Source organism: Parasteatoda tepidariorum, chromosome 10, assembly GCF_982258835.1.
Source record: "Parasteatoda tepidariorum strain Cologne lab strain chromosome 10, Ptep-v5.0, whole genome shotgun sequence".
NCBI lineage: Eukaryota > Metazoa > Arthropoda > Arachnida > Araneae > Theridiidae > Parasteatoda > Parasteatoda tepidariorum.
The window spans coordinates 103615793-103759971 of NC_141764.1; the positions used below are offsets into that span (position 1 = coordinate 103615793).

Here is a 144179-nt window from a genome sequence, read left to right on the forward strand (position 1 = left end):
ATAAGAATAAAATGGAAATTACGAATGAATGACATGAGCGTCTGAACGACGCTGTGTTTGTAAACAGACTGATCAGATGAGTCTCGGCGATGGCGTTGCTAGATTCAGATTCTTTCCTCCTGAAAGTTTCAGTAGGGTTGAGTGATATTCTCACAGATACACCATTTAATTTTTCAAAAAATGTATTTTGACAACAATTTTTATCAAAAAATTATAAACTAAAAAGCGGAAAATAAAGAATTCTTTGGATCAAAGACGATTTTAAGAATTCTTTACATTGAAATAAAAACTTTCATATTGTTTCTTTTTATAGTTCTATATTATTCTTATAGTTCTTAATCAGACGTAAAAAATCATTCTGTAGAGAACTATCATCAAATAAGAAATAAAAATATTTACAAGTAAATTTTTTATTATAAAAATCATAACACTCACCTGTTTTATAAATCCGCAGAATTCCAAATGAAATGTTCCTAGTTTGAAAATTTTATTTTCAAATACTATATGCATAGATTATCCCTTCATTACTTTTAGATAAAATACCACACATCAAAATTTTATAAATGTAAGATCTCGATATGAATTTGAATATGTAGCTTGAAAACAGAATAGCTGAATTCTAGTTGAAATTATTCCTTCAAAATTAAAAAATACTTACCAAGAAAACGATATAAATTTATTAATAATCAGCACAAATGAATCTATTTCAAGTAGTTCGGACGATTCTTTATTGTTGTTTTACGAATAATATAGATACAGAAGTATATACTATTCTATAAAGAAGAACAGTATTGTATAACTATTATACAGTTCTGTGCATATTCTGAATTCTTATTTATTCATTAGAATGACTAAAGCAATACTGACTTCACTATAATTTGTAATGAATTGAAGACAGAAAAAATTATTTTACCGTAATACACACAATCTGTAACGGCAAGTGATCATGAAATTGGAAGTCATGTTGTTGGTATTAGAAATGTAAATATTATTGAGAAATTGTTCTTCAAATGCTTGGCGTGTTCTGCTTCAATGTTTGGCATGTTCTGGTTAGTTTTTTCAAGAAGTTCTACCTTTTCCTTAGGGAAATTTTGCTTCTTATTTGCTGCTAATAAAATCGCGTCCGCCATTGTCAATGGTTTTGTGGGAACTAATGTCCGATATTTTCAGTCTCCCGCTAGTTGGCGTACTCGAGCGTTGCGATCGCGAAATATTGGTAACTTTGCAAAACATTAGTTCGGTAAAAGTTTTTTTACCATTATTATTATTTTTATTATTATTATTATTATTTAATAATTATATATAGCTTTTTAACTAAAAAAGTAAATTATTAACAACTTTAGAATAATTTAGATACACAAAATTTTCTATTATTATTATTATTTTTATCAACATACTTTTTATCACTTAAATAAATATTTTTAACTTAATAAAAATATCCTTTTTATTTTATTATTTATTAACTCGACTATCTTTGCGATGGATGATTGTTTGGGTTGATAGAATCTTGCAGTCCAAAGATAGATTTTTGAAGTTATACTTCTTATGCGACTTCCAACAAGGTTGCGTTAAACGTTTAACGCTACATTTTTATTGGCCGGGAAATCACGTGGTAGGATCCAGTTTTCCCCTCATTCATTTCCATATTGTTTTGGTTCTCACTAGCATAAAAGTATTGTTTTTCTGTAAATATTTTTTTAGTTTGTTTTGATACACATATAATTTAATAGGGTAGTATTTTTTATTTTCAAATTTAGTGGATAACAATTGTAAAAGATGAGTGAAAATAATCCCACAGACAATGCGACGGATTTAAGGTTATGTCAAGATATGTCTCTTGAGAATATCAATTGATTGTTAGGTTTTCTCTTTTGAAATTACATTATGACGCATTCACATACATTATTAATACATTTTTCAGGGCGAGACAATGAGGCAACCACAAGCACTTCCACTGGTTCAGGAGGTCCACGAGGGAAAACTGCACAATATTACCGTGATTACAGAGCACGGAGGCGAGCAGAAGGCGAAAAATTTATATTTAACTCTTATTTTCGACTTTAAAGCTATTTTCCAGATCGAAAACTTTATTTTCCTCTGAAATTTAATTGAGATGGAAGATAATGTGCTCCACCCCTTCTGAAAATTTGACATTCGCTACAATAAAGTAAAATAGAATTGAGAATTTTAGAAAAAGAAACTACTTTTTTTTTCCAATTTACTAGTTATTTTCCAAATTGAAGTAGAAATCCCCCTCCCATCCCACAAGAAAAATACTTCGGTTTTGTTTCAATTTTTTTCTACATATTACGACTTTTAATTTATTAAAAAAATTTAAAACTAAAACACGAAAAGAGAAGAGGAGCACATCATAAAAAAAACATAACAAGTGTTTAGAAAACTAAAATAAGTACCACTGTTTTGCATCCTGAAAAATGCATCCTACACTGAGACTAATAGATATATATTAAAGAATCTTTTGACTGTGGGTGGTATGAAGGTGTTAAAACCTTCATACCACCCACGGAGTTGATCCACAGTGTCTTAAATTAGCAATTATCTAGATGTTCTAGGAAAATAGATGTAAGATTTTAAGGGATCCAAGGGGATGACTCTTGTTGACATTTACTTAGGTCATTTTGTCAAGAGATTTTTTCTGAGACAAACGTAAAACGTTCCAGTTAAATTCCAGTTCTTAGCTCATTTAATTGCGTCATTTAAATTAACCATTGTGTTATAATTCAGATATAAATTTTCTGTTAGCTTTTATTTTATTCAATTTTTGAAATTAAAATTTAACTTTAATTAAGAGTTATTTAAATTTCTTGCAACTTCCTTTTTTTCAAACATAAATCGTGATATCAATAATTCCCATTCTTAATAAAAAATTTCTTTGGAAAACAAGAAAACCAAATGTAAATTTATTTGTAAGGAGGTAAGTAAATGTTTGCATTAACTCATTTAATACATTTAAATTTTATATTTATATACTGTTCGAATTATTTTATAAGAATGGTAACATAAAAATTGCTTTTTTTTATGTTCGGATATAAAATTTAATTTGCATAGTAAATACTTTAATTGATAATTTTACTGCTTATTGTGTGCATGGATTTTGTTCTTATTTTATATTTTTCAAATTATTAGGACTTTTAAATTTTTTAAATTGGAACTTCGAATTTTTGGGTTTTTTAACAACTTTGCTTTCATTAAAAAGTGAAATGCAATCTTTATTTTATATAGAAAAAAAATCATATTTAATTTAATAAAAGAAAGCATTTAATTTACTAAAAAAGCTATGAACATCAGCTTAGAAATCCGTAGCAATTAAAATTCATTTTACACAAACCATTAAAAATATTTTTTTTTAATTAGCAAATATGCTTTGACTTTTTCTCATTTTTCTTTCATAAGAAAAACTATTACTCTTTGTCATAATTTTGTCATATATGATAACATGCGTCATGAATACATAGGTCAAATATTCAAGAACGATTTTTTAGGGACCTGTCCATATTGGAGTAAGGCAACTTTGTTTTTGTTAATCGATGTATATAGAGAAAAAATTTCTGAATATTTTTTCAATTAGGACTTTTTAAAATGTGGGTACATGTGCCGATAGAAAAAAAAAAGTCTATAATTTCCTTCAGTTTCCATAACGCAATCAAAAACTTTTAGATTTTAAATTAAAAAGTAATTTTCATTTTTAAAATGGTTTTGTCTTGAAAAGAGCTTCCTAACGGTATAGTAACCGAATTCAACAGGTTTATAAAATTGGTATTTCATGATTAGCATTATATTTGGAGGAAAAGGAGGCTACAACATGAATAGCTATTTTCCCCCTAGTCATATTTCCTCGGTTAAAGGTCGTAAATTGGTAACATTTACGTACAGTGAACCAAAAAAGTACCACCCTGAATAACTTTTGATTTAATGATCGGATCTTCACGTTCTAGGACTCCATCTTAATAATTCGAGGGTGTGTCATCAAATATGCAAATTAATTAGTGCACGATATTTTATTTTAAGTTACGCAATCAGACACAAAAACATACTTTCGCTGAATAAGCATAACTTTTTTTCAACAGATTCGATTTTCTAACCCCCGTAATATAGGAGGTAGCTGTAATCTGGGGAATATGGTCCCAATAGTTGGGTCGGGTGAGCTATCCAAAGTTTGGACCCCCAAATGTTAATTTTATTTTTTTATATTTCACTACAGATCGAGCGCTCTTTAGGGGAATTGAAAAAATTTTGCACTCGATTATAAAATTCTGTTATCTAAAGATAATTCCATGCAAAAAATAACTTTTAGTAAATATTTATTATTTTTTATTTAATAATAGTCTGATGTTGATCATTTACGTCGCACTAGTGCTGCACAATAGGCTATTGGCGACGGTCTGGGAAACATCACTTGAGGCTTGATCCTTTGTAGAGGGGATGGCACCCCCGCTTCGGTAGCCCGATGACCTGCACCCGAAGTCGAGCACTTTATCGTAGAACAGTTTAACGAGGACCAATACCGCACACCCTCGGTACCTACGCAGGCTGATCCAAGTGGTCACCCACCCGCACACTGACCGTAGCCAGTGATGCTTGACTTCGGGGTTCTGCTAGGAACCGTGTCTTAACGATCAGTCCCCTTTGGGACAATAATAGTCTGAAAACTTTTGAATCGTAAGGCATATAGTTTTTATTTTATTTTATTTTTTGTATCATTTTAAAGTATCTAATTCCACATTGAAAATACAAATTTGAGCGAAATTGGATGAATAGTACATTAGTTCCTGAGAAATCGAGTTTTATAAGTACGACTTTTTTAAAATTTAATTTCTCAGGATTAATCGATTTCGCTGAAATTTTGCATTTTGTCATGTTTAAAATTTGCACAATGTTTTGTAATCCAATTTATATTCGTACAAATAACTTGTTTTCATAAATATATTCGCTAACATAATACATAAATAGCTAAAATGACGGTTAGAGATGGAGTACTGAAAGTTTTTGAAAGGGCTCAAGCCAAAAATGCTTGCCCCAGGGCCCCGAGGGGTGAAGTTACGTCACTGTATATATATATATATATATATATAGCTGCTAAGAATAATATTTAAGTCATTTAAATGAAGAAAAGTTTTTAAAAAAGAAAAAAAGATATCGACTAGACATGATTAAAAAATTCAACTAAAATCCAAGATGGCGAAGGAAAATTTCTCTTAAAAACAAAGGTGAAGGTAATAAATAAAGTGCAGCAAAAAATTACTAAGAGCAAAGTTTGTACATTCTTAAATAATGAAGTATTACAATACAAAATCAAAATAAGATAAGATGAATAGGATATTAAAATAGATAGTAAAATAGTGTTTGATTAACGAAAAATTTGTTTCGTTTTAATATGAAACAAGAGATGGCGCTCCAAAAATCTAGAGAATTTATTTGTCTTGCCAAAGACGTACTGCCATCTACTGACTACTACAAAAACGAAACAATTCTACTGTTATCAATATAATGAAAGAGATCTGTAGAAAAATAATGTTGCTTTCTTGTTCCCCTGGTACCTAAAAATACTATTTCTGATTAATAGCAAATGTTATGTATTTCATCGTTAATTAATTTGATTAATTTGCATTACTATACCATTCTGTTTTTCAAACTCCTCTCTTTTTCTGACTATATATATATAAAATTTAAACAATTTTGGAGAAATATTGCCCATTAAGTCAAATTCTGCATTTGAAAGATTTATAAAAAATTCTTATCGATCTTGATCTTCGTTCATTATTCATTTTTAACATGTTGATAATTTTCAGTTATGACTACTTTATTACGTAATATAGTAATGCTATTAGTATTTTGACGTTTTAAATTCATTACATAAATAGTATAGGTACATAATTTAATCAATTAAAATTAAGATATACTTTTGAAAGATACGTTTTTTTTCACGCAGACTAAAAAACTACAAACTTTTTTCCATCACCTCTAAAACGAAAAAATTAAGAGAATGTTGCGTTTGGTTAAGTGATGAGCCCAGAAAAGCTCATCGTTGAAAATTGATAGATTGCAATAAATCTTGACCATCATGGGATAGCCGCAAACAATAATCATGAATTAGCATCCTTTCCGTCGCCAAATAATATTGAGAAGAATTAATACTGATTTTGATTAGTTGATAATCATCTGCATACATTGTTAATCATTGATAAGATAATAATCTGCAAACCCATCCAACTAAACTTAAAAACTGGTATCATTAAGATCCTTCAACATCTACATAACAGACATCTACATGCCTTATCTACATAACAGAAACTTTCAAATCAGCCTTCAAAACATTAAATCTACAGGAAGAAACATCAAATCAGGAGTCTCAGAAGGAAGTATTCTAGGGGCACTCTTATATATTCTTTACACATACGATTTTCCGATCGACACTATAATAGCATAATTGCTCTCTATGTTGTTGATACCGGGATAATAGTAAAGCCCAAAAATCCAATAGCATTAGCATATAAATAGCCCTCAGTAACTCAGAAAAAATACAAGACATAGAAAAGTGGTGCCTGGAGTAAAATCTTCAAGTAAAAGGCCAAAAATTACAACTTTTAATCATCCAAAATGGAAAGAAGAAAAAATTACTACGACAAAACAAGTTAATTCTATTCAGTGAAACAATACCAATAGTTGGTAAAGTCAAATACCTTGGGCTCTTACTGAAAAGCAAATTCAACAGGAACGATCACATCACTAGTAAAGCACAAGCAACATGTAGCAAACTCCAGGTACTATTCTATCAATCAGACGTTGCACTAATACTCAAAAGATTACTCTATTAATCCAAGATCCGTTCCATCTTTACATTTGCCTCACCAGTCTTGACCATTAGACAAACTCAGATAAACTAATGAATAGTCTGCCAGAATGAAATACTAAGAAGAATAGAAAGTGGTTCGTAAGAAACGACACAATACATCTCAAAATAGATACAATAGACATATAGTTCAATTAAATAACAAATTAAACTATATATTTGCAAAGTTCAATGCAGCAAAGTTCAATGAAATATTCTATTTTTACCAAATAACTATTTTGGCGCTTTGCTTTACACTTTTTCTTATGTCCTACGTCTTTGATTTTAATCCTGGATGCTTTTGACTCTGTTAAAATGTCATTAAAGTGAAATTTAAATTTCTCTTTTCTTAATGATTGATCTATTTAAATATAACCCACGCTATCTATCTCACCAAACAATGAGGAAAATGTAACAAAAAGTACTTCTTTAACTTTCAAATTTTTAGTAACTATTGGATGTAGAACAGAATTTAGCATGAAAAGATTCTCCCATGATATAGCATACTCAAAATTTTACCATTTTTTTAAATTGATAATAGACAGTTTTAATAGAAATATTAAGAGACTCTCAATATTTCTAGTCATGGAATTGTAAAATTGAAGTAAATCAAAAGTAAATTTATTCCTTTTGCAGGAATTTCGTCACTTTAACGAAATAGAACGGAAAGGAAAATAAATTCAAGTGAATTCTATTCTTTTCACAGACATTAAGGTTTTTCTTCTTCCGTGATAGATGATACTTAAATTTTTGTTTTATTTTAAAACATCTCTTTATGGCGTACATAAATGCGGAAACATTCGGTGTAAATTATGCATAATGATGCATTGCAGAAAGGCATTTCGAAAAAAAAGGGGTTTCTCCGTTAAATTATATCTTTACACCGCAATTAATCTTTTTTTTTCTTTACACCTTTCTGCGTGTTTCTTTTATCTGTAATTTTTTTCCCTGTTTGCACAGCTGCACTCAAATCTTATTTTTTTGTAGAGAGGTTTTACTTGATAAACACATAAAAGTAGAGATTTCCTGGTACCTTAAAAATAATGTCATTTACAATGCTCAATCAAGAAAAAAAAAATTTTTTTTTCAAGGTAAATATTGAACAACATTTGTGGCATGGTCAACTGCCATTTAATATTTCGGAAAACTTCGCCTTTTTTTTCTGGACACAGCTAAATTTACGTATCTAAGAAAATATATATTTCTCAAAATGCTACCTTTCTATCTTACTTCTTCGAGTTTAAAAACATTTCAAAGAAAATAAAAATGTATTAAAATATGAAATTTTAAATTTTTATCATACAATACCACATTTAGGACACCCATTAAATATAGTTTTTAAAGTTAATTTATTTTTTTACTAACTGCTTTCTACCATTATCGCATTTTTTACTATCTGCTTTCTTCCATAGCCTGGCAAGGCTCTGAATTACCTGAGCTGCATATCACCCCTCTTTATCTCTAATTTGCCACTAACGACTAGATCTCTTTTTTTTCTCGAGCTTTTTCTTTTAGCTGTAGTTTGTCGCAATTAGAAGGCAAGCATTTTTTTCTTTCAAAATTTGTAACCTATTCAAAAAAAAGCAGAATCAAGTTTTTTTTTATCAATTAAGAAAATGCCAATCAAAAGAGCGGGTAGTTGAAAGCCTCTGGATTTCAGAATCGCATCCGACACTGTATGAATTTAAATTCTTGTCATCTCATTTAAAGGCAATTAAGGCCACCATTAACGGGAACATTAGTGAATAAATATTTTACATCAAAAGAGACCATTAAGCTCAAAAGTAAGAAGTTCATTAACAAAATCATACGAGTTTCAGACAATAAATGAATTCATACCAAAAAGTGGGGGATAAAATTGAAGCAAGTTGTTTAGCTATAATTTAGAGGATATACGAAGCAATTTGTAAAAAAAGCCTTATGAAGATAATGGAAAGCAAAAAACATAATGTGAATTAGTAATAAATAGCAAATATTTTATTTAATTAGATATTGCTGAAGATCTGCCAACCTGTCTTTGACCGCTGATATCAAGAATCGAACTTGTTCTATTCGATAAAAAGGAGAAACACCTTTGTAACCTGTCTGCCTAGGATGATGATCACTAAAATAAATAAAATCAATCTAGGAGTTTTATGAAACGTTCCTAATGTAAGTTGATAAAAAAAATTACAATTTTTTTCTCTCTATATTTTAATGCTGAGTATCATTGAATGGGTGCAATGATATTAAAAGCTAACCGAAACCATGTTTATGAGTTTACCACTTCTTGGTTCCTTAAAAAAGTATTGTCATCTTTTCCCTCTGCTATTTTTTTTTAGTATATTTTGTTGACTAAACATTGAGAGGCTCTTCTCAAACAGTAGTGACAGAACTTAGGATTGAAAAGCAGCGAATGGAAGTTTCAAAAGTAATGGATTCGGACATTTTGTAGCCAAAACTGAAAAATGAACTGTATTATATATATATATATATATATATATATATATATATATATATATATATATATATATATATATATATATATATATATATATATATATATATATATATATATATATATATATATATATATATATATATATATATATATATATATATATATATATATATATATATATATATAAATGAATGAAATTTTAATTAAAAAACCGGAAAAAAAGCCGGAAAAAAAAGATAATAATCTTTTCTTCACCCCACACGATTATATCCGCAAAACAGAGTGCTTTCTGATATTGTATCAATAAAGCCAAAGCAAAATATATTAATACAATAGTGTGAGGAGCACTCAAAAATTTCTTTAATAAGAATAACAATAAATAAAATGTATCACAAAAAGTAAAAATAAGTAAAAATAACATGTAAAAACAGAAAATAAAATTAAATAAAAAGAAAAAACATTAAAAAGGAGCTATAAAGCGAGTAGCAAAATCAGATCAACTTACATGGACGAAACATTTTTCAAGAATGATTTAAAAATGTTTTAGCAGAAAGATTGCCAGATTACAAAATATGAAAACAAAAGATTAAAACAAAAGCGAAAAATTGAGTGTAACAAGAGGGTTTTAAAGTGTCGTTCTTACTGCACTGCTGAAGCGATTTGTTATTCTGAGATTTGATTTGTTAGTTACCAAGGATGGGCCCGAAATGGATGTGCGCAAGGTAATATTATACTGGATAATTTTAAAAATTGATCATAAATAGTTTTAGAAGATAGATGTTTATTTAAGAAAAAATATAAAATAGAAAAGAGAAACATAAATTGCCTGTTTTGCAAATAATTTTAGCCGCGGATTTGCACGATATGGATTAGCACATAGTAAAATTATTTAAATTATCAAAGAAAAAAATTTTAATAGATAATTTTAACACGGATTTGCCCGAAATGGATTTGCACATGGAAAAATTAACAAAGAAAAAAATTTTAGTAGATAATATTAGCCACGGATTTGCACATGGAAAAATTTTATAAATTAATAAAGAAATTTTTAGCAAACAATTTTACCCACGGATTTGCCCGAAATGGATTTGCACATGGAAAAACTGTATAGATTAACAAAGGAAATTAATTAGTAACGAAATTTTTAGTAAATAATTCTAACCACGGATTTGCCCGAAATGGATTTGCACATGGAAAAATTATACAAATTAACAAAGAAATTATTTAGTAAATAATTTTGGCAATGGATTTACCTGAAATGGATTTGCACATGGGAAAATTATAAAAATTAACAAAAAAAATTTTTAGTAAATATATCCACTATGATATATGATTAATTCAATGATTTTAGGCAAAATTTTATTACTTCAGTTGGGTATCCATTGTTTTTTATCAAATTTTGAAAGAGTTTATCGATTTGCTTTTTGGATAAATAAATATTGCTACATATTCTTTTAATTCTCTTCATTTCATTAAAAGTGGTATTTAAATAGATGCTCCTAGAAACATTAGAATTCCAAGTAACTAGTTTATTAATATTAAAATTAAAATCATTTCTTTTATCGTATAAATCAACAGAGCAGATATTTTCAACTTTCATAATACCCAAATCCAAAAAATTGAAATTAATATTATCATCATGATTACGATGTAAGATTAATTCCTCAGGGTATATATCACTCAATAAAATAGTAAAATCTCGGAGATTAAAGATAATTAAGTCATCAATATATCTAAAAACAAATTTAATACTAAGAGTATAATTTTTTTCATAATAATGCAAAAATAAGTTAGCTAAGAGAGATGAATAATTAGATCCTTGTGGTATTCCATTAATTTGAAGAAAAATATCCCTTCCATTGTAAAGATAATTACTAAAAAGACAAAAATTAATCAGAATTTCCCAATAATCAAAATCGCAACAAAGGATATTTTTAAATTCATAGTAATAATTCAAAAGGACATCTTTTAGTTTAGAAAGGGGAATGCTATTGAAAAGATCCTGGAAATCAAAAGTCGCAATAGAATTAATTTTATTATATTTAATGAAATCTAAAATCGGTTGATTATTAGTGATAATCCAAGAGAAACCTTCTTTAGTAATATAGTTAATAATCTTATTTAAGTAGTTAGAGAAAATGGTGCCATGTTAAGTTAAATAAGTATTAGACCCACATGTGATAGTTCTAAGTTTTACTGGAATTTTATGAAATTTAGGACTGATAATTAAGTAAGGAAATTGTATATTGCTAATTTTAATTTTTAATCTCTTGTAAGGAGCTAAAATTTTTTTAATGACAATATTATTATTGAAATTACTAATTTCAAAATTTTTACTATTTTTTAATTCCGTATTTAAAAGTTCAGCATAGAATTTTTTACAGAATATAGCATAATTATTGTTGGCTTTGTCTATGGGAGTAATTACAAAATTTTTCTGAAGTTGCTTAATTGATTGAACAATATTAGAAAAATTTGTTGAATTGTTATCCTTATTTAAATTATCCTTATTATTGAAAATAAAGTTTTTAAAGTAATAATAAACTCCCCATTTCCATTCTGTTACATACACCTAAAGGTAAAGAGAATCTATTTGATATCTTTAAACAAAAACTATTGACATCATTAAGAAAGTATTTTAGAATCTTATTGATTGATACATGGTAAATGAGTCTCTATATATATATATATATATATATATATATATATATATATATATATATATATATATATATATATATATATATATATATATACATAAATTTCCTTTAAAGAGAGAGAGATTTCCTTAAAAAAATCAATTAATCAGTACTGAACAACACTAAGAAATCGTGCACAAAACAGAAAAGCCTATACTGACACAATTAGAGAGTTTAGTGGAAGAACCAGGAGGGTGACATTTAGGGGTATTTATTTATAAATTGGTGAAAATAACATGAAGTGGTTTCATCAATAGGGTATGCTTAATGTAACAAAATTGTTTTTGTTTTCATTTTCACCTTAATATTACTAATCCACAATAGGTTTTAGTATGCTTGCATGGCTCAGTTTTTATTAACAAATTAGGCAGTGCTACAAAGACAACGAATTATTAATCTCTCTTTCTAATAAATCAGTCATAAAATAATTTGGAGGCCACTTTTTTTCTTCACAAAACATTTATATTTTTTTCTTCGAAAATGTCACTTACTAGGTTATCCACTAAGCTCTTTAATTAATAAAATAATTTCATTTTTATTTATTTATTATTATTGGTTATCTTTCCAGGTGGCTTTTCGATATTATACTGAGCAAAACACGATCTCATTCCATCAGAATAGATATTAGCTATATTTAGCATCACTTGGCGTGATGGTACTGCTCGCGGCCAGCACGTGATAGTCAAAATTATATTAAGTAATTTTCTCCGTTACTTATCCCTTTCAGGAGGAAATAAGAGATTTATTTCAAAAACATCGGTAATTAAACTGCTTAGTATGGGTCCAATTTTAATAATTACCAAATATATCAATATAATACTATATGTCTATACTAGTATTATTGGCGCTCACTGGAGGTTCTTGAGTACAGAGCAGAAACTATAGTATGTCCATTTTTGTCCTTTCATTCGTGCTTCATTCACATTGGTTTTTATTTTCTATTTTAACATACATATCACTGATCATACTACTGAAAAGTACTTCTTCTGATTATTTTGGACCTATTAGCCACATAAGGTCCAAAAGTTTATGAAGGGTGTTAACAAAATATAAATATGTCGATGATTTGTATTAACAATAACGTTAATTAAATGACAATTATGACTAACAATACTTTTAAGTTCGCCAGGAAAAACTGGTGCAATTTTCATCTTGCGTTCTACAGGTAATTCCAAATACTTGAACTTTATCTTCTTATCAGCGTTACGAAAACAAGCTTAAGTTCATTGCAAATAAATAGAGAAATCTATATGAAGTGCTACAACAATCCATCAAAACAAATTTCTGACAACAATTATATCTTAGTGATTCAGCGTTTTCTTCTTTTATATAACGCAAGATTTGTTAAAAATATTTAGTTGTGGTGATGGCACATGGTGGATGTGTCATAAATTATATTTGAATTTATTAATTAACATTACAAGTATTATTTGAAGACAAAATTCAGATAGAATTTCTTTTTTTTAAGAAGAAGATAACGCAAAAATATGTACTATCAATTATGTGTATTAATAAAGTGTTTGATACTCTACCATTTTCTTTCTGATGATTCTATATTATGTGTTGATCAACCATTTATAATTTTCAGTTCAAAGCAAAAAAAAAAAAAAAACGCTTTCAAATGAAGTTTGGATTTCTCCAATGGTCTAAACTGAAACAGAAACAATTATTTTCAAAAATGTATAAAATAAAGAATTTTCAAATGTTTTTATATTTATTTTTTAATTATGCAATAAACCAGATAAGCAAAAATATAATCATTAAGTTAATCATTTTGTAATTGAGTTTTACTGTAGATATATAACAAAAAATATGACCTCAAAATTAAACAAACCTCAAAAAATACAAGAAAAAATAAATAAATGCAATCTGAAAATTTTCTTAACACAATATTTCAAGTTTTAAAGTAAACCCCTCTATATTTTTATACTATTCTATTTACTAGACTGTTCTACAGTTATGAAATTTCAAATTGCGAAGTTAAAAATTCATGCGGCATACTTGACAAATCTCTCAGAGTATACTGGTGCAAAACGGTACGTATGTGTAGAAACGCTGTTTGTTTTCTCGTGAAAAAAAATTACATTTTAGGAATAAACAATGATAATTGTGAAGCAGTTATGGAGTCTTGTGTACGGATCGAGCAAGTGAAGGGCCACCAATTTTTTTTATTAAGTACTGGAATTTTTCCTTAAAATAAGTCAAAATAAAATTTTAAGTATATTAGTTTTAAAATAAATTCAAAAATAAAACTCTAACAAGTTTGCTTTTCAATCTTCTTACTTTAAAAAAATATAGTTTTGCAATGAATATTTTTAAATGATTATTTTTTTCAACCCTTATATTAGCAAGAGTACACGGAAGCGAGTCTATAACACACCTGCATGAATAGTATCATTAATCAAAAATGGTATGAGCAGTTGCAAAATACGGAAAACAATCTAAACTTATATCCTTAGAAAAAGTGTTTTTTATTTTTTATTTTCAAGGGCATGAAATCTGTTTATAATCTAAGGTTGCACGTTTGAAATATTAATGGATAATCGCAAACAGCTTTTCTGGTGTTATATAACTATTTAAAAATAGTTCGAGGATGATTTTTAAAACAAACCTTAGCTTCGGAAAGTTTTTTCATTCATGTTTTGCAATATTTATTGATAACTAGTTGAATACTCATTCTTTTTGCAGGGTATAAAAAAAATCAAAATCAGTACTGAGCAACACTATGAAATCATACACAAAGGTGAAAGAAATACACCGACGCAATAAATAAAGCTAAAATAATAATATCTAATGTCTTTTTTTTCCTTTCTTTTTTTAGAAATTCATTATTCATCGTCCATCTCGATGACTTTATCAAAACATTTTTTTAGTGGCTCCTCCCATTAAAATAAAGGTTAACTGTATAATCTGGCGTAATGCTGTTGCTCGAACCCAATTCATCCTATTTTGCATTTACCACAATATAGCAATTTTCCTTCTCTTGTCTTAGGAGGACCTTAATGAATCAATTTCCACAGTATCTACACCTTTTTCTATCTTATCTACATGTTTATTTTATATGTGTTACCACGAAACTACGAGAATGCTGACTTTTTCCGGTGACTGTCAACAATCACATAGTCGCTTTGGTGAATGCCCGAAATATTGGTTGCATCTACATTGATATTAATTTATTCGTTGCCATTACTTTATTTATTCGATATTTTAATATCAGATGAAGATAGATAAATAGAAACATCAGTGTTCAGAGTACTAGTTCAATGCATACTGGGCAGTGGCACTTGACCTGAAAAAATATTGATGTAGGGATTACCGGTCAAATGTTTACCGGACAGTTCCACTTAACTAGACCTAGTATATATTTCGGACATTTACAGAAACGCCTAAGTGATTGTCAACATTCACCGATGGAATCCCACCACCACCAATTTCTGTCGGTCACTCACTCACACGCACTCACGCATATATATATATATATATATATATATATATATATATATATATATATATATATATATATATATATATATATATATATATATATATATATATATATATATACATATATATATATATATATATATATATATATATATATATATATATATATATATATATATATATATATATATATATGTCCATCGGACCGAAAGCGATGAAATTTGCGTTACAGTTGTTAAAATCACGAGGAAAGTCTCTGTCGACATTAAAACATTCTACGACAAACCGTTCGAACGCGATGAACGAAAAACGGAATGGAATTTTCTAATAGGTTAAGCGGTAGCCATTGCTTTAAATTTAACTATTTACAGTTCTTTTTTTTCTTCAAATATTTTAAAGACATCATCAGTGATGTTTATATTATTTTACATAAAAATTACAATTAATTAGGCATCATTAGAGTCAAAAATGGCATGGCGTTTCAATGCAAAAATCTTATTATCCTTATTTTTTTTAGTTTCATCGAGTTCCTATTACAAAAACTAATTAAACATAATTAGTGTAAAAAATAGTATGGCGATTATTTACTTTCTCCTAAGGCTCCCATACTATCAGAGCTGACCTAACAAGCAATATTTCAGCAAACAAGTTCGCAAGTTAACGTTATGTTAGTATTAGTTATGCTATGTGCTTATGTTAGCTCTTTGCTCCAAAAATAAATGATAAGTCGGCCTGTCTAATTCAGGGGTTTTACTTTCTCCTAAACGAATTAGTACAATATCCCAATTTCTTTTTTATAGTTTCAATTAGTACCTGATACTAAAATTAATTAAGAATCATTGGTGAAAATAACTGTTTGGGGATTTTCTTCGCTTCACTTAAATGAATAAGTTTCCATTTCCATATAACTTTTGGTTTTTATTACAATAGCTTAATTTTTTATATTCAATTAGTACCAACCGAACTAACAATGGGAAGGTTTCGTGGTTTTCTGCACCATGTATCTCAAATGCAGGTTAGTTCCATCAAAAAGTCCTCCGTGTACGCTAGTTTTCCCCAATGCTTGATCCAGAAGTTTCCTTGTCTTTTAGGTTGGATTCAAAGTTACGAGGCTACGGAGTTGAACATTGATAGTTGTCAACTCCGAATTAAATTCTCGAAACAATTCTTAGGATCGAAGACTATAAAGTCAACCCTTTCACCCACTGTTCAAATTTTAGGGTCCGCTGATCATTAAGACACGGTTCCCAGCAGATCACCGAATTCAAGCATCGCTGGCTGCGGTCAATGTGCTGGTGGGTGACCACTTTGATTGGTCTGCGTAGGGACCGAGGATGTGCGGTATTGGTCCTCGTTAAACTGCTCTACCGTAAAGTGCTCGACTTTGCTTGCAGGTCGTCGGGCTGCTGAAGCGGGTGTGCCATCCCCTCTGCAGAGGATCAAAATTGTGACGACATGTCTTCGGATCATCCTCAGGGATGTTTTCCAGACCGTCGCCAATAGCCCATTGTGCAACTCTAGTGTGACGTAAATGAACAGCAACAACAGCCGAATTTTAGGACGCTCGCATGAACGGTTCTGGAGAGTTGTAAGAGTGACATACACAGATGAGGAAAAGTGTTTCATAGTTTTTATTAAAAGTTAATCTCGTATTATAAAATGAAGAGTTTGCATACATGTGCGTCACTCTTATAACTCCAGAACCATTTGCGTCCTGAAATTCGCACACCAATGGGTGATTTTATAGTCTTCGATCCTAAGAATTGTTCGTAATTTTTCATTCTTTTTATTTCATAGAGCCATTTCAAAAATAGCCATTTCTAATTGTTTTGTCAGAAGCCAATGTCTTAAACTGAACAATAGACAATTCCGTCTTTTTGAAATATTTTATAGATTGCACTGTAGATACCTGCCAGCTTATGACTATTTTTTCAATAAGACTATTTGGCTTTATTTAATCAACGTTCTTTAATCTTTAATTATTTTTTATTCGTTAGATCAGACAAGATCAAGGATCAACGTGAACGTGGTAGAATATGCGGACTACGTCACAAATTAGAATTCCTAGACTTATCTGAAAATACGTATTTATTTTCTTAATTACGCTTTTGAAATGAATTATTATAAATTAATTTAAAATAAGCGGTAATAGAATCGAAAATCAGCTAAGAACTAAAAAGCAATGGGGATAATGTATTTATTCTTTTCTAGAAATTTAAAACTATAACTGAGCCTCACTATAATTTAAAACTATAATGAGGCTTAATTAATTTTTTTAATCAGTACTATTGAAATTGTGGTAATAGATACTGTTTTAATCAATACTAAATATGCTAATTTAGGTGTTTAATACAGATACTGACGAAGTGAATTTTTAATGACCGGAGGAACTCGATAGATTTTTTATGGAATATTTTGATGATTCTGATTCTTTATTTTGATGGAATTATTTTCTACATATGCCATGCGCAAAACTGCAGGCATAATTTCTATTTTTTAAAAGTAAGGATCTATAAAACTGAAATGCTGTCGAAATTCCCATATATGGGCTTTGAACAGTTGAAATCCACAGCAAAATTATTTCCGCCAATCGTTGTTTCTTTGGATTATAAAAATATTTAAGGTTAAACCTCATCCCAAAAACAACTGAGATAACAAATGCTTGATTAGAAACTATTGTAACTTATGAAGCTATAATTTTTGGCACAGAGAGAAAAAAAATTATGAGTGATACATTTTGGAAGTTTGAAAAATCTTTCGGAGAAAAGTTTGGAGGTTTTCAAGTAAATGAAATTCAATGAAAAGAACAAATTTAGAATTAAACTGAATTTATAAAAACCCAGTTATAATTAATTTAATAAGCATTCAAAGGCTATAACAGTCTGGACATCTAACTACAGCTAACGACCACTAAAAGAATATTAATAGTCAAACCAACAGGATCTCGAAAGAACAGTTGAAATATCTTTATGGTGACATAAAACATTAAAAATAACTGAATAAAAATTGTCTTGCAACTTAGGAAGAAAGAAAAGTACTTTTGAATACGTAATTTGATAACTTAAATAAATCCTGAACTTGCAGGAGATAATAAATAAAAAATTGAAATTATACGTAATTTTCAATTATTTTGACTGGATGCCTTTCATTTTTGTACGAAATTCAGTAGCGATCTATTTCGTAGTGTAAAAGGTTTCCTTTCTGTAAAGAATTCGTTAAATTGATTTATTGAGAATTTCTTTACCCGTACTAAGAACGGGCATTTAGCTACTTTGCTATAAAATGAACATACTTTCATATCGTCTAAAAATTGCGGATTTTCATAGTTTCAGAAGTTATTTTTCCAACTGACAGAAAAAGCAATGTATTTATATTTTAATAAATTAGAATTCAAAGAATTTTGTCAACCCCTGCATGTAAATAATTTAAATACATTGGGGTCGGTATACATAATATTAAAGGCTAAATTGTCAATTTGTCAAGCTTTTAAGTTCTGATAAAAGTTTCATAAAAATTCTATTTCTTTTAAACATTTCAGCTCTAGTTCATTACTACATGAAAAACACATGCCGAAACCGGAAATGCCATTTGGTATTTATGTTTTACTAAAATAAAAATGTTACAGCAAAATTAAGGCAAAACAAACTTAATTGTTCAAAATTGGCTAAAAAAAATTTTTTTTTTTGGTTATGATATTTTCATTGAAAGAATGATAATAATGTACAGTTAGAGAATTTAAAATTCGTGATCAAAAACGATGCGAACAATTAATTCTTATTATTAATAGTTGGTATTAAAATGTTTCAGTATTAGAATTGAAAAGCTTTAAATTTGAAATGTCATTTGGATAAATAAGAATAAACATATATATATATATATATATATATATATATATATATATATATATATATATATATATATATATATATATATATATATATATATATATATATATATATATATATATATATATAAATAATATATATAAAAATCTCTTGCCACAGTTTTAGTGTTTATACTCCTCCTAAACGGTTTTGATGAAATTTTGATGAAATTTTATATGTATACCGATTTTGTATGTAATTTTATATGTAACCGATTTTGATGAAATTTTATATGTATATTCAGTAGGTCAGAGTATAGATTTATAACTAATTTTTTTTCATTTTTCGGACAAAATTTAACGTTAATTTTAAATATATCTTTATTTAATCGTATTCGAATCCTTACTAGACATAGAAACATAATAATTCAAAAACAATATTCACGCACATTGCAACAAATCATATTAAACTCCAATTCTTATGCTCGCCCTTAAAAGTAGAACATCAAATATTCTGAAAGAATGTAAATAAAGACAGTGATATGGTAGTATTTCGAGTTGAAAATACCAATGTGACTGTTCTTCCAGTGAATAACAACGACAAAATAAAGCTGTACCAAATGGGCCGATACACCAGATCCAATGAAGCTGTTTGGCGTATCTTTGGTTTCCCAATTCATGAACGGGATCCAACCGTTACAGACAGAGTGCTTTTATCTTCTACTGTTGTTTGTAAATGTCACCTGCTCATTGTCATTTCAAGGTATACGTAAAGTCGATGGACATCAGCATCCAACGTATAAAGATGCATGCCTTGCACTCGACTTGAGGAAGACGACAACCAGTGGGAATGTATGCTTGCTGAAGCAGCAATGAACTGTACTGCAAAGCAAATTCGTCTACTATTTGCTATAGTATTAACTACATGTTTCCCGGCCAGTATAGAAACGTTATGGGATAATCACAAAAATTCGATGACTGATGATATACGGTATCAACATCGCACACGTTGAAACGATCTAACGATAGCATTCGGCGATGCGATGTACAATGAAGCACTTATTGCTATTGAGGATCTTTGTATTATTATTGCCAACTTGCCACTCAGACATTTCGGTATGCCTTCGCCAAATCGAAGTGTATCTGATTTATTAAACACTGACATGAATCGTCAACTTCAATACAATACGATAAAAATGGCAGCTATTGTTACTCGCAATGTTCCACTAATGAATGAGGAACAAAGGAACATTTATGACCGCATTATGCTCGCAGTTTTGGCAGGACAAGTTGGATTTCTTTTTTGGATGCACCTGGTGGAACTGGCAAAACATTTATTATTTCGCTAATTCTCGCTGAAATGCGATCAAATAATGGCATCGCATTGGTCGTTGCATCATCTGGCATTGCGGCAGCTTTATTGGAAGGAGGCAGAACAGCTTATTCACTATTTAAGCTGCCACTAAATATTCAAAACAACCCAGATGCAGTGTGCAACATAAAAAAACAGGCGTCTATGACCACAGTGTTGAAACACTGCCAAATTATCAACTGGGATGAATGCACTATGGTACACAAACATTCGCTTGAGGCGTTGAACAGGACGTTGAAAGATATAAAAAATAATGACAAATTATTTGGCAGGACTCTGTTACTCCTTTCAGGTGATTTCAGACGAACATTTCCCGTCATTCCGTGTTCAACGTACGCTGATGAGATCAGATTGCTTTAAATCATCTCCAGTGTGGCGTAATGTCGAAAAAGTTCAACTAAAAGTAAATATACGCTTCCAAATGTTTCATGATCCATCTGCTGAAACATTCTCAAAACAATTGTTAGATTAGGTGATGGAAAAGTTATTAAAGATGAGACTGGATGCATAAAATTATCGGACGACTTCTGCACAATCATTGATTCACAAGATGCTCTCATTAACCTAATATTTCCTGATTTACACACGCAATACATTCATCATGAGTGGCTGGCAGAAAGGGCGATCTTAGCAGCAAAGAATTTGAACGTCAACGAATTAAATCTGAAGATACAACAGTTATTGCCAGGTAACTTGGTGACATATAAATCCGTTGATGCAGTTTGAGATCCCATTGAAGCTGCAAATTTTCCAACAGAGTTTCTAAACTCATTGGATTTACCAGGCATACCACAGCATAATTTAGTACTCAAAGTTGGATCTCTGGTTATTTTGTTTCGTAATTTGACCTCACCACGGCTGTGCAACAGCAAGCGATTAGCCGTTTAAAAAATTAGTGGACAACGTTATCAAAGTCATTATTTTAAATGACAAATTCCGGGGTGAAAGTATATTACTTCCACGAATCCCTATTATACCCACAGACGTGCCAATTCAATTTAAACGCATTCAGTTCCCCATTAAATTGGTATTTGCAATGACAAGGCCAGACAATGTCTGTTTGTGTCTTAGATTTGAGCACACCATGTTTTTTACACGGACAATTATACGTGGCATGCTCTCGAGTGGGCAAACCATCCAGTTTATTCGTGTTAGCTAAAGATGGAATGACAAAAAATATTGTACACTCCATTGCACTAAGAAATTAATATTGTTGACTAATATTTTCAGAATTCGTTGTATAACTAGCTGTACCCTGCGTGCGTTGCAACGCTTTCAATTTGAATTTGAATTTTGTATTTAAGTGTGTAAATGACATTTGCGATTATGATTTGAAATGCAAATTTTATTTAATGGTGAAAAAAAACCAGTGATAGTCTCAGCAGTTAATTCTCTAGGATATCATTAGTGCATTTTCAAACAGACATGTATGGTGATGCTCACGGAGCATGAAACTTATTTTGGATAATGATCTGAAATAAGACTGGATCTATGGTGACATCAAGAATTTCTGCTGATATCTGATCAGTTTGGCATGGAGGTTTTTTTTCTTCAATAAGCCAAATCAGAATGTGTGCCTGTGGCAATCCTCGTTTTTGCCATTCAATAGAGTACACCCAACACCGTGTCTCTCTAAAAACATGACGCTTCACAATGAAATCAAGTAAAGATTATCATTTTTGTTTGAACACACGTGCTGTAATATCATGACGATCCGATGATGATTGTCCTGGTAACAAAATATCTCTAATTTCAACCGAAGCAGAATTGCACGTAAATGTAATAAATAAATCTAGGAGCCCATATGCGAGAACATATGTCATTGCATCCTGTGAGTATTCATACATGTGCCTTGGAGTCCAAGGCACATGTATGAATACTCAGACATGTATGAATACTACATTTGCAGGGAGTCCAAATTTTTCTCCCTGCAAATGTAGTCGGCAATATAATCATTTTCCCCACATCATTAGGATTAACGTTACCATCATTGATTATTGCATCCCGTAAATGAATGCATTCTTCTGAACGTAATTTGGTTTGATTTAATTTAATATACAGTAGGCGTTCAGTTTCAATTTTCGCATATATATCGACAATGTATTGATGAACTAATTGTCGACATTTTAAAGTATGATTATTAGCGTTTTGGCAATCATTAATCTATATGTATAAAAACTTATTGCACTTGCTTTCTTATTGGTTTTCTCGCCTGTTTGCGGACTTCTTAATTTTATGTTAAAATAATATCCCTCCTCTCCTCACCAAAATAAAATAGGATATTGCAATGCATCATATGATCGATACGTTTCTAAGAACTCTTTGAACGTCACGATTTCTGCGATGAAGAACTGTATCGCGGGAGGTAAATTCTTCGCCAACTATAACAATAGCCACTTCATCCAATGTTGGCGCATTGTATTTTTCTTTGTGGTGGCCTACTGGTGTTTTTTCAGCTCTAATAACAACTTTGTGAATATCGGATGACATTTAGTCAAGGGCAATTGTGAACAGCCTAATTAACTGATTATGTTGATCGAAAAATTTTTGTAATACGGTAACAATTTTTCGTTTAGTGCCATTGTTTACCTGACAACGTTGATTGACTTGATCATTTGTGTTATCCATGAAATAAATTTGTAGAAATTTATGATCTGCTTTAGGCATTGAAAGAAGTGATCCTGCACGATGATAAATTTGGCCTTGCACTTTGAATGTTGGGATGTAATTCTCGTTCACGATACGTGTAGCACCGAATAAAGTCATTTAGAAACACGAATTGTACCGGCGTATATGCGCCAAAAAATGTTTCGTTTGGTTTGTTTGACCTGATACGAAGGTTGATAATGTCTCGGCAGGCGACGTAAAATCTTGTAGTTTCTGTATGCCTCTAAAACAGCAAATTTCAGCTGTTTCATTTTTAAATTTGAGAGCATTACAAAACATACATAATTGATATATTTCTCCGATGATGACACTTGGGGGAAGACTATAGTTTGTTGTCGGATCATAGTGAAATGCACTGAAATTCAAATCAGAGTATTGGCAGCGTCTGAATAGCGAAATGCGTTCTCGGTCGGTTTTCATTCTTGCTTCCCGTTGCTCTGATGTTTCCGACGAACGGGCTTGTGTAGTTCGTAGTTGATTTGTTGACAGTCTTCTTTCCTGTTGCTCAGACGTTTCTAAGGAACGGGCAAAAGCATTCTGTTCTCGATTAGTTTCAAGTCTTTTTCCCGTTGCTCCAATGTTTCTGAAACACGGGTAGTTCTCTTTTTGCGCGCTTGAGATGTCGACCGACTAAGAGCGATTTGCTTAGGCGGCATATTTTTGCAAATATTCTTTTTGACAAAGAAAAAGAAATGTAAAAGTTGACAGTGGTCGCAAATTTGCTAAATCGAAATATCACATACATATTTTAAATAATAAAAAGAGCAATAAAAATGAGATGAATAAGAAATATGAAAATTATAAGATTTAAAACAAAAATCAATTTTATAAATGAAAGAAATAAAATGGATGAATTCGAAAACTTTGCATAAATAAACAAACAAACTAATAGTTTTCAAATGACAACTGTCACAGCACTGAAATCTTCGAAAAGTATATTTAATTGTGCTAACCTAAAATTACGTACTAAATATAAATATTTCTGAAAACGTGCAATTTGAATGAAATTTGCTTTTGTCTTTATATTTATTAAACAGTTTTCACAGTACTGAATGCGTGATACGACCAACAATTAAGAAATCTATTCTCGTTGATTTTACTTGCTTGTGCTCACCTGTCATAAAGAAACGCGCGAATTAAAAATTAAAGTATATGCAATTTACTTAAATTTACTTTTCTAAATGAATAGAGTTATAAGATAGAAAATATCACTGTTGTTATCTTCAAGATATTTGAAAATTGAATCGTTTATAGCAAAATTTAAAACAATGGCTAGCTTTTAACCAATCAGAAAATTCCATTTCGACTTTCACTGATATCGCTGGAACGGTTTATCGCAGAATGTTCTAATGTCGACAGAAACCTTCCTCGTGCTTTGAACTATCTGTATGCCAAGTTTCATAGCTTTCTGTCGGATGGTTTAGGAGTCTATAGAGGACAGACAAACAGACAGACACACATTCACTTTTATATATATAGATTTATAAAAGGAAGTTACAATAAATTTAAAAAAAAAACTATTATTTGGTGTGTTATTACTTTCACATTCTGTCATCGTTTACATCGCTCCATGCCTCTTCCACTCATATACTACATACACACACACACTTACAATTAATAAGATATATTTTCATACTCTAGAAATAATTCATGTAGCAGAACAACGTTTTCCGGGTCAGCTGATACCTTATATATATATATATGTGTGTGTGTGTGTTTTAAATATGTTCAAAATGAAGATAAAACAAAGGAAAACTATAGACTTATAAAAAAAAGGGGGGTGAAATAATAATGAAAAAAAAAAAACAAACAACTGATTTAAAAAAAAAAAAAAGACGAGATTTTTTAAAAAAAACCGGAAAATAAAAGATATAATCTTATCATCAGCCCACGCAATTATATCCGCAAAAAAGAGTGCTTTCATAGCGCTCTTCTTTTCCTTTCCTTTTTTGTTATATTTTTTTTTAAATCAGTTGTATTATATATATATACACTATCTAGCCATTAATGACCGGACACCCCTTGAAAGGCAGGTGGACACGTCCTGGCGAAATAAATACGCAACCTGTGGTGGGGGAAAGACCATTCGCAAGCAGGCGACGGCCATACGAGCGTTAACAGTGAAAATGAATGGACGGCGAGAGCTGAATGAGGCGGAAAAGAGCATGATCATAAGCTCCCATCGATTTGGTCATTCCATACGTGCCATCTCCGACAAGTTTCAGATACATCGGTCAACAGTTGGTGACGTCGTGTTGAAATGGGAACGAGAGGGAGTGATAAAACCGCAGTCCCGACCCGGCAAGCCCAAAATAATGTCCGACAGGGATCGACAATCTCTTCGACATGTAGTGAAGGCAAACCGACAAATGTCGTTGGACACTGTCGCTACCAGCACCCGGGCTGCATCTGGCAGTGTTGCCAGTACACGTACCATTCGTCGGGAGCTGATTGCACAAGGATTCCATGGACGAGCAGCAGCACATAAGCCAAACATCTCTCCATCAAACGCCCGCCACCGATTTCAGTGTTGCAGAGCACGTCGCCAGTGGACAGTAGAGCAATGGAAACGTGTTATGTGGAGTGATGAGTCACGCTACATGTTGTGGCACTCTGATGGACGGGTGAGGACCTGGCGAATGCCCGGAGAACGGTACCTACCGGAGTGCATTGTCCCCACTGTGAAGTTCGGCGGTGGAGGAATTATGGTGTGGTCCTGTTTCTCATGGTTTGGCCTTGAACCCTTGGTGTTAGGGCGTGGAACCCTGAACGCAGAAGGGTATAGAGACATCCTGGACAATTCGGCGCTACCCACCCTCTGGCAACAGTTCGATAATGGCCCGTTTGTGTTTCAACACGATAACGCTGCCATTCATAAAGCACATGCCATCACGAACTGGTTTGATGAATTGGGGGGGCAAGAACTTGACTGGCCATCCCAAAGTCCCGACATCAATCCAATTGAGCATCTCTGGGATGAGTTGGAGCTCCGGTTGAGGGCCAGACCACAACGCACCAAAACCACCACTCAACTCTTCGCCATGTTACAGGAGGAATGGCGGGCAATACCTGCCGCCGTGTACCAACACCTAGTGGATAGCCTTCCTAGAAGGGTTAAAGCTGTGATTCGGGCACGTGGCGGCCCTACACCCTACTGACTTGATACTAGCACCTCATGTATCCGAAATGAGAGGTGTCCGGTCATCAATGGCCAGATAGTGTATATATATATATATATATATATATATATATATATATATATATATATATATATATATATATATATATATATATATATATATATATATATATATATATATGTTTAACATTATCACGGACGGTGAAATCTAATCTTTCTTCAATTTTCGATAGCTAATGTTAGCCTGCATAATTGTTTCTATAAGCTTAACCTCGAGTCTGAGTTTAGTGAGTTAGTTTTAATGAAAGTGAACGTTTTAATCTAAAACAATGGTTTTCATTTATGAAATTTCGTATTTTAGAACCAAATAACGCCTGAAAGAGGTGTTTTTTTACAAGCTACCTTCGAAAATATGCCTTGAAAATTATCAAACTGCAGAAAGAAAGAACACGATCATAATGGGTGATCCTATTTTAGAGTTCCTAGCGACTCTACATTCAATTAGAATTTCCCTTTTACATAAAGAGAGAAGAGTGTAAAGAAATAACTAATGAAATGTAGAATTATGCCCTTTTTAAAATCAAACCTGCAAGAATGGAATCATTACAATGTCAAAACATGCTAAAACCATCATTATGTGAAATAATCACGACCACCGTTTATTAAAATCAAGTTTTTATAAAATTAAATGTTCTCAAAAAGGACGAGACAAGACGCTAGTTTTAAAAAAAGTGCCCTCTTTAATCTACAATTTATATTTTTAATTCAAAATAAATAAGTAAATGAAATATTATTTTTAAATAAAGCTTCAAACATTTGAAACAAAACTATTTCATCATTAAGCATTAAAAAAGGAAACGTCGAGATCTGACAGCCAAGGTCTTATCAGGAATTTAATACTTTAGTGAAATTTGTCGAAACAATTACGTATTCGTTTCTAGGAAAATAAAACAATTTTAAAAGCTTCTTTTAGGTAAGACATTCCATTCTTACACAATGATGATGATGTAAAATAAATGAATACGAACATTTATTCCATTCTATGGTGACATGGGGGTTGGCTGGTGTGAATCATCGTTTCTCAACAATGTTTATTCTTTAAGTTGGGCTTAATGTAATAAATGCAAATGTTGTATAAAACACACATAAAAAATTTTTATTTAAGAAATTTTAAAGCTTATACACACACTACAGATATGAAAGCCAGTTGCAGTGGCGTGCGATGAAAAATTTGCAAATTTAAAAATTTTATAGTATATCAGCTTTTTTATAGCAGATTTGTATTCTCCAGAAAAAAACTATCACAATTTGAATAACACATCTTTACATTTTTGTTTTCATTTCGCTATGTAATCTCAAAATGAAAATATATTAAGGATTGCTTAAAATGAATATATTTCCAGAAATGCATACCATAACAGGTGATACCGACACGATCAATTACTATGATTAATTACTATGATTAATTTATTACTATGATTGCATGATCAAAACTATCAGTCCCATAGAAACGATAGGATGGAGTTTTGAAGGAAGGGATCCAATTTAGTGTCATTACTTTGGTTTTTCAAGACAAGGTATTTTTTATTTTCCAATTTTTTTGTCACGAGATATCTTAATTTTAAGTAATATTTACCTCATTTCCATAATGAGCAATTACAGTCTTGTATTATAAACTAAAATACAAAGATTTGCCAGTCATAATTATTTTTCTTCTGGAGAATCACTATTTCTATTTTTCGATGTCACATGTAATAAATGCGAAGTCATTTTATTTGTAAACTAGATAGAACCTTATAACATTTTAATAGTTCAAACAGCAAAAGGCTTTTGTTTCTCGAGCTTTTTACATTTTTAAAAATTCCGGTAAAATTAAAAAGATCTGGCAACATATAATCTCTTTTATACTTCTTCATTAGTTCATTTTTTCCTGTTGCTCCAAATGAAGCACAAGCTTATTAAATGATGATCTCGAGAGAGTTAAATAAAGTTTTCCATCGAAGTGGATAAATAGTTATTTTTAATAAAAAAGAGGCAATCTAAATTGCAATTACTTTCAAAGTACTTGGATTTTGGAAAAAAAAATTTAAAAAAGACTTTGTAGTTGCATTTCTGCGAACTGTAGACCGGCCCGTACATTTTATTATGGTATTTTTTGCGCAAAAGTATAATATTGAATAATTCTCGAACTGATAATCAAATCTACACTTCTTTCACTCCGTCGTACATCTTATAAGGTTTTCACACACCTTCGTTGCTTCAAGTTTTCATGTCTTTCAATATTAAACAGTAAAACAAAATTGTCCCGTCATGTCGAATACCCAAAACAATTATGGCGGTGATATAGTTGTTTACGATTTTTAAAATAGATATAAAGTTCAGTTTTCTTCTTAGTAAAGAGTGATTTTAAAGAATTTCCTCATATAAACCTAAAATTACACAAAATATGAAAAATCCAGACGTGGATAAGCCTTCCCTTTTGGAGATTGACGCGTGTAAACTGAGTTAAAATAGACATTAAGAACAATATAAATTCAATCTCAGTCAAAAAGATTCATTTAGCTTTATTAACAGAAGTTAGAAGTTTGAAATCCTTATTTTTTTAAAAATTATACTTTAAGGCAGTGATGGTTCCCAAAAGGATTCCGCTGTAAGGTCACAAAGGTTGCGTGAGTTAGAACATTCTTAGATTTATTTATAAATTTTTTGAAAGACTATGAACAAAAATGATTTTCGAAACCTGTCATTGGGTTGTATTGGTATAATTGATTGTTTAGGTTATTTTCATGAAATTATTTAAGCAAAATACTAATAAAAAAAAAAAGAACTAGGACTGTTTTTTCCCCCAATAACAATACGCTGAATAAATTACTAAAAGGATATGCAAATGTTTGCATCAATATTTCTAATCGAACTTTCCACTTGATCCAATCCTTAGATAGATAGAAGCACAGGAATTTTCAAAGCTCTTCTCGAGTTCCTCTAAATTGGAGAGCACACAGGAAACTCTTTTTGTATAAAAGTGTACTAAGATTAATTTGCACTTAGCTGTTAAAGAGACTATAACACATTACCACACAGCACACTTGTACAACGTACCTATATTAATATATTAAATACCTAATATATTTTACGACCTCCTCTAAAGAATAAATACTGATTTTATTTTTTGAATAAACCGGCGCGTGCGTTTCATTGAGAAAAAAAATATTTTTATGGTTATACGGTTGGCAAGGATACCCTAAACCGTCTAGCACTGGGAAAATGTTTCTTCGGCACCGTTGCGAGTGTGGATGGATATGAAATTAAAGCGATCGGTCTTCATTTGTAAGTCACCGCAATGAGAAATAATTCTTAGGATATGTGAAACAGTTATTGTGATTCAAAAAATTATAAAATCTTACACAGGCCTAATTTAATAAATAGACTTTCTGCACGAACGATGTTCACGCATTATTGTCATAAACTAATTCGGATAAAAAAAACTTTTTAAAGCTTGTTAGAAGATAAGGAAAATTAGCTCTAGCGAAAATGCTCCTAAAAACGTTTTTTCAAAGTTTTGAAAATATACATTAGGTACCAATATTTAGTGCTCAAGACTGCAATCAGTCAGTGGTCTAAATTTTTTCTTCTTTCTCATAAATTTTCTCCTCTGTTTTTTAATTAAATTTTGCAAAAAAAAATTTTTTTTTTATCCTAAGAAATTATAAAATATTTCCCGTGAGAAGTAAATAAAAAAGATGCTACTACTTTTTCACAGTTATTGTTGTATCCCCTTCCTAATGTTTTCAAATGGTAGAAAAAGTTAAATTCAGATTGTTTTTTTTTTTAAACAAAATTTATGGAACTAAGATATAAAAAAATAATGATGATGAAGTGAAAAATAAGTAGAGATATGATTGGATCCAAAAAAAAAGTGATTAGTGCATTTATTGAGCTATTACTGTAAAATGATGTACTAAGTTAACTGTTAAATTTGTTTTGTTTGCTGTAAAAATAGACTAAAAAAAGGGCAAAAATAAACATTTTCTTTTAAGAAAAATAAGCAAGTCCTTGAAATTATATGTGGGCCATACTCGTGGAAATTTACAGTCAATGAGATATTTATTTCTGAAAATTCTTGTAAGCAAAGCTATAACCGTATTCATTAGTGCTCATTCATGGCCAAGGTCAAAACAATTTTTTAGAGTGTCACCCTTGAATCTCTCCAAAAGTTTTCTCATTTTTCAAATGCACTGCAAGACATTTTTCTCTTAAAAAATGTATAATTTTTCTCTTAAAATAATGTCTATGCTTCTATTTCTGAAGGTTAAATTTATTCATTCAAAAAATGTGACATTCATCAAATCAAAATTAACGAAACTTAGAACAAAACAAATTTAAGCATTTAATATTAAAAATCATCGTATCATAAATATAAATGATTTTATTACAAAGATTCATTTAAATTTACAGACACTATAATTGAGAAAGCAGTTTTGCGTAAGCACTCTCAAACCTTCATCTAAAAAAGGGATTAAAAAAAAAATACAAAGGCTTCAGACAAGACACGCAATGGAGTGTAACCATAACTGTTCAGGCTTAATCCATCGAACAAAAGCAGCCTCATTTTTGTGTGGATGGCCTCCGGGCTAGCGATGAACAACAACAACTGGTTTCAGCATTATCCTGAAATTAACAATCGTTGAAAGAGATGATGTTTTCGCATTTCATTACGTTCCTCAATTGAAGTTTTTACGTAATGCATCATAGTAGCGCACGAAAGTTTATATTTTCCTTCTGACTCGATTTTTTTCATCATTCGCAGATTTTTTTTTTAGTTAGTCAGGAAGCAAACGGTTGAGAGAGCGGTCTCGTTATTTTTTCTTTTTAAGAAGGGAAATTTTTTGTTGTTCCGCCAACTGATATTTTGTTCGCTTTAGAAAATTCCAGTGTCATGTTGCTGCATATTCTTACTTTAAGGTAAGCATTAATATGCCATTTAAATTTCTATGATCCCTACAATATTATTTACACTTTTAAGTTATACATTTTTGTCCAAACAAAGAATCCGCTTTAAACGTTTAAGTATAAGCGAGAAATCAATTGTCAATGTTCAATATATTTTATTTCAATCTGTATTAGTAGATTGCTCAAACTTGGTTGAAATGTCAGCAAAAATTTGAAAAATGATTTAAAATATCAAAATCATTGAGCTCATTCCCTTGTTAATATCTGTGAGATAGAGGTTTCGAGTGCCTGCACGTATTCAGCATTTTTATTTAACTTAATACTTTACTCTCTTTTTTAAATGCTATATAATGTTGGCTATTGTAATATGAATTGTTTGATAGTTTTGGAGACATTAAAATATGCTTTTTTTTTAAATATTTATGTAAAGCAATGTAAATTATTAACCTAATTATCAAACTAATTTTTCTGATTTTTTACGAGAATATTTTTGCGAGAATTATTAATCTAATTATTAACCTCATTTTTCTGATTTTTTATGATTTTTTATAATAATATTTTAGATAGCACATTAATATCTCTGGTTCTGTAATAATTCAGGGAAATTAAGGAGAATTTCCACCGAAGTTTTTCATAATACATAGGGAGGTTTTAAATGAGCTCTATATGCTTTTAGAGATGGTTTATTTTTGTTACAATGACTACCAAAGAAATGATCTTAAAACCACTCTGATTTTAGACAAAAAAGAAAAAAAAACATTATTATAATGCGGAATTCAAAATTCACGTGTCTTAATAATATTGCATTTTAAATATCGTAATGTTCGGAACCACATGAAAAAGCGTGGCAATAATTCCAGAAAAAATGTTAAATAATTCACTTGCATTTACGATGATATCAGCGTAAATAAATTCTGTTAAAAAGTGCTTAATGAAATAAGCTGTTTGAAATTGAAATGTCGTAAGATAAAAAATATCAGAACTTTTGAAATCAGGTGGACGTAAGCAGCAAACAAACGATAAGTTTAAAAGAAAAAAATAATTCAAAAAGTGATTAATTACACTTAAAATTTGCGTTTAGTAATATTATGGCACTGAAAATTTTGTGATTATTAAAACCACATGGCGACCTACAGCAACATCCAACAAAGAAGCAATAAAAAATCGCATAGAATTAGTTCAAACTCAGCTCGTCAAGAAGTGATGTTCATCATCATAGTGAACATCGTTTCATTATTATTATTTTCAGGTGTTGCCGTGGGCCACACGTCAACACATAGCGGGCCGCAAGCCGTGTGTATCTAACTTACTGATCTTAATGAGTAAAGCAACAAAAAAAAAAAAATATTACGATTTTTTTTTTTAAAGTCTAGCTCCAAAGTTGTAGTTCATGTTTCCTTAGTACTGAAAAAAAATTTATTTTGTTCAGTAATTAGTGGTCAAGGTGTTTTTATCTATCATCTATCCATTCATAGATACATATATATATATATAACAGTTGTTGAACAGGCGACGAAAATTTGAGTTTATAAGTACCAAAGTTCATGTCTGTAGCTTTGTAATTTTGAACCCTATTCAGAAGACAAGGGAACTTCGGGATCAGTACTCCTAGAGGTATTGATTTGTTATAGAAACTTGGAGGACTTTGTGACCCCGACAGATTCAACGTGCACCGGCCACCATTTATTACATGAGGATTCTTTGGCAGGTCGGATTTTAACTCCTATTTTCTCGAACGCGAGTTCAACGCCCTAACAACAAGGCTACCTCGGCCCGAAGGTTTCAGTTCTGAAATAATTTACGATTAAAATAAAATGTTTGAAATACATTTAGGGAGATTAGGGAGTTTAAAGCTTTTTGAAGTTTGATCGACCGACAATAAATTACAAACGGAAAATACGTTTTAAGGCATCCTATGGAAAAAAATGTAGCAATATATTTGTAACTTGTAACAATTATTTTAATAATTTTTTGTATTAATTGCGCAAAATTGTCTAAACCTAGCTTAAATATTTATGAAGATATGGACATTTTAATAATAAATTCATTCCTGTGCCTTGCGTTTTTTTGCTATACCTTTGCAAATATTTATTAAAATTGAACGAAACTTTTGGATCTGTTTAAAATTGATTGCAAAATTATTGCTTTGAAATTCGAAAGAAATTTGTTAAGAACTGTGTAAAATATGAACAATTAAAGAAGTTTTTTATGCACATAAGCACACAGAACATAAAAAAAAATTTTAACAATTTTTTAGTAAATCGTATTTGGCAACGCATTAAAAAAATCCGATTTAAATATCTTAAAAATTTAAAAAGTTTCAAGCAATTTTCTAAGTAGTTTTCTACTTTTTAGAAAGAAGTTATAAATGATAAGGGGTTTTTACAAATTTAATTTTGTACTAAAACAAAATTTATTAAATGATAATAATACCCTTCTAAAGATGCTCTGAACATATTAAGAAATAAATATTTAAGAAAGAAAAGATACGTTTATGGAGACCCTGAACATTTCCGGTGTCATTTTTATTAAATCTTGTTTAATAATACGAAATGAAATTTGCAGAAAACCTTTTATCATTTATAGCTTTCTCTTGAAATGTACAAAAACTATTTAGAAAATTTGCTTGATATTCAAATAAGTCTTACCATACTAGTCGCCAAATACGATTCCCTACAAAATTATGAAGACAAAAAAATTCTAATTTTTCCCACGCATGCCCATAATAAAAGAACAACATTAATTACTAATATCTTACGCAGTTTTAAACAAATTTTTCTTTCACATTTTAAATAAATATTTCTGTAATTAGTTTTAAATTGTTCTAATCTTTTTCTTCATTTTATTGAATATTTTTAAAGTTATAGCAAAAAAACGAAGGACAAAGAAATTCGTTTTTTTTTTAATAAAATGTCCATAATTCTAAAAATATTTCAGCTAGGTTTACGAAATGTTGTGCAACTATTGCACATAATAAGCAAAATGTTATTTAAGTTAGAACTTTATCACTACATTTTTGGGCATAGGGTGCTCAAAAACATTTCTTTCCGTTTGTAAATTATTGTCGGTCTCTCAAACCTCAAAAAGATTTCAACTTCATTGAGAAGTATGAAAAATCTCACGATCTAAACACTTCTGAATTTATAAACTGATTCTACCAGTATTATTTGAGAAATATAAGAAAAATATTTAATATAAAAACTTTTATTGACTTACTCCTATTTGCATTGATTTGGATTAACAGTTCAGAATATAAAAATTATGGACTAAACTGCCTCCAAATTTAAGGACAATTTAAGGATGCTGATTTACTAATTTGATTAGTTTCTACGATCCCAACAAGGATTCGCAGATGTACAATTGATAGTGGTTTCAGTAAATCCTGCACTTCAGCAAGAAAAGAAACATTTTTAGGAAAACTCAGATCTTTTTTTAAAAATTTTATGCGCAAATTTATGCTTATACAAAAGTCGGAGAATATAATATAAATACTTAAAATCGTTCATTAGTTGCAAAGTACGAAGAAAATTAGTAGAATATGATGTAGTTAGTGATATAATTTTACATTTCTTCCACATGGAATGTTCTATAGCATCAAATCAAGGGTCTCTAACAATGAAAGTAAGCTTATATCATACGCTATGATGACTCTTCTATGAAGACGTTCATTGTGTTCTTTGTTTTATGGCACATAAACAAAATTTCTGAAATTTCTTCTTTAGATGAATAATATTTATTCTTGCTTCAACAAAAGTTTGAAAAATTCAAAAATTTCAGGACATTTATTGAAATTTTTAATAATTAAGCAAGTTAAGGACACTTTCTTTCTTATTAGGGAAATTAAGGACAATTTTGAGCCCTGTATTTATTGAACATAAACCCACAAAAAAAATGAAATAATGTCTATGAGATATACAGATAATGATTTAATGATGCATTTATCGACGGTAAGTAAAGTTGAGTTGTCTTAAAGCAATTAAGAAATGTTATAAATTTACGAATTTTATTGACACATTTCCAACAGAATTTTTTATTTTGAATGCGAAAAATTATATTTTTAAGTAAATGAAAGAATTTAAAAGTGTTGCAAAAAGGGTTTTACGTAATCTTGCAATATGAAACTCAATAATGTGCATGACAAAGTAAATACATCAATCATTTTTTTTTTCAAGTTAGGAAACATGTATGAAAAAATGGTCAATTACTACACATCAAATTATGAAGCAAAATTTTTTAATCTCTCTCATTATTTTTATCCATTTATGCATATCTTACATTATTTATTTATGTATCTCTCACAATTTTCCTTAATAAAAATTATAGTTGAAATTTAACTCTAGGCACATTTAAAATTTACAGCTCAAGCCTTAAAATAGTATACAAAATTGAGAATTTTGTGAATTTTGCTACAATTGGTAATTGAACTTTGAAAATTAACGTAAAACACGAATAAACTAGTCTCAACATTTTGTCAACTTTGAAATTTTGATGCTTAGATCAATATTTTCTTGGAACTGTTCGGAAAATTCTTGAAAAATTACTTAATTATTTAATTTTTTTTAAATTTTCCAAAATTAAAACTTACGCTTTAGAATTATTTAGATAGCATATTTATTTCTGTGTAAGTTGATTTCATAATCATAAGTAAGCTATAGAGAATTATTAATGACTTAAACCAATAGATTAGTTTCTTCAAAAGCACGCTTTATTTTTCACTCATTAAAGTATATTTGTAATAAAATTTGTCAGAAAGTTTTCAGGGTAATTTCAAAGCAATAGAATAATTTGAAAGTTCAAAATTTGAACGCTAATATATATTTCCTACATTTAGTTGCATGCGTTTCAACAGTAGGAGAAGCATCTCTAAATAATTGAAAATAAATTTGTCCTTCAGTTTTCTTTTCCATTAAGAAAACGTTCTTATATAAACTCATAGAATTGGACAGATTTTTAACTGGCATTAAACAGGTAGCTCAAGGAATCTGCAACAAAAGTATTAGTTGCTGAATTACAACGGAATACTTTTTCAAAGAAAAAAAATCATTATTTATAACGCCAAATGCAACCTTTCTTGGCGAGTATGTACGCAGAAACACATCCTATTTTTCAATTTCCTTTTTTCAACATTCAAAACAGCTTGTAAAAAGCAGCTTTATTCCGGGGAGCTCAGTTTGTGATTATAGCCATCGCATTGAGTGATAAGATTGTTTAGTGCTATTTTTAGTTTATCGGCTGCCCAGAACATTATTTTCAGAAAATAGATTTTCTCTAACACCTGGAGAAACTTTTATGAAATTTCAGGACCTTATTTTTTGAAATCTTGAAAGTATTCGAAAAAGTATTTTGTGAGCTGTCTTTGATTTTTTTTGCTGCTTTTTTTTTAGAGTTTATCACTTTTGCTCTCTATATTTAAAAAAGTAAAACCTTCAAACTTCGATTCACTATCCACAATTGAACATGAATAGCTTTGTAGGGAAAAAAATGCACTTGTCAATAATACTTCTGATATATTACATCATACTTCTTTTTTATTACATTCACTCTACCAATGCTTATTCGTGGAAAGTAAATAATGAGAAATGCAAATAAATATATGATAATGCATGCTTAGTTTTCAATGATAATACTGATATGTTTTCATCTATAAGCATTCCAGCTTATGAAGTTATATTACTAGTTAAACCAGGGCTCGAAAAAACGCAGACATTTTACCCGTCCCCGAGGACGGCTTGTCCAACAATGTACCCGTCCTCCTTTGAAACTAACCCGTAGCTTCTGAATAAATAAAAATATAATTTTCTCTTCATTATTACAAGCATTTATATAAATTGCACAATGAATTAGTAGTTACTAGGATTACAAATACTAGGATTACATTATACAGTAATAAAAGAAATTCTAGGTTACTAATAGTAACCTAGTATTTCTTTTATGAAATAACTTATTTCTTTTATGAAATAATTTATTTCTTTTATGAAATAATTTATTTCTTTTATGAAATAATTTATTTCTTTTATGAAATAATTTATTTCTTTTGCGAAATGATTTACTTCTTTTATGAAATAATTTAAATGACAAAGGTCAAGACGGGGAAATGGCCGCTCGCGCGGACGTCGCATTCGAAAAATTAGTTGTCCGCAGGGAATTTTTGACCGCCGAGGACGGGCGGACGGGAGATTTTTCGAGCCCTGAGTTAAATATTTTTACGCATAGATACTTGGCGTTAGAAAAGTATTTCACGGTGAATAAAAGGCAATTTTAAAATAAAACTTAAGGATTAAGTTAAAGGATATTAACATTTTTACTTTTAAGAAAAATATTTAAAATTAGCTATTTAATATTTAATTTAATTCATTTTAATTAATTGAAAAGCGGAAAAATATATTATATTATTTTAGTTGTTAGAAATAATTATTTTTTTTTATCATAGAACAATTTAATATATATTTATATAAAAATGAATTTAAAATATCGATTGAAGTTAAACGTAAATTTTACCGATGAATATTTTCAAAAATAAATTTGCTTTAATCTTTTGCTCCCTCGCGTGTTTACACTCTTTTTAGCAGGGGGGGGGGGGAAGCTTACAATCGAAGAGTTTCTTTTAGTAATTTAAAACATTTGCAAGCCACTGCCGGCAACTATAGTAAATTTTTTTAGATTTTCTGACTCCTGCTTCGTGTCAATTGTTACGCTAGTTAAATGCAATGAGTAAGTTGCAGTTTGTTTTTTTACCTGAGAAATGGTGAAGTATGACACAATTTTTTCTCTTCGAAAAAAAAAGTTTTAAAAAAAGAAATTTAGAAATGACAGCTAATTAAGACAATTGCTTTCGACATGCGTTTGTTAATTTGTTCAACTTTGCATCCCCCTATGTTTTGCAAATAAATCTAAGTTGCTTAATTTTTATTTCAGTTAGATTGCGCTTGTGCGAACAAAAATTAGGAAGAAAAAAAATAACGTTATTTGAAAACATTTGCGTAAGTAGGCCACTGGCTCAAAATGTGGCAGAAAAAACCACGTGTGATTCGAACTTTTTTTCACCGCAGCCACTGACCTAGAACAACAATATTTATTTCTCTTTTTAATGTTTTTGGATGGCAAGTAAAATGTTGACCTTTTCTTATTATTTTAGTTTTTTTTTTCTTGATATAAAGAAAAAGTTAGTTCCTAAAAATACAAATGTAATAATTTTTATTCATTTAATATTGAAAAAAGTACTCAATAATAATTAGAGAACTCAATTTTTATTTAAATTTAACCTAAATTTTTCGAAATATTTTTAAAAATGATGATATAGAAATATCAGGGCATAGGAGTCGAAATCGGAAAAAAGATAGTCAAAATGTTAAAACATTTATTTTTCTTTATAATTGATTATTGATGTCGATAGAAAAACATATTCAGGAATGCAAATATGTACGTAGAATGCATAAAAATTGCATTTTACTTACTTCTATAGACTTTTTAAAAGCATTTATTTCGCTCAATTCAAAAATGTCATTTATGACAGTTATAAATTTGCATTGTTCTTGTGAAGAAAGGTAAATACTATGAAAAAAAATCAATTAGCAACGCATATTTGCCGTTGAAAATATAAAAAATAAAAATATATACTTTGTGCATTTCACTCGAGTTTCAATTGTGCCAGTAAAATCTGCATAGATTCAAAAACAGAAGAGTCTAATTTAACTGATCTTAAAAATTAATGGAAATCAATAGTTTTGAATGTTAATCTGAAAATTAATCTAAATTTTATATTGCAACCCTTATCTGAAAAACATTTAATAATTTTGTAAAATAAAAATATTCTTCGAATGCTGGTCTAATGATTTAATTTATAACTTATTTCAAAGACTTATTCTAGGCAGAAAAAAGTTGGTAACCGGAAGTTAGAATAATTGTATCCAATCAAAATAATAACAGAGTAGAGCCCAAACATTATCATTTTTCAGAAAGTAATTTTTTTAAGTGATTACAGAAATGTAAGAATATCCACAGTTATTTATGCTGTCTGAGAAAAAAATAAGAAAAATGAAATTAATTTCTAAAAATATACGACTAAACTAATATTTCTCGATTGTTCATCATATATTAGGCACGATAAGTAAGTTTTTAATTTCAAACACAACATTTCGAAATATATGCAGTATTTTATCCATTATCTCAATTGTTTTCACAGTTTAAGCTTATAAAAGTTACATTTACTTTACTTTTTTAATAACAATAAATACTCTTATATCAATATTTAACTGATGGATCATATTTTATGTAAAATAAGGAAATTCTCTTTTTAAATTGTCAAAAAGTCTATAAACATCTTTAAATTTTATTTTTTTCTTAATAGTGTAAAAATAAGTTAGACAAAAGTCCTCTATTTGAAAAAATATAAATTATTTTTTCATTGTAAAGATAATTATTAAATAGTAGGATCAAGTAGAATATCCAAATATTTAAGATATATTTATAATCGTATTAATGATTAAGAAAAACCATCTTTAAGTTTAGAAAGTAGAAAATCATTGAAATCAAAGATAGCAATGGAGTTGATTTTGTTGCTTTCAATAAATCCTAAAACAGTTTGATTATTGGTAAAACCATCGTTAATAATATTATTAAATATTATATTCAATTAGAGAGTAGAGTGTCAAGAATGTAGTTATAGAGAATATAGTGCCAAGTTTATTTAAGTAAGTATTTGTAGTTTAAGTAATTGCTCTAAATTTAATTAATGTTTCATAAAAGTTTGCTTTATTATTAAATATAGAAATTTTACAGAATTGATTTTAATTTTTAACCGCTAAGTAAGGTATATTAAAAACGTTTTCAGTTTTATTCGTAACCTATAGTTGATGTAGGAGTTATACACTTTGCTGTGAGTCAATAGGTGCTCTTTTTATCACTAAAATTCCATTTTAATATGGATAAATCAGATAGCTAAAACAAAAAGAACAAAATGGGATTTTTTAAAATTTCATTGACTGTATGGTGGGCAGAATAGAAATGAAGTATTAAACTAAAAAGTCTTGAAAGTAAAAATTTGCATAGATCTCAACTCAAAAATAATAAGCTATTAAATCTGTGTTTTTACATGGAATTGTTTTTTGATAAATGAATTTTATAATTGCGTGATAAAATTTTTTGAGATGGTGAGAAATCCACAAAAATTGAAATTAGCATTAAAGGGCTGTCTTAAGTAATAAGGTTTTCCTGATATTCCGAATCCATTTGAAATTAAGGTTGAGGAAATAAGTTTTTGTGTCTGGTTTCGTAACTTAATAGAATAATTATGCATATACGAGGTTAAAATTGGCATTTAGTTCGCGCGAATCCAATCATTAGAAAAGTTGTTTAGGATGTCTTATTTTGCGCACTGTATGCCCAATCACCATATAATTTCCTAATTGTATATAATCACTACTGCGTATGCATTGTATGTAAAAAATAAAAGTTTTATTTTACGCGGCTAACAAAGAACTAAAAAATCAGGCGAATGAGTGTGTAGCCATAAGCATGGAAAATAAAATAACATTTAATATGCCTTTCAAATTTAATCGTAAACTATTTGCATTCAGGTTTCTTTTTATCCACTACGAATCAGACACAAAACGTAAATTCTTTCAATAATAAAAACTTTTTTTTAAGGATTTCTAGATCCTTGAACCACACTATAAAAAAGTGTTCCCAATAGTTCAGACAGGGCCAATCTCTGCTCCAGTCATTAAAGAGATTTTAAATCTTTCTTGATCACAATTCTAATTTTAGCTTATCCAAAGGTAATTTAAAAAATATTTTCTCGGCTAATTATTATTTTCTATTACTTAATTTAAAAATGGTAGAAAAAAGTTTGAATTGTAAATTGTTAGGTATTCAAATGAAGGGGAAAGAACGGTTAATGTCCATTTTTAACAAAAATGACAATTGGATCGAAATCGGTTGCATTTTGAGGGTCAATGAGCTTTGACAAAAAAATGACGTATCTTTCTCCGAGAGTTATTGCACAGTGTAGATAGGTCATTTTATGAAAAAACTGCTTTTATCGGGGCGCTAATTCGTTTTTACTTAGAATCATCTTCCTTGGACATAAGCCAATCTTCCTCCTTGATCTTTAAATGTTTACATAATTTTAAGCTCTATAATTTTAATTGACAAATTCAAAAATTTGAACAGAATCAATTACATAGTTCTTGAAAATAAAGCTTTAAAATAATATAATTTGAAATTTCATTTTTCAGAATTGCGCAGTTTAGAATATTTAAAAAAAAAGTAGGTAGTTTACAATTCAACACAATTAAAATTTAAAATTTTTTTTTGGCCGTTTTTAGGTAAAAAAAATATTAAATAATTTTTAAAAATTAGATTTTCTATGAAATTATCCTTAGAAGAACAAACTTTTTAGATCATTCCAACGAAGTGATAATAATTGCAAAAAGTAAAATTAGTGTTAAGGATTCTAAACCGCTTTCCTGCCTAAACTATTGAGGCGTTATATACCATTGGCCTATTTTGAGGGTTGCAAATTTTACTTCGATGGAAATAAGGCGTGTTTTGTTAAAGGAAAAGTACTTTCTTCGTTTTGGAACTCAAAATATCATTCGGAACTTAAAGTATCGTCTTCATTTCGGGACTTAAAATATCGTCTGCTCAAATTAATTTTTATATGTAAAGCTAATCTCAGAACCAGCTTATTAGTACTTGATAATCCGATCAGAAGATACAAAATTATTAAGTTAATATTTTGCGCACTGTACTTATGTGGAAATTTCTGAAGAGGTCAAAAGTTGAATATTTTTTTCTATTTCCCTTTTTAAAGTTAGTCAGTATTTTCGATGTAGGAACGAAGCATTGAGTAAATAGAGAGCCGGCTTACTCTGTTAATAACTGAAATGATAAGCAGATTTACACTCTAGTTATACGCAATGCAAATACAGGTGACCTCAAATCAATTGTCAGTGCAGAATTTACAAATAGGAGGGAAAAGTGGTAAAAAACTGAAGCGTAAACTTTTTTTAAAAGACTTAATAAATCCAGAAAAGTATAAAATAATTTTAAACAATATTAAAAAGAAAGAGCCACTTTTCTATGGCTCTTTGCAAAAAATTAAGAAATAAAATATTGAGTGTTGATATACAGTCTTTACTAGCGTAAAGTCGTAGGTATTCGAATTATAATAATAACATCAAATAAACCACTGACAACTGTACAATTTAATAAAAAAGTCTTCCAATAGATTTTAAGACAAACTTTGAATAACTGGAATATTAACTGAAACTACATTAACTCAATTTTTTTAACGTTACGAACATTTAATTAATAAAATGTTCTGCGTAACTTAATTTCTTCTGGAAACTAAATTTTCTACATCATAGATCTGTTATCCAACTGAGCAAAAATTAAGAAAAAAAATTATCTGAGTAGGGTAAACTAATCAGTGAAGGAACATTTAAGCATAGTTTGTGTTTAAAAATTTAAAAATTTGTAATTTTAGTTAAATGCCAGTGACAACACATGTTTGTTATTAAATGCAAATTACGTAAAAAAATTATAAGGAACTTACTTAATATTGTTTTAAGCTTTTGATGGTTCAAATAATAAGTAGTCAGATAACCAAGTGAAGGAACAATAAATTTTCCAGTGAATGAACACTTCATTTAATGACTTTTTAATGCTCTTTATGAATTTATAAGCAATACGAATAAGACTGAAAAAATGATTTTTGTTGGAAGTACAATATGTAACCACAATTAACGTGGAAAATTGAAAATTTTTTTTCAATCATGAAATGGAAAGTAACGAGGGGTTGAATACAGAATAAAAATTTTGTTTTTATTTTCTTTTTCACAATTTGGTAGTCGATTCTGAATCACGAATGTTTCATCATTGTGATATCTGATGATGTTTTTATTACTCTTATTTTATTTCTATTTTTCGTTTTCATTATTCTCATTTTTATGATTCTTATTTTAATTATTCTTATTTTCTCTTTTCCACTTATTTCTTGAAGCTTTTTTTAAGTATATTTCCCTTCTTTCTCTTCGTCATACTTTCTTACTTTAACTTTTTTTCTGCATCTTCAGCCTCTTTAAATTTAAATTTAATTATTTTCTTTTTCTCTTGATTTGATCTTACTCACTATTCAATATTTTACCAGTGTAAATGGTTCTTCCAAATCTATTCTGATTTTCCTGTATTTCTTTAATTTATCACTGAATAATAGACGTGAGAAAGAAGTTTCGAAATTTGAGGAAAATCCATTTCGTTGACTTATATTTAGAGGATCTTCTGCAGTACTTACCATTTTCTTATTTTGATTACTTATAGAATCATTTGCTTTTCAACTAATAATACCTCAAGAGGACTTATCTCAAAACCAATTTTCAAGATAAATTTATTATCAATGTTAGTTGCTTCAGCTTCAGTGCTGAAGTTTCACTTATCCAAGCGTTCTTTTTGTAATACATACTGCTTCCAGTTTTAAAAAAAGCATAAGTTATTGGATGTTTGGAAGAGTAAACTTTTCAGTCAATGTTACGTTAAAAATTTGAAACATTTGATACCCCAATGAGGTGGTGCACAGTCTTGTTGCAAAAAGACATGTGGCTGAAGCTCTTCTAGTTGTGGAAATACGAAGTTTTCGTTCGTAGTTTTTTGAATGACCGTTTTCCAGGAAGATGGATTGGGCGAGGAGGTCCAATTCCTCGGCCACCCAGATCACCTGATATAACGCCGCTGGACTTTTTTCTTTGGGAATTTATAAAGGACAATGTTTACAGGAGGATCGTGTCGAACATTGATGACCTAAAAGCCAGAATTACAACCGCAATAGCCTCTGTGAATGTCGACATGCTTGCCGCTACCTGGCGTGAAATTGACTATGGACTTGATATTCTCCGTAAGACGAAGGGGCCACACGTGGAAGTTCATTGACAAGAGTCATGAAATCTTTTGAGTCTATCTAACCATTTATGTTAATAATTTTAATCTATCTTTATTATTTTATGAGTTATTAAGCAACAAAATGGGTCCGAGACTTTATAAACACCCTGTATTGTCGTAAAACTCTCCTGTTTGCAAGATCTAATGGAAGACTTCTGTGGAGCTTTTAAAGCTCGAAATGCGCATATATCACAAGGCTGGAGTACATTAGTAGCATTAGATAGAAATCTAAACAAGAGAATTTGTTTTGATGAACAAAACTTGCTCAGTTTCAAATTGATATGACATTTATGCCCCTCTAGTCGAAGCTAAATAGGATAGCATTTTCAAATAATCATGGACGCAAGCAGTTTGCAATATATTTGTAAAATGTTACTCCATCATCTATTCTGAATCACTTCTTCCAATGAAAATTTTTCAGCAAAAACTGATTTTGTAATATCTCGAGGAATTCTTCTGTAAGGACTTCCATTGGAGGTACTTTTTTTCCACCAGCTGAAAAGTTGCTCAGTACTGTTGCTCTTCCTCTTTCTTTCTCAAGAACTATAGAATATAAATACTTATAAATTTTAGAGTCTAAGATTTTTCTAGTTTTAAAGCGGAATTCGACATTTGTTTCGTCTGCATTGTAGATGCGATCACTTTCTAAAAGGATGTCAGAGCTATTTTCCTCCTTATGATACCACTGAAGTTCTTTAAGCCACCCTCAAATATTAACCTCTGTTAATATTCGAGGCTAGTTAATATTCAACCTTTGCTAATATTCGACGTACTCTAATTTATACAAAATATTGTTAAATTATTTAAAAATAAAATCTATAATATGACTGAAGGTAGATGGAATTTAAGGTTTCTTTAATTTTTTTTTTTTTATTAACATGGAATAATCACTTGTTCATTCATTAGTTTTTCATCGTTTGGTAATAATCTCTGTACTGGCTAATGCTGTGATGCTTAAAATAAACATATATGGCAGTACTTTTACTTTCGTTACTTGTACCGCCGGAACAAGTAAAAAGTACGTACTTTTACTTGTACTTCGTTACTTTTTAAATTTAGTACTTTTACTTGTACTTTCGTTACTTTTTTAGGGAAAAAGTACAAGTATTTGTAACGGAAATGTCGAATGAAATCGTTACTTTTTTCTGAAGCTCGGTAAGCTTTCTAAAAAGAAAAAAAGGAAGAAAAAAATTAAATTTAAAAAAATGCTTATGTTTTTCTGATTTATAAAATTAATGTGCAATATATATACATTCACAGCTAACTTCGTGTTTAAATACTTTGACCTTCCGTGGAGCGCTTATGCAGAGTGGCTAAGCACGTTCTGAGAAATTCTCGCAGCAGACTCAGTGACACCACTTTCGAAATGCAATTATTTGGCAAAATGAATAAAAATATTAATTAGCAAGTTATTTTCATTCATTTTCGAGTTTTATGCATTTATTTAATACATTTTAAATAAAAAACGTTGGATTTTGTTATTACGCTTTTCAATTTTCTTTTTGAACTCACATTTTTGTCTTAATACATTTTTTACTAAATACATTTTTACCTCGTTCATTTTTTACTAAAATTATGTTTATGCCCGACCTTGTCAAACAACGCCCAGCTTTTAAAACGCGTTTCTATAGAGTAAAACAATTTTAAATCAATGGCAATTTAAATAAATAATAATAATAAACTAAAAATTAAAATCAATAGATAAAATTTCTTTTTCGTGCAAATCCATAAAAAGTTTGATATTAAAATCTTATTTGATTTTAAAATTATATTATACGATTATATTATAATATTCTTCCGAATTTAAAAATAAATTAATGCCCATAACTTTCAAAATTAAAAATAATTAAATAAATAACAACAATTTTGCAAAACCATTAAAGAACATAAGAATATTATTCAATAAAATTTTAGGTTACTTTGAATTTTCGATTTCCTAGAAATGTACTTTCAAATCGTTACTTTTTTTGTTTAGTACTTGTACTTTTACTTGTACTTTTTACTCGTTACTTTTTAAAATAAGAACTTTTTACTTTTTACTCGTTACTTTTTTTAAAAATACTTGTACTTTTACTCGTTACTTTTTAAAAGTAACGTTGCCATATATGAAAATAAATAAAGCGTAACTTCATTAACCATATTTTGAATTTTCGTTCGAACAGTGAAAAAAAATAAAACTATTACATACAATTTATTACACTTAAAACAAATAACTACAAACATTAACCTTATAATTTCGTCAAAGAAACAAATACTAACGAATTCAAAAATTTTCCGGAGAAGAATGTGTAACCAGGTAATACAATGCATTGCTGAATGACCTCCTATTACTCGGTAGTAAGCGCCGTCCGGGTGGCCGAGTGGTCAGCGTGCCTGACTGCGGAGCCGATGGTTCCGGGTTCGAATCCCGCTCAGGGCATGGATGTTTCTTTCTCTCTCTCTGTGTTTTATGTTCATTCTTCTGTGTGATTGTGTGAATGTGACCCGCCCTATAAACGCGTTATGTGAGCGACGCTGCTCCTCCGCCGTCTCTTGGAAATAGGTGCTGACTGGATAACGAGAAGAGAGTAGCAGTTCTGACATTTCTAAGGCCAATGGGAAATAGACCCAAGTGCCCGCCATTAACCAAAAAAAATTTATTCGGTCGTAAGCTAATATTATAAATAAATCTATATGAAAACTTTTAAAATTTTATTTTTAATAAATATCTATGCAATGTTCCTTCGCTGATTGGTTTACCCTACATAACAGAGAAAAAATTTATAGTTTTTCAAAGTTTTGTTCTGATCTTTTTACGATATTCATAACAATAATTCTAATAAAATAGATCATTTTAAGATTGTCTATTTGTCAACAAATAACTGCAAAAATGATTAGCATTGAATTAGTTTTATATCTTCATCTTATTTATCCATCAGTTGTTGAAGTTCCATTCAATTATTTTAATACAATAATTATTGTTTAACAATATATTTTTATGGAATATATCTATCGCAATGACCAGTTTTTTATGATAGAATGTGTTTTTACTGATTACAGAAATGTTGTACTGCTATCACAAAGATGATGGAAAGTGTTTGACCTATTTTACTTTTTAGCTCTCGCATAAAAAAAATCCTACAATTCTAGATAATTTTATTGCTCTAATGACTCAACAAATCAAATATGAATAATAAAAAAGTGTTAAATACATAGGAGTGTTCTAAAATCTTGAAATAATCAGACTAAGAATGCTTTTACTCTATTTTCAGATTTCTTCAAACTGTTTAAATACTACCCCTATTCTCTAGAGTGAACCGAGAGCGTGAAAATTTTTCGTATTTCGAGAATGAGCGATGAGAAAAAAGGCGATGGTTTGTACACCATATCACCAGAAAAATTCAGCCAAAGTACAGCTGCTTTGACGGAACTGTCGAGCACTACAAAAAACCTACAAGATGATGCAGAAGAAGATACTAAATGTGGTTTGGGCGATTGGAAACCACGATGGCTTCAGAAGCTGGCGACTCCAAAACTTTTTCTTTTTTTCTACTCCATGGCTGGACTGGCTCAAGGTGCTCAGTTTACCTATCTTGTAGGTTGTATGTCCACTTTAGAGAAAAGGTATGCATACGATAGTAAAAAGAGTGGTTTAGTAATGATATCAGACGAATTCCCGCCAATACTGCTAGGTGCTTTAATTGGCTACTTTGGTGGACTAGCTCACAGGCCAAGGCTGCTCGCATTTGGCTTGCTAATGGGCTCCCTAAGTTGTTTCATAATGGCTGGCCCTTATTTTATTTATGGACCAAAATCGGTGGATAATGTTCAAACGATATCGAAGTACACCACCGTCAAAGCACAGTTCTGTGATAGTGATTTTAATGCAGTCCAGGAATCATGCGGGAAATCTATTGCAACTCCGGTACTATCGATATTTGTCCTATCTAACCTCGTGAAAGGACTCGCTAGTGTCATCTTCTACACAATTGGTACGGCATACATGGATGACAGCGTCAAAAAGAACAACAGCTCTGTGTATCTCGGTATGTAAATTTTTTATTAACATTTCGATTGACAGTGGTCATTAAATAAACGATGCGAAATCACATCAGTTATAACTATCTGTAACCATGGTTCATCGAAACATAGATTATCTTCATTGGAATAAAAGATATTTGATTGCATATGACACTCGTAAGAAATACGCTTTCATTAGTTAACATATGCTAAGCTGTTACATTTAAAGACAGCTGCAAACATGAAGAAGTCGGGAAATATCAAAACACTCTGAATTGTTCCATCTTTTAAAATGAAAGCAATAATTTAACTATCGGCTTTCGAAATAAGGACTGGAACATATTTTCGAAATTTAATCATTATTTTATCAATATTTCAAATGATTGTGTAAGAAAGTTTTAAATTCGTGAAATATTCGATAATATTTTTTAAAAGAAATTTTGGGAGCATTCTTGTTCGATCGATGTCACCTCTTAATTTCTCAATACATATTTAATACTAAGTTTTTATGAAACTCATAGAAACTGCAAAAAATAAAGTCGGCGCAACACTGAAAATATTTTTGATTCACCATAAAAGTTTTTAGTAAAACAATTAACTATCACTGGATCCACTACCTCTGTGTTGCAGAACTTGCCTAAACACAAATTGAAAACTTGTTTAAAAATTTATAAATAAGCTTTAATATTATGATTAGAATTAATGTAATTATTCGAATGTAGCCATATAGTTTTTTAAAAATATAATTATTACACAAAAGTAAAATTTGGAGTTGAATGAAAAGAACTTTTAATATTTTATTTTTAAGACAATAATATAACATATAATAGTTATTATTATAAATAATGTATCCATTAATAATAGTCTCTGAGGTACTTAATCTTCTGATAAGTTAACAAAAATGATAAATTATCTAAATTTAATCCAATTTGAAAAATTAACCAGTTTAAAGGTAATTAATTACACACAATACAATTAGTATAATTATTGTAATTTAGAACAGTTTGGGAACTGCTTAAGAGTCCTGATTTTGTTAAATATCATGAAGTGGAGAAAGTCCCTTCCCATAAATTTTAAACTGCTCTTTTATGCATAAATTAATTTTTTTTAAAAAGGTGCTAATTTCATTCCTAATTATTCTGGATGAACGTCCGAATGGAATCAGTTTTAAATTTCATGTAATTGCTAACGAGGTGCTTTTTCTTTTGAAAAATTCACTCGCATCTAATGGGTGCCGTTTTTATGAACGGTGACAGGCTTGAGATCATTCATTGATTTAGTTTCCTGTGGGTCACTACTCCTCAAAAAGCAGAAAACGATGGATCGTTGTCGTAATCGGTGGAATGGGGAGTTCGAACTCCAGCGTTTACGCCGCTATATTTCCTCCATTCCTTCAGCATATGAAGAGTTTCCCACACCCTGCACTCCTCAATGGGGGACTCTGGACGATTGGAATACAATATTCTCATTCACACATGGATAGCGGCACCACAGAGCTGCTTATTCTAAAAAATTTAATATTTCTGATCTCACACGATAAAGGGTACCACTAGATAAGCTAATTAATCCACGTTTCACTTGCTAAAACACTATTCAATCTCAGCCTAGCTCTAATACCCGTTACTTAATGAAAAGGCTAAGATTATCTAGCTTCAATGTCCAGAGTACTTTCATTTTTAAGGTTTTGAAACCATATCAGTAGTAAACGGTGTCGAACTCATAAATATAAAGAAATTCCCCAATTTTTTTTTTATATCTGAGTTTTCTTTTGAGATTTAAATTAAATTTTGTATTATCGGGATTCGCTATGCCTACATTGCTTACACTGTAATTGGATACTCGCACTGTAAGAAAAAGACTACCCACTCAAACATGTGACCTATGACGAACGTCAGCGCCTGCCAATCTTCATCAGCAAAATTAAGTATTAAGTTCAGCTAAGTTTCTCCACAACAGTTAGAATGCCAATTAAAGTAAAGTTAATTAAATACAGTGCTGCATCGCACATCAATTTTGCTGAAATAGAATTTTTTCTCGTCTGCGTCTTTTACTTTACTTAGATTTATTATGTGTTTGTATATTTTATTGCAACGGTGATGCATTTTTGTTTTGTGTACATAGCAACGTCGATGCATAATTAGTTCGTTTATAGTTCTACATGGTTTCGTGCCTGTCTTTGTGTTAAATAAGAAATATATAAGAAAGAATTGAAATATTTGTCGAAATATTTGTGAAGGAATCTTTCTATAGAATGTGTCATTTAAGGGAATTGATACTTGACGGGCTTGACTTACTCAAAATAAAATGATAAGAACACTTGCTAATGTAAACAAATGTCACGTTTTAACAACCAATCAGAATAGATATATCCACATTACGTCATTTACAGGTATCCCATTAAAATAAAGCAAATAACTAAATGATTTATTATACTTTTCATCAATTCAATTAAAAGAAAAAGAAAATGATAAAATTATCCCCTGAGAAATAGTTCAGCTTTTAACCGCATGTATTACTTTAAAATACTTCTGTTTGAGAATAACGGTACATGATTGGAAAAATTTCAAATTTACATTATGTACACCGAATATAGTTATTCAAACAAATTTCAGCATTGTTTCCAAGTAATTGAAGAGTAGTCACAGTCTGGAAAAGTGGTGATCGCAGTTTCATGAGGTTGTTTAAATTTTAGAGGCGTAAATTTTGTGTCAATTTTGGGAATTCAGTTGGTCAGTTCTAATACTAATATTTAATTTGCAAACATTTTTGGAGAATAATAATTTGCTGAAACAATTTATTTCCTCCAGATTTTCCAACCAGATTTTAAATTTTCTGAAAAGGGGCTACCCTGGGTTGGAATGAAACATTTTGATACGATTAAATTTTGTTTTTACACAATATGGCGTTGTGGAATGAAAGCCTATAAATGTAAGAGAAATAATTAAAAAGCATCTTAACAACATGGTTCTACTCGAATTGCGAAAACATGATTTTAAAAAACGTGACTTTTATTCATTTAAATGGTTTCGAAAAACTGTGATGTTGATTTTTCGATTACTTTTCTTTGATTTACATATTGATTTTTCGTGGCCTTTACCTTTGCATTTTAAACTGGGCCAAGAAACTATGAGAAGAAATACCGTCACATTAATTTTCGTTGAAAGAATTGATTTTTTTCAACTATTTTCGTTTCATAACTTTTTGAAGACTTGGTAAATTGCAATTAAAAAAATAAGAATAAATGAAAGTTTTTAGACGTAGTACCATTAATCACAGTGTTTCCCTCCAATTTCTTAGAAATTCAGGATAAACATTTCAAGTATGATAAAAATGTGAAAATGAAACCTCTGCATTCTTTTGCTTTTAAACAGGAGACAACTTTATCAAGATGTGAAACTCATGGCTATAAACTGTGAACTTGAAATAAAATGTTTACTAAGCAATGTGTTCACTGTTTATGTTAGTCATTAAAAACAATTTACTAGAAATTTGTGTCCTTTCTCTCGTATACTGGCGGAGTCAAAAATTATTTTAAAATTTATTTAAATAAAAATGTAAAAAATGAATGTAATAAAAATGATTTCAATCTTCTTAATAGTAAGAATCAGTTCTTTAAAAATGAAACAAAATTAATTAAATATAATTTCAATTTCGTTGCTTTCTTTAAAAAGAATATCAAATCAAATTATTCTGTGATTATTGTATTATCATCAGCTGGGTTTACATTACCCAGTTTAAAAAGTCTAGGTAAAATATCGTGCACTTCTCTATCAGTTTGAGAGACAAAAATCTTTTCTATACTCCGTTGCAAGTTAAGAAAGAAGACTATTGAGGATTTAACTAATCATCCTCGACTGTATATAGTTCCATTTTATTTAGCTATCAAATTATATAGTTATGCTTTCAAAACGATATAAAAGCTATTAAAAGTTAAAACTCGTAGGGCAGAAATTTAATTTGTGCTATCTTTTACGGTATATATCATAGAATTATTAAAAAAAAGGGGTTGCATAGTTTTCCTGGAATCCAAGATTTTGCGACGTATTTCGATAAATAAGGAGAACATTCGTTCTTGAAAAAGACGTTGCAAGAGTTTTCACTGAACCTCTAAAGCGTATTTTATCGTTTTATCGTTATTTTATCGTAGTACTTTTTTAAAAAGTAGTGTAGTGAGCATTGCGATACAAAGAAACAAAACAAAAACAGTAGCAATTCCTGACAACTACTTTTAACATTAGTTGAGAGAAGTAATACGATTCTGACGCATTAAGTGTTTCGAATTTGATGGGTCCGACAACGGATGTAATGAAAATGAACCTGTGGCAACGACTGAGCGTTAACAAAAATAACCTTTTTAAAATCACGTATTACGAATAAAAGATAATGAATCACTTAGGTTACACTTTCACATTCGAACGCATTTTCGATGTACTTAATTTCTGAGAGGAAATAAAAGAGCGTTAAATAATTAAAAAGTTAAAATTTTTTGATAATTCCGCATTTCTTCATTTAAATATTCACTATCAAAAAATGCATAAAAAGTTGTTAAAGGTTAAATGAACAAATTCGAAAAAAATATTTTGGAAAAACAAACTCGCTCTTGCAAACTTTAATAAAAATTTCTTAATTGTTCCCTTATATTTAATGTAAGGCATTTTCTTATTCAAAACCATTTTGAAAATCATTTGGTGTAAATTAAGTTCTCCAGCAAAGTTCGTCTCCTTAAAGTAGTTACTACAATTTCAAAGTAGTTTCTAGTCATTAAATTTAGAAAAAAAACGTGGATGTAGTTAACTACATTTGTAACAAAGTAGCTAAGTTGTAGTAAACTACAAAAATAATGCAGTTCTTCCGACCTCTGCTCTTAACAAATCAAATGCCAAGTAACGAATTTCTTTACTTTTGTTTCGCTGTAGAAGACAATCATCAAGGAACAATATTTATCATCCTTTCATCTGTTTCTTTAAAGGCGAATTAGAAGGGCACATATTTGTTATAATTTTTAGATATCATTTATCAATTCGTAATACTTGTTTATTGATTATTCAACAGATTTCACATGATTTAAGAAAGCAAGCAAAAAGAAGACTGTGTAAACGTCGTTTCAAGAGTTGGCGATATTGATAATCGTTCTCGTGCTGAGAGCTTAGATTCCATTTAGCTTGCACTTCGATGCAAACAGACTAAATGGTTTTTTCTAAACTTGAAACAGATTATAGACATTCCATTCCCTTTGAGTAAGTCCTGATGGAGAAATTTACCCGGACAACCGAGATAACATGTCCACCAAATCATCACCTTCAAAATGTTTCCTCAGCATGCTGTTGTAAATGACACGCAATTCATAAATTGTAGAGTTAAGAGATAAAGTCAGTATGTGGCGAAGTAACCTCAATTTATAACGTAGGATATTAAAGCGCCCCAAAAATGTTATGTGAAAATTAAGATTCCATAATTTTAACTCTTCGATCTGAGGAGGCTCAGAGGATAAAGCCTTCAAATAGGGTGGCCCAGATCGCATACCAGAGATGGCTTTTTGCCAAGAATTCTACTCAAGGCTCTCACCGACTGCAGTTCTAAATGTAAAATATCTCTGGAGGTGGACAAATTATGGGTAAAAATCCCTTTGTCGTTGAGCTAACCGTGGATGGCTATCGTTGGTTTTCTTCCCCCTATAACGCAAATACACGTTATTCCACTCGTAAAGTCTTCCACGAAATCTAGTTTGTCCCAAAGTGTGATCCAGGGATTCACGCTTTTGGATTGGGTTCAAAATGAAAAGATTGCGGTGTTGAACAATTTAAGTTCTCTTAACTTAAAAAACCTAAAAAAGGGGTCGGCTGTTTAACAGTGGTTGCGAAATTGAATCATAGTAAACGTTAGTAAAACGAATGTGAAATTAATTTGAATAATCCACCATCTACTGTGAACTTCATGAATCAGATTTACAAAGGTAATTAAATTGCTGGTTGAACAGCCACTCACTTTATTAGTCTGTATTTTCAACCTGATAAACTAATACTTAATGCTCAATCTTCCCAGCTCGCTTATTTACAGAGAATTCAACAGTAATGTTCTTTGCCACTTATATTTTCTTAGAGAATAGGCAGAATTACTCTGATAGCACAGCCCGTTCAAATATTACGTAAATTTCTAACGAAGTGGATTGTGATTTAATTATTTTTAAGCAGCGCTTACGTAAGACATTAAAATCTTCCTATTTTCAAAACTTTCATTAAAAGACAAATATAAAGTGTAACAAAAAAATATAACGCTCTGAAATTTTTTTTGTCATACAAGTTAAATTCAATCAAATAAAAAAATAGGGGAAAAGAAAAGGTATCGAAGATTTTCAGAGTACAACAGTTTTCAACACAAAGATTCCTATAGAATATTCTATTTAAAATCTTGAAAAATGAGTCGTACATTTTATTTATGCAAAGTGACATCTTTGATTTCATTCTTTACATTAGAATAAAACTCAAAATTAAAGCGAGAAACCGTAAGCATGGAATAATGTTTTTAGTTTCCTTATTTTTCCTGACAACGAGGAGCTCAAAATTGCCAAAAATGTGCTTATTTGAAATGTTCCATACCAAACATTCAAATATCAGAATCTTTTTAGCTGCCATTTTCAGACAAAGTTATGGCTTAACTACAACGTACGACACAAATTTAAAAATGACTCTTGTAAAAAATAGTGTTATCCAAAAAATTCATTGTGTGAAATTGATTTCTGAAGTGTACTTCGTAAAATTAAAATACAATCTTATTCTTTACCGAAAATTCAAGTTTCAACTGTAATTTTCAGAAGAAAGTATTAATTGAGATGGAATTATATTTTTACTCTTTTTGATAAAAAGCGTAGAACGGACTGACAAAATTTAAACAGTAAAAGGAGGTTAAATACCCTAAAAAGGATATAAAAAATAATGTGTTGATTTTGAAACTGAACTTCTTTTGGAAACTATATAATCTGAAACTATTCTATTTTGATATCCAAAAATTTTTTGGAGCGCAATGTTTAATAAAACGGTATTGTATATCGTGTCCTTGCGTTTCGTATGGCTATTTTCTAACAAGTTATGCTACTCTTCAAAATAATGAGCATTCTGTAGAAAGAATTTCTCCGAAAAAAACAACATATTCTTTCAATGAAGAAGCTAGGACCTAAATTCGAATTTAAACTTCTTAGGTTAGTAAGAAGGCAATAAAAATATATAAATATGAAATTACGATTGTGACAAAAATTTTATTTCTGGAGAACCAGAAATTGTATTTGAAGAAGCATGAAAATTTTTTAACTCAACTAATATTGATCCTTTTATTACATAACTTACATTTTGGGACAGTAATTTATTTCTGCAATCCCCCTTTTTTTTGGTAATATATATAACCAAATAATAAATATATTTTAGTTATATAAATTGATAGTTTTGTTTTATCTAGAATAATTTTTGTCTGACATAATAATAAAAATTTTAATGCAATTACAAACATCAAAACATAAAACCCTTTTTTTATGTTTTTATATCGGTTTAGGCAATAGTAAATGTTATGTGAAATTTTAAAATTCTACTCTTTCTGTTCCTTGCGGTCATTGTTCAATGCTTTAGAGGAAAAAAATGTTGATATATAAAGTAAATAAATTACTAAATGGAATAAATAAATTAATTAAGTGCATCAATATGTAAAAAAAAACTATTAATCTTTCAAGTATTAATGAAAGTATAAGTAATTTTAAAAATTTCTAAAGTAGTTTAGCCATGTGTTTTAAGAAATGACGACACAAGACTACTAGCATAATGAAAGTAGAGTTTAATATCCTAATCTGACTATAATATTGTTCAGTAAATCTGCTTAAATACGTGCCATAGAAAAGTTTGACATTTGTGCCGAACTTTTGGTAAATTTAAAAAGAAAAAAAAAGGAACAAACAAAATATAGACATATTTTCTTCATCTTTCATTGAATGACAATTAAATATTAGCGAATGAAATATCGCTAAAAGCTGTTTAAACCAATTATAAGTTGAAACAAAATGAACTATTTAATTTCTTTCCTCGAATTGCTGTCATTTCGTATAAATAGCTTCTTTGAGCGTTGAAATTGACAATTATAAATATAAAGTAATGTTTAAATATAAGAAAATTGACCTTTCTTTAGTGTAGGATATGGAAACATCTAAATGATCGTTATCAGTTATTTTTACAATAATTTATCAAGACAGTCCGTAGAAAAACAAGATAACAATTTCATGATGCCAAGTAAGAAATCGCTTATGTAATTCCAACTTTAATTCTATTCTTTTATCTATCGCAATTGCTCCTGAAATTCTTTAAACCAGGCTTAAAAAAAATAAACTGATAACCAAACTCAGGGATCGTAAGACGTATATATATTATTTTCTATGCACTTGAAACCGAAGCTTCTTATTTTTGCGATTACGCGCTATCAACTGCTTCTCTTTTTAAACGTCATCATCAGATAGGAAAAAGTTTCTCAGCTGAGGTTATGAAATACTCATTTCATTCAATGATGGAGAAGTGAAGGAAGCAGGAAGTATCAACTACAACACTATTCTTTGGAAGAAAATTACCAGAATTTAAAGTCAAGAGCACAAAAAAGATTTGGTACGAAAGTTTGAGATGACAAGGAATTGAAGTAAAGGTTACAAATATTTAAAATTAAGATTAATAGGATTTGAAGTCAAGTTTACAAGGATTTGAAATCCAGATTACAAGAGAAGAAATCAATTTCGCAAGAATTTGAAGTCAAGTTTTGAAGAGTTTAAATCCAGTATTAGGAGGATCTTTGTTAATTTTTAAAGACGGAATGATGAACCATGAATGATACAAACTAATAACTCTTTCTCTATGACATGGCTGGTTTGAGCAGGCCATCGCAATAACTTTTTTTTCTTCCTTAAAATACCCGGAACTACTTACACAAAATGTCCAATAAAGTGCCAAGCATAAAAAAGAACTTACCCAACATAGGATTTACCCCAGTACCCAGTCAGGAAACGGACAATGATCAAGAAGAAGATACAGTCTGCGGGATTGGCGGGTTTACTCCGAGATGGCTGCAAAAGTTCAATTCACCAAAAGTCTTTCTCATAAACCACAGTATTTTGGGTGTTCTTCAGGGTGCTTTTTTCACATATTTGGTGGGGTGCTTATCGACCTTAGAGAAGCGCTATGCCTATGAATCCAAAGTCACCGGAATCATAATGATTTCTGACGAAATAAGTCCTGTGCTGTTTGGGATGCTGCTCGGTTATTTCGGTGGAAAGTCCCACAGGCCACGGATTGTAGCGTTTGGTATGTTGGTCGCTGTGGCTAGCTGCTTTGTCATGTCTATTCCGTATTTTATATACGGGCGCATACGAAATTTTGACACCGAAGATGTACGGCATTTAGTCAATTACACTAAATACGAAATTTGTGACTTAAAAGAAAAAGACCATTTTTGCGAGAAGTCGCCGACTTTTACTGCTGTGTCCATATTTTTCTTTGGAAATTTCTTGAAAGGCTTCGGATCTCTGGCATTTTATACGATCGGCACTTCCTTCCTAGATGATAGTGTGAAGAAAAAAAATTCGCCTGTTTATTTCGGTAAGTAACACTTTTAGAATTTAAAATGATATCATCTTACAACTCATTATGTAAGTTCCATACAATTATGATTAAACTACAGTATTCATTAAAGCATTGATAAGATAAAACGCATTGAACTTGGAATTACTGATGGAAAAATGTTTGTTATAGAATTGGTTGGAAAGAAAAACATTTCAAAATTCTTTTACCGACCGCAAACTAATTAACTATAAAAGTGATATACAGGTTAGAAAACTTGCGTATTAAATATGAAGTTACCAACTTTATACTTGTTCTCATACGGATCAGAAAAAAGTAAACAATCAGTACTGAACAACTCTACGAAATCCTGTACAAAACTGAAATGTGAATTCTTTTTTTTTTAAAAATTTATTAAAATTTTTTGCCCTTCTTTTGTGTGATTAGTTTAAGCATTTTCAGTAGTTCATCCTTGAAAAATAAATATTAATTGCATTCCGATGATCGACTTATGATAATGATAATTATGATCAAGGGCTTCTTTTCATATTAAAGCTTCTCAGTACGGATGCGGTTTTAATAAGTATTTAACATTTGGTACCCATTGAAACTGACGTTTCTCTTAATCGAAAGAATACCATTTCTCAAAAAATATTGCTTTTAACATAGCTTATTTTCAGTTAGTCATTATTACCCGAATTAATTAAGCGGCGCATCAATAATATGGCAATTAATTTCGTTTTATTTTAGTTGCTATTACCCTTGATTTATATTGCATAGCATATTTTTTCATTTCTTCTAGTTATTATTACTAAACTTCATTAAGCATAATTGGCGTGTATAATAGTTTCTTTTGCGTTGTACTATTTCTCCATAGAAAAATTTTCTTAGTACACAACTTATTTTTTTTTATTTCAATTTGATTTTCGTTACTAAAATTAATTAAGCCTCGTTGAAGTCAATAACAGTATTAACGGCTCCCTTAAAAGAACCTCCTCTCCATTAATTTTACTTTTCAGTATATCATTTATTATTTTTTTATTCTATTTACTGTAGATTTAAAGTTATTTAGTTTTAAGGATTCAAGTTTTGAAAGCATAACTTAAGACGAAACAAACGCGTGTTGTAAATAACTTAGGAATACTAATTTGGCGACCTAATCCACCAATGCTATCATGTTCAGGCTATTCATTAAGGTTATATATCTGGTATAACGAATAAAAAACTAATATTAAAGAACGTACAAAAAACTCCTTATTTTAATGAGAACTATTAGCTAATAAATATCCCTGATATCTTTAAAATACTTAGAGGAACAAAATCGCTTGCAACAGTCTCATTTTTATCAATGGCGAGCTCTAAGCTAATGAAATAAATTCATTTTTCAAGCGGATCTAACAATCAAAGTAATTGAAAATTTCGAGTGAATTTTAGGATCGGGGGTCAGCATTGCTCTTTGCATCCGCTGTCCACATTTCTAGATGATAGAACAAACAGTTTCTGATTTACAACAGACATCACATACAGACATACAAACCTTTCCTTTTATTGTTATAGATCATATAATATAATATACAACATATAATCTAATAATGTAAAGATGATTAAATATAGAGTTACTAGGCAAGAGCTGGAATCGGTTACACTGCACCAAACTTAAATAATTTCGCATGAAAAAGGTAAGAATTATCTATAATTTTGAAAATATATATGGATTTATATAAATTTTTACAATTTGATTTCTAACAATAATTTTTGTGAAAGTTTAGATCCTATTAAATAAAAATGTAATACTTTGTAGAAGTTAAATGAAGGATTTTAACATAAAGTTTTTAATATTTCGTGAGATAAATCAGCTTCATCGTCATATTTATAAGCTTATTTTAAAGTGGTTTTGGTTCATTTTCCAAGTTCAGAAATATCAGAATAAACAACTACTATACTATATTTTTACAATATTCTTATAGCAACATGCCATATTTTATTATAAAACATGAAACTTTTATCTTTTCAATTTTTTGCTTTCAAAATTAACAACATAACCGCAAAGTGTACTTACAAGTCTAAGGCACAGAATGGAGAAAAAATGAATCACATTATATCATAGGAAGTGGACTGTTAATGCGGAAGACGGTGGTCGTTGTGCTTAAATAAAAAAATGATCATCACGCTAACTTATAACGTGGAAGAATAATTATTTTATCTATGAATGAACGTTACAAAAATACATTATAGTTTCAAGAGATGCATTCTTAAATTTTCTGAAGAAAAAATTTATTTCTTTTTCATCTCTGAATGAAGACTACAAAACTGCATGATAGATTTAAAATTTTAAATTTAAAATGAATTCTATTTAGTATTATTACATAACATTGTCAAATATATAATACGCACTTACAATTTGCGTATGTCATACTAAATGAGCGTTTATTTTTGAAAGTGGAATAAATACAGTTGGAACTAACAATCTTTCATTTCTTTTTACGATTGTAATAATCATCATTGGGTTTCAAAATTTAATCAAATTATACTGTTAAATACAAATACTCAAATTGATTTTTCTTTGCGAACATTTTTAAATTCATTCAAGCGCGAACCCAATTCTCGGAAAAACTACATTATTTTTGTAGCTAACTTCAACTACTTTATTACAAATGTAGTTAACTACATCTACATTTTTTAATTGTAGTAACTGCAAACTGCTTTGAAAATGTATTAATTACTTCACTGCTTTAAAGAGGCGGACTTTTTCTGGAGAACTTAATTTACACCGATGTTCAAAATGGTTTTGAATAAGAAAATGGCTTACATTAAATATAAGGAAATAATTAAGAAATATTTATTCATGTCTACTTTGAACCAGCTTGTTATTATAAATTTTTTTCTTCGAATTTTTCGTAATTTTACGCTTTTTTTGACGGCGAATATTCAATTTAAGAAATTATCAAATACTTGCAATTTTTTAATTGTTTAAATCACTTTTATTTCCTTTAAGTTCCTTTCTTTGAAATAACATACTGACGTAACGTTTATTACTGTAAGACAATTAAAATGTTTTGTGGTATCGTTTACTCATTTTCATTTTTAGACTTATATCAATGAAGAAAAAAAGACATTAATTACTTTTTATTAAACAAAAAATACTCATATCCGACAGACGCAACAAAATTGACTTTAGCATTTTCTTAAAAAAAAAAAAAAAATACAAATTCATCGTTTGCCTATCATAGGAATAAGAAGATTTTAAGATCAGTAATCATGCATGAACGCCACCTAAAACTCTTCGTATTTAAAATAAAATTGAGAGCAATTTAAACTTTTTTTTTTGCTATCTTATTTCAACACAATAAATTTGTTCATTTCACCCCCAAAAGAAGTTTTTTTTTATAACCGTCGTTAAACAGCCGATCCAATTTTGGGTTTACAACTACTAATGCTGAACTCCGTAGCCTTGTAACTTTGAACCAATGCAGAAGACAAAGAAGCTCCTAGATCAGTACCTCTAAATGTATTGATTTGTTATGGGAACCTGGAGGACTAGCGACTCGACTGATTTAACATGCGTCAGTCGCCATTTACTACACGGGGAGTCTTGGCCGGCGGAGATCGAATCCACGAACTCTTGGACATGGGTCCAGTTCCCTACCAACCTGGCTATCCCGGATTTTTATTCTTTACTTTAGGGGTACTTTTTATTCTCAAAGCCTTACTAACATCTAAACTGTTCCAATGACTGCTTCATTTCATTCAATTCAGTGTAAATAAAAATAAAGAAAATGCCGGAAGCTCTTTTGCTGGAATGCAATAATTTCAATCTAATCTTCCTTTTACTGAATAAAACTGAAATAAAAACTAAACAAAACTAAAAATAAAAGCTTTTTGCTTTCATCTCGTTCACCATATACACTTTTATACCATACCTCTCATAATGACTTGTTTTAATAATAAAAAAAAATGTCTTTGCTCTCAATATTGAATTTTGTTACACATTAGTATATTTCCGGGTATAATTTAAAAGCTATTCTTCAACTATGGAAACTGTTATTCATTTTATGGTATAAACTTTCATTGACCGATGTGTTACGCTTCGTTTCACTCCCCATTAATTCAAGCGTAACGTAACTGTCACTAACGGATGATAATTCAGGAAGATCGCCAAAAAAGTTGGTATTTTGTTATATTCTTGGGAGCATTTATTAATCTTCGTGTAAATCTTAGGTTTTAGTTGTAAGTAAGAAAACTATTGATTGGCGCTTGATGATAAAAAAAAAACATCCTTAAGTAGGATAAAAGAAAATAATAGAATGCAATTAAAACTCATATTATTTTATCATTCCCATAAATAACAGTAAATTATTAAAATGAGGGAAATAAAATAGCTCAAAGATTAAATTAGAAATATTTGAAACCAAATCTTCATTTAAGAAAGACATTTCAATATTTTGGTGATCTATTCAGATGAAGAGTAAATTTTTTTCTACTTTTTCCCTATTAATAATAATTAACACAAAATAATAGCTTAAATTTGAAAGAATATTTCTCAATATTTTTTTGGTGCATTGAGTAAGTAAAGATTGTGTTAATGCAAGTAATAACTCAATTTTTTTTAATGCAATGTGTTTTTTCAAAGGAGAAAAAAAACTACACATTTTCAGACGAGAATTCAAAACAAAAATAAAACTAAATTTCGATTCTCGTTTCTTGAGATTCAAATGATGCTAAATTATAATCTGACTTGAAAAAAAAAATCATATTTAATGCGAATGAAATTTTTAATCAAGTAATATCTAACAGCTTCAATTTTTTGGGATCATTCATTTAATTTTTTCGTGCTTTTAAATTTTAATAGCGATGACTGCAAAAAAAATTTTAACATCGTGAAATTTGAAATTTATAACTTTAAGATACATTATTTTGTCAGAATTTTTCAACAGGAAATTGAAATTCGGAAACTATTTTTAGTTCATGTTACAAACAAATACATTCATATTAAACTTGAATTTTAACTTTAAATTTCAGAAAAAAGAATTGAAAACTACGCAGTTTCAGTTTTAGAAATAATAAAAAAATTTTAAGTTAACATTAATTAATTATGAACACTAAGTACAGAATGCTTAATGCAAAATAAATTTAAAAAAAGTTTTGTTTTAGGGAATAAAAAGTTTTTAAAATTAGATAGCACTTTCTTTAACTTTCAAAATGTCTCATTAAAAATTTGTGTAAGCATTTTGTATATTCATTAAGGACTACGGCACCAAAACAATCCACAAAATATACATGCATTTTTAAAAATAGACACAGCTTCCTAATGGAGCTTTAATAACGACCTAAATCAAATATTTCGGACATGCATTTTCCTGAAACTTATATCCGTTGAAGTTTGATATAAGTCCTAAAAATCTGTTTAATACATTTTTCGTCTAGTTGAGTTTTGAAATAATACTTAGAATACTTTTTTATAACTTAAATAATTCTTACTTTTAGCGTTGCTTAAAACAAAGAGTCGGTTAAAGATATTTTCCTGGTTTAATCCAGTGATATTGCGTTGTTTTACAATTTTGTCGCTTAAATTGGGTAGATTTGTGATTAGAAAAACAAGGAATTCAAAACTAGGTTTTGATTAATACTAGATTTACCTCTCCGATTGTTAAGTTTTCACGTACATGTGGAAATAAATTGCTTCTTAGAGTTTCAATTTTGTAATGAATTGTATGGATCCATAACATCTATTCTTTAATTGATATTTTAATTTTCTTCCACAAAATCTTAAATCGGAATAAGTTCTTAATATTAAACAACAACATCCTTTTCAAATTCATTTAGATTTACAGAATTACACATTCAATTTAGAGAAGTATTTTTATTGCTATTTAAACTCGCTAGAATGTTGTAGTAGTATTTTTTTTTAAGTAGCAGTAGAGCTGCACAAAGGGCTATTGGTGATGGTCTTTAAAACTTCCCAGAGGATGTTCCGAAGACATGCTATCACAATTTTGATCATGTGCAGAGAGGATGGCTGCCTTGCTTTGGCAGCCCGACGACCTGCTCGTGAAGTCGAGCACTTTACGATAGTATAGTTCAATAAAGATCGATACAGCACACCTTTCGTCTCTTCGCTGGGTGATCGAAGTGACCACCCACCCGCTCACAGAAAGCCGCCAGTGATGCTTAGGAATCACAAGAAAGAGATAGTAAGATACAACCAGGGTTGGTTTGATGGTCGTCTATCTCGCTCGTCTAACAAGTGTATATTCGAAGTATGATTGCAGAAAAAATAAATCTGGGTCAGACCAAGATCCAGTTTGTGGGTCAGACCAATTTTCGGTCGGCTCTGGATTCAGTTAGAGTGGTCCTTGGAAAAAATGATGCCTAGAGTGGTCATTTGGAAAAAAACGATAAATTAAAAAATAGTTTATTTGAAGTTTTGAGAGTTTTTCATCGATTCTCTGGAGGAAAAAAAAACGCGTGTAACAGCTGTATTATTCTGATCAATCTAAATATGAGATGATACTCAAACAGCTTCCTAATTTACAGCAAAAATACTGACATCTTGAGAATAACTGACAGACTGAAAATAAAAATTAACGCATGCACTTTCTCGTGCACAAGATTACGCGTTTAAGTTAAAACTTGGTGATAGTAGAGCAGGGCGTTTAAATCTTTTCCAGCGCTAGGTAAATATTTTATGCATTTTCTTTGGCCAAAAATATTTTTTCAAAATTTAAAAAATTTAGGTTTGTTTAATTTGAAAAATACCTTTTATAATTCTAGTATGATGTTTGAAAAGTGCATATTTGTTCTGAGTCATTAACATGATTTTGATGGCATTTATCAAGCCCACCAGGGGTTAGAGTATCATTATTTTTTTCCTTCATTTGGCTCTAAGAAAAATTAAATAACAAAAGTTTTCACATTGTGCCATAAAAATGTTTAGATTTAAACAATGTCTGTACTTATGTTTAACACTCCTGTAAAAGAGTCAGAAGTTGTGGGAATTTGAAAAAAGTTATCCATTGATGCTTACTCGAGAAAATCAAAAGCCAACCTTAGTTTAAGTCGACTGAACTTAAGAAATTCACATTTTTAACACAAAATGTATGGTGCATCACGTTTTCAATCAACTTTTATCAACATTTATTATTCGACTTACGTTTTCTGTAATAAAAATGAAATTATTTAACCTTTTTAATCCATATCAAAAATGAGAATTTTAAAACAATTTCGTAAAATTAGCTTATTTAACAATCACAAAAAATTTTGTTCAAATAATTAATCAGTATAATAAAGTGAATTCTCGTATTCTTCTGCAATTAAAATAATGTGGCCTAACGTTACAATACATTTCACATATCAATGTGGTTAAATAAAATATAATCATATTATCCAGCAAACCAATATTTAATATTCCTTTGGTTAAACATAAATTATTATTTATACAAACAAATGTTGCCCGAAACATTTACCTAAGTACAATCTGTAATCTGTAAAGCGTTTTTATTTATTTTATAAAAAGTGGTTTTCAATTTTCTTTCCATGTCAATAACCTCAAAACATCTTTTTGACTCTAAAAGATAGAAAACAACACAAAAGAAAACTCTGGATATTTACCTTTCAGTTGAATAATAGATCAAAGATCAATTTCTATTCATTGGACTCTTTAATCTATATGTGCGATGGTTGTGTTTCAGCATCACTCCATTCCCAGACATCTACTTATCTTTTCAAGTGAATTCAAACATCTCATTGTTTTTTTTTTCCTTTGAAGTAAATATATTGCAGGTCTGAAATTCCTCTTTGATTCAAAGGTCTTTAAAAAATAGTTTGAATCGCTTAAAGCATAGCGGTATGTTTCGCAACCTACCCCAAAACAATTTTTCAATTTTCAATATTTTTAATAAAATTGTGTTATTTAGCTAAAATTTTAGTTTACAACTTAACTGTTTGCAAAAACTTTAGCTCATAACTTTTAGTTATAATTACTTACTGAATAAGAGCAGGGAAAAAATTTAAAGTACAACTTAATTTATTAGAATATGAAAAAAAGCCTACAATATTTTATGTTCCATTATCCTCAAAAATTTAAAACAATAAATTTTAGTTTTATTATGTAGTAAACTTTAAAGTGTGGTCCAACGCTTTAGAACTCCTTCAAAATGACCTCTGGACTGCCAGTCTTTTCACAAAATCCCCCTGAAATCTAGTTCTGCAGAATCGAGCTATCATTCTTTTGGCTTTCCTCTTTTTGACTAGTAAAGGATTTTGACAAAAAAAAAAAATTATTTTCAAGCCTAAAGTTTCTTTTTGCTGCAATGTTAATTTTAAAAGGGATCTGTGTACAGTATGAAAAACAAAAAAGAAAAACATAATCTAACCTTATACAGGCTATTTTGTTAATGCAGATGAAAATTTAAGAAACGAAATCAGACATAAAAACTTCCATTTTCTGAAAATAAGCACACTTTTTTCAGGGATTAGGATTATTGACCTTTAAACTGAAGGGGTACTTCAAAGTATGGTATATTTCTCCATATTATCAGAAGTAATGAAGCGAATCAAAACATTTTTGATCCTGAATTCGAAACTAGTTTACATCAAGTTAAACAAGTTTTTAAAGAAAATTTAAAAATTATTCTTTTTTAATAATGCATTATTTTTTATTATTTAATTTGCAATTGGTCTAAAAAAATCATTTTAACAAAGTTTTTACAAAAATTTAATCTATTTAATATTAAAACGCAAAATCCAAAATTTGATGGAAATAGAGCAAATCGTCATTGAGAAATTAAAATTTAAAAAACGCAAGTTCTTTTAGATAGCTTAGCGACCAAAAAGTGAAATTAACATAAATATGGTCAAACTCTCAACAATTCTCCCGTTTAAGCCATTGGCAATGTATATTCCAGATTCTAATCACCCCCCCCCCCTCGCTTTTTTGAGAGAAAAGAGTCAAAATAAGTTGAATGTATATCTATCCAATAAAACCTATGTTTTGCTATCTGCACTAATTAATAAAACTGATTATAATTCGGCTCTCACTATTAAGATTGTGTATTAGTACGTGAAAATCTAATCATTAGATCCAAATTTGATATGGTTTTTTTTAAGCCCTGTACCTTATTATTTAAAAGTGAGATTTATAACAATATTTCTTTCTCTTATTCCACAATTTTTTTGATTTAACAATTGTAATTTGTAATCTTTTCATTTTCGTCCACTAAACGAAACCAAGTGAATAAAATGAAACTGTTTTGAATGTCTTTTCCAAGGCCTTCCCATCGGATTGGTTAGGCGACCCATTTCTGTATTAGATTGAATTGTTATTTAAAAATATCTAAAATGTTTTTTCTTCTTATAAGAACTATGATGTCACTTAAAAAGGAAGTATGTATTTTTTTTCCTTCTCACAACTATGTAATGCAAAATTGAATTTGGCGATAAAAAAATTCCGGCTATCTTTTTAGAGGAGTCCAGCGCCAGTCATCTGTATACACAGATAATCATTGCATTGACTTAAACTAAATTTTCGGAGAACGTTATAAACACGTGAACTATTCTGTTATAAGGTCAATTAGTGTTTGTCTTACGAGTTTTTAACATCAGCGATAAAATTGATTAGAAAAGCTGAATGTGTAAACTAAATTCTTAGGTTTTTCATTTTTTCTTATCTATTATTATTATCATAATCAGAAGGGCGTTTTTTCCCCCAAGAAAGCGTTATATTTGTATACAAATGTGATGATAAAAATATTATAATCACATTGATAATGAATTTCACGATTATTATTTTTAGTGGTCTTTAGATATTAAGAGTTTTATGAATCGATTATAGTTTATTAGCAAGCGAAATGTGATTAACGAAACAAGCAGTGATTTTCTGTATGAATTGAAAAACATTTCTGAATCCTTCGTTCACCTCTCCTCGATTTCTACAAACATTTCTTTTTTGTTATTTTAACAATAAACAGATTGTTACGCCTAAATTAAAAAAGTATTTAAATAAAAGACCAAAAATTGTTTTATCGTATCAACATAGATTTAGTTTCTTAGATTTAATTACCGATCATCTGATCGCAAATTCATCTACAATATTGTTTTTTGATTTCCCGTTTAATTTTTGGTTACTAAAATAATCATTAAACAGTTATCATTGAAGAGTATAGTCAGTTATAGAGCGAAAAAATAGTTCCTAATAATATTTTACAATTTTGTAATCATTATTCTGATTGCAAATGTTAACTGATTACAGTTTTACACGAAGTTTATAAGAAAAGTATATGTAACTTTGAACATTTTTGATACATTTTATAATTTAATGATTGCAAAATGAATCATAAGATACCTCATGCATACGTGTATCATAATATGTTGTGTAATAAGATAATATCATAAGATTATTTATTATAACGAAGAACTAATAAGACTACAGTTCTAATAAGTTCTAATAAGTTCCTTCAGTTCTAATAAGACTTCAATTCGGAAAAGTAATCAAAATATAAAACGTAGTATTGACAGAAAATATAAAAATGAAATAATAAACAAGAATTACAAGTAAATAATTTCTTAAAAATTGAGTGTCAATAAATCAGTTCAGGTCGACCCTATTAACATAGCCTTTTTAACTTATTCATTTTATGACCTTCACGCTAGAAAACTAGATCTTATCATGTGAATTTTTCGTCCAATGAGAATGCTCGGACCATTCATCCTATTTATCTACTTTATATTGAATATAGATTATTCTATACGTATGCATTCATTTATAGCGACACACTTTAAAATTAAGTAAAAAATTTAATACTTACAGTATTTATTTTATATTTTATTTCATTAAAATTTTCATACCTTTTTTTCCACTATTATAAATTAACTGATTAACTTCCTATCACTCAAACGAAAACTGATGCTGCTGTTATTGAGAGAAAGATTTTTCTGAGAAAGATCCTTCTTTGCAAAGGAAGATCTAGTGGCAGCAAAATTGATATATCAATGTATGATTCTTAGTTAAGCATATTTGATTAAAATTTCTTTGGACCACATGCAAATAATTCTATAAAAAATGCCAATTTGTTGCAATCACCTCTTGGTGAGTTTTCTGAAACTTTGGAAAAATTATTTAAAATTATGTAAATTTTATTTTTCAGTACTCCTTCATTGCTTAAAAGTTTTTTTTTCTAAGAGTGATACCTTTTGTAACGTGAGGTCACTATATCGTGAATGTACAAAAATATCTTTAGATATTAAGAGTTTTATGAATCGATTATAGTTTATTAGCAAGCGAAATGTGATTAACGAAACAAGCAGTGATTTTCTGTATGAATTGAAAAACATTTCTGAATCCTTCGTTCACCTCTCCTCGATTTCTACAAACATTTCTTTTTTGTTATTTTAACAATAAACAGATTGTTACGCCTAAATTAAAAAAGTATTTAAATAAAAGACCAAAAATTGTTTTATCGTATCAACATAGATTTAGTTTCTTAGATTTAATTACCGATCATCTGATCGCAAATTCATCTACAATATTGTTTTTTGATTTCCCGTTTAATTTTTGGTTACTAAAATAATCATTAAACAGTTATCATTGAAGAGTATAGTCAGTTATAGAGCGAAAAAATAGTTCCTAATAATATTTTACAATTTTGTAATCATTATTCTGATTGCAAATGTTAACTGATTACAGTTTTACACGAAGTTTATAAGAAAAGTATATGTAACTTTGAACATTTTTGATACATTTTATAATTTAATGATTGCAAAATGAATCATAAGATACCTCATGCATACGTGTATCATAATATGTTGTGTAATAAGATAATATCATAAGATTATTTATTATAACGAAGAACTAATAAGACTACAGTTCTAATAAGTTCTAATAAGTTCCTTCAGTTCTAATAAGACTTCAATTCGGAAAAGTAATCAAAATATAAAACGTAGTATTGACAGAAAATATAAAAATGAAATAATAAACAAGAATTACAAGTAAATAATTTCTTAAAAATTGAGTGTCAATAAATCAGTTCAGGTCGACCCTATTAACATAGCCTTTTTAACTTATTCATTTTATGACCTTCACGCTAGAAAACTAGATCTTATCATGTGAATTTTTCGTCCAATGAGAATGCTCGGACCATTCATCCTATTTATCTACTTTATATTGAATATAGATTATTCTATACGTATGCATTCATTTATAGCGACACACTTTAAAATTAAGTAAAAAATTTAATACTTACAGTATTTATTTTATATTTTATTTCATTAAAATTTTCATACCTTTTTTTCCACTATTATAAATTAACTGATTAACTTCCTATCACTCAAACGAAAACTGATGCTGCTGTTATTGAGAGAAAGATTTTTCTGAGAAAGATCCTTCTTTGCAAAGGAAGATCTAGTGGCAGCAAAATTGATATATCAATGTATGATTCTTAGTTAAGCATATTTGATTAAAATTTCTTTGGACCACATGCAAATAATTCTATAAAAAATGCCAATTTGTTGCAATCACCTCTTGGTGAGTTTTCTGAAACTTTGGAAAAATTATTTAAAATTATGTAAATTTTATTTTTCAGTACTCCTTCATTGCTTAAAAGTTTTTTTTTCTAAGAGTGATACCTTTTGTAACGTGAGGTCACTATATCGTGAATGTACAAAAATATCGTAAATATTTAAAGTCGACTCTAGTGTGTATAATAGGCGTTTGAAGGTTACGCGAACTCTCCGTTACCACGGTATCAAACTTAATCTCCAAGCTATTGTTATAATAATATACAGTTATGAGTTATAGATTCTACTTAACTGCATGTGAATAAAAAGAGTGTTACCTACCATAACGTTGCTAAGGCGTCGGAGAATATTGGACAAACCCTAATTAAAGTAAATCTTTGGAAATGTATTGGAACAATTGTTCATTCATCTTCGAAAGCGTTGCACAGTGAGACCAACAGCGAGAGTCTAATTTTAACCTATAGGCGAAAAAAGTGTCACAAGAAGAAAAAAAACATCACCTTGAACGACTCTTGTTCTAATGATCGGATTTTTACGAAATTGGTCTCATAGTTCTTGAGAAATCACATTTTAAGTATGCGAATGTTTTAAATTTCGATAATTCAAATTTTTCATTTTGCCATTAAAAATTACTACCTTCTTTAGAATTCGTAAAAATTCTTGTACCTTACAATTCAAACTTTTTTTTTCTATTTTTTAAGTAAAGTAATAAAACATATTAATTAATTATCCAAAAAAATTAATACATGTTAATAGTAAACACATCTCAAAACAATTATATGAAATGGTAATTTTTTCATCCTATGGTAATTCTAGTACATTATTCTACATCCTTTCATCATTTCAAGGTTTTGGATTTTGTTCAGAAAATTTTGAGTTGAACAGTCAAAACCGAAGCTCGAATGATTTTTAAATGTAGAGAGAAATAAAACCATACTAAGCAAGTAGTGAGTGATGCTTTAGATTTCAGACCAAGTAATATTCTTTAAATAAACTATATATTGTTTAAATTTTGTGTACTAAATGCCATATTTTTATAGAACTCTTGGAATTTATCTTTATAATAGTTACAAGATATCGATTTTAAAACCATATTTCTTTCAGGAACCTTATTTTCATTGCGCCTCCTGGGACCTACTTTTGGCTTTCTTTTATCCTCTCTTTGTCTCAGTTTTTATGAAGATCCTTTCTGTAAGTAGGAATTAATATTCCATTCTATATATAAATATATGGCGTTCATGGATTATAGTGCCTTTTTTTATACTTAAAAACTAAATTTCATCAGGGCATTGCTCAAGCCGTGAGCAGTATATATAAAATTATTTTTAATGATATCTACTTATTTTGAAGGGAAGTAGTCGTCAGACTTATAAAGCTTCTGAACCACAGAACCATTTTAAAATGCTTCCCTGAGCTACCTACCATTTAAAAGAACCTAACATTCGATTTTTCAGTGAACTTAAGTATTACAGACAACTAACGCAATTTACTGAAAATGTCCGCGAGTGTATCCCGAGTTACTAGACTATAGCGACTAGATTTGAGCTCGCATTTGGGTGTCCGAGACAGGTTTACTTAGAGTTCAGATCCATCAGAGATAGAGGCTAAATTTTGTTGTCTCGTCACTTGACTTTTGATGTCTCAGCAAGTAAATTAATAAATTGAAACCTTTTTAATGCCTTTTTTACGAATCTGTAAAAGAAAAAGCGAAAAGAAAAATTGAATCGACTGAAACCCCAAGATGACTAAAACAAAAATTAAAAATGAAACATTTAGTGCTAGCCTCACACAGCAAAAGCACCGAGCAATAGTAGTAAAGCTCTGTAATTTTTCATGCCTTACAAATTTTATACATTTCAAACTAAATAGCGGAATCAACCGTTTGTTTAAAACTAGTAAAAAAAGCTTATGAGAATTTTATTGTGAGCCTGAGCCGACTCGACCTTTTTTTCAGTAAAAGAACCCGAGTCGGCGTCGTCGAGCCTTTCATCGTCGGGCTGAACCCATCTCATCTCCATTAGTGACTAGAACGCTTGCCGGTTTGGTAATCTTTATATATATATGTATATATATATATATATATATATATATATATATATATATATATATATATATATATATATATATATATATATATATATATATATATATATATATATATATATATATATATATATATATATATATATATAAAGATTATATATATATGAAAGGGTAGCAGTCATGGTGAGTGATGTTAGGCCACGCAGATAGCAGTTGGAAGTCAAAACATATTTTATTACCTTCACATAGTATATTTAAGACATTTTCTAGCAAAGGCGGAGCTCAAAATCACACTCAAAAACTGTGTGCTTAAGTTTTTATCTTAGGGAAAGTAGCAAAGGAATTTCCCTCTATTTTGTTATATTTGAGGGGGAAAGGGAAGTGATAAGGATTACTATTGGTTTATGAAAGAAATCTAGCTTTTCCCACACAGATCATAGAGAGATATGTCCTGCTCTTAATTAAATGCATAGTTGAGCCAAAAATAGATTTAAGAACAGGATGTGGCTTTTAAAAATGTGAGAAAGAATTTGGAATAGATTAATTAATTAGGAATAAAGTAGGAGTTGTTTCATTGCAAAGAAACTAACATAAAAAGATTAATAAAAGCTTTTTATGTTACATCCCCCCTCGCCGAAAAATTTTGACTAATATCTAAAAATTTTTAAAATTATCCCTTTGCAAAACTTTCCTTATGATGACACAATTAAAAAATTTAATACTAATATTTGTAATATCAACAAGATATAAAGTAACATGAATTATAATGAAAAAAAAAACACATTTGCACACTATGTAAAAAAAATTTTCATACAGTGTTAGAGGAAGAAAAAAAAATTTGAAGTAGCGCTACTATCGAAATGAAGTGTTAGATCTCCATTTTCAAAAATTTTTTGTGATTAAGTTTTTTCAGTCCTTCTTTATAATCACAGTAAATAAAGTTATTCCTCATACTAACACAATTAAAATAAACTTTTCACTTAAGACAAGAAAATCTATAAAAATTTCCTAAAAGATGTAAATATTCATATTCAATAACAAGAAAGATACAAAAATATGAAAATGCAAGTGATATGAGATATAAAAATACAAATTGACACTTTTTATCAAAAAAATTTTCAATATAAAATGTAAAAAATTTTTTGACACAATGGTCTTTAATCTGAAGTTTAAGACTTCAGTATTTTTATTTCAATGAGATAATAAAAAGTTTGACACTTTGTCTTTAATCTGAAGTTTAAAAAAAAAAGGGTCCACATGTTCCATTGAACTATGTGTATTATTGTCATATTTGGTATTTAATTTTATTTTCATGAAACAAAAAAAATTGACACTGGTAAATTTGATGGTTATTTTACCCTTTGAGGTTCAACTTTTATTGTCTCTATATACTATTTATTTTTAGCAAAAATATCTGAAAAATTTCTTAAAATTCCTGAAGATGGAAATTTTTTTCATTATCTTGAATTTGCATAATTCCGTCAACATGATTTTGACAATGCGGCCCCACATTATCACAATCAGTCTCAAGAACACTTGAAAATTCAAAATTATTTTCAGTTTTGCTATTTGAATCCTTATTTTTAATTCTATTTTTTATTTTATTTTTCTTTAAACTCACTTTGTTAACATTTTTCTTTTTACTATTCTTCTTTTTTTTTTATGCCCAAATTTTTTTTTTCTTCCTTTCGTTTTGTTTTTCTTAGATTTGAATTTTTTTTTTTTCTTTTCTATCTGCTTTCTTCTTTGGTTTTTTTTATTGCAAACATTAACCAGGATTTCAGGAAAAAAAATGTGTGAGAACAAATTGCTTTTACAATCAGAAAAGGTGATCAGTCTTCTCAGAATTTACATTACAACCCGTTTAACACAATTCATTATTAATTGAAATCCAAAACAAAGCTTTCAAATTCAATATGGTATTAGGTAAATCAGTTTTTTAAAATTTGACTGACCTAGCTATTTTCCTTATTTTTAATTTGAAGTGCAAGTTAGGTTAATTTGCAAATTACTTTTTGTTTGTTTTCATTTATCTTTTTTTTTTCTTTTTGGACACATAACTTTTCTAAAATATTTGTTGGGTTTATTTTTAAAGTACCACCTGTGTTAGTATTTAACAAGATAGTTTTCTTAGTCACCATCGGGTAGTTGTTACTTTTATTATTTTTATTTTGAATGTATTTTGAGTGTATCCGGATACTATTCTTTCTCAATTCGTGGTTTAGTCACTTTATGTTGGATTTGACTCTTTCGCTTATAAACTTGATCTGTTAATGGGATTGCCTGAACCTTCATTTAAAATTTAATTTTGAAAAATTTTGTATTGATTTTCAAAATTATTTGTTGCACTATTTTTGATTATCATCTTTAATTTGTAATTTTTTCCACTCCGTAAGGGCATTCAAATAACCAAAATAAATTTCATTAACTAAATATAACATTTAGAAGGAAAAAAATTTAAATTTATGAATAGCACATATTTTGCTTTTTTAAACACCATAATAAAATAAAAATTTAAATTTTACTTCTACAATCAATATAATATACACTGTGATATATAATGCAATATAAAAAGTGATTCCTTAAATAATAATTAAAACTATAATCATACTGAATCATAAGTGGAAAAAAAATATGTGATAGCACTAAATTTTAATATCATTATTTAATTTAAACAAATAATATTATAAACCATTGAATAATAGCATCAATAAATGGAACTATTATCAAAATATAAATATTAATAGATAAATATAATATTACCGGAATAAATATTTGGAACAATAAACATAAAATTATATGTTCCTATTTCAATATATGAGCGTAAATGATTCAAAAGTATTCACGTTTAAAAACTTAAACTTTTGAGAGTAAATACCAATCACATCTGTAATTAATCACCAATAAATCACTTCTAATATTTGATGAATCACGCGCACACGCGAGCGAAATCATAGCTACCACTTGAGATCACATTTTTGGTCATCTTCCGTTCAAGGAAACACAGAACACTCGAGAAAATCGCCAGAAAACGAAATCAATTCGATCATATGCTGAACCTTTATCAATCCTCAATGAGACCGACAATCAGCAAGCAAGTAGGGCAACACAGCAAGCACTTGCTGTAAATCCGCAAGAAGCTAATTGTTGATGGTAACACACGGTAGGCGAAAACGAAACCAAAACAGCGAAGACATCAATTCTTTAACGGCGATTCCGGTACAACGGTGTAGAGGCAACGTCTGGACCCATTATGAAGGAAAGTCCCGAAATTCTCATTCTTTTAGTCAGGATATCTGTTTCACGAGCAACGCCGGCATCTCCTAAAACTTCATTCCATTATTTTCTTCTTTCCTTTTATATTTATATATTTTTTACTTATTTGAAAAAAGCATTTTTTTAATGGAGCCAGTGATAAAAAAAAGTGCCAAACCAACTGCAAAATTTATCCTGCGAGGCTTGAAAGGGTAGCAGTCATGGTGAGTGATGTTAGGCCACGCAGATAGCAGTTGGAAGGCAAAACATATTTTATTACCTTCACATAGTATATTTAAGACATTTTCTAGCAAAGGCGGAGCTCAAAATCGCACTCAAAAACTGTGTGCTTAAGTTTTTATCTTAGGGAAAGTAGCAAAGGAATTTCCCTCTATTTTGTTATATTTGAGGGGAAAAGGGAAGTGATAAGGATTACTATTGGTTTATGAAAGAAATCTAGCTTTTCCCACACAGATCATAGGGAGATATGTCCTGCTCTTAATTAAATGCATAGTTGAGCCAAAAATAGATTTAAGAACAGGATGTGGCTTTTAAAAGTGTGAGAAAGAATTTGGAATAGAATAATTAATTAGGAATAAAGTAGGAGTTGTTTCATAGCAAAGAAACTAACATAAAAAGATTAATAAAAGCTTTCTATGTTACATATATATATATATATATATATATATATATATAATATATATATATATATATATATATATATATATATATATATATTATATATATATATATATATATATATATATTATATATATATATATATATATATATATATATATAATATATATATATATATATATATATATATATGTATATATATATATATATATATATATATATATATATATATATATATATATATATATATATATATATATATATATATATATATATATATATATATATATATATATATATATATATATATATATATATATATATATATATATATATATATATATATATATATATATATATATATATATATATATATATATATATATATATATATATATATATATATATATATATATATATATATATATATATATATGCTCTGAGGCTTATTTTCACGAATTTTTTAAAAATGTCATATAACTTGCTTCACTAAACTGTTCATTTAATTAGCATTTTTTAAAATGCATCCATGAGTGGTGTAACACCCGAACTCAGTTAGAGCGACGCAAATGAGTCAACTTTGAAATGTCCATCCCATTTTTCCAATGGATGGTGATACTCTTGTTTTTAAATTTTGCAGTTTGGCAGTTTCGCGCCATTTGTCTGATTTTTTTAATTTATTGGAAATTCAAAGAAATCTGAGGGGCATGGAATTCATGACACTTGATATAATTAATAAGATTGTTGTATTAGTTTAACATATTTGTCATGAAAATTATGCTATTTGATTTATTCTGCTGTAATTTTTGCTCAGAACTTACTGTATCAAATAACATTTCCCATACATGTGAAAGTATTAAGTATATTAGATATTTCGTTCAATTTTTTTTATATAAAATAATCTATTTCCAACATTTTGATGATTATAAAGAACAAATTGAAAGAAAAAATTAATCTTCCATTTTTGGTGTATTTTTCTTAAATATATTTCACAGGCAAGGGGTTAAAAATATGTAGTTTCAATCCATGCAAAATCACAGGGAAAATAACTGTATTTAATATTATTTTGTATGAAATTTGATTTTAATTTAATGACGTAATTCAAAATATAATGAATTAATATCATTTGCTCTTACTTTTTGGGAAGCCAAAAGTTATTTTTGTTTAAAAATCCATGCAGAAATGATGTAAACTGGATGTTGTGACCAAATATTATTTTATAAATTCATTCAAATTTTCGTTTACGATTGACACCACTTATTAAATGATTATTAATAATTTAAAAAAAGAAGAAAATAGTGCAATAACATTCAACAATATCTGAAAAATATATTACTGTTGTTGAAGAATGGTTTGAAAATGATTTGTTTGAACTAACCTTTATTTCATGCTGTAAATGAACTGTTATAATTTTTTAGATGATCCCGGATATAGCACAAAAGACCCCCGATGGATCGGAGCTTGGTGGTTAGGCTTCATCATATTAGGCATAGCCATATTTATATTTTCTATTCCAATGGTTCTCTTCCCTAAACGATTCCCCGGAAAGAAGTTGCCATCTGAACTTAAAAATAAAAAGGAAACCAAACCAGAACCACCGAAATCGCCAATAGAACAACTCAAAGGTAATAATTTCAGTCTATACTGTTTCTTTTCTTTTTTAAATATCTAAAGCAAATCAAAAGCAGTGCGTTTTCAAATTTCCCTGTTCCCCCCCCCTCTACAAAACTGAATGATTAGACTGCACTACACTAAGCTTACGTTCATACGTATTTTAAAATGACAAAATTAACTCTTTGTACCATTGAAGATCTTACTTACAAGGTACAATGACACCAAACTATTTTTAACTCTCTTTTTTTTAATTTAAACTCTCTTACGGTTATTATGATCACTATTAATTTAATTATAAATATTTGTAATTAGTATTATTTATTTATTTATTTACTCTCTCCAATGCCCATCTGGATAATGACCTAGGTCATGCAGGAACCTGAGGGGCAGATTTGTTGGCCACTCTTTCAAGGGCACCATGTTAGATGGGCCAACGTTGCTCTCACAGTAAGGACAGATAGTTCAAAGAAGGAAAAAACATCCATGCCTTGCCCGGTATTCGAACCCAGAACCTTTCTGATGCAGGGCACTCCCCCAACACCTACACAGGCCAGTCGGTTATTAATATTATAATTAATATTAAATATTATTATAATTTTAGTCTGTGAAATTTATATTTGAAATATTTTGGGACTGTTGAGTTTGAAATGGTGAAATAAAATATATCTGACGCACAAACAAAAATAATCAAATGTGTGACGCAAACACAAATAACCAAACAGTACTAAATACTATGTCAGAAGTTTATTTAAAAGAATTTTTTAAGCCCTGATCAACAGAGAATTGCTGAAAATTTGGTGCAATCGATCAAACTCTCACTTTCATGACCTACCATAGAGTTTTAATGCTTACACCTTAATCAATCAGCCTTAATCAAAAAAATCCTGACCATTTCCCTATTTGAAATCTGAATATTCAGTTTTCTCCGGGCAGGTCATGATTTTAACTTTGGTTCGTTGTTGAATTAGAAATGATATGCTGTTTGGGCATTAACATTTTGGATAAAATAACTGCAGATACTCGAAAATAAATCTCAGAAGGGGACTGACATTTCACAAAACGAGTGAATTCAAATTTCAAAACAGATTGATATTTTTATTGTATTCCTTCGAGCTGCGCAGATTATGAATAGTATCACTTCCTTCATTTGAAGGAGATTTATTGAGTGGTAATAATGGGGAAGATAATTTCTGTAAAACTTTTTCTTAATCAAATGACTAGAAATGTAAAATAACGTCTAATATATATAACAGCAACCTATGGAATAAAATCTATGGCATAGCAGACGATGCTTCATGCATTCGCACTGAAGAGCGTTACTATATGCTTTACTTTTTTTCTTTCAGATATGGGCAAAGCAATGAAGAGACTCGGAAAGAATCCCATTCTGATCTGCCATTATTTGGGGGGAGTGTTTAGACTCAATGGCCTGATAGGTTATTACGTCCTCCTTCCCAAATACATGGAGACTCAGTTCAGGCAATCAGCTTCAGTGGCCAGTCTTTATTCAGGTAACATCTTAATAACTTCTGATCTCATAAACGGATCTGCGTGTACTAAAACGATATTTTAATGATTCCAAGAGCCTAAACTTAAAAATACTAATTAATTAATGCAAACGATATTTTAAGTTGCTAAATCAAGTGCAACAAAGTACTTTTTCCGAATAAACATTTTTTCAGACTGATTTCGATTCTTTAAATAGGGGAGTAACCGCAATATGGAATGTATGTCCCCAATATTTTAGACTGGTGAGTGGTCAAAAGCTTGTGCCCTTTTTTTGAAACTTCACTTATTGAATTTTCTACCACCTCAAAAAAAAATTTTTTTTTTAACTATTTACTACTCAAGAACTTTTTGAGCGATTGCCTTCATATTTTAGATTTTGTCACTTCAAATGACATAGGAAATTTGAAAATTTTGTATTCTGAACAATTCGAAATTTTTTCGACTGTTAGTAAATTAAATAATAAAAAAATAATAAATAACTGGAAGAATGTTTTTCTTTTTTACATGGACTTATTTAAAAACTTATCCAAGGCATAGGCTTTTCTCAAAATAAAATATTTTTTCTTTTCATAAGGAAATATATTTGGAAAAATACATTTTATCAATTAGGTTTAAAACTTCAAAAGTTCCAAAGACAGGGTGAAATACGCCAGAAAAATTAAGGAAACATTATGGGGCTCAATACTTTCGACCGATCTCCTGCCTAAACTATATTATAAACTATATCTCTAATCATTCAGAAAACAAGCATGTTTATCGAGAAAAAGTCTATTTTTGTGTCGAATTTCATACCTTAAAATACCGTCTGCATTAAATAATTAGCATATCTAAGGTCAGTTCATCAAACGAATAATATTTTGCTCTAGTACGTAAAAATTCTACTATTAGATCAAAAGTTGTTAAGGTATTTATTTTTCTTGTATTTTATACATTAGATAAAGCATACTTTCGACTTATATTTTATGCATCATTTTTATGCTTGTAAAAATGTTTAAGTAATATGTACCGGAATATCATTCATAGGAAATAAAACAGAGACGTGCAAAAATCAAACATATTAAAGTAATTTAACCGCTAAAAATATTTTAAATTTCAAAAATTATTTAAATATTCTATGTGATCTATTACAAATAATGAAAAATTCAGAAGTTACAAATACTTTAAAAGAACATATTAAAGATTGAGTGTAATCTCTACAGTGTGTCACATTTAAATACGCCTTTATTTTGTGTCATGACTCGATACAAAAAATTAATAATAAAAAATAAATAAATAAATAATGAGGGTGAAGCATCGATCTTAAGAAAGTATATATCTGAACACATATTTAATTGGAGTCACTCACTTCCTGATCCATTGCAAGTTAAGTAGAAAAGAACATCAAAAAGGTGTCCAGTCGAAATAAAGCCACTTTTGATTTTAGCCAAAATATTCGTAAAGTTTATAAATGACTTGGGATATGTGATGTTGCATACCATTTACCAATTCCAAACAGAATGACGTTGTGTCAAGTTTTAATGATGGCAGTCTTCCCTTTTGCCACAGACTGAAACTTCTTGTTCTTGGTGGCAACTGAGGACAGTCTGTATCTTTTTCTTGGAAAGGCATGTTATTAATGACATGTGCCCTAATATCCAAAAATCACCACTTTGAAGATTTTGAAATAAAGTAAGTGAAAGCATTATACGAATTTGGGACAACAATTCTTCCTTCAAATGCTAGTAAATGACTTGATGCAGCTATTGTAGGCCACTAAGGTAAGAGGGGAGGGGGTGATTGTTCTCTTTTCCCAGTGGCGCCATCTATGACTGAGAATTCTACTTCTACCATTACCCATACGTCACGCCCATTCATCGGGTGGACCCAATCATACATCTATTCATTCACGGATCGTAATTTTGGCATGAATCAGAGAACGATCTATTTCCATATCAGCACCCTCAGAGGTATAGTTTGCTATGGGAGCATGGGTACTTTGTGACACATGATTTAATGCGCACCAGGCTCCTTTTACTGGGCGAGGAGTCTTCGACAGTCTGGATTTGAACTGCCGTGTTCACGAATATGAATCCAGCGCCCTGTCAACCATGCTATCTCGGCCACAGTATATGACTTACCTGCATTTTTTGGTACTGGTTGCCTCATGTGACCTGGGAGAAAATTAACTTTAACTTTATCCCCAAGCCTTCTTATAGCATTTATGAACCTCCGAATTGCTGTGGATTTGGAGAAAATTTTCGCAACTTCTTTTTTCTTTTTACATGTTCTACAAGAAATCTGCATAATAAAAAAATTATCAGAAGCCCAGGTTGCAAGTTATCCACAAGGAAAAAAATTGTAAACTGTAGAAGAATAAAGATGGTACAGACTGTTTTGTATACTATTATAATGGTATCAGAAAAAAAAGAGTTCTTCATTACACAGCAAAGCTGGTTAATTGTGTGTGAAGCTATGATGGTAGTACGTACTCCAGGCTGTATGGAGGCAACCGGTGACTGAAAAATTCAAGAAATCCACTTATTGCCATTTTTAGGGAGAATGGATGGCCCAATATGGGATTTTACAGCTAGACAATGCGTTCATTTACGTTTCAAAATCTTCACAGTGTTGGTGTTTGAATAGTTGAGCGCATGCCAAGACTGGTCTTCCCTTTTAAACGACCTACATCCCCAAGAAAACGTGGGAGTCTATCATAAGTAAGATTGTTTATGGCAAAAAGTAGCAGTTTCAGTTAGTGGCAGAATTGATGGTTGCCATCTTTGTAACTGGGGATAACATGGATGCAAATGTTCGTTAGGGTCTGGTAAATCGTACGCAATATCATATATTTCAAGCCATATATATAAACATGTATTAACTGTAATCACTTCCTGATACCTAAATTTAGTCAGAGGGTTACGATAATAGCTTCTAAATTATCCGAAACATTGGGGTTGCGAAAGAGAAAATTAGTAAAATGGGTTACCACACTAGGGAACGCTTCTCATTTCATTCAATGCCATTTTCATTCTACTTGTTGGGAGCTTTTAGCTTACACATTGATTTCTATAATAACTTTATTTTTTTCATTTATTTTTTTATTCATTTACTTTTTTGTTTTGTTTAATGCGATGTTTGATTTAAGAATATGCTAATGAATGAAGCTTACTTCAGAAGTATTTTAACTAAAAGGATAAATTATTGATAATTTTACAAAAAGTTTGACTGGTGTTAGTTTTTTAATTATTTTTATTAGCATTTTTTTATCACTTAAAAATAAATATTTTAATTTTAATGTAAAAAACTTTTTTTCTATTAAATTTTTATTTTAACTCAATGAAAGCTTTCTAACTTTGCGATGAAATGTTGATGAATGAATGTTTGTGTAGATGAAATCTTGAAGTTAGATTTCTTTCCGACTTGCTCTAGCTCTCAAAACCTTACTCAAATTCCCTGCCCGATATCAATGTATCAAGATATAATCATTTCGTAGTCGTTACCTGCAGAATTTAACTCGATATTACCGTCAAATAAAAGTTATCGACAACCGAAATTTTTTGACCAAATTAAAACTAGTTAAAGGTCTGTAGCATAGTGTCAGAATCAATCACTAAATTATCGCAAAGTTAACTGATGACTTTTAAAAAATTTCGAAAAATTAGAATGTTTAAGCCTCATTTACAGCTCCGAACACGATATCAAATTTAATATTTATTATTCCCTGCCACGATCAAAATTCATAGTGATATTATTACCACAAGAAATTTATAGTCAATCGAAATTTCAGTTACTGTCCGCTTAGCTAGGGTACTTACATTATAATGGGAGCTCTGAATTGGATGACATCTTAAGTTTATTCTTTATTTCAGCAGGATACTTTTTTTCGTCTTTTTTTTCTTCTTATTTCATGTTTCTTTCCTGTTCAGATGGAACAGAAAGTGAGTTACACCTTGTTAATACGTAATTGGAAAAAGGCATTGTTAATATATATTTGGTTTTCCTTATTTTTTTTCCATCTAGTCATGGCACAAAATCAAAACTGTTTCATTTAAGTGGAACACATTGTATAACCAATAATAAAGATATTTATTTGAGATGTTGTGCTAATAAATAGCTAAATGAGAAGCTAATTTTTATAATGTGATACTTACAAGAAAGAAATATTTTTGAAAATTGAATTTATTTTTGGAATAGGCAACAATGCAATAAACCATTGTAAAAATAGTTCAATCATTTGCTTTTAGACGTGGCTACGTGTTGGTTTCATTCTTACTTCTTATATGATGCGAAATCCAAACGACATTCTATTACTAAAACAATATTCTTCCAAAAAAAATTTTAATTCTCTCAAAATTAAGTATAATAATTGCAATTAATCATAATAATAAAATTTTTATACATTGTCGTGACTGAAAACTTTTAAGCTCTTCAAAAGAGATATTTCCTAATGGTAATAAAATATCAATTTATGTGACATTATAAGCAAATTTTCATTTCTCAATTAGCCAACATTTTCAATTCGCGATCGCAAGGAACTATACGGGGGCGTTGTTGTATGAGACTAATACTTGCGATTTCGATATGAACAGTCATTTATTTACTCTGGAGACGTCTTTAATGCAGCGTGTAACATTGTAACGTTCCTTCTTTATCGTGGCTTATTAAATTAAAAAAAGAAAAATGTTTGATATCCTTTCTTATGCAAACGAAAACAAAATGGTAACACCTTTTATAAGAGAAGGAATATCCAAAACACATCGGAAAAATATTTGTACATACACAGAAAAAATATGTATATTCTTATAAGAGTTAAAACCTAATGCCCGAGAAATAATTTTACTGAATTGATTGATATAACATGAAAGACCTATTTAAACTTTACATTCCATAGTTTTAAGAATCATATTACTTCAAAAATTAAAATGAACAAAAAGTATACATAAGCCTCATAATTTTATGAGATTTAATTTTGTAAAAAACGTTTCTTGACAACAATTTTTATCAAAAAATTTCAAGTTTCAATAAAAATCATTATTTAGAAACTAAAAAACGTAAAATAAAGAATTCTGACGAAGCAAAAACAAAAAACAATTCTTTTTTGTCGCCATTTTTTAGTGCTACGAATATTCGTCTTTGGGATTTGCCAAAAACAAAAGAAGATGCAATTTTATTTTTTCAGGAACGAAATATTTTACCGAAGAAACGAAAATGTACCGATTCCCACGACATGAAACTTCATCTTGGTAAACGTACGTTTTGGAAACGTTATTTCATTTGGAATCTTATTTATCAGAGTTCATATGGCGATATGATTGTTTTGAATCTATGCTAAACTCTATATCGGCCCATTTTCCACCGAAATCCGATTGACTACTTTGATTTTAAATAAAGTGTTTTATTTTATGATTTGTCGCAAAAATTTTAAGTGTAGATTGGCGGCACTTAAAAACCGCCAAATCTGTAGCGGCGGTGGCGTTAATACGTAAGTACCGAATTTTTATTCCATACTTTTCTGAATCATATTACTTCAAACATTAGAATATATAAAAAGTATACATAAATACATAATGTTATATCATTTAATTCTTCTAAAAAAGTCTCTTGACAACTGATAGTCTGACTTGAAAAGTCTCCTGACTACTGATATTTACATGCTCCCGCTAGAGGGCGTACTCGAGCGTTGCGATCGCGAATACAATAAGCTAACTAGCGGGCCTGTCATAAATATGCCTAACTATTCAAATATAATGGTAATAAAAATCATTTTAAATTAAATGAGTCAAAACAACAAGAGTCAGAAAACTCACTGCCACATTGGAAAATAAAAATAAAATATTTATACATTTAAAATTACATTTAAAATTCGGAAGAGTTGGGCAAGTACGAATGTTGCTATTTATATTTCTGGCCTTGGCAACAGTAAGTGTTGCTAGGCGACCGCAGACGATTTTAATCGAAAGTTTGATATTTTTAAACATAAATTCAGTAGACGATTTACCATTATAGCTTCGTTTGTGTTGTTGACAGTAAATTGAAAAGTTCTTCTCTTTCAAAAAATGGAATTGAATCGTGAACATTTTCGTGCCATTATTTTTCTTATTCTTTTTTAACTTAATTCTTTACTCAGCGATAAAGCGCCATCCTACAGCACTGTAAAAAATTGGTATAACGAATTTAATCGTGGTCGATGTTCGATCCAGGGCGAATCCCGTGCAGGTCGTCCAAAATCCGTTGTTGTGCCAGAAAAGATCGATGCTGTGCGTGAACTGATGAAGCAAGATCGTCATGTGACATACCGTGAGATAGAGGCGTCTTTGGACATTAGTATGACAAGCATCAATAAAATATTGCATGAACATTTGAGCGAAAAAAAATTTTTTCGCGTTGAATCGCGCATAATCTGACAAACGCTAAAAAAAAAAAAGGCTCGTGTCGATTGGTGCAAGGAAATGTTGGAAAAATACGTTCAAGGTACATCAAAGGCTGTGTATAACATCTACACAGGTGACGAATCATGGATCTATGCATATGAGCCGGAAACAAAACCGCAATCAACTGTATGGGTCTTCCAAGACGAGGCAAAACCAACAAAAGTTGTTCGAGGAAGAAGCATATCGAAACAAATGATTGCCTGTTTCTTCGGCATTAACGGTCATGTGGCAACAGTGGCGTTAGAGCAACGCAGGACGGTCAATTCTGAATGGTACACGACCATTTGTTTGCCAGAAGTCATCGGAGAAATTCGAAAAAAGCATAAGAACAGGCGAATCATTCTTCATCATGACAATGCGAGCTCTCACACATCGACTCAAACAAAGGCATTTCTGACGGAGCGAAAGATCGAACTGATGGGTCATCCACCGTACAGCCCTGATTTGGCACCTAATGACTTCTTCTTATTCCCACACATCAAAAATAAATTACGTGGACAACGATTTTCGACCCCCGAAGAAGCGGTTAATGCATTCAAAACGCATGTTTTGGAGTTACCTCAATCGGACTGGAAAAAGTGCTTTGAAAATTGGTTCAAACGCATGCAAAAGTGTATTGATCATCATGGAGAATATTTTGAAAAACAATAAAACCAATTTCGATCCTACATATTTGTTTTTTCATTATTAGGCCAGAAATATAAATAGCAACCCTCGTATATATTGTAATTTTTACAAATTATAATTATTCAATGTACATAAGTTAAATATTATAGTTAAGTAATGAGAGTAAATTATTATACCTTTGTAGTGAAAGTAAATATATTTTTTTCTCTCCAGGACCGGCTGGTCTGGTTGGCATGATATTTGGCATTTTCCTTGGCGGAATCGCGATCAGAAAATTCAAGCCAAGACCGAGGGTCATGACGGGTGGAATTGTGTTTGCTGAATGTTTCAGCTTCTTGGCTCTAATTATATGCATGTTGATAACTTGTCCTGTTTATCAGATGACCGGAACAAGTTCTGTTATACAACCACAGTAAGAATCGAATCTTTCCTTTGTAAAAAGTTGTTGTGACTGTGACATATTTGAGAAATGTTAATCAATAATTTAAAATTCTACTAATCAGTATCTACTATAGGTACATTTAGAATTAAGTTCTAGCCTGAAAGATATAAATAATTAAAGTACTTAATGAATCGTTAGTTTGAGACATTAACTAACATAAATTATTATACCTTTGCAATGAAAGTAAGTTATATAGGCTATATATTTAGTTTGATTATAATTAGTTATAATTTGTTCATAATTAGTTTGAGCCATAAATAATAATTAGCTCGAGTCAAATAACTAACTTTAGTAATATCTAGATTGAGTCATAAATAACTAACATGAGTATTTAATAGATTGAGTTCAAACTAACTATAAGTAAGTAGTAACTAGATCAAGTCATAATTATCTATCGCAAAAATCGTTGTTAAGTGGTCGACATTCGCATGTAAATATCATCTATTACTAATGTAAATACCCTAACATTAAGGAATATTTACTTTCAGAATATGTACAGTGAGTCAAGAAAGCGGACCACCCAGAATCATTTTTGATCTAACAATGATTGGATCCTCACATTCTAGGACTCATTCGTAATGGCTCGAAGTGGTGACCTTAAACATGCTAATTAATTAATGTAGACGATATTTTACGTTACCAAATCAGACACGAAAACATACTCTCTCTGAATAAACATACTTTTTTTTCCAACGAATTCGGATATCTGACCCCCAAATATAGGCGAGTAGCCTCAATGTCGGAAATTCCCCCCCCCCCATAGTATTGTCAGGAGAGTGGTTCAAAGTTTGGATCCTTTAACATTAGTTTTACTATTTTCGTATTTCTCCATATCTTGCGTACTTTTCAAGCGAATTGAAAAACTTTTGTGCACAATTATAGAAATTGCTTGTCTAAAGATAATCTTGTGCAAAAAATAAATTGTATTTATTATTGATTATTTTTTATTGTTTTATTTATGAATAGTTGAAAGCATTTTGAATTGTAAGGTATAAAATTTTTACAGCATTTTAAAATAATTTTAAATGGCAAAATACAAATTTTGAGCGAAATCTGTCGCATAGTTCCTGAGAAAACTAATTTCAAATTCACTTTCTTCTTTAAGAAATCCGAATCTATTGAAAACTAGGTATGTTTATTCAACAAAAAGTACAGTTTTGTGTCTGATATCTTAACCTGAAATATCGTCTGCACCTATTGATTAGCCTATTTGAGATCACCTTTTCAGACCATAAAGAATGAGTCCTAGAACGCGAAAATCCAATCATTAGATCAAAAGTTATTCAGGGTGGTCCGTTAATTTTGTCGCACCAATAAATATGCTGACTCATAACATAAACTTAATACCCCCCCCCCCTATTTTACCAAATTCATTATAAAATAATTTTAAACATTTAAAAGTGACTTAAATGTAAATGAGTAGTATGAATAGTAAATCAAATTGTATTTTTAATTTCAGATTTAGTTTGAATAACACTTGTAACACGGATTGCTTGTGCTCAACCAAAGTCTATACACCCGTTTGTGGTCCTGATGGAAAATCAACTTATTTCTCCCCCTGCTATGCCGGTTGTCAAGGTTACAACAAAACAGATGGAAAAGAAGTAAGTGGACACACTATCAGTCACAATTAATTAAGCTCCAATAATTGTTTAGCTATGGCTCCCAACATGATTATTTTCCTTTTAGTTCAGGTAGTTTATTTTAAATAATAAAGGCTAAGCAAGAGAGTGTGATCATGCGATCCGTTAACAAAACGTCGGAAGAAATACGTCGTTTTAGGGCTGCGAAATTTTGTTTTGAATATTCAACTTTTCTTAAGATGTGTTTTGCCGCAAGAGTAAAGTTGAAAAGTTGATTTCAAAAATAACGTTGATTAAAGTTGAATAAAGTTGATTTCAAAAATAACAAAAAGTAAAGTAAAAAAAAAAGAGTCATTAAGTGTTGCCAATTATAAATGCTGAAATTTTAAATTCTTTCTGATTTGAACTATTACAATGATAATCCCTTTAATGAGTAAAATTACGGCTCATTTGTTTCTTCTTAATCTGTATGGCTCAGTTTTTTTTCTTCTTGAGAACAGTTGATTATTTTTCATATCCAGGTATTTATATGTTATGCTAGCATATTAATAATGTTTTTATATAAAACTATAATAATTTTATATTATATTAACGAAACGTTCTTTTGTTTTTGTAGAAAATATAGAATTTTAAGGAAATAAATGATGAATGAGAGGAAACCTCTTAGTTAAAAATATATTGCATAGTATAGAGGAGACGGCATGTAATGAGAGACTCTTTTCTTTGTGTCAGCGGGGGTCGCATGTTCTATTTTAGCATGAATTGTTTTTCATATTAAGTTTATTTTCTTACATATTTCGCTGCATTTTTGGAACTTTACGAGGGGACATAAAAATCTTTTTGTACACAATTCCATACATTTAGTCGAAATCTTTTTCTAACTGAAAGGTGTATACACACTTTTATGTTCCTTCAAAACGTCATTTTTAATGACCTGACATTAGAAGTTCTTTAGATATGAAAAATTAAAAATACGACTTTTTTTTTAATGTTACGATTCATCAAAACTATTTCGTCAGATTTTGTTCGAATTTAATCTTAAAATCTTTCTCAACAGGTATTCACCGATTGTAAGTGTGTTCATGATGAATCAGGCATCATAAGGGTGGGTGAGGCGACCAAAGGTTATTGCAATTCTGAATGTCAGTGGCTCATAACATTTGTGGTTGTTTTATGCGTTGGAAAACTGCTCTCGTCTACATCAAGGGTCGCCAATGCACTCGTCACACTCAGGTATGTCCAGTTATAGTCTGTGAAAAATTGTATGAATATATATTATATTTCTAAGTGGATATCGAACACCAAGCTCAGATGCTTATTTACCATTCATGATTTCGCAAATATGACTTACATTTAGAAACCCTGTGATGACAACGATAGAATTAACTTTTTGATTAAATTAATACGGTATATTTTTGGGAAAAAGGACTGTCTTAATATTTCTTATTGCATTTCAAGGAGGCATATGGCATCCTTATTCCGAGGGCCATCTTAAAGGACAAGATTGTGATTATCTCTTATGCCTATCTTATTTTACTATGGGTCTATTCTCCTAGATGTTTTATCAAGAATCTAGTACCCATTTTGATCAAAGCTTCCGGAAAGTACTGAGTGTCTTTAAAATTTAAGTCATAAATTAAAAAGAGAACATACAAAGCTCAAAATTTAAGCGTTTTTCTCTTGAATGGTAGCATTTCGAAAATTTTGCAGAAAAAAATAATAATTTTCGAAAATTGCGAAAATTTAAGCCGCGCGACAAGCACCAATCTTAGTTTCCTAGGTTTGAGTTGAAAATAACTGACGAAATTAAAGTTTCACTATGTAAATAATTACGTATAGTTTTCATGAGTAAATCAGTCAATCGGTAGCGCAAAGTAGCTAAAATTTTTTATTAGTAGAATTCTGATGTAACGACCTTTGTGATCCAAGTGAAAAGCGACGTTACAATGTGAAGTCGCTACATTGCGAGTACTCAAAACTATAGTAAATAGTTACTCACAACTTGTGACTTACAGGGCAAAGATCAGCCATTTTTGCAAAATAAATTACTACCAGAGTACTGCAAAATCAAAGTATCAAAATCACTAATGAAAATCAAACACGAAGAATGTCAATACCACGTGATTAACTCTGAAATATGCCACAACCCTTCACACAAGGAGGGAATGCAGTTTTCAAACAAGGGAAGTATAAATATTATATTCTTTTGTAAAAAATTTACAAAGGAGATTGCGAGGGAACGCAATGTACGCCTCTCGAGAATGTTCAAATGGCGTTTAAAGTAACATTTCGTTCGTTTATGTATCAGTCGTTATAATAGAAGATTCGCAGTAATGGAGATCAAAATCTGAATAGAAAAACAAGAAACCTTTAAAGAACTGACAGTATAAAAAGGAAAACTCGGATGAGATTTTCTTTCCCCTCAAAATTGGTTATTCATTTGTTGAAAATATTATAGTGATTGAGTATTAAAAAGCTTGTCTATATGTTTTAAAAATATGCCACTTCGATATAAATATATTTTTTATATTTCAGGTGTGTTGACCCAAAAGACAAAAGTATTGCCTTAGGTGCTTTATCTGGAGTATTCTCCTTATTGGGTAATCAGTCTTTCTCTTTAATACCATGAATTTAAGAAAAAAATTCTTAATTATTATTTAAATATAATTTTTCCCCTTGTAAAATTTTGCTAAAATACTCAAGTTTCAATACAATGCAATCCTCTGAAGAAGAAAAAAAATGTTTTAAAGTTTCCTTTACTCTACCTATAATGATGTAGGCAGCGTTTTTTTTCTTTCTGTAACTTACTTTTTTAACTTCATTCTTAAAGGGATTCAAGAGATAAGATGTTAATTATTTATGAACAACTTGTATAAGACAGAAAATAATTAAGGGAAAGCTGGAAATGGTTTCAACTGGGTGAATTCAGGCCAAATATTTGTCCCTCAACCGGGGAGAATTTTAGACACCATTTTTAATTTATTGAAAGGAAGAAATCCACTCGTTTTTCCTACGTTTTTTTTCTTTCTTATCCTCAATTGAATTGAGCCCGTAACCACGATAATAAGACTAATAATTATAAGCTATTTAATAAGTATAACATACAAATTTTGACTTATTGTGATACACATAAGAAAAAAAAAGGTTCTGTATCGTCGGGAATCGCTAATTATTGTTTAGTACGAGGGAGTTTTTAGGTACATCTGAGAAAACGCAAACCAAGTGTTTATGACCAATTTTTTATGATCGTTTTAAGCAGAAATATGTCAAAGGTAAAAATTGTACTCCTACTACATAAAAAACCTTATAACTTCTGAATTATTAGACTTTTCAAATTGCTTCAAATCTAATTCAATTAAACGTAAAAAATACGAACGAAAATATAGTTTATTTGTATCGATAATATCAGATGCGTTAATAGGTATAGAGCTAAAATGTTGTATTATTCATCTATTTTTACATTATACTCATTAACTTGCCTATTACACCTATTAATTTTATCAACTTGCTTATAATCTTATTTGGTTCTTAGTAAAAAAAATGCATGGAAAACAATACCTAAAAAGTAAACTTTAAGTTTCTCATCCTTTTACCCCTTCCTCTTCCCCACTGTAAATTCAAGAGTGTAGGATTTATACTACCCTACCATAATGATGAGACATTTTCAGTTTTGATTCTTAAATTTTGAAAGAAAGATTTGAACGGTAGTGGTTTTTCCACTAATTTCCTTTTGCATCACAAGACAAAATACGATAACAAATGATAATACCTTACAATAATCGTCCCTATTCACAAATATGATAGCATAAGGGAAGAAAATATATGAAAAGAAACAATTTTAATGGGAAATGATCCTCCCTAATCTTGGTGTTATTTTAATGGATCTCTTTTAAAAGCACAAAATGATATTCATGAAAAAACCCTTATCAATCGAAGATTTCTTAACAAAAAAAAAACTGCTTGAAAAATTGTTCGAAACTTTTTCAAATTGGGCATTCTTTAATTAATAAACTAATACGATTCACTACAAAATAATGAAAAAAAATTATGAAGTGTTTTACGCACATGCGTAGTATGAAAGAACTACTTTAAGATTTGAGACTAAGCATGAGAAATCGCATGACCTGAATTTATAAAATAATCCTATAAATATTTTTTGAGAAATTTAAAATAAAAATATCAAAACCTCTCTGTGTGTTGTCCTCTGCTGTATGATATATGAATGTGGCCAACCCTATTAACGTACTTGTTACAGTGTGGCGTGGGTACTATTGCTCGCCTCCGTTACTTAAGTACACAGGTGCCGACCGGGTAACGTTAAATAAGCAACAGTTCAGGCATCTTCCGCTGCAAAAAAAAAATGATTAGCTCGATGCCTGTCATTGGAAAAATTAATAATGAGAATGGAATCTATAGATTAAAAAGTACGTTTCGATTTAGTAAACATAAAAGTTTAAGTCCGGGTATATTTAACTTCTTGTTGGTCACGTCCTATTTAGAACTGCATTCTTCTCCGCATAAGTAAAAAGAGATTACATATTTAATAGTCATGGAAACGATAAATGCATTCTCCTCGATTCACGCATTTTCGAACGATTAGGGAGGTAAAAATGCTTCTTCTAACTTGTGAGGGTGACCACATACGAAAGTTTCCTGGTTCGATCTTATCCTGCACAAAAAACATCTCTCCCGTCAAGTTGTTCCATCTAATTGAAATCGATGGATTCGAATATAGGTCATCTTCGTTGGGTGGAGATATTCTGTTTACGGACTTATTGATTCAATTCAAACTTATACTTAATTTTTTTTCCAGCATTCATACCCTATCCTCTAATATACGGAGCACTGACAGATGCGAGCTGCTTGGTATGGGAGAAAAGTTGTGGCAAAACTGGCAACTGCTGGATCTACGACAGCGACAAATTCAGATATTTGCTGCACGGCGTCTCAGCCGGCTTCGTTTTCCTGGGGTGCGTCACCGACGTATTCGTTTTCATTCTCAGTCCCAGATTAAAAAATCTCTACGATGACGATGAAGAAGAGAAGAAAGAGCCGATGACCGAAAGAGACGAAGTCGAAATCATCAGCAATGGAGGTATTCTGGGAGTGTTTAAAACTGGTGTCCCGAATAACAGTTTTAATCCTTTAAAAGATGAAGAAAAGACTTCCACACCTTTGTAAAGTCCTCTACTCTATTTCATTCTCGGATCCAATTTTTCGCTTGAGAAGATTACGTAAGAATGATTTGAGATACGTCATGTTTACGGATTATTGGACATCATTCTTACGTATGAGTGACGGCATTTCAAACACGAGATTCACAAAAATGATGCGAAATACAACATTCTCACTGATAGTTGGACATTCTCAATGATCAGTGGAAGCATTTCTAACATAAGAAAGATGTGAAATATGACAATTTTAAAGATTATTGGATATTTTCCAGCTTAAGTGAATGCATTTCTTACACAAGATGGACAAGAATGATGTACGATGCATCATTTTTGCTCATCATGGGACACCAATCTTGCGTAACAGACGAATGAACTTCTTATTATGACAGTGAGAATGACATGTGATATAATTCAGCGAGCGAATGTCATTTTTTACGTTTTATTGACAATCATTCGCTCACAAAAAAACGCTATTCTCACTCTATTTTAGAATAATAACGGAATACGATAGAGCAAATCTTCGTTATTCTATCGTTCCACTTTAATACGCGTGAGAATTATGTCAGAGTCATGTAAAGTTTTATTAGATAGTTCTCATCTATCTTGTCTATTGCTCGATTATGTGTGGGTTATATGTAAAACAATGCGGCAAGATCACTGTATCCTTATGTCATAACGAGTGTTCCTATTTTACGTCATTCTTATGCAATTTTCGGTAGTGTAACCTCGATCCGAGAATCGTCCCTTCAAAGACTGGTGGAAATTTCTCCCACAAAGAGCTTATTTATTGATTATTGCATATTTCATCTATGTTACACATTTTTTTAAAATTTAAATGCTATATGTTCTGTAAAGAAATTCTTGAAGAAGAAAAAAAAATGTTTTGGTTAGTCATAGTTATGTAGTCTGCACATAATTTATGTTCACATATAGACTCATCATTTATCAAATTTGCCACAACACTTAGTGAGTTATAACTATTCAAAGCATACTTACTTGAGACATTATCTCTCAAAAAAAAAATTTCATAAAATTTTGATCAATACACATTATGATTCACGACTGACGCAAGATGCATAATGTACGATACTAAATAATCATATAGCGTTCAATGATAAAAATAACATGTTTTTTATTCAAAACATTTCAGTGAATTTCTTTAACCAAGCACGTTGATTCTCTATTATTTTTTTCGGTTCAGTCTTTGCGCCAGTGTCACTGTAATATTCCCCACTCAGAATTTTTAAATTTTTACTTCTTAATAATAAGTAAGTGAGAAAAAACCGAGTCAAATTTTTTTTATTAGAAAATACCCGAAACTAGTTGCTGACTGTAACTATATTGTTTGTAAAATAGTGAAGGCTACTTGTTTAAACAAAAGTATTTTGGAAACTTCCATTACGAAACATTTAATTTTAACTCCAACGATTGAACTCTTTAATTTCTAATTGCTTGAAGATTTATGTTTAGTAAGTTCAGCATCTAATAACGTCTATTTTCTTATAAAACTTAAATCAGGTTTAAATGTTATTATTTCGTTAATGTTAATGTGAAATTAAAACACACGAAGAATGAGTGTCTGCAGAGGATCAAAAATTTATTTATGATTCCTAACTTCATTTACTTAAAGTTACAAACAAATTAAATTCAAAATCATTAATGTTTATCGATTCTTGTTTGCTTATCAATGTTTTAATTTTATCCTATAATTAAAGATCTCATTAGAAATAACAACGTTTTTTTTACTTCTCTATTTTAATGTATATTTCCGGTTTTATTCGGCCAGCTGGGATAAAAGCTGGGATGAGTCTTTAGTTTTTGACAAATTTGTTTTTCACTGTCTATATTCATATAAGTATTTAATTTAAAATGGGTGTTCTCTAAAAAGCTGCAACTAGTGTAGCACGGCTCCTTGAAAGATCCTTAAGAATTAAAAATTGGTTTTAATCATTCGGAGTAGCCCACTGGCTGTGGATTTCAGAGAACACCCAATGTAATGTTATTACGTGAAAATTATATTTTACATAATTTAATTGCAAATCGTCAAACGTAAGTGTAAGATGAATTTAATTAAAATATTTTGACGTTTTAGGTTTTTTTCTTTCTGATTTTTGTGAGTAAATATAACAACTGTTATCGATCGAATCGTGAAAATTGAAAAAATTATTGTTTGGAAGTGAGCCGTGTTTGGAAGATTTTACCTTTAACACAGAAAAAGACACCGGTGTCTCATGCTGTATTTCGTAACCTTACATTATTGAAATGCTAAATATAATATTTTTCATTTATTTTGACAAGTATGAAAAATATGTTTAGTAAAAATGCTGCATCAAAAGGTTAATAAGAAATTATTCTTTGACACAGATGCTAATAAGTTAAGAATTTCATCTGTGTTACTACAAGGGGGGGGGGCTGATGGATCGCTTTATCCAATTTTATTTTTCAGTAAAAAACTTTATCTAAATTAGAGAATGAATTACTCTGCAATGAAATTGGAATTATTAGCCATTTTTAAAAATGTTAATGCTTTTAAATCTTATCTGTACAGTAGAAAATTTACTATTTTAAGTTATAGTAAACCATTAAAACATTTTCGTAAAATAACTTCACCAGCTAAAGTTATGGAGTCACTCGTTGGATTCGCTTTTAATGAGTCTTCATTCGATTTTGTATTCTTTCCCCGGTAACAGAAACCCACCGATTTTATTCTTTTAATTTTTTAGAAAGCAAAACGGGGGAGAATTGCTTGCATTCTTTCTGAAAACATCTTTTAACTTGTTTTGAATAAAAACTAAAAAGCTGAATTGAGTAAACGAATAGTGAAGATTTTTTTCGTTACTTGATTGAACTGAATTAAGTAGAGATTTAATCCATTTTTAGAATTTCAAAAATTCTTCTCAAATTTTAACAGCAAAATTTTTATGTACCTTATATATTGAAATTTTTCTAGATGGTGAAACTGTGGTACAATAATTATCTAATATCCGCTGACACATTCGGATTCATAAAGATAGTGTTGAAGATTCACTCTGTAAACTTTCTACTACCGGGGCGTATAAACATAGGAAATCTGCAATAATATCCACCCATAAAATAATGATAATTCAATTCACTTTAAATTCAAACTTCGATGGAGATAATGAGATTTAATGCTATTCTAACACTAAATTCGTTGCTCAAAATTTAACATTTTCAATTGTCTGTATATACTTAAAATAAATTCTATAGGTATCAGATTTTTTTTTTATTCTTAGACCAAAACATTTTTACATGAAATTAAGAATTTGAAAAATTAATATTTCACCAGAGATATGTACCTAACGTTACTCCGCATTTTTATTTAACAGAAAAATAAAGATTCGAATTGGAACGAAAAAGTGTGAGTGAAAGGAAATATCATTTAAAATCTAACTTAACAATAACTGCATGAAAAAAAAATAGAAAATAATGGATTTATTATAGAGCCGCTAAAAAAATCGTATGGTAGACAAAAAGAAAATACCTAATAAAGATGCACCACTTCAACACTGCATAAACATTGCTTTTTACTTTGATTTTACGAAAAATATAGATTTCTAAGGAATATTCAGTGACAGATTTAATAATTGCAATTTAAACTTACACCAAGGACATGCTTTTTGCACACAATACAAATCCCAGTTTTTTTTACACGGCAGAAATTAGAATTTTTTTAGATATTCAAAACATTTCAAAATTAATTTTTCAAAGCTCATTTTGTTGTTTTTCAGAAGAAAAAAAGCAACATGAATTTTTCTAATTTATTTAAATCGAGATTTAAAGCAAGATAATTTAAAAACACTTGTCTCATAATAGAAGTTTTAAGATAACCATACACAAAATAGGGTGTACAGCTAAAGTATTCATTGTTACAACATGTGTGCAAGTCAACATGGAAACTGTAGGGAAGAATTTGAATTTAAATTGCATTTATAAGAAGAAATTGTTGTTAGATTGTTGTACAAATTGAATTAAGAATGTAATTCTAAAAACTTAAAAAAGTGTGTTGTGTTATATAATGTAAACAGTCATTGACCAACTAATTATGGAAACATACTTACACACTAAGAACAGGACACAAAATTTCAGTTCTAAAGTACTAGCGCGACTATTTTCACGAAAAAAAAATTCTAAATCATTCTCAAAAGGTATGAGATATGCGGAAAATAAATTATTTTCTCTTTTTAAATCCTAAAATACTGATTTTTTTTTAAATTTACTTTTTATTTATTTTAATAATTTTTCATTTTTGTTTTCTGTCAAGTTTGCTCATGTAAGAGAGATATTAAAATTTCAATTGGCAATATATTTTGCTTGCAGTGGTCATAAAAAAATTTAAACTTGAGACCAAATGTCGAGATAAGTAGCTAATAGTTTCATTAATAACATCAATGTGTTGAGACCAAGCAAATAGATAAATAGTTAGAGACAATAACAGTTATAACAACCAGATTCATATTTTAAAACCAAAAAGGGAAATAAGTGGTTTTCAAGAAGTACATATTATTTTTTTGGTTTAATCACACTTACAATAAAAACATTAGTATTTTCAGAGCAGATAAAAAGAAAACTGTTATAGTTTCAATAATAAAATCAAAAAAACAAATCCAAAACATTTATTGTTTTCATCTTTTAATTAAATAAAAATATGAAATTCCCAAGGTTTAAGTTTTTCCCTGCCGTGAATTTTCAGTCTCGTCCTCTTCATCTTTATACAAATCTTTAATTCTGTCGACTAAAAAGAAAATGGCGACCAAGTTTAGTGTCGAGAGAGCACAAAAGAAAGCAGATCCTCCATGCATCAGGTAATTGAACTTCTGGATATCATAGAACCAACAATTTCCTGTTTCGCCACAACTTTTTTCCCACACTAAACAGGCGGAATCCACCAGGGCACCGTACAGTACGGGAAAAGGGATAAAAGCTGTCAAAAAGAAAAGAAAATATCATTTCATGGATTAGAATTAAATGGAGAGAAAGTTAGCCGAGACAACATGAGCAGAAAAACATTAAGTGCTAGATAATATTACGTTGTTGAGACAATGAAATGGTATTGGAAACTATGTCTGATGTAAAAACAAAAGTGAGGAGGAAATGAGGAAAATTCTAACACATGGCTGACTCCTTCCTCAATCTCATGATATCCGTATACACTTGTGAAAATGCATTTTTTTTTTAAATAAAAAGCCTGCTTGCGATTACTTTACGGTAGAACAGTTAAACACGGACTAATACTGCGCAACCTCGGTCCCTTTGAAAAGTGGTTGCCCATTCACAGCCAGTGAAGTACTTTGTACAACTAAATAAGATTCTTTTCACAACACTTAAATATTTACTTTATTTTCTTCATATAAAGAGATAACAGTCGGCAAAGAATTCTGTTAGGTTGAGTATTGAGTATAGTAAAGTGCGGCGTGCTCTCTGCTTTCGCTTATAGCACTGCGTTTTTCTGTTAGGTTAAAAAACATTTCGCTAAAAAAGAACGAATTGGGCATACTATAGCCTGCGTCACAGGTTGTGTTATTCCTACTAAATTTAACCCATGAACGGCATTTTCTGCGAGCCTAACTTCAAGCCACAAATAAACAAACGAAGTGCTTGATCGTTCAAGTAGCTGCTCGCCAGATTTTATTGCATTATAAAGAAAAGTAATTGATATTCGATTTTTGATTAAAAATTGAATTATGTGGATAGTGGCATTTATGTGGATAGTGGCATAGAATTTAGCATTGCGTCATGGTAAATGTTATTCCTACTAAGTGGAAGTAGTTGTGTTTTTTTATATTACACCCAATTATAAAAGAAATAATAATAAACAACTTAAAAAATAAGAATGCTGTTGACAGCCATAGAATTTATTGAACGTTAACTTAGAAATGACAAACAAAACGATGTTAACAAAATGACGTAGAAAGCGCAACTAGATCAAAATTATGATACCTGAGCGCTTGACGTAACAGTCAGCATTGCTTGAATTCGATTATCTACTGGGAATCGTGTCTTTACGATCAGTCCATTTTAGAACTAACTAAGATAAATTAGACTTGTTCGAAGCAACTTCGATGAGTTAGGAAGCAAGTACAAATTGGACTAGCCTGGAACATCTAAAATAATTTGGACCAGGTTGAAACATTTCGAATGGATGGGTCCAATTGGGTGTTACTCGGATGGTTTGGAACAAGTTAGAGCAGCTGCGTGAATTGGACCAAATTGGAATAGCTGAAATGGATCAGACAAAGTTTAACAGACTGAGCTTGATTGGAGCAATTTAGTGCAGCAAGGAGTGAGGGAATCAGACCAGGATAGCAGCAATCCCATCAATGACGTTTCCCTTAATCAGGAAAATAATCACTAACCCTTGACGAAAAAAAATTTCAGTGAGTAGAAAATAAGGAATTAAAGAAATTATAAAATACGCGAATCAATGCCAGAAAAATGAAAAAACGTTAGTAAAAAGTTTTGTCTCCTAATAAATGATGTTATTTTATTCAGAAATTAGCTTAGTGTACTGAAATCTCAAAATTTCTGAATACCTTGTTAGGGATGCAATATTGCCCAGACATCTTTTTTGAATATTATTGAAAATAATAAATGTGCCTCTTATTAATCTGTAAATAAATGACATTATCTACTTCACCAATTTTATTTTAGATATAAATCCGAAATATTAATATCACATACTATTAAGAAAGTGACAAAGCAGTTCTCGCATTAGGCACGAATGAAGATGGGTGGAATGCCTTCCTCATTTGTCGTTTAAAAGGATTCTTTTTTTTTAATGAATAACTCGTTTTTATAAATTCTTATCGATATAATTAAATTAAGTAACATTTAGATCTTATGAAATTTTATCGATTTTCTTTCTTTCCCTTCTTCTTTGGGACCGTTTTCCGGACCGTCTGACCTCTTGGCTATTTTTGTCAAAATTTGCGGGTATCCGCAAATCGATATTTTTCCTGGTTAGATATTTACTTTCCGGGAGAAAAAAAAGCTATATGCTCGATGTTATAGCGAGCAGTGTAATTTTCGAGCTCTGGTGTACTGTTAATGTATTAAAATGAATCTGGAATACATAGATAGATTACATAGATAACCTTCTTACCAACAGTGGAGAGGACTGTTTCAAAAACACCCAAAGCAATATTTTTATCTTCTGGTTTAATAGATCTGAAAGATAGACAATTATTTTAGAATTGACCATTATTTTCATTTACATTTTTTAAGCTTTCATTCGTCATTATTCTAGTGGAAGAGCTTCATTACGTGAGTGCTCGAGACCTAGCAATCGCTGAATACTATTCGCGCAATATGGATCAAGTCGTGACGAGTTTTAACACATTATAGTATAGTACACAATCCAAGTGCTATTACTTTGTCCAAACCAAAATGTAGTCATAAATTTTTTATTCCATATATATACTATAGCTGAATACCCTTTCTTCGTGCTAGGTGATAAAATGTTAATATTCAATGCTGCACAACACTGCGAAATCATATACAAAATTGAAAGGCATACACCAACACTATGAATGAAGCTAAAGCAATCATTTTTATTATTATTTGTATTACTTTTTACCACCCGGTGGCTATACGTTATAAGATTGAACAAAACAGGGTTTTTTGTAGTTCAACCCAAAAGAATAAATATTAACTGTATTCAATATCATTTCGCAGGATGCTATTGCTTGAAGGTCGAAAGTTACCACAATCAACCCAATTTGTCATGTACTTATTCCTTTAGAATTGCTCAAAAAAATCTCTTTCCAGAATATTTATGTTAAGGACTTCAAGTATTGATGCAGTTTTAAAAAGCGTCAAGTAGATCAAAATAATAAATCGTACCAACATGATACTTAGTACCTATGAATACTGAACCTTAATACCAGGAGTGCCAAAATAAATAGAGCATCATTGGCGTACACAATAATGTGATGATTTTATATGTTTCTCCTGAACGATTTAGTACTATTTCGCACATTGTATTTGTTATTTAGTACATTGATTTGACTTATCAGTTATAATTTTTTTTTTATTTCAATTACCATCAGATCTTATGTAGCTCCAACCAATGTTAAAAAAAAAAACTTATTTGAAACAATTAAGATCCTTACAAGTAGCATAAAATAATCAGCGATGCTTTAAAGTTAGTATAGTTTGTCAGTAACTCTGACTGTTTTTGAAAAATACTAATATAAATGATTTAGTCTTACCTGAGCATAATCATTGTGTATGCCACTCTCAATATATTCACAATAAACTGTAGAACTGGAAGAGTAACGATGTATGCAAGAGCTTGAGACCAACAATTTTCAGAACTGCACATACCCTTCGTTACAACTTCTGAGATGCAACTGCAGTTGTAAAATGACTGAAAATATCACATAATACTTTATAATAGAAGAAACATACATAGAGTAGGAAATACATTCAAGCGAAATGCTTAAATATTTTATTATTGTTATTTTTTTAGAAAAAATAAAGTCATTTATTATCGTTAATCACCACATGCAGTTGACACTCGATATAACAAAACAGGTGGTCGACCGCATTGAATCGAGAGGTATTGTGAGTGCTCCTAACCAAAAGATACTAGACTATATTTGACAAAACAATACTATGATTTCATAATAGTTTGGGGACAGTATGCTTGATAACAACTAAACTTGTTTTTTACTTATTTATTATTTTACATTAATGTAAAAATACCAAGGATAATACGTTCTAAGGCTAGATAGTGAGGCAAAAAAATATTGTCAGTTTTGATTTTTAGGATCGAATTTTTTCGTTGTAAGTGTCAAACTTATTACATTGAATAATGAGTGCCAGTGTGGAAAAAGATTATCAGAAGCCACTCTGGCGAGCATCATTGAACTATGTCAACTGAGCCACAATTTCTAACTCATTAATATCCAATTGCAACAGTCATCGAAAATGCTTGTAGCTAACACCTACACTTCTTTCTGTAGTATAACTCTCTGCCTTTGTCTTGAATGCAATATGTTTTAAAATATATTTCTTGGTTACTTACCCCTTCAGATAGTTATTTCGATCTTTAGTAGTTTTCTTTTTTAGAAATACATTCTAGAGTGTTAAATTAAGTATGAATCCGGAAAATTAATTAAGTTAAAAATTCAGATGTAAAAATGTACTTTCTCTGATTAAACATACTTGCACTGCTGTAAGAACTGAAGAGCAGACTGGATCGATTATCTCTAGAACTACTGGAGCGATTTTAATGAAATTTGATATGTATACATACATCGATGATACAAAACAAAACAAGTAACCATTTAACAATTGTAATACACAAGCATGATCTCGCTGGAGTCGTTAGGTATGAAGCAGCAGTTGCAGAATAGCCGTTTCAGGGTTAATAGGAGGTAGGGTCCCCTCTTACAGATAGTATATAGATCCTGCAGCGGGATTTCATACTTGAAATAAGGCAGTTTATCATTTCTCGTCCTGAATCGTCCTGTGGCAATTTCGTACCTTCCGATTCCAACGAGTGTTGCGTACGATCATACTCTTGTATTATAATTGTTGAATGGTTATTTGCTTTGTATTGTATCACTGCATGTACACAGAAAATTTCATTAAAATCGGTCCAGTAGTTCTACAAATAATTGACAAAGTCTGCAAATTCTCTTGATTTCTTACACAAGTGCATTTTTGAAACAGACTTGGTTTCTTGAATCTAGAAGTATGGGGATAAAATATGGTTAGTTAAGAGAGTGGTAGCAAGTTTTGGCTTTCAAATGTAAATTTCTTTTTTTCTTCCTCGCATATTTTGCCATATTTGTCGAAAACTTTTTACATAATGTTATCAGCTTGCTGCTCCCCCTCATATTTTTCTAGTCAAGAGTCAAAATCCGTTGAAAAAAAGACGCATGCCTATTCAAGTACTAGGACTCAATTTTTATGGTGCGAAGACCAAACACTAAATATACTAAATAAAAAGTGCAAACAATATTTTAAGTTACGAAATCAGACTTCAAGACGTATACTTCCTATCTATAAACATTTCTCTTTTTTTTTTTCGATAGATGTTTCAAGTTTGGCGAGAATGTTAAGTTGAATGCTTCGTATTTCACCCTATTTTGAAAACCTTTAAAGCAAAGCGGAAAATCTTCTCTTATTAGATCTGTGAATAAAATTCCTTTATTCACAGATAATTACATGAAAAAAATAATTTTGAGTTAGTTATTTTTTATTATGTTGTTTAATAACAGTCTAAAAAGTTTTGAACTGTAATGTATACAAATTTTTACATCATTTTAAGGAATTTAATTTTAAATAGCAAAAAATTGAAATTTGAACGAAATCAGTTGAGTAGTTCTTGGGTAATTAAATTTTAAATGTACGACATTTTTAACTATACAACATTTCGAGGCATTGATATAATGAGAGTGAAAATGTTTTTGAAAAGCTGTCGTGAAACGTAACTTTCCTTTTCAATAGATCCTCTCATTAAAAGATTAAAATCTGACTTGGCACCTCATATTGCAGAATATGAGTATTTTAGCAATAAAATGTGTTGACTTGAAAAATATACCCATAACATTTAAACTTGTTCTTCGGAAAAATTATTACCCAAGTTTTTTTTTCTTCTTAGAAAACTTTGTTATGTCATCATAAATGACACCGGAAAACTCCCTTATTCTCCCCTGTATGCTTCCCAATAAGAAACAGAGGGAGGCTTGATTGTGAGAATCAAATTTCTTCTAGACAGATAAGTGAGCACTTTTCATGCTGAACGAGACGACAAGACTGAAGCAGTGCAGAAGTTAAGTGTTAATTTGTAGCTATTTACGCATCACACTTTTTTCTTTCTTTTTTTTCTAAGCAAGTTGTTTACTGTGTAATTTTCTACGACGACTTGCATCAGGCTATACACACAAAGCAATCGAGTGAATTAATTCATAATGGGAGGAGTAGATTGAGGGAGTTTTCTGGTATCATTTTACATCACAAAGCCTTCTGCTAAAAAACTCTTTGGAAATCATTTTTTCTAAAGAAACTCTTTTTCTATTTAGTTGAAAGAAAATAAAAATATTTTGACTGAGCGTAGAGTTTTTCTTTCCATAAATTTTAAACATGAATGTTAAAGGAAATAAAAATAGTTCTTGTCATTACTCATTAGAATGCAGAAATAAATAAAATGAATTTATTATAAAAATTGCACCCTCTTAGATCTTTTTCTTTCTTTCCAAAGGATGTCTAAATTAGTAGAATGTGATATAAATGTGAAAAGGAATTATATATATATATATATATATATATATATATATATATATATATATATATATATATATATATATATATATATATATATATATATATATATATATATATATATATATATATATATATATATATGTATGTATATATATATATATATATATATATATATATATATATATGTATATATATATATATATATATATATATATATATATATATATATATATACATATATATATATATAAATATTTATAAAAAAAGATGAAACAAAGGAAAATTATAGACATATGCAAAAGAGGGGGGAACAATAATTAATGAAAAAAATAACAAATAACTGATTTAAAAAAAAAAAAAGGATTAAATTTTTTGAAAAAAATCGGAAAATGAAAGAGTTAATCTTTTCATCAGCCCACACGATTATATCCGCAAAAAAGAGTGCTTTCTGATATTATATCAATATTGCCAAAGCAAAATATATTAATACAATAGTGTAAGGAGCACTCAAAAAAATTTTTTTACAAAAATTACAACAAATAAAATAGAACACAATAAGTAAAAATAACACGTAAAAACGCAAAATAAAATAAAAGAAAAAGAAAAAACAGTATAAAACAAGACAGAAACTATAAAGCGAGTGGCGAAATCAGATGTACTTACATGAACGGGAAATTTTTCAAGAATGATTTAAAAATATTTTCTCAACAAGATTGCCGGATTACAAAATATGAAAACAAAGGCGCAAATTGAGTGTAACTAGAAGAATTTAAAGTGCCGTTCTTACTGCATTGCTGAAGGGATTTGTTATGCTGTGCATTGATTTGTTAGTTACCTAGGATGGCCCCGAAATGGATGCGCGCAAGGTAATATTATACTGGATAATTTAAAAAGTTGACCATAAATAATATTAGAAAATAAATATTTATTTAAGAAAAAATATATAATAGAAAAGAGAAACATAAATTGCCTGTTTTGCAAATAATTTTAGCCGCGGATTTTTGCCCGAATAGGATCTGCACATGAAAAAATTATATAAATTATAAAACCAAAAAAAATTTTAGTAGAAAATTTTAACACGGATTTGCCCGAAATGGATTTGCGCATGGAAAGATCATAAAAATTAACAAAGAAGAATTATTTCAGTAGAAAATTTTAGCCACGGATTTGCCCGAAATGGATTTGCACATGGAAAAATTGTATAAATTAATAAACAAATTTTTAGTAAATAATTTTACCCACGGATTTGCCCGAAATGGATTTGCACATGGAAAAATTATAAAAATTAACAAAGAAAAAATTTTTAGTAGATAATTTTAGCCACGGATAGGCCCGAAATGTATTTGCACATAGAAAAATTATATAATTTAACGAAGGAAATTTTTTAGTGAAGGAATTTTTTAGTAAATAATTTTGACCACGGATTTGCCCGAAATGGATTTGTGCATGGAAAAATTATGCATATTACAAAAAAATTATTTAGTAAATAATTTTGGCAACGGATTTACCCGAAATGGATTTGCACATGGGAAAATTATATAAATTAGCAAAGAAAATATTTAGTAAATATATCCACAAAAATATACGATTAATTCAATGATTTTATATAAAATTTTATTACTTTAGATGGGTATCCATTGTTTTTTATCAAATTTGGAAAGAATTTATTGATTTTTTTTTGGATAAATAAATATTGCCGCATATTCTTTTAATTCTGTTCACTTCATTAAAAGTGGTATTTAAATAGATGCTCCTAGAAACATTAGAATTCCAAGTAATTAGTTTATTAATATTAAAATTAAAATCTTCTCTTTTATCGTACAACGCAGATATTTTCAACTTTTATAATACCCAAATCCAAAAAATTGAAATTAATATTATCATCATGATTACGCAACAAAATTAATTCCTCAGGGTAATTATCATTTAATAAAATAGTATAATCTTGAAAATTAAAGATAATTAAGTCATCAATATATCTAAAAACAAATTTAATACTAAGAGTATAATTTTTCTCATAATAATATATATATATATATATTCTAATTGTCAACTAAAGTTTCAATCTTATCATTACACGTTACTTTCACGTGTTGCTCTCGATTTAGCAAAAGAAAATTGCTTAATATTATCTTGTTATCCGTGAGTAAACATTGTTATCATAATACTTTACTCCGAGAGACTGCTCTTCAGACAACAAGAAAAAATGCAATAGCAATACAGGACGCTTGTTTATCAAATACTTTAATATAAAAGTAAATTTAATATACACATGGGAAATATGTTAAACAAATTACTGATCTCTTTTTGTGAGTTTATTAGCTAAGGTTTTCATTTAATGAATTACAGACAGACTCCGGTTCCTCAATGAGTCCGGACAAACAGTTTTATCTTTTAAAGTGGGGGTTTACGTCATATCGAGGTTTAAAAATATTAAAAAAGATACGCATTTATCATATTAAACAGACGTAAAATGCAATGTCACAAAAATATCTATAAAAAGCATTTTAAATATTATGCAAGAAGTATTTTAGCACTTATTGAACTCCCCTTGTCACCAAAAATAAGCAAATGACGAGAACTCTCTCATGCTTTTAAATAGCACAAACACAACCTCCATCTTTTTCAAAACCTATAACAAAGTTTTAATTTTGACTTTTATAGTAATGGAATATAGCTTTTTGCTTAAATTATAGGATTAAATTTAAATAAAACATGTCACTTTGCATAATAAAAGATGTACGTTTAAATTCACTTCATAAAATCTGAAACTCCTTCACGAATGATTTTTCAAACTTTTTCTATCCCCAAATGTAATTTTTAAGAAATATTTGAAATTTTTCCAAGTGTATTTCTTTATGATTTTCTTGTACTTAAATTTTCTTGTAAACAAATTGCAACACTAAATTGAATTTTCATCTCTTACGTCAGGACAGCTCATACACCCTCCTGCCACTTTGCCTGCAAAAACACAAGCATACGAAAAACTTTCTCCCTCTTTAAGTGCTTACGTTGTTTAGAACGGAAGATAAAGCCCTTTTGGGTTTTTTTTATTGGAGAAGGTGACTTTGAATTTTTTTTTAATGTGAAAGTGTGAAACTTAAACTAATCAAGAAAATAAATTCTCTTTTGTGTCGCCATATACTTACCTAAATGCGTTGAACTGCCTGAAAGAAAAATTTTAAATAAAGTCATAAAAGATATGTTTCTGAAGTAATTTATTGTTCGCTTAATAGATTTTTCTCTTTTACTTTTATTTTAATTGGGGATAATAAATCGAAATCCGGTATAACGGGGATATGCGTAACTCATTTCAGCTAAAATGGTGTAAAAAGTTTATTGCATACAACGTATCCTTAAAGCACCCAGAATCTTCGATATGTTTTTCTATAATGAAAAAAACGTAAGAGCCTCAGCGGCTGTTTCATTTAACGTTACATTTGATTTTATGTCGCAAAAACTATGAGACTTAGAAACTACGAAACTGAGGAGCAATTGAAACAATCGGTAATTAGTTTGAGAATTATTAACTGTAAACTTTTAGGGAATATATCGGCCGCTCTATAGACCTCGGGAATGCAGCTTCAGAGGAGAAATTTGATGTATTGAAATGGCAGTTTTATTTATTTATGAACTTGCACCGTGTCAGCACTGTGGTCGGTGCGAGCCGGGTGCGGAATTCGAATCAACCAGCCACTGACGTGATTCGAACCCGGTTCACATCATTGGCGAGCGAGTGCTTTATATCCTGAGCCGAACCCTCCATTACATAATGCTCCTTACGTTACAACGGCCCACATAATAATTCCATTTGGCTATCCCATAGACGCAACGTTATGTTGTAGCCATTTATAGCCGCAATAAACCGGTTTTGTCTAAAATAGCAACCAAAATTTTGTTTCTTTTTTATAATTCGTTTAAGTATCTAACATTCGTGAATTTTCAGTTTTCATTTCAAAATCGTTTCATTGACGGTGATTCATTCGATTCAAAAAAATGTTTCAATGAGGTTATTAAAGCTTCTATTTAATTAAATGTTTCTGTTCCATAAAGGTTTCAAGATATGAAATGTCATTCATCTTGAATGAAAGAAGACTCTGAAAAGATTCTAGAGGGTCGCATGTATGTCATTGAAATATGAATTGCTGTATATCCGATCATCTCCTTCTTTTTATCCTTCTTTTCAATGGATACAATCAATCATACTTTTCTTTGGAAATATTCTCTACTTTATCTGTTGACCAGCCCTTTTGCTGCCCCATTGCATTTATCTGGACACACGTTAGTTATCGAAAATGGTTGCCTCTAACCATTTTAATATTGAAAACGTATTTCTTACCTTTATTGTAGCAATCGACGCTCCATATAACGAACCCCGCGTTACAAACGTTAATGGTGTCACGTTGTTTACGCAAAGCAGTTTCAGTTGAATACCGCATGTCTAGCAAGCTCAAAAATGTAAGAAAAATAAAAGTAAAAAAGAACGAAATTCAATATGAGATATTTAATCTCTAAAATAAGCCACCTATTACCCTCCCAAATGCAGTAAGTGTTGTTGTCGGTCGCTCTAATGCAGCGGTTCTTAACCTATGGGTCGCGACCCAAAATTGGGTCGCGAAGCATATTTCTTGGGTCGCGCTGAGTCGAACCAAAAAAGTTAGTAATACACCAAATAATAAGTAATACCAACACCTCCTAGAAGAAGTCATTGTGGCTTACTCAGCCTAATTTTGACTTTTTTTTGGGTCGCGACATGAACATATTTCTCAAATTTGGGTCGTGGCTTAAAAAGGTTAAGAACCACTGCTCTAATGTACTGAATGGTTTATTTTGGTCGTCATAATGGAATTTGGAACAAAATTGCGTTTACGGAATAGCAAACGGGACTATATATGAATCGATCGTTATGATCGATGGGTCGCGGTAATGGGAGGTTGTAATAAAGAGCGTAGGCTGATTATTAAACAGTTCTTTTTTTAAAAAAGAAAAAAAAGTTACATTATTATAGATTATTCTGTTAGTTTCCTGATTGCATCAGGAAGTAAATTTTTACGGTATTTTCTTCCCTCACAATGTAATGAATTATAACGATCATTTCCCCTGTGATGATAGGAACTGTTATAAATAGCATCGACTGTTACAAGCAACCAACTATAAGTTTTCCAAACCAAAATATTAAATATGTTATGAAAACAATTAGCATTTTCCCCCGTCTGCCTTCTTCTTCTAAAAACGCACATACAAATTCTCCCAAGAAAATGAAAGAAGCAGGGAATCTGAATAAAAATGAATTACTTAAAGTAAAATATTTATTTGAAATATTTAGTTGTGGAATTCTTATTTCAACAACAATATTAATCCGAGCAACATGGAAATAAAGTATTTTACTCGGATGTCATTCAAGTTTCAGTGGATGAAGTCAATTGGCAAAAGTAGCAATTCAATTGAAATTTCGCTCCCTTCTAATGAAGTTGAATTTAGTTTTTATGATTCGCAAGAGTTAGACTTAAAATATTTAGTAATTCGAACTCGATACATATCAATCTTAGCAAAGGTTGAACTAAATGAACAAATTAACTGTCGCGACTGTCTTATTATAGTAAAATGGCTTCAGTTAGGCAATGACCTATGTGTAAACAATAAAGTTCTCTGATTCTAGTTACGTCTGGAGCAATGAATGAAATAATCGATCGCACTATTTTAAAATCATATTGTGGTTGCTATTGTATAATGTATTTATGTAATAATTTTTTGCAACTATTTCATTACAATTACAACAAAACGGTTTTTATTTTTTTTAAAAAAATAAGGCAAAAATAGATTTACAGGTAGATATATATATATATATATATATATATATATATATATATATATATATATATATATATATATATATATATATATATATATATATATATATATATATTTATGATTCATGCATATTGAAACTATTACAGAATACAGATTATTACGTGACATTATATTATCAGAAAACAGCTATAATAGAATAAAATACAAGAAGGAAATTGAAAAACATTTACTGTGGTCTTTTTACAAAAAATTATAGTAATTATAGTAAACTACAGTTATAGTAAATAGTAAACTACAGTTATAGTAAATAGTAAACTACAGTTATAGTAAATAGTAAACTACAGTTATAGTAATTATAGTAAACTACAGTTATAGTAAATAGTAAACTACAGTAAATCATAGCAAACTTTTTAAACTCTAAGATTTTGTAGTTTTTCGAAACAAGTTTCGTTACTAATTAACTTAATTTTATGAAAAGAAAATACCCTATAGAACGTTAATAATATGAATAAGTGGGACCCATTCTAAAAAGTGAAATACAAATTTATTATTACTTATTTATTAATTTTTGATGTACAAGCAAAACGTAGTGAATCGAAATTATAGAGCATTAAAAAGGTTTTTGAACCAGTTGCGTAAGGAAAGAATACATTTTAAATTGCAAACACAAGAAGCAGAAATGTAAAAATACTAAATATTAAAAAAAAATCCACGAGGTAATGATGAAACAACTTTATATTTACATACATTTTTATAAACCTGTTAAGATTTTGTTATGACGAGCTTAAAACGTGATGTAAAATCAACTTTTAACTAAAATGCCTTATTATGCCATTTTTAGTCTTAGTCGTCGTATGGCAGAAGAATGTAGAATAGATTGATTAAACACTAAAAAAAAGGAAGAAGATTTCGATAAATAGATTTTTATTGAGAAAAAGAATGAAAGCGAATTATAAATTTAATTATTGAGTGACAGATTATGTCTATTTTAGCATGACAATCCAGTGTTTAAATCATTTTTAATATTTTTTTTAATTATTGATTACTTATTTTTATCACTGATATACTGATATTTCTTGAAACTTTGTGGTCTTGATTTTTTTGTTAAAAAATTATTCTTTACCTATCTTGATTAACTTGTTTTGTTATTCATAAAGGTTTTTATGATAAAGAAAAAGATACATTTTAGACAGGGTAGAAATAGAAATTATTTTTACCTACGGGGTGGGCTTTTTGCTACAATCGATAACATAAGAGGAATATAGAAGGAGGGCGAAAGAAAATTGACTGACAAGTTTCAAAAGAAATACAATAGACAATTCATATCTGCACAACCCTTCATTCCAATACTTGTTATACTCACCCCCTAACCAATAGGGGGCTTACAGCAACATGTCCCCCCCCTCTGACTGGTTAAGTTCTGTTCTAACCAATCGGCTTTAGTCTAGAAAACTCATAGCTAACTGCAAAGGGTATGTACGATAAGAAGGGTCCATCCGTGTAGATAAGGTCAGCAAAACATTCACCTGTCAGCAGTTATCCCTGATATCGAAGCTCTAAAAACGGATCTTTCACAAAATCAAAATTTTCAAAATGGATTTTCGATTGAGATCTCATTTCGTGTGTTTCATGACCGTCCTGTGCGTTTTCTTGATGTGTTGGGTGTTTTATGATACGATGCACGAGACAGACATAGAAAAGGCCACGTGTGAATGCGTATGCATTGATCCTACGCAAGTCAAAGAACACTTACACTACAGGTCAGTGTATAGTGGTTACAGGACGGGTGAGACCTGTAACTGTGAGGATTTTCTTCTGCCTGCATTGAAAGAACAACTGATGCCATTGACGGATTCCAATTCCACGTGCCAATATTGTGATTGCGGTGATGTGCGACAAACAGACTGTGAACCAAACGGTCAAGTGAACCTCCGGTGCATGCTACAAATAATAACCGTCACGACCCTCTTGGTCAGCTGTTTCATGTGGATGGACATAGGATTTCAGACGATCAGCGACAATCCACATTCATTTTCCATTCGTAGAATCAACACGGCGACGATGCCTTCTTCTTTTGTAGAACGACTCAATTTAGTCATGCATCGAAGAAATGTCAGGAGTGGGTACGAATCTTTGATTGACCAAGCAAACGATATTTATGAACTTTAGAGACATTTATTCTATCTTATTCACGATAATATTGACAGAGTGATATCGGTAAGGTGCTATGGTTGTGATTCTATGTTCATTTTATTTTAAATAAATAGTAAGTTAAATATGTCAGATTTTATCTTTTATTTGCTTATTTTTTTTATTTGGATTGAAATATTTAAGAACTCAAATTATTTTTTTTATGTATTCATTAGGATTTCCCCATTTATTTCATCACTGAGATTTAATTAAATCTCTTATATCAGAGATATATATAATTTATTAATATGTGTTGTTGCGTCGGCAGAACTTCTGAAATTATAAATATATCTAAAATAATTCTTAAAGGGCAAGTAAGCTTGAAAAAATGTGTAGGTTTTAACAAATTATATTAATAACTAATCTTATGTTTTTAGTTTGTGTACTGTTTGTGGATGTTCTAAAAGCAAAGCACTCATCTGAATTTGAATCACACAATGTGTGCATTTAAATATTTTAAAAATTTTTTCGCATTTAAAACTTTTTGTTTTATTTTAGGAGTTTCTGAGGCTGCTAATGTCTTACATTAAATAATTTTTAAATATTTACGTTCAGAGTCTTTAATATTTATGTCTGTAATACTTATTCAAAAAGATAAAATAATTCTTTTTCTGCAACATTGTAACAACTATTTTTTGGGCACAAATAATTCTGTTTTTCCATTGTTATTTTTAAACGCTTGATATACTTTACATTAATTAGAATTGCAATGAATTTTAAGACAATATTTAGAGCTTATATTATTTCAAAGACATTAATACAAAGTTATATGAGACTATTAACACAACAGTTCTTCATTTATTTTTTCTTGCTTAGTAATTTGATTCTATAGTTTAAACTGATTTTTTAAATTTTGAATAAACTAGAATATAGAAGCAGGGAGGAAAAAAAAAACTCAGAGCTATTGAAATAAAGATTTAAAAAAAAAGTATTTACTTACGCTCTATCGAAATGAAAATATGATAAAATAGTATAATAGCTAAAGATTTTAACTAACCTTATTTATTACTTTGCAAGTAAACAATTCCCCCCCCCTTGAAAGTGAACCTGCATGAAAACTTAATATTTCATCATTATTTGCATAAATGTCATTATTTAGCAGCATACAATTTGAAACATTAATATCAATAAATTATCAAAATGTGAATTTCTTATTTATTTTATTTATCCTGATTACCCTATACAAATTTTAATTCTAAGGTCATTGAAATATTCAATACAATGTATTGTTTCATTTAAAAGATATTTAAAATTAATAGAATGATAAAGAGGAGTAAGATTAATAAATAGGCTACATAAATACGAACACAGAAAATAGTAAACGTAAGTTTTCCTTCTAATGGTTGGAAAAGAAGTGAATGAAATACCTTTTGATAATTTATTTTAACATAGTGGAACTTCAAAATAGCTGTAGCAACAGCTATAACAATGTATTGCACCATTAAAAAAATTACTTTGAAAGTATTTAAATAAATTTTGAATATTTTTTAAAATATTTTTTTTTTATTAAATATTAAAAAAAATTATAATTTGAAATATTTCAATAATGAATTCAAGCATGCTTCATATATGCAATTCAAATTTTTAGAAAGCATTATCTATTTTTTAAGAAGTGTATACAAGTACAATTTAAGAAACTGTAATACTTTCAACGATTAAGTGGTTCAACAAATTTTAAAAGCTAACATGATATGAGCTTGATAACGGTCTATTTATTTTAAGCATCTTTAAGAAACCTCACGGTGTTTCTAAAATTTACTCGCATTCATTTCTTTTACACAGGTATTTTTATCGAAATTCCTATTCTACGCAAACATTTAAAACCTTCAGTAACACGTGGAACCTTGATAGCACTGTTTGAAAGGGTTAAAAATTAGTGCTGGGTTAAAAAAATTTTTATTTAAAACTCTTGTGAGATTTATAATTTTTGTTTAGTAAGAAAAAAAAAACTTTTGCTCATTTAATCTGCAAATGATTTTTCAATCAGTTATAAAGACAAAATAAAGTTCAAAGCAGCAACAAAATAATTGGAACTCTTGAAATCAATACACAATTCAGTTTAAGCTGGTAGCATTGTTCTAAATTTTTAAAATTCAGAAAGTTTTCAATTCAATTAAAAAAATTGTAAAATACGAAATACTACGAGATATTGTAAAATACGCAAAAAGTAAAGTTAACATTGAGGAATCAAAACTTTGGACCGCTCTCTTGACCAAGGACATTATGTCGTAGATTGCGGCCACCCCCTATATTTCTGGGTTCCAGCAATCCTTATCCTTTGAGAGACAAGGTATGTTTTTTCAGAGAAGGAACATTTTTGTGTCTGATTTTGTCACTTAAAATATAATCTGCTCTAATAATTTAGCGTATTTGATTTTAACCCTTTGAATCATTACGAAATGAGTCCTAGAACGTGAAGATCCAATTATTAGATTAAAAGTTATTAATCCTGGTCTGTTTTTTATTTTGTGCACTGCACACCAAATTTGCAGCTGTTTGGTTTAGAATTTTTGATTTGTATGCATACACACAAAAATATTCTGCTTTATTTCCATATAACTATTGACAAACTGTAATAGAGTACTTAAATTTCGGCATATTGAAATCATTTCGTTCAAATTGTTTCAATTAAAAAAACATTAAATGATTCTTAAGAACTAATATGCATAGTAATAATTATGAAATCATCTTGTTAAACTGAATGTAAAGCCATTTAAAGGTTTTAAATATTTGAATAAGGAAAATTTCTTTTTATTTACATGCATACCATCTAAATGTTATAATAAATGTAATAAAAAAAATTTCTGGTTTAACAGGGTTCTTGCTGTCCTAAAATGTCCTAAAAAAGTGCTAAAATTTCCCCCCAACTTTTTTAGGGCCTAAAAAGTGCTAAAATTTCTTCTGAGTGCTAAAAAAGTGCTAAATATTTTTTATTTTGGCGTTTTGAATTTTTTTTTTTTTTTTTTTTTTTTTTGAGCGGTCGGATTCCTTAAATCGGTTTCCCTAAATCCTTAAATTCTGTTGCCTTCGGCTCTTCTGCTGCCTCCATCTTTTTAGAAGATTCTTGGGCTTTGGGGAAAGAAATTCTTTCTTCTGAGATTTTATGGGCTTTAAAAGTTGTAGAAAGCTACTACTCCTACAATTCTTCCAAAGACACTGGAAAATTATTTAGTACAATGTTTCCAGACAGTTCAATAGCACGTCATTTCGCCTGCAGTGAATCTAAGTGTGCATATCTCTGTCATTTTGGACTTGCACCTCATTTTAGCATGCTACTTCTGAAGTGCATTGATAATGCCAAGTTTTATACATTGCTTTTTGATGAGTCTTTGAACAAAGCGACACAGCAGAAGCAGTTGGATATACATATCCACTTTTGGAACCCAGGTAAGAACATTGTAGAGACGCGATACTTAACATCAGCTTTTCTGGGCCATTCTGCAGCAGATGAACTTTTAGCCTGCTTTTATTCATCAGTCAAAAATATAGACCTGGAGAAATTATTGTAGATTTCTATGGACGGTCCTGCTGTCAATTGGAAGTTTTATAATAATATTCAAGAAGATTTGTTAAAAGAACATGGTGTTCAATGCAATGCAATGGGAAGTTGTGAGTTTCATATTTTAAATAATGCATTCTACAAAGGTGAATCTGAAACAGAATGGCTCATTGGTTCCCATCCTGAGCTCAATCTTCTATCTTTTTAAAGATTCACCCACAAGAAAAAAATTTTTATTAATCGATCAATTGTCTCTCTGACAAAAATCAGTGTAGGTTTTAAAGGTGACAGCTGTTAGCCTCAAAAGTTATTTCTGACCGGGATCATATAAATATAAAGAAAGATTGCAGAAAGTTTATCACCAAAATGTTAGAAACTTTATTGGAGAAATGTCCAATAACCTATTCTGTTGTAAGAAATGTTGCTTGCATCAATCCAAAATTAATGTCAGAAAACAAAAGCAAGTGTGTTCTAAAAATGAGAAACATATTAAATTACTTAAGTCAAAAAAAGAAAATTGAGGAAAAAGATTGTGACGAAATTAAGCCGCAATTTGCATCATGTATAGATTAATTATGTAATTTTTACTTCATGAATCGTTAAACACTTTATTTGTACATTTTTAATATCACATATAGATAAAGTATGTTATTTTTACTTTCCATCAAGTGCTAATTTTTTTTTCTTAGTCCTAAAAAAGTGCTAAAAAAGTTCTAATTTTTTTTTGAAATAATTGAGCAAGAACCCTGTTTAAAAATAAAGACATTCAAAATATTCCAATTTTTTTAATTAATTATAATTAATATTAAAAATTGCTCTGCAATTTATTAAAATGATTTAAAAGCTTTTGCGTTGTAGTCATAACTTTCACCGTATCATAGATTGAACGGTAAACGAAGTGAAATAATTGCATCTAGCAATATACATACATATATATTGCTAGATGCAATTATTATATATATATATAGCCGGATTAGAGAAATATTGTACATCTGAAAAAAATATCAAAATTAGAACTCATTAATTCGGTAATTTCTTGCATTTGCAGCTGCAAGTAAATAGAACTCATAAAATAAGTTCAAAATGTAGAGAAAACATGGAAAAAATTACAGAACAATGAAAAATGGGGAAAAGAAAAAGTAATCATAAAAATCCGAAAAAAGGGAGAACAAATTTGATAAAAACCAGAAAATAAGAGATATGATCAATTCATCTGCTCTCATGATTATATCCGCAAAAATAATAACATTAAACCAATTAAAGATTTTGTTTTCTCCCTTAAGAATAATGATATATAAAAGCTTCAAGATCTTATTATTAATTTTTCTTTTATTAATTTACACTTGAAAATGCTTTGTTTCGATCTTGTAAGAGCTAGAATGAGTAAAATCTCCCCAAATAAGAAGAAAAATTTAGATAATTTATATTTAGTTAATAACTTTCCAAACCCTATTTTCGATAAGATCGAATTTCATGATATTTTTGCAAATTTTAAAAATTTACTTCCTTCAAAAGATTTTAACACAATTAAAAGCTATAATTATAGCAATTCTCTTGGTAGAACTATATTTAATTATAATGATATTAGCAAAAATTTCGGGAGGATTAATATATCTGATTATGAATGTCACAGTGAAGAAGGGAAATATTTTGATTTTGTTGATAAACATCATAAACATACCTGCATTATTACTGGTAATTTAAATATTATAGAAAACTTACAACTTAGGAATTTATTGATAAAAGGCGCAAAATTTAGACCCATTTACCATACATAACTGAATAAAATTCTAAAATACTTTCTTGATGATCTCAATAATTTTTGTTTAATGATATCAAATAGATTCTCTTTACTTTTAGGCATGCTAACAGAATGGAAATGGGGAGTTTATTATTACTTTAAAAGCTTCGTTTTCAATAACTAAGATAATTTAATAAAATATCCTAAATTTAATAACAGTCCAAAATTTAATAAAATTCCTATAAAATTCAGAACAATCACATGTGGGTCTATCACTTACCTAACTAAACCTGAAACCATTTTCTCTAACTACTTAAATAAAATTATTAACAATATTATAAAACAAGGTTTTTCTTGGATTATCACTAATAATCAACCGATTTTAGAATTCATTAATCATAATAAAATTAATTCTATTGCGACTTTTGATTTCAAGTATCTTTTCAATAGCATTCTCCTTTCTAAACTAAAAGATGTCCTTTTGAATTATTACTATGATTTTATAAATAACATTAAATTGCGATTTTGATTATTGGGAAATTCTAATTAATTTTTGTCTTTTTAATAATTATCTTTACAATGGAAAAAATATTTTTCTTCAAATTGATGGAATACCACAAGGATCCAATTTTTCATCTCTCTTAGCTAACTTATTTTTGCACTATTATGAAAAAATTATACTCTTAATATTAAATTTGTTTTTCGATTTATTGATTATCTTTAATTTTATTATATCTTTTATTTTCTGGATTTTTATTGACTTTTCTTTCGGATTTCTCATCTTTCTGTAATAGAAATCTTATATGTTATGTATGATATGTTAATCTTCAGCAGTATACAGGTATGTTTAGACATCGCTTATTTTTTCTGGATGAATTAAGATTTTTAGTGTATTAGGGTATATATACAGGGTTATTTATAATTCCCTCCGGGCAGGAACAGGAGTATCGCATTGATGTATGCCCTGTGACCAAGAGTTCACACATAGAACACCTGTAATGTATGTAGGTAGAACTTGAATAGTTTGGGAATAATTTCATATGTTTCTTTTTTTCATATTCGTCTTCTTTTTTTTTTTTTACTATAACACTTCGAAACCCCGGAGGGAATTATGAATAACCCTGCTTTATATATATATATATATATATATATATATATATATATATATATATATATATATATATATATATATATATATATATATATATATATATATATATATATATATATATATATATATATATATATATATATATATATATATATATACAAGGAAATAGCATAAAAAGATTACTATACTGAAGATATATATATATATATATATAATATATATATATATATATCTGTGTGTGTGTGTGTGTGTGCATAAAAGCTTTTCGATTAATCTTTTTATGCTATTTCCTTGCTATAAAACAACAACTCCTAATTAATTATTCTAATGGAAATGCTTTCTCACACTTTTAAATTCACATCCTGTCCTCTAATCTATTTTTGGCTAAATTATGCATTAATTAGAAGTAGGATATTTTTCCCCTTAGCTCTTTGTGGGAATCGCGCGACCTATTTGATAAACCAATTACAATTTCTAAGATTTCCCTTTTTTTCCTAAATAGAGACATTTTCGTATTTTTTACGAGATTTTCCCTACCAGAAAGACAGTTCGTCGATAGAGTAAATTTCATTTTTTGCTTGCCACTCAATAAAAAATGATCAAATAAAAATTATTTTGCTTTCATTAAAATCCTGTGTCTGTTTTTCTGCTCGTTCCGACTGCCATCATTTTATGCAATGTGATCAGTAGTTTTTCTTAAATTTAAATTAGTTTAAAATAGTAACTATAAGCTGTTTTGAATATTTCTTCTTTTATTTTACAGGATCTATTTTTTACAAGAAATTCTTTTATTATTTAAGTGTTATTTTCTATTTTGCAGAAGTTATTTTTCGTGGTAGTATAATTTTAAAGGTTTAGTAAAGAATACTATCTATATTCATTCGCCAAATGTTTGGTGATGGACAAGCTTTGAAATTCATTGGTCTTTCCTAACAAAACACTCTTCTTTATCAAATCTAAAAATAACAAAGCACTTTCCTTTGACACATATCTATTGTTATGATCTCTGCCCTACCTTCAGTATAGAACTTCCTGACAGGAATAGGTCTCGATACAGGATATTCATATATCTTACTCATGAACTACATAATTGAAAGATTTTATAAAATTACTTCATAGATTTCTAACTCACTTATATTATCTGTAATGTTTCATACGCCATTTCGAAATTTTAAAAAAAAATCCAAAAATAAGTTGAAGCTTTTAATGAAGAATCTAAACTTCAGCAATCTTTGTAATCTTAGAAATGAAATATATAAAAGCGAATTAATTAAAAAAAAGTTTTTACAAAATGATAAAATCATTAAAATATTGATACAAATAACTACGAATAAATCGTTAATTGATAAAAATCTAATTCTGGTCTCGAAGAAACACATGCTAATCAAGTTCATCCTAAAATAATTTTTTCATTTGGTTAAGTTTAGTTTTTTTCTCTACAGAGGACTTATTTATATTCTTTCAAAGCAAATTTGACATATATTTTCCCAAATTCACATAATCTTTACTTATTTTGATTGCTGATAAGTAACTCATGTTAGCGAAAAATTCCGATTGATTCAACGCAGTAGTACCTAGTTGCGGTGCAATGTTCAAATCAAAAAAGTAAAAAGCAGAATTTTCAATATATATACAATCGTCCCCACTTAAATGCATATCAGATAATCAAATAACCCTCTTATACGAATAAAATTTAACGGAACCAAATCATTATATATGAAACTAATGATAAATTTCTTCGCTTAAACGGATACTTGTTGCTTCTAGTTCTCGCTTAATTGCATAAAGAAGAGGAGAAATTTTTATTTTTAAGAAATGCTTCATCTGCTAGATTGGAATTTCCGTTTTTCAGTTAAGAAAAGAATACAATAGGTGGTCATTTGAATTGGGACTTCCATTTCATTAACAGGTTTCAAACAGGTGTAGGCTTCACACAAGCAGCTTTTGGTTTCCTCAATGAAATAGAAGACACCCCACAAATACAAATGGAAAGAAATGTCATATACCTCAAAAACAAATTATTAAGATAAGGCATTCTAATTCTTCATAAAGCTTATCTCCCCTTATGCTGACCCTACGGGTGATCCTCTCGATGTCCCAACCCCCGTCCAGTAGGATCCACCATGTAAAAGAGGGTAACCAAATATGATTTGTAGTTTACAAATTTTCAATTTTTTAGGGGTGGGGTTTCTATTTCATTGAGGAAAGCAAAAGCAAATCTTTTCCAGCTATACATTGAAATAAACAAAGGACTTCTTTGACTTATTTCACTCACACATCATTTATAATCATATATATTTCATATCTTTATTTTATGGAATTCAAAAATGGTACAGAGTGATTTGTGGTCCCCTCCCGGTGCGGTATTATAATTTCGATAAAAAAAAAGGTTTCAAAAAAGTGTAGAGAGCGTCTTAAGTAGAATAATAATTTTTTATTGCAGTGAATAACTCAAGAGTTGGTTATAAGATGAGAGCGAAAAGGGATGATTTGAATCAATCGAGGAAAAAAAAGCAATCAATTTTGAAAATAATGAATTTCTGGAAATCCCAAACTGAAATAGAAAATCAATTTTGAATTTCTCAAGTTTCAAGGAGGGCAAAAAAAGTTTGTGAAAGTATTTAAAAGGGATACGCAAGTCATGAATATCTTCGTAGAAACTGAAAGAGATAATCGAATATTTATAAATGGAAGAATTAGGCGGGTATAAAAACAGTTTTCAATTATAGATTATTTCGGAAGGAATAAAATAATATTACAGTACCTATACTATATTTTTCATCAGGATTGATTCATTTTTATGTAACTTTAAATGACGTTTATATTTTAGGATACTGACACAGTTAATTTTAATTACAATTGTTTATGGATCATAAAATAGAGTTTATTTAATCACAACACGACACTATACATTAAATACCATTAAAAATTAATATTTCACACAAATGTATAATTTAAGATTGAATAATACACTCACCTTTTAGTCGAATCATTGAATAGAATTGGTTGGAACCCATTGGTATTCCTTTAAGCTGGGTTAACTGTATTACTTTTTTATGATCGGAAAGGTAGAAAAGCTGTTCAAGCAAGGAAAACAAAATTTCCGATGTAAATCTATGGACAGTGTGCTATAACTGGTTTGCAAAAATTCAATAAAGATGCCTTTCGCCTATTTAAGCAGATGCATCTTCGCGCATTCCGATAACTAAGCAAATAAAAGCTTGTGAGATCACTGAATTTATCAAATTTGATTGTACATAATTATTTGAAAAGATTAATATCAACGCTCGACATATGGATTCCACATGGAGAGGAAATCGTTACCGTCGCGTTGACGTTTGCTTCTCCATTTTTGAAGCGCATCATCGCTGGGGACAAGAAATGAGTTGTCTTTTCGTTCTCTACATAATTATTTAAGGCTCTAAGACATTTAATTCAGATGAGGAGTTCCAAAATCATCTGCTTTTTGCCAGCAAAGAGCTGAAATTTTATGCACGCCGGGAATCATGCTTCTGCCAGAAAGATGGTGAAGAGTATTTTACACCAGAATTGGAAATACAATAAAATATTTTTTTACTATAACACAATCTCCCTTCATTTTCACTTTAAAAAAGAAGAAAGGAAATTGCTTTCTAAGCGATTCAATATAATTAAGGTTGTTTCGTTGAGGTTAGTTGAAAAGAATTACGTTATTTATGACGTCATAAAACCACATAAGTACCACATTGCGGAATAAAATATAGAATGAAACATCTATTTTATGCTCATGTCTTATTTCTTGGAGATGAACAAAAATGATATATTTTATAAAATAAAATATTTAGTCATCCAAAACGAAAACAAATAGAAAACCAAGTGAGACTAAAAACTATAGCAGACGAAAAAACAAAAGAAAATGTCATTAGATGCATGTTTAACTGGAGACAAAAAATTCCCTGATTTAAAAAGAACAAACAGAAAAATTGGCGGGAAACAATCATGAAGGTGCGTCACGGGTGTTGAAACTCGTTTTGACATGAAAAAGGTAAGTAAATTCCTTGAACGAAATTTGAATTAAATAAAGATTGTTAAAAAAGGGGAAAAAACAGTGCTAATTATGTATTTCTGTTGATCAAAACTATTCTTTGTCAGTTTTGAGAATATAGTTATTTATATCGTTTTTTTTTTTTTTGATTTATAAACACTGCTGACATTCGGTATAACGACCTTCGCAGTCCGGGTGAATATGGATAGTATAATATTAGATATTTATAAAATGAATACTCTAAAAATACCGTAACTATTAATCTTAAACTAATGAATAACTTGGAAAATTTTAACAAAGCACTGCTTTCTTTTGGTAACTTACATAAAAAATTGGTAATAATGCAATTTTTGTGTACATTAATATATACGTAATAATAACCTTGAAAATAATAGGGAAGAAGGCATTAAAATAATGTTTCGAAGAGGCGTTCTACGGTAATTAACAAACATCAACATAACTGCGAAGACCTCAGGTTTTAACTCGAAACTACAGAAAGATCCCCTTCTGTAGTTTATTTCAAAAAGATAAATAAATAAATAAATGAATAAATAAAGAATGGCATCCATTTTATATTCCCTAATGCACTTTTTCAAAAGCGAATACACTCTGTATTCAGAGAAAGAAGTGACTATAATTTTCAAGCAAAAAAAGGTATCATAGGTAAATGTGATTTATACTTTAAGAAGAAAGTTTTGCTAATTATGATATTTGATTATTATGGGATCATAATTATAAATTACGTCCGCATACGACTTGGGATAAGAATTCATCCAAAGGTGTTTTATATTTAGTGCGTGGTCGCATTAAAAGAAATAATAATAACTTTTTCTAAATCAAATTTCGTTCTCTCTCTATTGGAGTAAGTAAGCTCTTGCTGTCATTAAAATAACGTCGTTATAATGATTACCTGATCTTTCTGGGAGCTACATCCTGCGTAACATGGAGAAAAATAAGATTTGCCATCTGACCCGCAGACGGGTGTGAAGGAGACAGTTGAACAACTGCAATTCAGGTTGCATACATCATCCAGAATCAAACTATCAGGAGAAATAAATGTTAGTTAGCTTTTTCTTTGGAGCCCATTTCCTGAATTAATTCTATCTTATAATTTTCTTCTTCGTTTTCCCCGTTTTTATTTTATCCTTTTTGTGTTATATATATATATATATATATATATATATATATATATATATATATATATATATATATATATATATATATATATATATATATATATATATATATATATATATATATATATATATATATATATATATATATAACAAAATAAATAATTACAAAAGACTCGAAGAAAATTAAGAAGGGAAAAATAAGTATCATTTATTGCCCATAAGCTGCAAGTAAACAGAACTCATTAGATAGGTTCAAATTGAAGATAAAACAAAGGAAAATTACAGACACATGAAGAAAAAAAAAAGGGGGGCAATAAAAATAACAAACAACAGGGGAAAAAAAGGATAATATTTTTTTTTAAAAAATCCCTAAAATAAAAGATATAATCTTTTCATCAGCCCACACGATTACATCCGCAAAAAAGAGCACTTTCTGATATTGTATCAATATAGCCAAATATATTATTACAATAGTGTGAGGAGCACTCAAAATTTTTTTTTACTCGCTTTATAGATGAAACTTATACTTCATCTATGTTTTATTCTGTTTTTTCTTTTTATTTTATTTAATTTTCTGTTTTTACGTGTTATTTTTACTTTTTGTGTTCTATTTCATTTGTTGTAATTTTTGTAAAAAAAATTTTTGAGTGCTCCTCACACTATTGTATTAATATATTTTGCTTTGACTATATTGATACAATATCAGAAAGTGCTCTTTTTTGCGGATGTAGTCGTGTGAGCTGATGAAAAGATTATATCTTTTAATTTCCGGATTTTTTAAAAATTTTTTTATCCTTTGTTCCCCCTGTTGTTTGTTATTTTTATTATCCCCCCCCCTTTTTTTCATACGTCTGTAATTTTTCTTTATTTCATCTTCAATTTGAACCTATATATATATATTATTAAAGTGATTTGTAAGAGTTGATGCCAAAGAAGAAAAAAGTAATCTCAATGTTCATCTGTTCACGAGTTTTTGCGCGAGGTTGGTTGGTCATAACAGTCTACTTTTTACTTATCTGTTCTGCGGGAAGGAAAACATGAGAAAACGAAAATGTTTTACTCATAATGTTGTTAATTTGAAGTAAAAATGTATCTGTCCAGTTAAACGTCATTTAGAGCAATACCTCGCCAAATGAAAACAATACTGTAGACAAAAAAAAAGTGAGCACATTTTGATCGAATAATTGAGCACGTACTGTGATTCAATAGTTAATGTTTTTAGGGCTATAATTAATATACAATATATCGATAATGCAATGAAATTAATTAATCAAATGCAAAAACATAATGTTACGCAATAATAAACATAAAGTCAATCACATGCAAAAACGCACTTTCTTTGAAAAAATAAGCTCTTTTTTTTGTTGAGAAATTCAAACTTTTGACTCTTAAAATCGAGAGAAAGCGCAATTTAAGCATGATTAAAAAATAAAAACACAATTTAAAAATACGCAACTTCCCTCGATGATGAAATATGAAAAAAGTAAAACTAACATAAAGGGGCTCTAAATTTTCAACTGCTATCTTGATTAAACTTTGGTGACCCTATTATCAAGATTGTGGCTACCCCCCCCCCTCCCACCTGTTTTTTAAGGATCAAGAATCCAAATCCCCCTGAAACAAAAGCATTTTTTATTTTTTTGATTATATACATATTGACGAAATATTCTCCTGGAATATATTTTAAAATACGTCAAGCGTGCTCGTGACATTTGTACAAATATGCTACCAGCTTTTTCAATTGAGTTGGCTCATGAAATTTAACTTTGTTATTTGATTTTAGAATTGGGCTTTCGATTTTTATTTGCGCTTCACTCAACGACTAGATTTCCTCTTCTCCAATATTACCGTTAAAAACAATATTCTTCAGACATGGAACAGATTTTTAGTTGTTTTTATTGATGTTTTCTGCAAAGATTAAAACTCCTGGTTCATCAGGCCCTAGCTCACAAATATCTATATCCCCCAAATCTGAATCTCCAAATTCCATCAGAAAATCTTCTAACAAGGCCATTGTTTTTTGTACTGTTATGCATCTATTAGACATGGAGCATCAGAATTTGTCAATAAAACAAATAAAATATTCACTTTTCCTTAATTCCCTCTGTAACTACAAATTTATCACGAAAGTAAAATAAATCCCAAGAATCAAAAAGGAAAAAATATCAATAGCCATAATCTATACAATACCATTGCTGGAAACAAAACGACAGAATCCCCTTTGATGTTAAATTTGAATTCTATTCATTGTCAATAGCTCAAAAAAGCTCCCTGAAACTACCCCCTTATCAGAAAGAATTACTTTTCAATAGTTCGAATTTCAACAAAAGGGAGAGACACTGAGTATGAAGAGTACAGATCTTCCTACTTTCTAAGTATTCTGTTATCAGCCATCTGCGAATTCATGTCCAAAGAAGTTGAATCAAAACACAAACATTAAGCCTTTTTTATCTTCAAACATCATTATTTATCTTGAATAAGTGTCATAATATCAATTGAGTTAAATGCATTACTTGAAATCTAAATACAGAAATCTTGAAACGCCATTGTTTCTAAATGGAACAATAGTTTTTAAACTAATATTATGACTTTAAAATAAAATTTTGCATCTGATTCCAGGTTATATTATATATTTAAGAGCTTGTAAGTATTGTAATCGTATTGAAATTAGGTAAATTATATTATAAGCAAGATGAAAGCCTTACAAATGATATCAAACTTCTAAAATTCATTTAAAATCAAATAATTATGGAAACGGGAACTTAATGTTCATGTTTCATTTTTGGAACATTAGCATACAAACGGTTAAGTCATACTACGCGAAAATACGATCATTAAATCAGGATGTTAAGATGTTTTGCACACTGTGAGCCTGGTAAGCTAGCATTGACCAATGCAGAACAAAAAAGAGGAAAGATCACTAAAGATGAAGAAATTTAATTCCCATGTCCCTAAGCACGAGGTAAAATTATAAAGGGAAAAAATAGTTTCAAAAAGTGCGATATTTTTGTAAGAAGGTTACAATTAAAATTGATGAACAGATTCTTTTTGGAAGAATTATGCAAAGGCTGTTTTTTGAAGGCTCCGTCGTAATATGAAATGATGCTTTTTTGTGAATAAAATACTATTTTTATAACTGCTGTGAGTGCGTAAAAAGTTACTCATGACTGTTAGGTCAATTTTAGCCTATATCTAAAGCCAGCGCTGTGTCTACGCTTATTTTGAAAGTGGAGAAAAACCTCAATGTGGAGAAAAACCACAGTTTTGTGAAAAGGAAAAGCGTTGTGGTCTAATTTTTTAATATTTGAGAACTTACTCCAATGCTGCACTACAAAAATTGAGAATAAGGCAGTGATTTCGATAATATTCATCTAGGTCAGTGATTCCCAAAGTGGTCTACATCGACCCCCAGGGGTCGACGACAACCTTACAAGGGGTCCATGTCAAGTGAAAAAAAATTGGGGGTCCATTAAATGAAAATGGGGGTCAAGGATAGTGGATCTCATATAAGCAGATCATGACTTTCTATTTAGGCACTTCATGAATGGAATAATCAACATACATTGATAGTACCTATTTACTTACATTATACTACCTTATAATATAAAGACATGTATCTATCTACATTCTACATAATTTATAAAAGTAGCTATGAAGTAAAAATTTTATTAAAATTTAAGTTGTTAGGATTATTTTCTGATATACGAAACTGAATTATTATAAACTAGCAGTTGCCTGTAGCTCCGCCTGGATACGTTTATATTTTCTCTGCGTGTAAGGTTCTGTTTTGCAACAGAAAGGTATTTTTCAGCGATAAATTGTAGCCTAGCAAGTGTGTCAACTCTTTAGGTAGCTAGACCTCCAACTTTATCTGCGCACAAGATACGGGAGATTTGTTTCTCAGTTTTTACGTGAAAACCTAATAAGCAAACCGACAATACACTACTTCGGTTTTGTATACAAAGTTATTTCCGCAATTATAATATAAGTAACGGAGTACGGGTTTTATAGTGCGCTATTTTATTCCATTTACATATTAATTAAATTAAATTAGTAATTAAACTAGTTTGAATTTAATTAAAAAATGTATAAAATTAACATGTGTTTTTTTCTTAAGTTTTTCGCACTACACTTCACTACAGTTAGAAATTTAAATCTTTCACAGTGAGTAGCTCTATACCAGCTGTCAAAAATACATTAGAAGTTGATGAATTTACAAAGAAAAAACAATATCAGGTAAGCAGGGGGTCGACCCAGAACCGAAAAACATGACAAGGGGTCTACCAGACAAAAAAGTTCAGGAACCACTGATCTAGGTAAAAAAATGTCGCCAAATTGGCGATTTTTTAAAAAAAAAGTTTAATAACCTTTAAAATATTTAATTTATTTGCCTGTTCTAAAGCCCAGATAATTTTCTTCATGGCAAGATTATATATATATAGTTTAAAATCATCGCACTGTTTGAATTATAAAGCGCTTAAACTATGGCTTTTTTTCATTTTCCTTGGAGACAGAGCTTCAAAAAACAACTTTCGCGGAGAGCTTTCTATCTTACCCTTCCTCACCAAATCCAAAATGTGTCATTTCGATCTTTTCGCAGCCCGGAATCATGAGTATGAGGTAACCAATAGTTGAAATCAATTCCAGTGTCACAAGACCCCCAGACAGAAATTTGGCTGTCGGCTTGAACTTCCATATTAAATAACCTCCGATTATACAAGAGCACATCAGGGCCGCTATACCTGGTGGACCTATTTTGGTAAAAGTAAACAAGAAACATCAGTTTAAAAATAGAATAATTACAATTAACTTAAAATGTGATACAATACTTAATACAGCGTTGTAATATTTTGAAAAAAAAGATTTTTTAATTTATTTTACATAATTAGTTTGTAAAATTGCAAAAAACACCTATAGCAATAACTTCAGCGATCGGATTTTCACAGATGCATTCTAATTAAAGGACTTTCCTTAAATAAGCTGATTAATTTGAGCAGATAATATCTTAATTTACAAAATCAAAGACTAAAACACATTTTCACTAAATAAATATGCCCTTTTTTTCGATGTGTTTAAATTCTAGACCCTAAAAATATAGAGGGGGAAATCATGAAAAATCATGAAAGCGGTCGAGGAGTTTGAAACAATTAATGTTAAATTCACTTTTTGCCTTGTATCTGGAACTATATAAGCGAAACAAAACGTTTTTGCACATACTTAGAAACTTAAAACCAGTTCTATCCAAAGCAAAATTGATATATCTTCTATATACATACATATATATATATATATATATATATATATATATATATATATATATAAGTTCAAAATGAAGAATAAAACAAAGAAAAATTATAGACATATGAAAAAAAGGGGGTGGGAAATAATAAGTAAAAAAAAAAAAAAAAACAAACAATATTTTATTTAAAAAAAAAAAAAAAGTGAAATGTTAATTAAAAAACCGGAAAAAAAGCCGGAAAAAAAAAGATATAATCTTTTCTTCAGCCCACACGATTATATCCGCAAAACAGAGTGCTTTCTGATATTGTATCAATAAAGCCAAAGCAAAATATATTAATACAATAGTGTGAGGAGCACTCAAAAAATTTTTTTTTTTTTATAAAATAACTACGTAAAAATAGATCATAAAAAGTAAATATAACATGTAAAAACAGATAATAAAATAAAATAAAAAGAAAAAATAAAATAAAAATAAAAAACATAAAAAGGGGGGACTATAAAGCGAGTAGCAAAATCATAACAACTTACATGGACAGTTATTTTTCAAGAATGATTTAAAAATGTTTTCGCAGAAAGATTGCCAGATTACAAAATATGAAAACAAAAGATGAAAACAAAAGCGCAAATTGAGTGTAACAAAAGGGTTCTAAAGTGTCGTTCTTACTGCACTGCTGAAGTGATTTGTTATTCTGAGTTTTGATTTGTTAGTTACCAAGGATGGGCCCGAAATGGATGTGCACAAGGTAATATTATACTGGATAATTTTAAAAATTGATCATAAATAGTTTTAGAAGATAGATGTTTATTTAAGAAAAAATATAAAATAGAAAAGAGAAACATAAATTGCCTGCTTTGTAAATAATTTTAGCCGCGGATTTGCACGATATGGATTAGTACATAGAAAAATTATTTAAATTATCAAAGAAAAAATTTTATCTTTTCTATTTTATATTTTTCTTAAATAAACATCTATCTTCTAAAACTATTTATGATCAATTTTTAAAATTATCCAGTATAATATTACCTTGTGCACATCCATTTCGGGCCCATCCTTGGTAACTAACAAATCAAAACTCAGAATAACAAATCACTTCAGCAGTGCAGTAAGAACGACACTTTAGAACCCTTTTGTTACACTCAATTTGCGCTTTTGTTTTCATCTTTTGTTTTCATATTTTGTAATCTGGCAATCTTTCTGCGAAAACATTTTTAAATCATTCTTGAAAAATAACTGTCCATGTAAGTTGTTATGATTTTGCTACTCGCTTTATAGTCCCCCCTTTTTATGTTTTTTATTTTTATTTTATTTTTTCTTTTTATTTTATTTTATTATCTGTTTTTACATGTTATATTTACTTTTTATGATCTATTTTTACGTAGTTATTTTATAAAAAAAAAAAAAATTTTTTGAGTGCTCCTCACACTATTGTATTAATATATTTTGCTTTGGCTTTATTGATACAATATCAGAAAGCACTCTGTTTTGCGGATATAATCGTGTGGGCTGAAGAAAAGATTATATCTTTTTTTTTCCGGCTTTTTTTCCGGTTTTTTAATTAACATTTCACTTTTTTTTTTTTTTTTTTTTTAAATAAAATATTGTTTGTTGTTTTTTTTTTTTTTTACTTATTATTTCCCACCCCCTTTTTTTCATATGTCTATAATTTTTCTTTGTTTTATTCTTCATTTTGAACTTATCTAATGAGTGCTGTTTACTTGCAGCTTAAGCGCAATAAATGTTACTTATTGTTTTTCCTAACTTTCTTAGTGTTTTCTTGTATTTATTTATTTATTATATATATATATATATATATATATATATATATATATATATATAACAAAGCAGAATATATATATATATATATATATATATAACAGAATAAAACAAAGAAAAATTATAGACATATGAAAAAAAGGGGATGGGAAATAATAAGTAAAAAAATAACAAACAACATTTTATTAAAAAAAAAAAAAATGAAATGTTAATTAAAAAACCGGAAAAAAAAAGATATAATCTTTTCTTCAGCCCACACGAAAAGATTATATCTTTTTTTTTCCGGTTTTTTAATTAACATTTAATTTTTTTTTCTTTTTTTTTTAAATAAAATGTTGATTGTTATTTTTTTACTTATTATTTCCCACCCCCTTTTTTTCATATGTCTATAATTTTTCTTTGTTTTATTCTTCATTTTGAACTTATCTAATGAGTGCTGTTTACTTACAGCTTAAGCGCAATAAATGAAACTTATTGTTTTTCTTAACTTTCTTAGTGCTTTCTTGTATTTATTTATTATATATATATATATATATATATATATATATATATATATATATATATATATATATATATATATATATATATATATATATATATATATATATATATATATATATATATATATATATATATATACACACTATTTCTTTGTTAATATGTATAATTTTTCATGGGCAAATCCGTGGCTAAAATTATTTGCAAAACAGGCAACTTATGTTTCTCTTTTCTATTTTATATTTTTTCTTAAATAAATATTTATTTTCTAAAATTATTTATGGTCAACTTTTTTAAATTATCCAGTATAATAATACCTTGCGCACATCCATTTCGCGCCCATCCTTGGTAACTAACAAATCAATGCACAGCATAACAAATCACTTCAGCAATGCAGTAAGAACAGCACTTTAAAACAAAGCCCCTCCAGTTACACTCAATTTGCGCTTTTGTTTTCATATTTTGTAATCTGGCAATCTTGTAGCGAAAATATTTTTAAATCATTCTTGAAAAATTTCCCGTTCATGCAAGTACATCTGATTTCGCTACTCGCTTTATAGTTATTGTTTTCGTTTTATTCTGTTTTTTCTTTTCTTTTATTTTCTTTTCTGTTTTTACGTGTTATTTTTACTTATTGGGTTCTATTTTATTTGCTGTAATTTTTGTAAAAAAATTTTTTGAGTGCCCTAACACTATTGTATTAATATATTTTGCTTCAGCTATATTGATCCAATATCAGAAAGCACTCTTTTTTGCGGATATAGTCGTGTGGGCTAATGAAAAGATTATATCTTTCTTTTTTTCTTTCGGTTTTTAAAAAAAGAAATATATATATTTATCCTCTTCTTTTTTAATTAGTTGCTTGTTATTTTTTTAATTATTATTCCCCCCCCCCTTTTTTTCATATGTCTATAATTTTCCTTTGTTTTATCTTCATTTTGAATATCTTCATTCTTAAGTCTTAACCATAAAAGAAAACTGTATGGAAATGAAGAACAGAGCAAAACATTATCCAGTGTTACACTATCATGCCACATGCATTTTCAACTTAAAGAAATCTCAATTTATGTATAAGATTTTAGCCGCATTTATTATAAAAGTAATTTTAAACATTCATTACCACACGCGTTCTTAAGTATAATTGCTATTGATAAAATCCGTTATAAATTTTGTCTGAGTTTTTCGTTTGAAGTGCAAATGAAAAGGGAAAGGAATTTTACTGCTTTCTCTAAAAGTTAAGTGGCTTCGAAAATCAAATTAAGGTCATTTCCCCCATGATATGCGTTAACAAATTTGAAATGTTCTGAAATATTTTGGGAAATAGGGAAAATGGGTATCAAAGAAAAGTTCGTTAAATCGAAAATTCGGTTCGCTATTTGGAAGTTATTTTATGAAGAAATTTCAAAAACATTCTTGGTTCCTAGAATAAAATTGCAAAATGGAAAAAGAGAAGTTCGTTGAATAGAAATCCGACTGTATATATATATATATATATATATATATATATATATATATATATATATATATATATATATATATATATATATATATATATATATATATATATATATATATATATATATATATATATATATATATATATATATATATATATATATATATATATATATATATATATATATATAGGGTGTTCCTAAAATATAGTTAAAAAATGTAAAGGTAGGTAGAGGGGACATAAATAAGCATATTTCGGATAGGAATGTGTGTGCGGTAATGGCACATTAAAGCACTAGCTTGTAAAGCAGTATGAATCAGAGGAATCTGAAAAGACAAGTAAAGACAAAAGAAAATAAAAATTCATCAACAGTTTAAAAGAGGTGCTCGAAAGAGCAGCTACCAACATCGATACAAGATTCACAGCGAAGGCGCATGGATCGGCGTACATTAGAAAAGACGTTAGGCATGTCGAGCACATGTAAAGTAGCAACAGACAAGCGGGAAACAAGATCTTCTTGATGGGACTCTCGTACACCAGACTTTTAATATGACCCCAAAAGAAAAAATCCAAGCAGGTTAAATCAGGAGAACACGGTGGCCAGGGAAATGGACCACCCCGTCCTATCCAATGCTGGCCGTAGACAGCATCCAGGTGATTTCTGACGTTCCCAGTACATCCTCTGAGCAGCTAATTCGTTTCCTTGGGCAGCCCCATACATGAAATGCAAGTTGGCAAGCTACACATTGGTGAAACGATGCATGCTGTTTGAGATCCGTGCGGGAATCCAGCTAGCAAGCGCTGTCATGCACCGCAGTCATCAGCGCTCCCTACCGGCTCAAGGCGGCATTTCCGCACACACAGTCCTATACGAAATATGCTTATTGCTTATTTAAGTCCCCTCTACCTACCTTTACATTTTTGACATATATTTTAGGACCACCCTGTATATATATATATATACACCAGAAACACATTAAGATTGAATCTTAGAGAAAATCCAGTCATACATGAATACATGTCTGAATTTTATGCAAGCTTGCATTTTGCTGTAGTCATTGAGAAAATTGCATTCAAATAGTTTCAAAAAGAGGTATTTCGCGTAATTTAGAGATTTGGAGGTCAATTTGTCAAGCTCGCCAAGTTGGTCACCAAATCATTTCATACAAATAATGCTAGAAAAAATAGATCAACATAAAATTAAAGTACTTTAGATACATTAAAGCAGCGTTCCCCAACCCCCGGTCCGTGGATCAAATGGTACCGGACTGCCCATTTCATTGAAACTGAATTTAAATTCTTAGGTCTATACCCCAAATTAGAAGTATCTGTGTTCCATTAAAATTTTAGCAGTAACAGCAACCAAAACAAAGCAACGGAATAAACTGGACATAAGCAAGACACTTTGGGGATCATTGTCTCCGATTACCCCCAGATGGAACCGTCTCATTGCAAAGAAACAAGCTCAGGGTTCTCATTGATTTAACGATCTAGTAAGTTAAAATGTTAAATCACTTTATATATATTTTTTGGTGTAACTATATTTTATTTTGAAGGCATGTTTAGATACAATTAAATTTAAATTAATGGATCAAAATAATCTAAAATATAAACAATCAACGTCCCCCCCCTCTCCCAGCGGGCCGCGGTGAAATTATCAAATGTTGACAGGTCCGCTGTTATCAAAAGGTTGGGGAACACTGCATTAAAGCAACATTTCATTCCAGGTCAAACGTATCATTCCAGGAAGACACCCTTAGCGGTGTGAGATGTCATTTTTGCTCATGGATTGTTAGGCAATATTTTATTATTTCTAGGATGTACCCTTTTCACGCAAGTTTGTAACCGCAGTACTAAATTACCCTGAATAGCACAAACATGCCCTTTCTTCACTTTAAACTTTCTAATACACGTATTATATTAGATTTTACAAAGCTTCAAAGTTGTATAGATAATTTCGAAACACCCTGCATGATCAATATGTATAAAACATACCTGCGAATAAGCTTGCACTGGATGCCGACAATCGAAATTGATTTTCCATGTACTTGGGTAACATAATATAATAGCCAAAATTGCCATACACTGTGAAAACAGCGTTTAATCCAATCAGCATATATAATGGATTCCTTGCCAATCTTTTTAGTGAATCACCGAGTCCTATAATAAACACAAAAACACAATCTGAAGCGATTTTTCATAAAAAAATATTTATTGCGTTGTTACCGCTGAAGCTCGAAAGTCGTTTATATGCTCATTGCCTATCTAATCTGCTGAGTTAATCCGTTAAAGTGCGGATTTAAGTGTTTACCGCAAATTTCATTCTGTGCGCATTCCGTATCGTTAAAGCTTGAAAGTTCTCATTCTATCACCTCATTCGTTGATTGTAATGATTGACTTTATTTTTTGGATTTAGAAAAGCAAATAAATGTCACTATGTTAATTGTACTAATATTTTAAACCGTTTAATTCTCTGTATATTATAGTTAGTAAAAGGATCAATCAATCCATCAATTCATTCTATCAATCAATGCGTTGATTCAAGACACATCAAATAAATTTCAGAATTAATTTGAAAACTCAAGTGATTGCAAAAGCAAAAACTTGATGAGTTTTTTTTTGAAGATAGCGAACAATAAATAGGTAACATTCTGTTAATTTATCGCTTAAATAAGTACTTAGTAGGTAGCGTGCAAATTACTTTTTTTATTTGAGAAATGAAGGAATTTTTTGACATTTTAACCTATCTCCTTAGTTAATCTGCACACAATCTGTTGTACTGTTTTCTACACTTTAACGGTAACATGTAAATAAATAGATAAATGAAAATTATTGTTCCAGTCGAGGAAAATGCAATTCAATATAAAGTAACAAAAAAAAAAAGAAGTTGCTTTTATGGACATGCTTGTACAGAGGGTTGTTTTAATTCTTTTCATTCTTTGGAGATCACTGAGTGAGTTCTCAGAAAAAACCGCAATCTGGAAAAAGAAATTTAAATTTAAAATATTCAGTAAAGTTTATTTTTTTCAAACTATTCATTTAGTAAACTGTGGCAGCTATATTAGATAGGTATTCGGCGTGAAGTATTTAAATAGGGAGAAATCCAGGGTTGGGCTGTTCAACGTAACTCATTTGCATTGCATTATTTACTTTGTACCATTTGAGCTTATAATAGCATGTGTGTTACAGTTGATATGATTTTTCGATTATTTATAATACTAACTACCGATTGATAAGAACAACTAAGAAATTGAATATTAGTTATTGCGAATTATCACATTAACTGAATCATTATTAACAATGACCGCGATATTTTAATTTACGGCTCAAAAAAGTACTTTCTCTGAATAAACATGTTTTTTTTTCTGAAGACATATTTGATTTTTTTTAACAATGTGAGTAAGAGATGTTTAGAAAATATAATCCCAATAGTTTAGTCAGAAGATCAGCGAAACTTTGATTTTGTGTAGTTCGCGATACTTGTGGAACTTTTCAAGAGAACTCAAAATATTTTTGCACTTAATTGTAAAGCAAGTTTGCCCGCAAAGATACATAAATCAATTTTAATATTTATTTTGAATTTTTTATTCCTACAATTACTCATGCTCCAAAGGTGTTTGAATAGTAAAGTATTGAAATTTTTCCCTCCAATTAAAATGTGTAATTTAGAAAGATAAAATAAAAAATTTGAATGAAATCGGTTAAATAGTTCCTTAGAAAATGCAAGTTTAAAAATATGATTTTATTGAAATTTTAATACTCAGAATCTATTTGTCTTCAAATTAGTACTTAGTTATTTAAAACGACTCAGTTTAAATGTGTGTACCCTAAAGCTCAAAAGCTTTCGACTTGTATTAAATAAAAGAATAAAATAATAATTAATTGTAAATAATTATTTGCAGGAAATTATCTTTGGAACCATTTCTATAATTGTATGACAAAAGTTTGCGATAGGCATAAAAAAAATGCGAGATATGACAAATGAAATAAACATTTAGGACCCTAAATATTTGATCACTTTCCTGACTAACCTATAGGGATCATATTTTAAACTTTTCAGCTATTTTATATTCTATATTTTGAGGGCCAGTAACAATTCGAATTCATCGGGAAAAATTTATGGGGAGAAAATGTGTATTTGAGTCATAACTTAAAAGCATTGTTTGCTCTAATTAATTAGTCACCCCTTTGAAACTTAGTTCAGGAAAACCCCTTTGCTTAAGTTATTAGGGGTAATATTGCGCATTGCACAATTAAATGTTACATTACATACATGCTGTCCGAGGGATAAAAGTTTGAGCAAAATCATGAGAAATTGTAGTCAAAACTTTTTTTAGAAAATATATGTATAGCATTTTCTATCCTGCGATGCACGCGAGAAGTTTTGTTTGAGTCATATTTCAATGATTTTTCTTTCAAAATGTTTTTAAAAGAAAGTTCTTTTGGAATTAAGGAAGGAGTGTTTTATAAATTAAGAATAAGTTGTACATGTTTTAAAATATAACCCAAATGATACGCGATTGATGAGATACAATCGTATAATTTGAATAATATTTTTAACGTTCAAAATCCTTATTCGGAATTTACAATTCAAACAAACAGAAATATTTTCCAGCTGTTATTATTTGTGAGTGCCTCTAAAACTATTTTATTTTATTATTATTTTTTTTAAGGAAATGAATACGAAATAAAGAAAATTTTCGCTATTGAAAAGTTTTATTATTCTTCATTTAATATGTTCTAATAGGTATACAAAAAATCGCTTTACTTACCATCGAACATACTGTTAGTGTTGTGTTCTATTTCATGGAGTAAATGATCCGGAAGACGTCTCGGGAAGAGAGCCATGGGTCCGGCAAATATCAGAAGTAGGAAACCTTGCAACACAAAGCCCATCCACCAACCCCCAATCCAACGGGGATCATCAGGACCAAAGTCAGGAGTCTCTGAAAGTTTAAAAAGTTGTTTGTAACATGAACATTTTGGGGGCAACATCACCTCATCTTCTTTTATTGTTATTTTATGAGCGACGTTTAACAACTTTTTATGGCAATCCATTTTCTAATCCATAGCCTTGTCATTTCGGACCCAGTGCAGTAGACAAGGAACTCCTGGATCAAGCATTGGGACAAAGCATTCTGCGTGAGAAATTGGAAAATCCCGAAAACTTCCCACGGTTAGCCCGATGGTAACCGTGGGTACAGGATTCTAAACCATGAGTTAGCTAATATTGAGGATATTTTATGTCAGTAAAGTGGTCGGTGCGAGCCGGGAGCAGAATTCGAATCGATCTGTCATCACTGAGACTCGAACCTAGTTCCCCTCATTGGGGAGTTAGCGCTTTATTCCACGAGTCACTGCTGCTCTCATGTTATCATTTATCATAATATTGAAATGGAAAAACTCCATTATCTTCTAATATTTTTAAGGTGGGAAAAGTCGACAAGTTTCGTGTGCTCAACATAGATGTCTTTGATCAAGACCAACTTACATGAGAATGATGAAACCAGAGCAGATTTGAATTTAAAAAAACTAACATTGCCAATAAAAAATTGAAAAAATAATAATAAATAGTGAAAACAAATTCTATAAAATCACGGTAGACGAGAGGAGTAAGAAGAGTAACTGTGAAACGGAGGGGGGGGGGTTCAAATCAGTACCTGCATGACAGGATACATTTCCAGGCAGAATGAAGAATGGTATTCTTCCCAGGAGCGACTTTCCAATCAAGTGGTGTTTAATGACTCATAATGATTCAACTCTTTGACCTTTTCTTAAAAATAAATAAATAAAATAAAAGAAGACTTAACTCTTGACTTATTTTTAGTTCAATTAACAGATTTTAAAATAAATGAAATCTTACATTATAATCGCTACCCATTACATCCAAAAGAAAAATCACCAAAAAAGAGATCAAGTTGTTAAATACCGATGGATAGCAAATAAGCTGCCCGGGTTCCCTCCATTACGCGAGAAAATGTTAATAAGTATATATAATGCTTTCAAAAGATTACGATGAAAAAAACTAGAAGATTTTTATTGAATAATGAAGTCACATCCAGAGTCATATTTTTTTTTTTTTTTTTTTTTTGCTTTCAGACGGGTTCTTCTGTATCCACGTATTCATTTATTCCTTTTAATTATTCTAAATATTTACTTTTCACCTTTTATAATACTAAAATTACGATAAGTAAACAGAGTGCCAAAAAGTAATGAAAAAGTAACGGATAGCAATCTATAGAAAATTGGCGAAAAAGACACCAGAAGATAATCATGTAACGTAATAAATTTTCCTGTTAATGTCTAAGAAGTCAAAGAAAAGGAACCTCGAAACAGAATTTTACATCTGTTAAGTAATTTAAAAAAAAAATGTTTTCTTTTATAGCCGGGTTTGAACAGCCAACTTATTTTTGGGTTCCTTACCCTTAATCATTTTGAACAAGAAAACGTGTGGGTCAAGTAATGAGACAAACCGAGTTTTTATTGAATTAACCCCCATTCGTGTTACGTGGAGACGAAAACTTCCTACGGCGCGCCTGACAAAAGAATTTTTTAAGCCATGGTCTTTGTCCTACTGAAGATATTTTTTATGATACGACAGCATTGTGATTGGTACAAGCCAGTAGCAGAGTTCATATCGACCATTGCTGGGATTCGAACCTGAATCACCTCATTGGAAGACGAACGTTCTGTCCCCTGAGCCACTGAAGCTTAAAGTTAGCTGTTATAGAGAAAGTAATTAAGAATCAAATCTAAAAATAAATGAAATTAAATATGTATTTGCTTCTCATAAACTTACCGAATGGATTTTCATAGTACTTTAAGAATGCTGATGACATTAGAAATCCTACCATTGGACCCAATAAGCGAAGGGCGAATGCAACAGCTGCAAAAGATATAAAATACTTTGAAAATCATTGCAATGATCATTGCATCACCATTTCTGCCATAGGATATTTTCAAGCATTCACAAAATGTTTATATTTTCTGTTTATAGGATGATACTAAAAAACACCATGAATCAAAAATAATAAGATAAATAAACATCTGGTCGTTAAGCGTTCACTTGTTGTGTCAGAATAGTAAAAAAATATTATGAAGTTAAATTGCTTTTTCTTAATTCTATTTTAAATAAAGAAAATGTTTAGATAAACACAAAATTCTTGTCTATTCTAGACGATCGAAATAGTTTGATTAAATAGCAATAGATCAAATATGTGCATTCCTTTTTAAAAATATGTGGATCAAATACGTATTATTTTCAAAAAGTGAACACTGAGAAAAAAATTCTGTAAGTGAAATAACCGCACAGTAAGGCACTAAGATTTCTGATAAAAGAAATCATAATTCTGGTTAATAAAATCAAAACATGCGGTATTCAAATCATTCATTTCGTGATTTTTCCTGTTCCTATGTAATCTGATTCCTGGAAATTCCGGTCTTTAAAAATTTTAATTCTTATTACCACACATTTAGTAAAAAGAGCAAAGTAAATTTAATCGTAAGAATGGTTTTTATGCTATGGTATAAATATAAAATTACCCAATTTTACCACATTTATCAAAAATTTATCACGTGCTATAAATCCATATTTTTTAGTTAATTTTACCAATATCATTACCGAAGCACTTCAGTAAAAATTTCCGAGTTTTTTGGTGTTTATGTGTGCTAGAAACACGTTACTTTATTCTAGTAGTTCCGACCATACATTTTTTCACAGAAGACATAAATATGTGAATCCTTTAAAAAGAGAATGTGTTAAAATGGGTGGGTCAAATATTTATGTTCAATTTGTGTGGATCAGATAAAAATATATTTGTGTTATACATTAAGAAATATATAAATGTGTATCAAATTTGTGCGTTCAAATGTGTGTTTCAAAGATGTGTATTCATAATGTGAGGTCATCAAATATATGTGCTTATTATTAAAATGTAGCTTCAAAATGAAAGTATCAAAGAAGAGTGTTCATTTTTGAAGAAGCGTGTATAAATGACGTTTGTTTATTCATACAAACGTGTGTTTATATTATACGCGTGTCATATTTTTAAAACTTTATTCTTTATTTCTTTACTTATGTTTATATTTACTTCGAATGTAGAAGTTTCACTTCATCTATTTATAAGAGAGAACGCAAAGCGCATAATTGCAGATTAAAAAAATGACATGAATATTTATCTGAAACTTATCCAGTAATAAATTTTATACACAAATTGTTTTTATTTTAATTTAAATAATGAATAAGTGACATGGTTTCAAGACAAAATTGTTTAATTTTGACCCCAAATTTTTTTCTTTATAAAATATAGTTGATTAAACATTTACCTTAATTAAGATAAAAATAGATAAAAAAATCTGCTTGACATATAAACATTTAACTACATAAATCTCTCATTGAGTACATCTCAATTTTTTGAATAAATTTTGGCATTTTCTGAAAATTAAAAGAATGAAGAATATTAAAAAGTTCAAAAGTAGAACAATAATATGTTAGACAATACTTGGCACAATTTTATAAATTTTTCGTTCTAGACAAAACTCCTGTGACTGATTGGTTTTAATCTCAATGAAGGTAATAAATTCAATTCAAAGTAACTTTTGAACTCTTTCTACGTCAAATATATGTCTTACTACTTGAGTCTTTGTTTCATGACTAAAACGCGAAGAAATCCCCTATAAAAATGTCCTACACTATACAAAAAACTTAAATGCATCATCATTTTATATATTAATTAAAAATAAATAAGTTGAATGAGTTGAAAATGATAAGTTAATTATTCTTACAAATTTTCGATATCAAAAGTTTATTAAATAAGGACATCGTTCACTGTAGAAACCGTGAAACAATATTTCTTTGCTTCATTTTATATCAACTCAATTCAATTATTTTCTAAGGCATCTGTCTTAAAATTAACATAGTTTACATAGTCTATTTGTACCAGAATATTTGTCCCAAGATTTCAAAATGTTGTTCCTGCGAATAGTGATAGTTTTAAAAACATTGCTTGTTGCTTTTTCATTAGTAGCAACACCGCCTGTTAACGAACTTATTTATCGTTGCTCAAAATTTTGTAAGAATACGCATTTCGTTTCTAGAGCAGAAGGCAGCAAAACGCACTTTTATAAATTCTTCGATCTTTAAAAACGTCAATTATGTTTAAAACAACCGGTATAAACATAAAGAAAAATTTAAAGTAATTGATTGTAGAGATTTGCAATTGCATGACACTTGAAAAGAAGAAACATTAGAAAGTGCTTAGAGTTGTACGACCAATCTTTGTTAAGCTTTCAATACCCTTGAAAAATTTAGAAGAAATTGTTAAATTTACTAATTCATTTTCAGGAAAGGAATATTGTATTGACTTAGTTTGCAAAAACTAATTACAAATTTCGCAGTGATTCGAATTTTCCTAGTATTATATCAAGTGTTTTAAAAAATAAATAAAAATTAAATTTTTTCAAGCTAATTTTCGTCACCTACAAAATGTTACTTACCAAAATAAAGAGGCGTATTTCTCTTTTTGGCATTATCGTCAAGATAAGCTAATCCAATCGCATAATAAGCCAAATTCCCAAATCCTTTTAAGAAACTCCCCAACATTAGCAACAGAATAGCCGTTAATGTCGGTGGCCGATCATCCTCATCGCAGTGTTCCATTCGAACGTCACCATTGCACATTTCTGTACTTGTATTATTGTGCACACTCCCGATTGAGCTTAAGTGAGTGGCTGTTCCATACAGGAAATAGGGCAAGGCGGATGCAAAACAACAGAAAGCTGACAAGAACATGCCGAAACTCAACAGTCGGGGCCTGTGTGCTCTTCCGCCGAAATGGCCTACCAGCACACCCAAAAAAAGAGGCGTCAATTCGTCCAACATCATAATAAATCCACTAGTCTTGCTTTTGAATTCGAATCGTTTTTCCAATGTTGTTAAAACTCCGACAAGGTACGTATAGTAAGATCCATGTAATATCCCTATAATTGAGTACAAAATTACATAAACATTTGCTGTGGCATAGGATTGAATGCATTGTGGCTTAAATGGACCAAATCCGCATTGTGTGTCGAAATCTATTTCATCCATCACCTCTATGCGATCTATGCTATGTTTAGAGCCAACCGGTATATCCTTCATAGCTATGGATGTGGTAACATTCTGGGAAGAAATGTTCGAGAATGTTTGCAGAGATTCTTCCTCGGGAATGTCCGCCAAACAGATTTCTTCTAATGGGTTGATGTGATCCACCACACCTTTTCCACCACTTTCCACCTCTTTGTCTGGGACAGCTGCAATTATTTCAGTATCATTTGGTGATTCGACATCATTTATACTCGAAGGTGTTTTGTCTTCGCCTACGGTTGAGTCACGATGTTGCAAAATCACTTTGACTTCATCACCAGCAGTTTGCAACACAGTGTTTACCACCTCGGTGCTCAATCTTCGAATATCTTCCATGCTTAACTTGCTTCTTCTTTTCAAACCTACAGAGACATTTGAGTCACTGGAATCAACCTGCTGAACAACGTCTTTGGACGCTGCTTGCTGTTCGTCTGTTTCTAGACCAAGTGTAGATTTCAAACGTTTCTCTGCCTGCCTCAAACCTTCTTCGATATGTGTTATTTGGTAGGGATTCTCATCATCCGAATTTTCTTCATTTTGAGTTTCTTCCAATTTATCACTCACACGATCGAGGTTTTGTTCCAAATCCGGTACGTCGCTTTCTTCTTCAGATTTTGCA

The 144179-nt window shown here is 29.7% G+C and overlaps 3 protein-coding genes across 4 annotated transcripts in view; 2 read left to right on the forward strand and 1 right to left on the reverse strand.

Moving 5' to 3' along the window:
- The first annotated feature begins 25421 nt into the window (after nucleotides 1-25421).
- On the forward strand, nucleotides 25422-26855 carry LOC147803188 (uncharacterized). Its single transcript, XM_087152952.1, has 2 exons — nucleotides 25422-26003; nucleotides 26796-26855. Exons 1-2 carry the CDS (start codon nucleotides 25422-25424, stop codon nucleotides 26853-26855), a joined length of 642 nt encoding a protein of 213 aa, XP_087009078.1.
- Nucleotides 26856-31055: 4200 nt separating this feature from the next.
- On the forward strand, nucleotides 31056-95454 carry LOC107442145 (solute carrier organic anion transporter family member 74D). Of its 2 annotated transcripts, XM_016055616.5 has the most exons (10): nucleotides 31056-31396; nucleotides 47572-48345; nucleotides 71512-71598; nucleotides 77763-77969; nucleotides 79305-79469; nucleotides 86718-86916; nucleotides 88406-88550; nucleotides 89587-89762; nucleotides 91065-91129; nucleotides 93343-95454. In XM_016055616.5, exons 2-10 carry the CDS (start codon nucleotides 47649-47651, stop codon nucleotides 93708-93710), a joined length of 2109 nt encoding a protein of 702 aa, XP_015911102.2. In that variant the 5' UTR covers nucleotides 31056-31396; nucleotides 47572-47648; the 3' UTR covers nucleotides 93711-95454. The 2 variants fall into 2 exon arrangements, with proteins under 2 accessions (XP_015911102.2, XP_015911104.2); XM_016055618.4 differs by lacking the exons at nucleotides 31056-31396; nucleotides 47572-48345 and adding an exon at nucleotides 56744-57936.
- A 2868-nt stretch (nucleotides 95455-98322) lies between these two features.
- LOC107442140 (solute carrier organic anion transporter family member 2A1) overlaps nucleotides 98323-144179 on the reverse strand; it is a 46664-nt gene continuing 807 nt past the window's right edge. The window contains exons 1-9 of the mRNA XM_016055612.4: nucleotides 142933-144179; nucleotides 140237-140323; nucleotides 138210-138383; nucleotides 135433-135597; nucleotides 129024-129219; nucleotides 124243-124372; nucleotides 101932-102089; nucleotides 100824-100888; nucleotides 98323-98645 (exon numbers count right to left, since the gene is read on the reverse strand). The exon at nucleotides 142933-144179 is cut by the window's right edge and continues 807 nt beyond it. Coding sequence (XP_015911098.3) covers nucleotides 98386-98645; nucleotides 100824-100888; nucleotides 101932-102089; nucleotides 124243-124372; nucleotides 129024-129219; nucleotides 135433-135597; nucleotides 138210-138383; nucleotides 140237-140323; nucleotides 142933-144179 — 2482 coding nt within the window. The 3' untranslated portion in view covers nucleotides 98323-98385. The remainder of the gene's footprint in view (nucleotides 98646-100823; nucleotides 100889-101931; nucleotides 102090-124242; nucleotides 124373-129023; nucleotides 129220-135432; nucleotides 135598-138209; nucleotides 138384-140236; nucleotides 140324-142932) is intronic.

Coding starts and splice junctions, on each gene's coding strand:
- LOC107442145 (XM_016055616.5), top strand. CDS start 47,649: ATGAGCGATGAGAAAAAAGGCGATGGTTTGTACACCATATCACCAGAA. Junction 77,970..79,304: donor GCCAATAGAACAACTCAAAG/GTAATAATTTCA, acceptor TTTTTCTTTCAG/ATATGGGCAAAGCAATGAAG. Junction 91,130..93,342: donor TGGAGTATTCTCCTTATTGG/GTAATCAGTCTT, acceptor TTTTTTTTCCAG/CATTCATACCCTATCCTCTA.
- LOC147803188 (XM_087152952.1), top strand. CDS start 25,422: ATGAATGGACGGCGAGAGCTGAATGAGGCGGAAAAGAGCATGATCATA. Junction 26,004..26,795: donor TCGGCGGTGGAGGAATTATG/GTGTGGTCCTGT, acceptor TTCGTATTTTAG/AACCAAATAACGCCTGAAAG.